The 144,179-nt window shown below is 39.9% G+C and overlaps 1 long non-coding RNA gene across 1 annotated transcript; it reads left to right on the forward strand.

Moving 5' to 3' along the window:
- The first annotated feature begins 2,605 nt into the window (after positions 1 to 2,605).
- Positions 2,606 to 80,359, forward strand: LOC131910661 (uncharacterized). Its single transcript, XR_009379192.1, has 4 exons — positions 2,606 to 2,675; positions 4,646 to 4,787; positions 71,155 to 71,242; positions 80,154 to 80,359. It is a non-coding gene; the product is annotated as an uncharacterized LOC131910661 (long non-coding RNA).
- Positions 80,360 to 144,179: the final 63,820 nt, after the last annotated feature.

The raw sequence follows: 144,179 nt of genomic DNA on the forward strand, positions 1-144,179 counted from the left end.
AGCGATTTTCTCTTAGAGATGTGGATCAATAAGTCCAGCCAGTAGAGATGCACTTACCCCCCAACTCCCACCTTATCTCTAGTTGCTCAGGGACTTGATGAGCCTAAAATGCCCGGCATGGAGGGAGTAGCAATTTCTAGTTTCATGGGATCACCGTTGTGTTGACTGGGGGGGATTTCTTTTTCTTTTGGATATGCCCTTTTCTGACATGCTTTCTGGGTCAAGAAACAATTCCATTAGAAGGTGATTTGGTATGGGCAAGGTTCTGTATATCTAGATTAACCCTTGTTTCCCTGACCCAAGGCAGCAGTTAAGAACCACCACCTTAAGACACAGCATCTAATAAGACATGGCTTCTGAATCCATATGGGGTAGTATAGCTGAACACAGACCTCAATAAAATGTTGGCAATAATAAAAAGTTTCTAGGTGTTCAATGACCAAAATATCAATTCAAAATCAAGTGTGTAATGAATTTGAGGTGTTTCTAGCCTTGATTATCCATATTGCATCATGGGACTTGACTGCAGACTTGCTTCTGAACACATAAATCCTGCACTTTACAGTGTGCATATGCCGTCATACCACATAATGCCAATGAATACTGCACAAAACACCCTAGCTCACATTCTAGACACTTGTATGTTAGCAATTACAATTATTTTGGAGCATATACAGAATTTTCTGCTCATCTAGAGGCACAGTGCTTGCATTACAAAAAGCAACAGGTTTTTAATATTCTTCTACTATCATTCCTCAGCATATAAGTATGAAATTAGTATATCTTTGGATTGAGATTTGTTGAAATGTTTGATTTTTTTAAAAAATTCCTGTCTGAGTTGCTGACTTGAGTGTCACAGACTGCCATTCAATGAACTTTGGCTTGAGATTGGGGCAGATTTTCCAACAATTTCTGAAATGGAACTAAGCATAGTTCTGCCATCTTGCTCTGCATATTTATGCGAAGCTGTGCTCTCAGCACGGACGATTATAAAAGGGAAATATCAGTGGACTCTGGAAAATGCTGATGATGGTCCCTGTCATGCAGTTTCAAACATTCAGCCAAGATTTAATTTTTCATGTGAAAATAAACAAGCACACCCTTCTCATTAGTATGTAAATTTGCTTTCACCTTTAATAAATGACAAAATTATATGTACTCCAAAGAATTGTTTTGAAATAAATTTCTCTCTGATTATCAGTAAATATTTGATTTGTATATCTATTTTGCAGACCTATAGACCAAGCATCATCAAAATTGTTGGATTAAAACGCTCCTTTGGTCAAGAGAATAGGATCTCTGGGTAACATTCCTGGTAGGCGGCGAGGTCAACCACTGTGCCAAGAGACAACCCCTGGAAAGTTGATCTCACCTTAAGCCATGCTGAAAAAATAGGTGGAATAATTGTTCCTATAATGAAAAATTGTACTGCCTCTTCTCAGAATCCCTGTCTTCACCCCCAGTGCATTTTCTTATACCTTAGACACAAAGCTTTGTAATCCTGCCTGCTTCCTGAATCAATCAGAAAAGCATAACTTTTTCTTTTTCCTTTTATATCTGCGCTGGGTATGCATTCCCCCAACTCTGGGCTTTCCCAACATGTTGGGGTTCCTTACTCCTTCTGTAAAGCTCCCCTCCCTGCCACGTGCTTTGTGACTACCATGTGTCTGACCAGCTCAGATGCCATGGCATTTTCCCTTCTCTCCTCCATCCTCAACCTCTGGGCAGCAGCTGAGATGTATAGATTGCCTGTTTGGGGGGTTTGGTTTCCAGAGCTAATAAAATTGTCCTTAAGCATCAAAAAAAAAAAAAAAAATTCTTGGGTGAAAAGGATCACGAATGTAAAGTGGTTAAGAAGCCCTGCTGTTGGGTAACCAGGTGGCCTTTCAGGGTTGCCATTAGTTAAGAGAATTGTGGCTGAGCCCCTGCGGTGCTCTGTTGTCACTGCTGCCTCGGGGTGGTAAGGCTGAAAGACCAAGTTCTCCAGCAGGGTGAGTTCATGGCTGCCATTTCCTCACCACAAAATGAGCTCCTTGGACAGACGCAGCGGGTATGAGTTGGTTCTCAACATTGTTACAGAATACACAACAAAAGCAACTTCAAGGAGAGGCTTTATTTTGGCCCAAGGTTTGAATTACAGTCCATGATGGCAGGAAGCAGAAGGAGGCTGCAGGATGTTACAATGACTCTGCATGTCTTAGCAGAGTAGGAAACAAAAATGAAGCAGGAAGCAGGGGCAGGGTACCACCCTCAGGACCATCTCTAGCCATCAAACTGGGCCTGCTAGCCACCATGTCTCAAACATTCTACAACCTCCTAAACAGTGCCACCAGCTGGGGACCAAGTGATCAGAGCATGAGTCTGAGGACTTTTCACATTCAAACTGTGAGACCAAAGCGCCTCCATTTTTAAAACAAGGCTTCCAGTTTGTAAGAATCTCTATTCTAGGTTTAGATTTTGAGTTTCCACAGTTGATCCAAGTTCCAGGAACCTGAAAGTACAAAGTACAGAATCACAATTTAACCATATGATGGTGACTGTGTGACCACGGAATGTCCCAACCCTGGTCTTCCATGGTGATTGTTTAACCACAGAATGTTCCTACCTTCAGGGCAGCCAATGAGAAACAAACAACCACCCTCGCCCCTAGCAATAAGATTAATAAAAGGTTTCTGGTAAGTCCCTAAAAATGAGCCAATCAGAAATATACATGTATGGAAATCCCCTGCTATTGTAATCTTGTGGTTTTTCCTTTAAAAGCTGTGCTCAGTTCAGGCTGGGCACCTCCTCCAGCCTCCACTTCATTGGATGTGCTTGACAAGGTCCCTGCCTAGGCTTGAATTGCTCCCTAATAAAGCCTTGCTTTTGCATTCTGGTACACTTGTCTTCAGTAGTCTCTCTGGGAGTTGCAATCTGGGCACAACAAAACCATAACATAACACAGTTTTTGTTGGGATACTGTGTTGATAAAAAGACATTATAGATTTAGCAGAAGCTTTATAGACTGAGAAAGTGACCCTGTATCCAACTACATATATATTCTTCTGAGAAAAATGTTTTATCTGGATTGGGTAGATACCCTTGCAAGCATAAGAGCCCAGGTTTAGTCTCCAGAACCCACATTAAAAAGCCAATGAAGTAGAAAGCACTTTTAATCTCAGTACTCAGGAGTGGAGGCAGTCAGCAGTCTAGCCAAGTCAACGAGTCTAAGGTCCTGTCTCCAAAAAATGAGGTGGACAGCTCCTGATGAACAACACCCAAGGTTGACCTCTGACTTCCACATCCACATATGCATGTATACCTGTACACACATACAAGAGGATACTCAGGTCCCACTTCCTCTTAACCAATTAGAAAATATATTTCCTTCTGTGATGCATAAACTTCATGTTATCCATGTGATTTATAAGGTAGCTGGCACATCAGGGAATGATGTTGCATCTGCTTTAGTATTGACTTCAAGGGTTGGTAGGTGGTCCTCAGCTTTGGTAGTGGCTGGTCATATGTAGAAAGATGTCCAGGCTACTTAGCTCATGCATAGGTCTATGCTTGCTATGATGGGTATTTAATACACAGGACTGTGGAGCAAGGACCCAGGTAGATGGGAAAAGGGGGCATCTTCCACCCATGTGTAGTCATCCATTCATTGATTATATCTTCAGGAAAGCTCTTGAGAGATGTAGTGTACCTCATAATGAAATATTTATTGTTTTGTTAAAGTCATGCCCTGTCCCTTCCCAGAATATAATTAGGGCCAGCTGAACAGAATTAGATTCACCCCCTAAGCCACTGTCCTCATTCATTCACAGTTTGCCATAATAATTTCTCAATTTAATTTTTTTTTTTTTACTGTGGATGCCACTTGATGAACAAATTAAATTAATCAGTCACAAGACTGTTAATACCTTTCCAGGGTGCTAAAGTCGATTTATTAAATGCCAAATCCCAAGACAGTGCATGCCCATAAATAAATTCAGCCTACATTTAATATTACTGTCCTTCATTCATATGCTCCTGATGTTGACAGGGGGATTTGGAGTTACTGAGTTCTCCACCTCGAGTATGCTTCACTTAATTCCCCATTTCAAGTGTCAGGATTCCACTTCTAATTATCCAAGACTTTACTTCACTGTTAGAGACCTACAAGCTGCATATTTAACTCTATAGGATAGACACAGGAAAACATTAGACTGAAAGCTGCTTGTTAAGTTGTAATCACCAGTATTTTAAATTAATAGCTCAGTACTCTAAACGTGTTTTCCTTTTATGTACAGTCCCTGGGGGCAGTACCCATAATCTTAGTGAGCACTAATCTTGCTTTATAACTAAGTGCCAGTCTTGACCTCAACCCACCCTTCCTCTGTCACCACCAGCACTGTTGACTCAAGTAGTCCTGGTGTTGTGACGACAGACTACAGATTTCCAAGGTCAGTTCTCTGCTATGATGAAATGTTCTTAAGACCTCCTGCTGTCTTCCTGCCAGGAGGGTGAGCTTAGGGAATTCCTCTCCTGTTCATCATTCTAACAGTCAGGGGCTCCTACAGGAGACAGTTGTCACAATCAGAGTCAATTGAAGTGAGTTTAATGATGTGCCATCGAATCACCAAGGGACTACTGACGGCTAAAAACTGTTACCTCTGTCAAGCATGAAGGACTGTGGGAGGAAACTGTCTCTGGAATGAGACAGACACTGTGGCAGAGAGAAGGAAGAGTGACAGAAGTTTCAGATGAAAGAATCAACCACCGACAAAGCCATCATCTGGCAGGGAAGGAGCAGAAGGACAGAGGTACCTTGGCTTTATCCTACAGGTCATGTTCCTAGGTTTTGTCTATTCCTCCTTTGCCTACTTCTCCTCTCTTCCTCCTTCGTGTGTGTGTGTGTGTGTGTGTGTGTGTGTGTGTGTGTGTGTGTGTTGTACACATGAGTGTTCATGCTTTTGTAGAAGCCAGAGGTCAATGCTGGGTGTCTTTCTCAATCACTCTCCACATTATTATTACTATTATTATTATTATTATTATTATTATTATTGGAGGGTCTAGTGTTTCACTGACATTTTGGTTAGTCTTGGTATTCAGCAAGGCCCCAGGATACTCACTTCTCTATCCTACCCAGAAACTAAAGATGTGCCATGGTCCACAGGAATTATGAGAATGCTGGAGGCCTGAACTCAGCTCCTAAGGCTTGTGCAGCAAGCACCTTGTTCACCAAGCCATCTCTGCAGCCCTCGGGTCTCTCAGTCTTACCTACCAGCTAGCTGGCAGCAGATAAACCAAAAAGTCAGGGGATTTCAGTCTGGATATTTCAGCCTTTCAAGTCACATCGTAGAGAAGAATGGAAAGAAAGAAATGAAACTTAACCAGAAAGCAGGACACAGTGGAGAAGGAGGATAATGTGACCATGTTGTGTGTTTTGAGAGTACTATGAAACAACTTACACAACCCTGGGCAGTGACATTGTATTCATGTCTTCACCTTTCTCAAAGCTCAGAGGGCCTTGGGATCAGTCAGCTATCCATCATCTTCATCTTTTAATTTTTCTACAGTATCTTTGAGTTTTCATTCTTAGACATTTCAGGTATGCTGAGGTTCAGAAACAGAGAGGCTTGACATCTTGGCTAAAAATATGGTGGATCTAGTGGACTTCATTCCATTGGAATGGAACTTTTAGGTTCTTGACTGCTTAATTGATAGAAAACAAAGAAAACAAGACACATGGGTTTTACTGAAACATTCAAGCAGAGCAGGAAGTATTCATGCCTGGGATCTGGCTTCGAATCCTGGCTTGGGTGAGTTGCTTTGTGCTAAAATCTGGGTTTTAACTGACCCTAAAGGCCTGCGTGGCAACAGCTTTGTTTCCAGTGTGGCCTTGTTACAAGGTGGTGAGAAGTGTAAGAAGTGGGGCCTGGTGTGTGTGGAGGGTCTGGTCCATTGAACGTAAGCTCTTGAAGGAGCTATTAGACCCTATCCTCTGCCTTTCTCTCTTTTCCTTCCCAGCTAGGAGAACTGATTGCAGGAGGATGGCTTGACTCAGTTATATGTGCCTACCATCAGCCCAAAGCAACGAGGTTAAGAACAAAAACAAAAAACAAAAACCAGGACTGAAACAGTGACTCAAAATAAACCTTTTCACTTTGTAAGCTGATTATCTCAACTGTTTGTCACAGTGACAGAAAGCTGACTTGCACACTGTAGACTGGAGAAATTACTTAAAGCCTAAATCACAAACTGGTAAGGGTAGTCTAGTCCTCTCAATATTAGAGAATGTGAATTAAAGTTAACACATTACGAAGAAGCATCTACTCAGCAGGGTTAGAGGGTAAGACTTGGCCATAGCATATCTTTTTCTCTAGCATTTTATCTAAGTTCTATTCACAGTTTGGAGTTGCCTCAAAAACTTCTGGGAGCTTGTAGAGGTGTGTTATTTCTGGAAACCAGATGAGGTATAATATAAGCAATACATCTTTCCAATTTCTGTTCACTGTTTTCTCGAGCAGAATGAGAAAGAAAGAATGACAGAAGAACACCCTGCCCCTTATAAGAAGATAGTCAGGGCAAGGGAACACACTGCCTTATTATTTCCCATGCCTACTGCATGATTGGCAAGCAGAGAGTCCGAATTAATAATAAAGAAATAACTCTGAGGTGGGTGAGCTTGAGAATGCATTATGAAGGAGATATGGTCAATTTTTCATGCAGACAGACATCTAATGCTCCCTCAGCAGCAGTTACATTCAAAGCTGGTGCAAAGTGAAAGAGAACATAAAATGTTGATGTCAGATTACAAAGGGCGACAGTGATGGGTCTAATTCTTCCTTCTTTCTTTTTATTGAGACAACATTCATAGGTGGTGGGAGGAAGAAATAGAAGAGAAGAAGGAAGAGAAGGAAAGAGGGAGGACAAGGAGCTCTATTTATGTTGCCATTTGTCCCATTGTGGGTGTGGCAGTTTTAGACAGACTAGGATTTCCTCCAAATCTCCCAGGACCTTTTGGATTATAAACCCAAATGCGGATATCCATTCCTATGACATTCTGTGTTAGCTGCGACACAACTCCACCAGAGCAGAAATACTTTTTCTGTCTGCTCAATAGAAAGTTAAATAACTTTATTCTACTTACCCATCTAGCACAAGACCTATTATTACATATTTCAAAATGCATTATAACCAGGGTTTAAAATCACATTCTCTTTTGCTGGTCACTGTGAACTATGTTGAAAGTTCTGGGTGTAACAAGAAAAGAATAAGAGTGCTCTTCTCAGGGTTCCAATGAGTAACTCATCTCAGCATACCCCCTCTGCATTTAACATGTCTTCCACAGTACCACAGGAAGGGAATATATGATTTTAATCTATTTAATTTGATAAAGACAAAGTGAAATGTCACCTCCTATGATGAATGTCTACCACCAGTTCTGTAATAACTGACGAAAAATGCAACAAGCTTCAGGAGTTGGTGTGTGTAGATTGCTAAATAATGTTCAATAAATGTCGTTTCTCATGAAATAGTCTCATTTGAACATTTATTCTGATTAGTATAGATTCAACCTACTCTATAGTCCCTAGGAGTAGTTGATTTTGGAATATAGCATGATCTCTTGTAGATCACTGCTCTTTTTGGTGTAAAACTTTCATCATTGATAGCAATTATAAGCCAAATTAAGTATGTTAATTGGGAAATGAGTGAATATCTCAGGGAACATACACTGACTCTTACTTTTCCTGACACAATGTAGACTTTATTTGATCTGTTAACTGGAGACATAGAATAGGCAATTGATTGTCTAAAGCCAGAGTATTCTCTTACATAGATTAAAATCAGGATTCCATGTAGAGTGGAATTGGCTAGGGAAAATATCTTCTATTAGTTCTCTCAAGCCATTTACTTTTTTATCTTCTCTTTGTGATGTTTAAGACATTTGAATCCATATTGATTTTTTAGTCATTTCCAAGGTTGAAATCTTGACTCCTTGGGCATTGGGAAATATTCTTGTTTGCCTGTCTGCCGTGTTGGGTGCATATGTTTTGGTGAGTTTTGAAATTCACAGTTTGGGGCATAGTTCAGTAGTAGAGTTCTTGCTTAGTATGTGAAAGGCTCTGGCTCCCACCCAACCACCATTAAAAAAAATAGCCCATGGAAATTGATGACCGTTCTGCAAAAGCTGGTAGAACAAGGCTTGGCTGGAAATAACTTCTACTGTTGGTTTTATCTATCTTAATGTTTTAGAAACCTTTTTTTATTTGAATTCTGTGGTGATAATTTGTTTGTGATCTAACAAATAAAGCTTGCCTGAAGATGGGAGTGCAGAGATAAGCCACTAGTTAACCATAGAGCCCAGGCAGTGGTGGCGCACACCTTTAATCCCAGCGATCGGGAGGCAGAGGCAGGCGGATCTCTGTGAGTTCAAGGCCACCATGGGCTATAGAGGATTGATCCAGTCTAAAAGAGAAATAAAGCCAGGCAGTGGTGGCACACACCTTTAATCCCAACACTTGGGATCTCATGTCACTAATTCTTGCTCTAGGGAGGTGGAGACAGGAAGTGATATGGCTGGGTAGAGAGAGGATATAAGGCAGGAGGAAACAGGAACTCAGCCCCCTTTCAGTCTGAGGATTCTTAGAGGTATGGAGTCTTTCTAGTGGCTGGCTGTTCTTCTCTGATCTTTCAGCTTTCACCCTGATATCTGACTCCGGATTTTTATTAGTACGACCAATTAGAATTCATGCTACAGAATTCCCATCTCCCATATGGATCTTATATTTATTTCTTTTGTCTGTTTTCTACTCTTTTCTACTTCTTTCCTTTTGTTATTACTGTCTTCCTCTTTCCATGGGTCATCTTTTCAGTTTATCTTTCAACCTTTTCTTTGAATTTTTCATTATTGTTATTGTATCATAATTTCCAGAAGTCTTTTTTCCCCCTAGGAACACTCGCTGTTGAGTCTTCTTCTTCTTCTTGTTTTATCAATAGAATATTTCCTCAAATCTCACTAAAGCTATCAATATTAAAAGGAAAAAAAGACTGCTCTAAGTGCTATGTTTGTGGCACCTCTGGGTGTGCTTTTGTCTCAGTCACAGCAGAAGATCCATCTCAGTGCCTGGTGGTGTTTCCTGTTTCTTGTATTTCTAAGAAATTTACTTCAAAAGCCTTGAGAAGTCCAGGAATGAGAAGAGCACAGGCATGTCCCTAGTCATGTTCTCTGCATGGTGACACAACACAGCTGCTCTGCAAGGGCCTCCCAACTGCCCATATCATGGCCTGAGGTGTCTCTCAGTAAGGCTGTGACTCCTAAGGCTGACTACCTCAGTGATTCTCAACATATGGGTTATAACCCATTTGGGGACATCACATATCAGATACCCCGCATACCAAATATTTACATCACAATTCATAACAGTAGCAAAATTACAGTTATGAAGTAGCAACAAAATCATTTTATGGTTGTGGGTCACCACAACACGAGGAACTGTATTAAAGGGTTGCAGCAATTAGGAAGGCTGAGAGCCACTGGACTATCTGAACTTAGTTGATTCATGGTTTCTTTCTCAGTCTTCAGTGTGGAGATTTTCCCATTCTCTGTCTGTCTGTCTCTTTTTGCTGCCCCCCTCTCTCCTCTCTTTCAATAAAATCCGCGTGCCATGCAATCGTGGTGGCACAATTCAGCATCTAGGAGAGGCAGGCTGACAAGGTTGTGAAGGAAATGTGGCTTCCTTCCAAACCTCATGTTGCTGCTTCCTAACTTCTAGATCTCATTGCTGTGGTCCTTGTCTTAGCTTCACGTGCTTTTCCAGTACAAGCAAGTCTCCGCTCCAGTGGCTCAAAACAAGAACAATGGGTTCTTTCTTACAGTTCTGCTAGGAAGTTGATGAGGGAGGGGCTTAGCTAGAATAGGTCAGCAGAGGGACACCTGTTCCTCTGTTATCTTCCATATCCCCAAGTCTCTAAGCTCCCTTTCTCATAAGATGGCAGCCTCATTGCACGAGAATTCTCGTATTCTAGCACTCACCAAGTGTCTGTTAACTTCTCATTTGCTGACGTCTCAAGCTAGCCTCAGGACCACACTCAAGGTGATGGGGCACTGTAAATGGGGACTGAAGTAACAACCAACCACAGTGGCTGCAGCCATTTGCACCCAGCAGCAGCAAAGGCATGTTCCCATTGCTCCATAGCCTCCATATTTCGTATTTTCCTTTTTAGTAGCCATGGCATTTTCAGTGAGCATGGAATGCGCACATCACACGTTCGTTCTGACTTTTAAACGTTTTAATCAGTGATGTCAAACATCTCTTTGAGTACCTGTGTTAAACTCTGATTGCTGCTGCTGTGCGTTACCACACATTCAGTGTCTTCACCCAAGGACTTGTCACCTCACACTTCCAGAGGTCACAGAGTGTGGACATTAAGGCGTCCTCAGGTTTCTACTCTTTCTGGAATCTTCTGAGGAAGAACTTGTTTCTGTGTCTTCTCCACCTTCTGGTGACTGCCTGCTTTTCTTGGCTATTGCTGCCTTTCATTACATTTGAAGCCAGGGTTTTCTGAAGGTGCCTCTCTCCTCTCTCCTTATCCTCCTCCTCCTCCTCCTCCTCCTCCTCCTCCTCCTCCTCCTCCTCTTCCTCCTCCTCCTCTCTCCTTATCCTCCTCCTCCTCCTCCTCCTCCTCCTCCTCCTCCTCCTCCTCGATCTGTGGTGGTTTGAATAATTACTCCCCTCAGGGGTCAGGGTACCCCGCCGCTGCCAAAGAGGAGGCAGAAAGACTGTAAGAGCCAGAAGCAAAAGAAGAAGGAGACCAAGAAAACAAGACCCTCTAAATCAACATGAGAAAAGAACATGTGAATTCAGACTGAGGTGCCACGCACGGGTCCTGCATGGGTTTGCACCAGGGCCTGTGTGTGTATACCATGGGTTCCAGTTTAGTGATTTTATTGGATTCCTGAGTGTGAGAATGAGTGGGTCTCTGATTCTTGTGCCTTCACTTGGGCTCTTTTCTTTCTGTTAGTTTGTGTTTGTTTTACCTTATTTTATTTTATTTTTTTATCTCTTAGAAGCCTCTTTTTTTTTCCTAATGAGAAAGGAGTTGATCTGGATGGAAGGGGAGGTGGGGAGGAACTGTGAGTAGAGGGAAGGGAAACCGTAATCAGGATACATTATGTGAGAAAAAAATCTATTTAAATAAAATGCAGATTAAAAAGAAGGTGTTATGATAAGCTAGATAGCTCTTCATTCCTGCCCCTTCCCCTCTATACACATAAATAATATTTATATTTGCCCACTTAAATAAATGAAAATAGATACTTATGTATTCATCCAGAATATGCTGTATATTTTATAAAACAATTTAAAAATCGCATTCACTATTGAAAATAAAAATTTTAATTTCATTCTGAGCTATACATTAATTCAGCCTATAAAGTTTGATAAGGGGAAAAACTCAAGGACACAATGAGTAATTTGTAAGTCTTTGGATCTAACTTTCACACAGCTTGCCCGTGATCTCTGTCTACTTTCCTACTTAAAATAGACCAAGAGGAGAGTCAGTGGAATTTCACACTCTTTTCATTCATCAGCTCAGGAGTTTATTCTCCCCAGAAGAAATACCACAGGCACTTAGAAGGTAGGGAAGGGTGACCTGGATCTGTCTTGGTCTTTCTTCTAGCAGAAGGGGATTAATGATTGTTTGCTGAATGAATTAATGAATGACTAAAAATGCTGGAGTTACTTTTCTGTGCCATCACCTTGGTCTCTTTTGTGTAATTTGTTTGGGTATCCAATGCCTTCCCCCTTGCTCTGAATATTCTTCCTTAATTTTTAACTGTATCTTCTCAATTCACAGCACATAGGTCCTTGTATCCCTCTTCCTGATATATTTTCCCTTTGCTTATTAAACTCATTTCCATGGATCTTAAATATTTATTCCTGAAATAAAGATAACATTTTTCTTTTTTCCACATCTTGCATTTTTACTTGCATTTTAAACATTCCTACTAGGAACTTACCATGTATTGTGTCTGTGTACCCATTGATATTGTTCATTCATCCAACTAGCCATCTATTCACCTGCCCAATTATCTCTTCTTCTCTACCTCTTTCTGTTTTTTTAAAGATGGATTTTTTTTATGTATTGAAATTTTAAATTAATTTTATAAGTTACAAAACTTGAGACTGGAGAGATGGCTCAGTGGTTAAAAGCACTTACTTCTCTTATAAAGGACTCAAATTTGGGTCCAGCTTCCCCGACAGGAGGTCCACAATTGCCTGTACTTTCTGCTCCTGAGGATCTGAAGCCCTCTTCTGGACTCTGCAGGTACCTGCACTCACATTCTGCCCCATGCCCCAAATGCATACTCTTAATTAAAGATAAAATAAATCTTAAAAATAAATAAATTACAAAAGTCTTCAAAGTAGGTATGTTTTAGGGGGACCATTCCTTATTAATTTGAGTAGGAAGCTGAAGGAAGGGTAGAAGTTTGGCCATGTACCTTCTAGACATTGCGTTTCCTGCTACAGGAGGACATCAACCAGTTTGAGCAGAATGTTTTATGGGCTGCCAATGCTTAATTTACATTGATGTATAAAAATCCACTACTGATTATATTTGTATCAGACATCTTGGGATTTGTGGAATAGCAGGAGACAGACAGAGGAGGGAGCATTGACAGATGGGTAGAGAGTCTCGGGTGTTGGGAAGGAACATCTTTTCTCATGAATGTCATTTCCTATTTAATTTTGTGTTCTCATTCAAAGATCCTGATGCATCAGTTGAAAGAAAAGCCTTGTAGGAAATGACATTTGGGAAGGGGCCAATATGGGACACAACTCAAGGCTGCAAACGCCGGGATTCTTGGCAGCTGTTTGGAGAACAACTGCTCAGCAACAAATTACTTGGTAGAAAGCCTCTAGAATCAGCAAAGGATTAAAAATAGAAAGAGAGGGTGGGTTTCTGCAGCTTTGTGGAGAGAGAATTGAATTCCCCTGGCTTCAGGGATAAATGTGCAACACCAGAACCTTTCCCAGAGTTTATGGGCTGCAGTGTCAGATGACAACCAGGGATGGTCACAGTAAAAGAGGTAGTTAATTCCCTTCTAAATCATTCTGCCAGTCACGCTCCAGGACTTTGCATATTACTTAATTAAAATGAATCTGAACTGGCTCATAGCATAATAATGCCCTTCCTCTCTCACAGGACACATTTCAAGGCTCTGTAAGTAGAAGATGTGAGATATGCTATCTTGACTATGGTATTCCATAAAGCAAGATCCTCAGTCCAGGCTTTGATCTTATTAAGGAAATTGGGGTGGGAGAAGTTGGCTTCTTGGCATATATTTGTATTTATTTTTCAGAGTATTGTCTTTTGTGACTAGAAAAGCTTTCTCTATGATAAATCCAAGAGTCTTAATCTCTTTCCTTTGTTCTTCTGAGAATGAAACTGGTAATTGCCAATGAATCATGGGCCCAAGCTTCTCAAAACTTAATTTGCCAATGAATCATCTGGGATCTTGTTAAAAGGCAGATTCTGATTCAGTAGTTCTGGTGGGAGAAACTCTTCCACTGTTTGATTTTTAAAAGTGTAAAGCAGGATAACCAATGCCCCAGAATCTGACTTTTTTGCTCAGTGTGATGCCCTTAACCCTCCTCATTTCATGGTCTCCTCATCCTCACAGGATGATGGATACTATGGTAATAATTCTTTCCACTTTATGACTTCATTGTTTCTTTATGAACAATCTGATTGGATTATTTGTTGGATGGGGAGAACAATGTGGGGAATTGAATCAAAACCAAAATATCTTGGTAACAAATGATGAGGCACATAGGAGTGTTGGCCTGTGAACCAGCCTCGGAGATCTGACAATGCCATTTCCTTGCTATCTCTATAAACATATTGCATCTCCTCTCTTTTACATAGCACTTGCTGCACTAAAGACCAGGACTTACACACTCGTTTCTTTGCAAACAAACCTTTTAAAAAAGGCATCTATTCTCTACTGACTAAACTGTTTTGGTAACATGAAATAAATCATGCTTATAGCTTACAGTGAATGATCAGCACAAGGTAATTAATATTGATTTCTTGAGACAATGTTTGTCTTATGATACTGTAGGTCAGCACTTGCTCTCCTGTTGTGTAGCCGAAGGTTTGGTGGCCATGTGCAGAATTGTAGAAATTCAGCATGTAGTACAATTGCCACTGTCTTACTTGACTCATAATTGTATTTTACACATTTTAAAACCTTTTTGGTGAGTCTCAGGTCAATGAGAAACATTGTCTCAAAAACAAGGCAGACAGCTCCTAAGCAACAACACACTAGTTGATATTTTGGCACACACACACACACACACACACACACACACACATACACACACACACACCCATACAGAGCCTTAAAGTCTGATAAAACTGGCTAGTCTGCTTTGGCTAGATAACCCAGCTATTTGTAGACAGGGATTTTTCCTATTGAAGATATACTAAGTATTGAAATATCAATGTGTTTTTGCTCATTATCTGAGTTACCAGGTCAGTAGTCTATCATTTAGTAATAGAAATACTACCATAGGTATTTTTTAAAGAGATTGAGATAAAGCACTCGGTGATTAAATTTTGTTGGGAAGGCTGCAGAAGCCACCAGCAGCTAAAATTTTTTTTTTCTGGGATTATCACTAGAGTTCTGGTCCCAAGTGTCAGGAAGGCACTGGTGAGGTATAGATAAGAGGACTGGAGGAAGTCCCTGCTAGTGATCATTGAGATGAATGAGCAGGGAAAGTCCCTGTGGAGTGTACTATCTCACATCTACCATCACAGGCCTTTGCTCTTCAGATCTTAAGAGTGGATATGGCAAGGTAGAGCATGCCCCTCCCCTGCCTTTTTCAAGATCTCATGAGATGAGGAGGATTAGGAGAAGAGAATTGACTGAAATAAAATATGCATGGAAATCCTACATGAAAATCCATTATTTTACAAGCTAAAATAAAAATAAAATATTTTTAAAATGCTATAAGAATGAATAGCAACTGACATAAAACAAATTAGATCTGTAACCCTTGTAATAAAGGGAATTTGCAAAATGTAGTCCTCACTTGTCTCTAGGAAGAGAAAAGTAGCAGAGTCAAATACTGGTAGTCATTGACAGAGAACAAATCATTTGCTCATTGAAGTGCTTAAGGTAATAGGACATTCTCAGTGATGCTCTGTGCAAATCAGTGGGTATTGGCTCCAGGAACACCATTTTCTGGTTATTCTACCTATCCTCATGAAAGGAACTAATCTGACTGGGAGTATATTTGTAACTTCTATTCATTGTCTCTAGAAGTTAAAGAAATCTCTTGCTTTGCATGGTGGCCCATAGGCTACAGAAGCAGTTTCTAGGAATTCCAACTTACTGGTGTAGCTAGGTGAGCAGTAAAGGTCTGTATCCAGTTTATCCTGTTTCAAAATTTTGCCAGTGGATCTGCCTTCTTGGCATCAGCCATTGTCCTCTAGCGTGGAGTCTTGTTGGTGGTCAAGTGTCTAGGAAATCAGGTCTAATCTCAGTGTTGGTTGTCTTCCTTTTCTTGGTATATATGTGTGTGTTGCTAGTACATATGGTGCACAGATATAGTCAAAAGGCTAAGAATACAGTGAAGATATTATGCAAGCTGAGAGTACAGTCTTTGTTGACTAACACCTATCTATTATATTTTCTCTCGGTGTCTTTCTCTCTCTCTTCTCTTCTATTTCCTGTATTGTCAACAATAGATTAGTTGTATGACCCCATTTCCTCACTGAGATCAAGCACCACTTGCAAAAGGGTGTTTTCCAGACTACTGCCACTGGGAAATGGGAAGGTGTGTAGTCTCTGAGCACCATGCTTCTTTTGTTCTACAGTGGCTGTTTACATCAGCTCATTCTTTCCTGCTGTTCTTGGGGGTCTTTGCCTTTCTTTTCCTTGTTTGCAGTGAGGAACAGGAGGTGGGCAAGGCAGATATTGGCTGGTTTATAGGAAATAGGAATTTCTCAGAGTACAAATGGTCTTTATGGCCTCCTGTGATGGTCCAAGAACAAAGAAAAAGGAATAAATAGCTCTTACAATCACAAGGCAGATTTTCCCACAGAATCTTGAAGATCCATTTTCATTATCTTTGTTTAAAAAAAAAGGTGGGATGGAGGTAACATCTTGGGCATTTGAAATGGCAGGTGAAAGATGTCTTTGTATGTGATCTATACTGTCTGTAGATTTTGTGAAAAACCCTGCCTGTTGGTTACTGCTTCATTTCTGTACATGAAGCAGGTCTTTATTAACCATTGATACCAAAATTTTGCTTTATTTAAAAAGGGACTCAAATCAAAAGTTGTATTTTTGTTGAAAGACACATCAAAGGTCCACTGTTCCAGATCACACAAATGCAGCTTACTGCAAGGCTGGGCTCCACAAGGAGCAAGAATTTGTGACAGTTACCTCTTCATTTTCTTACAAAGTTGCTGAAAAATTTGGAAATGGATATCATGGGCAACAGATGACTTTAAATACAAGTCTGGATTTGGTTCAAAGGTGTGTGCTGGTTTCCTTTACAAAGCTCCTGATGGCTTTGATTTGAATGTACATTTCTAAGTGTGCTAGTCATATAAGAAAGGAGGAAGGAAGGAGGGGGGAAGAGAGAGAAACAGGGAAAGGATGATAATGATGAAATCTACTCCAGATACCAAGCGAAACATGGTTCATGGGTTCATGTGAGTGCCCTTGCATATAGACAGGAAGTGGGTCTCTTATTGTGTGCCTTCCTTGCGGCTGGGATGCTTTTCTAAGCATCCAGGGTAATTGAGGGGAAGTTGTTTAACTAAAGCAGCATCAAGAATAAACCTTCACTCTGGGTTCCAAACTCATAATTGGCCAAAGAGACCCCTCTTTCTCATAAATTTGGAAATGGTAATAGAATTTTATTATAACTTTAACCTTACAGAATATATCAAATTAAAATGCTCTTAGATCCACGATCACATTACATTCTCAAAATAGAAATATAAGCTATATACAGAGAGTATGAGATTTTCCCCTTGAAGAAGGAAGATTTCTAAAATGACTCCTGGTGATTCAAGCCCTTTCTTAATCTATCTGATTGCTGTGAGAAAGACCTAGGCTATGATGGGGTAAACACAGTGCTTTGTAACTAGATTATGATGAAGCACAGTTGGCTTTGAGAAAGGGACCATGCTCATTGGATCTGATCCATTTCAAGGGTCTGAGCTTACCCTGCAAAAGATATTCAAAGTGTGACAAAGAGTCAACACAAAGGATAACAGTTGGCTTTGAAGCTGGAGGGGCCATGCACCATGAAATGAATTAGCTGGTAGAAGATGAGTCAGGGAATCCTTGGATAGACAGTTAGGAAGCTTTTGAGTTTAATTTGTAGTATTAATACTTTATTTATTAAGGTCAGTAAACATTTCTGGTAAAGTATGTGCTGGTGTTTCAGACTTTGCAAATACATGTATGGCTCCACATTCCTCTGTCTACATCTCTCCTGCGCCCATTTCAGTAATACTCTAAAATGCAAAACACACGAATGAATGAATGAGTGAATGAATGAAATGTTTCTTGGGGCTGGGGAGATTGCTCAGTGGTTGAGATGAACCTACTCTTCTTGCAGAGAACCTGCATTTGGTTCCCAACATTTATGTCGGGTGACCCGCAACTGTCTATGATTCCTGCTTCATGAGTTCTGATGCCCTCTTCTGGCCTCTGTGGGCACCTGGATTCATGTGAACGTATCTACATTCAGACACACATTGACTGCCAATATCTCTTCTAGTGGTGAGGCCTCCTGACATTTTCCCCATCTCCCTTGAGGCATCAACCAGTGTTGTCATTATGCAGGTTTTTGCTTCAGAAGTCATGTTGTTGAGATTTCCTAATTGCAGGTTCCCTGCCATGCCTAGAAGACAATGTCTCCAAGCAGGAGTCCTTGTCCTGTGGCTCTTGCCCCACATTCTAAAATGTTCTCTGAGAATCTCTCTCTCTCTCTCTCTCTCTCTCTCTCTCTCTCTCTCTCTCTCTCTCTCTCTCTCTCTCTCCATGTGTGCAGGTAATCTTAGAGGCCTGCAGAAAATGTCAGATCCCATAGAGCTGGAGTTATAGGCCGTTGGGAGCTACCAAACTTAGGTGTGGGAAACTGAATCCAGATCCTCTGCAATGGCAGCCACTCTGCTTAACTACTGAGCCATCTCTTCAGCACCTGCAATTTAAATGTTAATGGGGGCTCTGTTTAACACACAACTCAGATGTTTCTTGAAAATGTAACAAATGGCTCTTGTGAGCAAGTGTTGGGTAGTTAGTTCTCTTGCAAGGCTGGCTATACAGTTAAAAGGCAGAGTGGCTTTCTCTCTATGTTTTCTCATACTGTCACCTGGAATGTGAATAGAGCAGATTAATTAACAGGCACCTTCACTAGAGAGACATGGCTGCCTCTGTGAGAACTGTTAAAATGACAAGGAACAACAGAGCTGAGTTCCTGACTCTGTAATGGCCACACCAGACCTGAATTCCTATGTTCCTACCACAGAGGAACAGGAAAACAAATTTTTATCTTCATTAAAGCTCTTCCCACTATAGATTCTTGTTATAACAATTGCTCCTGCATCCTCGTTATTATGGTATATGTACTTGTATTACATAATGGTATAAGGCTCAGACATCAAATGGCTGGGAGTCTCTTGCTAGGCATCTCAAATCTATTTTTTTTAACTTCAAGTCCAAGGTGGTACCCATTACATCATGTGGCTTACCCAGTCAATAATTTATTCATGCAGGCATACATTCATTTATTCATCAGAATAATCATTCAGTTTTGGAATTAGCAGGGATACGAGACTGCCAAGTGGTATTGTCTCTAGAAATGTTTTACTATGAAATAAATGAAGACAGCAGCATGAGGGTTAGGAAAAGAGAGGACCCTATGTGAAGAGTCATCAAAGAGGACAGAAGTTGTAATAGCAGTTTCATATCTCAAAGAGTACCGAATGCAAGCAGTCAATGCATTGCTGGGCTAGATACTCACAGTAACCCAGAGGGAAATGTAATACAATATCCAAATGTTTGCATATCCCTCATGTATTAGCTTTAATTTTCTCACATTAATATGCTTCAGGGCCGTTTTTAATGATTAGAGTTATAAGACCATGTGTGTCTTGAAGAACTGTTTCATTCATAACCCAGGCACCAGTACATAGACATGTTTGATAATCACTTAGGAATTGAAATTGTCTATGTTCTTATAACATGAATACATATTATTTAAAATAATAATGTTATGGTTTTTATGTAATTAGCATTTCCTACTCAGATTTTTAATTTTTAAGGTTTTTTTATGTGTATGTATATGTCTCTGTGTTGGGGTATGTGCACATGAATACAGGTACTCTCAGAGGCTAGAAGGGGGCAGTGGATTCCCTGCAGCTGGAGTTTCAGGTGGTTGTGAACCTCCTGACCTGGGTGCTGGGAACTAAACTCAGATCCTTTGCAAGGGCAGTACACACTCTTAGCTCCTGAGCCATCTCCCCAGCCCCATAAAAGATTGCAATGCATCCTCAATTTGATGTTTGCAGTGTGTTTTTCCACCCATCTTTGTTTGACTGCTTATTTCTTTGCCCAAACTGAAGATTGAACCTGGGCCATATGCATGTTGGTTAAGCACTCTTCCACTGAGCTACATCTCCCAGCAACGAAACTAGCCTTTTCCCCAAGTGAATACAGCCACTCTCCAAAACATTGTGGCATTCCATCAAGTGTGAGTTTTCCTTGAATTAATGCTCCTTGCTTGTTATGTGTGTAGGAATATGTTTTCACATCAAAAGCAATATTGATCTTTTCCCTCAGAATAACTGCTTTCAGGCATAAAACTATGTTTTATGCTTTCTTTATATTTGTCTTAGTCCTGGGCAGCCTAACTCAATCCTTAATCCCAGGGGGTAGATTAATTTAATTTTCACAGTTGCTTCTCTAGACTCACACCAGCTGAAGACAAATGATTTGGGAGCTAGCATTATTAAATATTGTGATTTTATTTGCTCCCTGTGTTAGAAGAGCAGGTGGCTATTTATTCCAGCAACATAAATTTTACAACACATAACTTTTTCTTTCCACATTTTGCAGAATTCTTTTGCTGTCTTTTTTTCTTTGAAGGATTGGGTTGCCTTTAATTTGTTATGGCAATTTTCTACCCCCCACCACAAATGGCTCTGCCTACAGCCACATCATCTAGTGGCAGTGTGAGCTATCTAGCACTCCTCTGAGAGATTGCTACACCTGGAACCTGGTGTTGAAGAGGATTCTTCCGGCTTGGAGACACAGACACTCCAACAGAGAGGTCCACATTGATGGACCCACCCCAGCTTTGGCTCTTGGCTCTGGTTCTAAGCATGTATGAAGTGGCATGCATGTGTGCTGTGAAGCCCATGGCTTCCCCAGGGGACAAAAAACAGAATTAGAAAGATGTTAACTGCTAGAGGGGCAAACTCAGACCAGTGAGAAGTAAGGTTGACAGCAAGCTGACAAGTATATTACACTCTGCCCTGTGACCTGTTAGTGTGATGTAGGTACTTGCAGTACAGATAGCTCAGAGATGTCCTGTGTGACTAAGAGACATGATGCTTCTTTTAGTAAAGCAGTGCCCATCTATGTAATGTACAGCCTCATCTTGAATTCCCATAATTCCTTGCTTCTCTTTCTCCTTACCTTGTTTTTCCTGGGATTACATTTTTCATTAAAAACGATCACTTTTGCTGGGCAGTGATGGCACATGACTTTAATTCCATCACCCAGGATGCAGAGATGGGCAGATCTCTGTGAGTTTGAGGCCAGTCTGGTCTACAGAGTGAGTTTCAAGACAGCCAGGGTAGTTAAACGGGTAGAGAAACTCTATCTTAAAAAACATACCACTTCTTAAAACTTCTGAATTTGTAGTATGCATTTTGTAAATCACTTGAGCAAAGACAAGAGAGGTTACTGGAAAAATAGTTCTTGAATTTTCCTTGTGAATATGGTACAAACTGAAAACAACTCATTAATTCATTCCTTTTCAACTAACAACCTACTGGCATTCATGCTGAGCTGGGACCCATATAGAACATTAGACATAAAAACATAAGCTAGTAATATAAGAGATAACTCTTTAAAATTCATTATTTCTTGACTATTTCATGTACATATATGATGCATTCTGGTCACATTCATCCTTCTCATCCTTTTTTGTCCCTCTTCCACGGAAGTCCCATTGCACTTTCATGCTCTTTTGTTTCTGAATTTAAGCAGGATTGTTTAATGTGAGCATGGGTGTGGCACTATCCACTGGAGTATGGGAAATTCACCAGTGGCTATACCACTGAAGACAATGACTCTCCCTTTTTTAACATCTGATAGCTAATAGTTCCCCAGGAATGGGTAGAGTAATATGACTCCCTTCCTCTTCCCAATCCTAGATAGTGTTTCACAGTCTTCTTCCCCATCATCCAACTCTTACATTCTTTCCTCCCTCCTCCCGTCATGTTCCCCAAATATATGTCCTGTTTCAGGCTGAGCATTCAATGGTCATTTATTCTCAGTACCATGAGTGGCCATGGATATTTGCATTCACTGCTGTCTATTGCAAAAAGAAGCTTCCCTGATTGTGACTGAGAGCAGAGTATAGACGGATCTAAACATAAATATTTAGAAAGCAATTTGACATCATATACAATAAGCAAAATAACTCCAGTATGTTTCCCTTAGGGCCTATGCTTTCGCTAGCAATGGATTTTTGACAGTTTTCAGGACCAGTCATGAATTCCTTCCTGTGGAGCAGGCTCGATTTCAACCAGAAAGTGCTTTGTTACCCCATAATAGTCATGCCACTATTATACAGGGGGCACATCTTAACTGGCAGGCTGATATTGTAGCAAGCAAAGTCTATCACATCACTCAGTAAGACTGTGCATGACTCTTTCCTCCAGTGGTGGCATAGCACCTCTGTATGGAAGCTCATAAGCAGGGAGGAAGATTCCAATTCAGTACCAGTTTAGATTTTCTATGTCGTTCAACCAAGATGTGCACTGTCTTCCTCAATAGGGTCCTTCCACTTAGATCTGGTGAGGCATCAAGAACAATGTCAGCAGAGGCCTGTGTTGTTTGAGGGCTGCTGAAAATGTGATGACTAACAGCTTATAGTGAGGTACATCACTGGGCACTGAGATTTTTGTTTGATCACTCATGGATTCTAGGGTCAACTTTATCCGTGCATGTAGGGCACCTCCATTCCGACTCTTTCTTAATACAAAGTAGTAGGTTCCATATGGCATCAGCATCAGCCTTTGCTTTTGTTAGCTACCCCCTCTTTCTTATTTCTCTCTCTCTCTCTCTTCCCTGTTTAAATTTTGGCACTTGAATTATTTACCTCCTCTACTTTCATTTTACATGCACTGTCCCCACTCTCCTTCAGGCCTCTTACCACATACCATGGCCCTTTTCTGACATCTTGGTCTCTACAGAATGGTACCTGAAATGTTTTTATTTCTCTCTCTCTCTCTCTCTCTCTCTCTCTCTCTCTCTCGATTTTTGAATATTTGCATATATATGAGATGTCTTAGGGATGGGGCCCAAGTCTAAACATGAAATTCATTTATATTTCACCTGCACCTTTTGAAAACAGCCTGAAGGTAATTTTATATGATATTATTAGTGTTCCTGTTTTGACTGTGGTGTGCCAGCTGCTATGTGAAGTCAGGTGTGGAATCTTCCACTTGCTGTGTTACGAAGGTACTCAAGGTGTTTCAAAGATTATAACAGTTAAGAGTTCTTATTTTCAAGTAAGCAAAATGATTCATCTTTGCAATGAAACAATTGGTTCTAAGTAACAAATTAAGGAATCCAGTTGCTCCTGAACACATACTTATGGATTTGCTCTGTGAGGGAAGATATCATATGTCAAACAGTAAACTAGGATAAAACCATGTTCCTGTCAAGAAACAGTCACTGGAAACAGCAACAGAGAATCTGCCCCTGGTAATAGGACACTCACACTGAAGTTTTCTTATATGCCAATCTACAAGAATCATTATTCTCCCTACTCAGCTGAAAGAAACGATGACAACCAGGTGTCAGCAAGCATTACTAATAGTTTAGAGTTTGTTGAAGCAGGTAACTAACTACCATCTCTTCACATTTAGTTGAGATTCCAAAGCAAGAAGATAAACAATACTTCACAGACAGAAGGGGTTTGGGGTATGATGTTCCCAATTGGTGGCTGTTGGCATGGAGAAAGTGGGACCTCATATCAATTGAATAGGGGTGAATTTTTTAAAATTGGATCTGATAAGGTTTTCTCACATTGGTACTAAGTTCCAAGCAAGGTCAAGAGGTAGAAAACCTGTCAATTGCAAATAGAGCTCTGGTCATTTTGGACACTTGCTAATGAAATCCTTGTTTGGCTGCCTGGAATGGTTACTGCATGAGGGATTGGTTGCTAGTGTGTACTGTGACTGAGAGTTGGTAACAGTGTAGATCATGCTGCAGAAAGAGGCTCTTCCAGCTCTGCTTGCAAGTGTAATCAGAATGTTGTCTATTATGTTGTCTGTTCCTTCAGTCTCGCCCCCTTGATCACAGTCAAGAGGCCAGGAAAGCAGGAGAACTGCATTTAAGTGCTATGCAGATGAAATATACCAATATCAAACACAATCCATCCTTTTTAGACTTATTGGTTTCATCTTTTTATGTATATTAATATTTTATCTGTATATATGCCTGTGCACCATATGCATGCCGGGTACCTGCAGAGATCAGAAAGGGTGTTGGGCCCATTGGAATTGGAATTACAGATGCTTATGAGCCACCGTGTGGTCACTGGGAACCTTACCCGGGTCCTCTGAAAGAGCAGCAAGTGCTCTTAACTGCTGAACCATCTCTCCAGCTCACAATCTGTTCATAATTATGGTTTCTCTAGAGACACTGATGTATCTTAGATTTTTTTGTTAAAATTAGTTTCAGAAAAAAAGTACTCTTGATACAACTTTAAATAAAAAGGAAGATGTGAGTGAGATTGTAGAGGGTGGTAAAATATGATTAGAAGATTGATAGGGGTAAATGCCATCCTTAATATCATAATAGCTGTATGATTGACAAGCTAAAGGACAACTCAATCTGAAAAAGAAAGCATTTTATGTTATGGAGTGATATGTGTTGACAGCAAGTTGCCTCACACTCATAATATTTAAAACCTTCAAGTCACGTATTGTTACCTATTTTTTTCTTTCTTGATTATAGAAAAGTTCCCATTTCTGGCTTTGGTGTTGAATGGTCAAAAAGTTAGAAATGAGTAGAATGAGCCGGGCGGTGGTGGCGCACGCCTTTAGTCCCAGCACTCGGGAGGCAGAGCCAGGCGGATCTCTGTGAGTTCGAGGCCAGCCTGGGCTACCAAGTGAGTTCCAGGAAAGGCGCAAAGCTACACAGAGAAACCCTGTCTCGAAAAACCAAAAAAAAAAAAAAAAAAAAAAAAGAAATGAGTAGAATGATGTCAATCACAGTGGGGGTTTGATGGGGTGCAGTGTCAGTGAAGGATGTCCCAGTACCTCAGTCCAGCAGGTAATGAGTTAAGTGCATACAAGGATAATATTGGAAAGCTGTGCAAATATCTGGGCATCTGTTTGGTTGGTTCTACAGCTTCCTCTCACTAGATACAGTCCCCCCTCTTTTTCAAAGTGTGTGTGTGTGTGTGTGTGTGTGTGTGTGTGTGTGTGTGTGTAGCTATTCACAGAGTCCAGAAGAAAAGGCATTGGATCCCTTGAAGATGGAGTTATAAGTGGTTGTGAGCTGCCCAATGTGGGTGCCAGGAAACAAACTCAGGTCCTCTGGAAGTGTGACATGGCCCCTAACCACTGAACCATCTCTCCAGACCCTGAAATAGAAGTTAAAGGGACCCATTAGAAATCTGAACTACCTGCAAATGGATCCTCTTCTGTCTATAGATGCAGTATTACATATAGCAGAGAAATAAATGTCAGCAAAGTACTTATCTATTCGGAACACTTGGTGATTTTTATGGAACTATTCAAAAGCATATTTAGGGGCAATGACATATTGTCTGCCATCCTTCAAAATCCTAAACTGTGCAAAGATTCTGCATAAGTGGATACTACATATACAAACATGTATATCTACATTTCTTTAAAGGTGCAATTATTTAATACAACAACCTGAAAATATATCACTTGATGGGCCTCTGTCCATTTGCATTCTAGATCTTTCACACTCATTATTTGAAAGAAAGAATTGAAGATGAAAATATCCTGCAATTATAAATACTGTTTAGTATAAGAATAAAAATACATTTTAGAAAAGTTCTATTTCTGAGACATAATAGTGTGGTCTCTTGGAACCAGTCCTAAACTATATTATTATAGAGTGGGTTTAGTCACAAAATTACCTAGAAAACAAAGCAGTACTTGTTCGATTGTACTTTTAATTTTGGGTAAATGAGTCTCTCTATATCTTTGATAATTCCTTTTTATCTCCAGTGGCAACCAAATTGGAATACTTTATTTGATGTGGAAACAAAACAAAGAGACTTTGTAGGTGTCGGTGGCTAAACAATACTATTCTGTGATCACACAGCATCTGTATGGAAAATGAAATATATGAAGGGGGGAAAGAATAATCTAGAAGAGGGGGCAGAGCAGGACTCCAGCAAAGCCTGAACTCATAATTTTCTCCTTGGCTTCCAACACAGTGCCTGTCACCAAGCAAGCACAGAATCATGCTGAGTAAGTTCATGATTAGCAGCCGACTAAGTTTCTAGCGATCAAGGATAACTATAAATGAATCTGGATATTCTCAATCAGCCAGATGGCTGCCAGATGAGTCCCTCTCCCTTCACACTCTGCACTGATGACTCTCAGGCAGAGAATCCTTTGAAATCTTTAAATTTATTTTAGGATCTGAAAGCCATTGTTTTGAATATTGTCGATTATGGTATCTCTTTTTGTTTTTCCTAAAATGGAAAGCTTGATGTTTTATGAGGAGCTAAAAGCCATGTAGTGTCTGGGGGTGGGGAGAAGCTGTATTTTATTAACTCTACGTTAGAATTACTAGCGCCATGGACCATTTCTAAACTGAGTAAAATTAGGTGGGGAAAGCACAAAATGTATTAATTAGTAGTGTTGGAGGCTCTAGTGACCTTCAAGTAAGACGTTTTTGTTTGTTTTCTATTTACTTCTTTTTTTTTTTAATTTTTCTGGTGCTCAGGATCAAATCCAGGGTTCCACACATACTGGACAAGCGTCCTGCCACTGAACTGTACCCAGCTCTTTAGAACGCCCCTTAAGAACTGTCATTCCTTTAACCCTCTACACATGGGTTAGAAGAACTAATATCATGTCCACGTTATATCACACAATGAACAGATTCAATGCCACCTCTATTAAATTATCAATGACATTTTTTAAAGGGTAGGGAAAAATAATCCTGCATTGAATTGATACAAAACCACAAAGGATTCTGAATACAGCCAGAGCAATCTGAGAAACTAACAAAGCCAGGTATGTCATATTTCCATCACATATGTGAGCTTCATTAACATACCATGAATAACTATTAATGATATTAATCAAAAGAATGCAAACCATTACAATTGAGTTCTACCAGGCACCTTTAATTAGGAAGAAGAGAAAGTGGAAGAGGAGCTAAATCACTAATAACAAAGCAGACCACAAAGCTGTACTAAGTGAAAGATCATATGCAGAGACCAATGGAAAGAAACAGAAGACCTAGAAGAAACCTGTGCATGCATGGCCAAGTGTCCTTTGGGATAGGCACTGTCAGCATAGACTGTGGCAAGAATAGTGTCTTTAATAACTGATGTTGAGGAAACCAGACATCCACATGCAGGAGACTGGAACCACTTCTATCTATCGCCATACAATTAGTCAACTTAAAGTGGATCCAAATCCATCTTAGATGTGAGCCCTACACTAGTACACTGCCTGAGAATAGTATGAAGAAGGTATTGCAACTTATTTTTATGGTACTAGGAGTTTAACCTGGGGCCCTGGCCTTGGAAAGTCAGTGCTCTGCTCCTGAGCTAGACCCACAGCCATGGGAATATTTTAAGCCATATGATAAGTAATGATATTTTTGACTTCAGATGCAGAAGCAAGAGAAGTCAAAGTGAACGAACGGGATTATAGTAAACCAAGAAGCTTATTCACAGCAGAGGAGGGGGAACTGATGGAAGAAATGACAAGAGATTAACTCAAGAGATTAATATTGCCAACAGAAACAAAAGCGAACCAATGGCATTTGATTCTATATACAAGCAAGCAAAGGATCCCATGGGCCTTTCTCAAAAGCAGATCTGTACATGATGAATAAATGCAAGAGAATGTTCACATCACTAATTATTAGAGAAATGCAAATAAAAATCCACACTGAGATATCATCAAAGCCCAGATACAATGACTATATATATATATATATATATATATATATATATATATATTTTTTTTTTTTCTACACAAAAATAGCCAATACTGGTGAGGCTGGTGAGTAGGGGGACCTCCAATACATTGTTGAGAATTTGAATTTGTATAGACATTTGAGAAGTCAACATGAACTCTCCTTAAAACCAAAAGCCGATAATAGAACTACTAGATCATGGATATCAGACTCTCAATCTCCCCACTTCTCTCCTTACATCTCACTGTGTGTGTGAATAGTGAGTACATTTAAAAACAGTTATTATGGGTTTTTTGTTTGTTTGTTTGTTTTTTAAAGAATTAAAAGTTCAACTAACCTGGGTTCATAGGAGCTCCCAGAGACTGAACCAACAACCAGGGAGCCTGCATGGGGTTGACCTAGGCCTTCTGCATATATGAGACAGTTGTGTAACTTGGTTTTCTTGTGGAACTCCTAACAGAGGGAGCAGGGACTGTCTCTGTTACCTGCTTTTGGGACCCTTTCCTCCTACTGGATTGCCTCGTCCAGCCTTAATAGAAGAGGAAGTGCCTAGTCTCACTGGAACTGGACATACCATGGCTGGCTGACATCACTGGGAGACTCATCCATATCTGAAAAGAAACAGAGGAGAAGGAGTGGATTGGGGGAGAGAGGTGGGGGGAGGAACTGGAAGGAGAGGAGAAGGGGAAACTTTGGGGTTTAAAATAAAACATAAACAAAAACAAAAACCACAAACAAACAAACAAAAATAATTAGAGGTTTATAGGTTGCCAACACAGAGAAACAATGGACACTTAAGAAGAGATACATAGTATGTATTAATTAACCTGATGATCACTATACATGTATCTGATTATCACTTGCACCCCATACATGAGTGTAGTCAAAAGGTCTAAAATGATTTAAAATACAAAATAAGAAAAAGCATACTTCTTTGTTGTATTCTTCAGTGTTGTGATGGCTACTCTTGGTAGTCAATTTGACTACATCTGGTACACCTGTGTGGGATTATTTCTTAATTAAATCACTTGAAGTGGGAAGATCCACTTTTATTTTTTATTTCTTTCTTTCCCTTTAATCCATGTATCTTTACTTGCAAGTGTTCATTGCAAAAAGTCCTTGGTCTGGTTCAAGGCCTCTGGTTTCTGCTACACTATTGATGCTGGGCCCTCTTGGGAACTCCTCTTGGTTATCCTGCTGTTGCCCTGTGTTGTGGAAACCCTGTAGCTTTGGGTCTGCAGGACTGGACCTTTCACATGCTCCAGCAGATCACAGATGGGGTGGATGTTGGGGTGGGCCAACACATAACCCTGGTTCTGGGCCTGGGTGGTTGGTTGTAGGGTTGGTCACTCCACCAGCTCTACCTTGTCCTCACCACCAGGGTGAACTGCATTGCCCTGGCTGGTCCACCCCTTGCAACAAGGGGTGGGGCCAATTGCCTGCTTTCATGTCCTCAGGGTTGGTTCTCCCACACTTACACCTTGAGGGCCAGCTTTACTGTTTTGCCCAGGGGTGGCATAGGGGCCATTTCCCAGAGTTCTGCAGCTGATGTGGAGTAGGGGCAGCTCTCTTGCCCTAATGATTTCAGGGTCAGCTCTCCCACCTGCCTCAGGATGTGGATGGGGGTGGCAGGTGGTGGGAGGCGGTTAGGGGAAGACTTGATTTTGACTCAGTTCTTTGGAGGTGGGAAAATCCTCCTTTAATCTGGGCCACACCTTCTGGTGGCAGTTCATATGAAGGACATGGAAGGAAGATGTTCACTCTCTTTTGCCTGCTGGCTCTTGCTCTGGCTGGCAAGTCCATTTCTTCACTGGCATCAGAGCTTACTTCTTAGGCAGATGGTGGTGGTGCACACTTTTAATCCCACCACTTAAGAGACAGAGGAAGGCAGATCTCTGAGCTTGAGGCCAGTCTGATATTTAGAGCTAGTTCCAGGACAGCCAGAACTAGAACTGTACTGAGAAACCCTGTCTCTCTCTCTCTTATACACACACACAAAAAGCTTACTTTTTTGAAATTCTGGCATGTACTGAAACCACCCAGTCTTGTGGACTGAACAACTACTGTATTCTTGGACTTTCTCTTGGTAGACAATCATTGTTGAGTTAGCAGGACCACAGCCTGTTTATTAGAATATATCATAGAATGAATATATACATATATCTATATATTATATACACACATATATACATATATACATTATACACACACACACACACACACACACACACACACACACACATATTCGTTCTATCAGTTCTGTTCCTCTAGAGAACTCTGACTAGTACAGGGATGCTCAATGGTTTTGTAATGGATCAATATCTAAGTTTTTATATGTTTGTCTCTATGATTTTTTGTGGCATGCATGCATGTGTATATTTGCATGTATACACAGATGTTTGAATGCATGTGGAGGACAGAGACTGACCTTGGGTGTCCTCAGCCCCTCTCCGCTTTTATATATTGAGGTGAGATTACTCACCAAATCTGGAACTCATTAATTCAGGTAGCCTAGCTGCTCAGCTTATTCCAGGAGCCCCCTTGGTTTGCTGCAGGCACTGGGATTACAGGAGGGCTGCCACACCCACCTGATATTTACATGGCTGCTAGGGATCTGGACTCTGTTCCTCACACTTATGTGATGAGCATTGTACCATCTCTCCAACCTCTGTGATAGTTTTAATCTTTAATTTAATCTTTTAATTTTTAATCTTTTGGTGCATATCCAAAAATGAAATGTTAGACATATTAGCTATCAAATATATTTGTTAAATGCTCATGTCAATTATATGATGTATATCTGATTTATTTTATGGCAGTTTACCAAGGCATCTATGAAAAAATGATTTCCCAAGTTTGCCTTATAGTACTAGTTAGGATATTCAGAAATGTCAGAGTTGAGGTGTTAGGGTATTAGCAGGCACCTTTGGTTCTTACCTCAGGGAGAAAGCTTTCACTATTTTACAAAGGAATGAGAATTTTCTTAAAGATTTTTAATAGATGCTCTCCATTGGACTAATGAAGTTCTATTTTATTGCAGCTTTGCTAAGAAAATTTTCATTAAGGCTCAATTTTATAAATTGCTTTTTCTGCATCAGTGGTGTGATGATTTTATTATTTTCTTCATTATTTTGTTAATGTGATTAATTAAATTGATTTGTTCCCTTCTTTGGGGGAAAATATTATGAAGTATAATGTGCATACAGAAAAGTGCACAAACATTGAATACACAGCTCAGTGAATTCTGACAAACAGATCTAGTGTGATTGATGATCAGTCAGATGAAGACGCAGAATGTCCAATGGGGCCTCCTCCCAGTGTAGAGACTAAGTCACCAGAACCTCAATTTCTTGTAGCACACATGAGCTTTTCCAGATTTGAGGAAGGGGCCATCTGGCTTCCCTCATTCAACAGTATGTTTGTGTAATTAATCCTAGTTACTGCAAACAGTATGCATTTGTATTGTGTTTATTCTCATTTTGGGACAGATTTCTCTTAAATGAATATGCGACAGTTTATTTGCTCATTCTACTGCTTGTGCATGTTTGGGGCTTATTTATTTTGGGCTGTGCCAATTAGTTCTCCTGAAGACACACATGCATATACCGCTAGGAGTGGTATTTCTGAATTAGAGGCTACGGGTGTATCCAGCTTTTGTAGAAACTCTTTAACAGCTTTCCAAAATGATTGTGCTAGTTAACACTTTCTCCAGCAGTGTATGAGAGCTCACTATCAAGCAAGTGTTGGTATTGTTACAAAATAATTCCTTCCTTCCTTCCTCCCTTCCTTCCTTCCTTCCTTCCTTCCTCCCTTCCTTCCTTCCTCCCCTCCTTCTTTCCTCCCTTCCTTCCTTCTTTATTTCCTACAGAGTTGATAGACGGTCAATAAGGTCAAATGGAGTGAATAGTGTAATTTCTAATTATGTACCTTTTCTAGCATATGAACACATAACCTTCAAGAGGTAGCCAAAAAATGCATTAAAGGAGTAGACAGGAAATGCTAAAAGTCTCCATAATGAGACCTTTGCAGTGAGCAGGCACATGAGTGTTAAATCATTGACCATGGGAGTCTGTAAGCTCCATCATAGACCAGAGTGACGGGAGAATAAGAATATGGAAATGCTTGGTGGGAGGAGCTTGAAGACATGTTTTCTGCCTTGGCTATTATATTAGTATTGTTTGTGATAAATATATGTGGTTGATTATTTTGTATACTATTCTTAAAAGGAAAGATTGTCCTGGGAGCAACTATACAAAGATAAGGGGGTTGCTGTCTCCTATCATCCAGGAACTCAATTTCTCACCACAGCCAACTGGGAATTTCTCACTCTTTCAATGGACTTCTGAAGAACATTTGATTCAACGATATTGTTTTTTTCAAAAAAGGAAACATCATTGACACAGTGAAATATTTTTGTTTCCTAATAAATGTTGTTTTGCATTTCCTGTCTCAACCACTTTTTTGGTTTGTTTGTTTTTTTTAATTTTTAGCTGTCTCATAATAGTAATAATAATGTAAGTCTATGCCTTCTTATCACAAGGGTCATCCTCTCTCTCTCTCTCTCTCTCTCTCTCTCTCTCTCTCTCTCTCTCTCTCTCATTTGACATTTGACAGGATCTTCTGTAGCTCAGACTAGCCTCTAACTCAAATGTAGTCCTTGGTACCTGCAAATCATTATTTTCCTTCCTTAGCATGTATAGTTCTAGGAATGCATGCAGGTGCCTCCATGGCTCAGTTCTATTGTTCTTACTAAATTTTTTGTTTGGTTTTGAATCATAGCACCTGTTGTGGTCTAAATGTGACCCATCCCTCAAAGGTTCATTGTTTAAACACTTGGTTCCTAGCTAGTGGTTTGTAGCATCACCACTGAAATCTAACTTGGTGAACCAAGGGTTTATTGGTATTACTTGGAGGCGTATGATGAAGGGTTACTTACAGGAGCATGGAAGATTCAAAGGCAACTGAATCATCAAAAGCCCACCTAAATATGGGAGAAAACTCGTGAAAACTGACGTCCTGGGGCTCTCTGTATGATTTGGGGCAGCTCAACAAGTCTGAGTCTCACTTCTCAGCCGACTTTTCTAGATACCTTAGAAGGGATGGAACATTATGGGTCTAGTGTTAGAGACTTCCTTGGTTTTGCCCTTTGTTTACTTCCCAAGTCTTAAAGATCTTCCCTCAAGGATGCTATGTTTCACCTCAGAGGAAATTTCAACATAACATTTGGTAGCAGCAACAAAGAAAGTGCCTAATACACTGTTCTTAACTGGTAATTTTTGTGGAACAATATTCTCTTTATATTTTAGTGATGCTTTACCTTGTAGTTCTAATGTCTGCCATTTTTTTTTTGTCCTAAGTTTTTCATTAAATGTACACAGTACTCTGTTGCAGTGTCCTGCTGGCCTTGGTTTCCAGTGGTGGTCTCTATGGCAACTGTTCAGCCTGTTTGAGGCAGTGGTGGTCCTTTAAGGCATCAGAGATTTCAGTTCTAGACAGTCACTACAGATTTTTATATTAGGAAATAGGCTTGATTCAATTTTAAAGACTGGAAACTTTTCAAATTTCCATGCATTGTTTTATGTGAAGTAATCCTCCATCAAAATTGAAGGGCAAAGACTTTAGGCTTTAAGATGTAGCAACTGAGTATTATAGCAGCAGCATGTGATATTATACACAGTGTGAAACACATGGGCATGGATAAAAACATCAAGAAGCCACATCTGTGTGTAGTGACAGTTTCATGAGGACTTTGTCATAGAGTCCTAAAGCCTTGGAATGAGAATAATTCATGAGTGGTATATTTGTGTATTTAAGCTTAAAAAATGAAACATAGTCATGGGCCATCTCCTTCAAACCCTATTTTTCTTTCTCAGTCTACTATGTCATTTAAGTTACATTAAGTGATAATGACGTCATTATTTAATGCAATTTGTTATTATTTCCAGCCTATATGTCCATACTGTAAATTTCTTATTTTCCATTCCTTGTTTAATTATTTTTGACAATTTCATACACTGTGCGATGTGTCGTGATTGTGTTATTTTCCCCTCATCACCTTATCTTATCTCCCCCTCACTCCTGCCTGGGCCCTTCTTTTTCCTAGCTACTGCTGCTCTGTGTGTGTGTGTGTGTGTGTGTGTGTGTGTGTGTGTGTGTGTGTAAGTGGTCATAGTTACTGTGTTCATGATTTCAGAAGCTATGCCATATCAAGAAATCAGTGTTAGATAGCATCCAATTGCATCTTCAAGCTCTTGCACTCTTTCCACTTCTTCTGAAATGTTCCCCAGGCCTTTGAGGAGTAGTTAGAGAAGCCCCCTTTAAGGCTGAGCACTCAACAATCACTTATTCCCAACATACTGACCAGTTAAGAGTCTCTGCTTTCACTGCTGTTCACTGCAAAAAGAAGCTTCTTCGACAAACACTGAGAATAGCAGTGGTGTATTGGAGTATATCTAAATATTTAGAGAGCAGATTGACTACCTATCCTCTAACAAAACAACAGCATTCTCTCCTAACTCAGTGGGCTTGTGGCCAGGTTTACAGTACCAGACATACGTTCTCTGACATGGAGCGGGCTGAGAATTGCTCCAAAAAGTTGTTGGTAACACCTGGAACAATCAAACCACTACTGCACCTACAGGCACATCTTGCCTGGCAGGTGGTTACTTTAATGTGCAAGTTCCATGGATGGATAAGATTGTTTAAAAGTTTCCTTCCCAGACAAACTGCATCGCATCTTCCGGCACTGTGTGCTAGCCAGCAGGGAAGAAACTTCTAGCTCTATTTCACTCTATCCTGTATCCAACATTTATGGTGTCTTCAGCGATTGAGTCTTCCCATCTACTTCTGGTGGACAACCAAGAACAATCTTGCTATATTATCTTTCTTGAGCCAAGCATAGAACGGGTTTTCTTAACACCTTACCGTCTTACTTGTCTTCATTGAAGAGGGGCATAAAGACAGGTGGTCCTGGATATTTAAGAGTTAGTTCTGGGAACTGTGACACCTTAGAAAGCCACTTGATTTAAAAATTAAAACATTTTCCCTCTGTTATCCAATATCTTTTATCAGTGACAGTTTGATATAATCTAGTGACAGTATTGGGATAATCTTTCCAGGACTCAAGTTGGTAGAATTTACCAAGCTCAGATCTGCTGGTTAAGATTGCATTGCCATTTAACCATTTACAGTGGGAGCAAAAATATGGCAATCTGAGGAAGGTGACGAGCTGCCCAGCCATGCTGAGGCTCCACTATCAGAATCTTCTCTGCAACAGTAGCAGAGTGTATGACTGCAGAAATCAGCAGCCTGGTAGAGTTGCAATCCTGCCACGGCATGCAGGTGGCTGCAACTCTGTGTTAGTTAGGATTTTGTATTGCTGTGAAGAGACACCCTGACCAAGGCAGTTCTTATAAAGAAAACATTTACTTGGAGTGGCTTAATTGCAGTTTTAGGGGTTCAGACCATTATCATCATGATGGGAGCATAGCAGTGTGCAGGTAGATGTGTTGTTGGAGTAGTAGCTAGGAGTCTAACATCTTGTAGGCAGCAGGAAGTTGACTGACAGTCACACTGGAAGAAGCTTGAGCAAAGGAGACCCCCAAGCCCACACCCACAGTGACATACTTCCTTCAACAAGGCCACACCTTATAATAGTGCGACTCCCTTTGGGGGCCATTTTCTTTAAAAGCACCACAAACACCCTGTATGTAACATCAAAAGAGACAGACTTGCCTTCCTTTTTGCCCAGATCTCCACTGGATCACTCATATTGTCTCCTCCAACCTTTCTTATACTCATTCCATTGTTCCAGCCCCTAACCCAACAGTATTCCCTGGAAACCTGCCGGTCACACAGGCCAGAGAAGCAGGGAGGCTAACTACAGACCTTCACTCTCCCTCTTCTCCTTCAAATTCAATCCCCCAGTCTCACCCGCATATCTGTAGCAGACCATCTGCTTCAGCATCTCTCTTCTCTCTGTCCTCATCCTCACCAGACCATGTATGTCTTTTCCTCTGACCTTCTTTCCCACTCATCCTTTTGTACCAGTCCCCAAATGCAGCAGGCATTTCTTGGGAACTCACAAGTCAAGCCTGCCGGAGAAGCCAGTATTCCAGTGAAACAGGTAAGCAAGCTTAAGATTTTCAGTATCTTTCCTGTCCTCTAAACACAATCCCCCAGTCTCACACCCAGCTCTGCAGCAGACTACCTGTTGTGGCCTCTCCTTACTCTCTGTCCCCATTTCTAGAGGACTAGGCAGATCCTGGTGGAATAATCTACTTTTGTCTCTCCTGGGGACACTTTCCCTCTTCTAGCACATCCTCATTCAAAACCATCAGCTCTCAATACCTTACTAGTAACACATTGTATTTAGAACTCCCCATGGCCACATCTGGCAGGATCTCAGAAGCATTCCCTGTTAGGCAACACACAGCCACCACACTCTCCTGAGAATCAAAGAGGGCAACATAAATCACGAAAGAAAACACCCACTCAACAGAGACATTACCAGATATCAGCACTTAGAAGTACAATCAAGCCAAACCCAGATAACCAAGATGCCAGTGTAAAAACATAACAATTAACAGTCAGGACAACATGTCTCCACTAGAGCTCAGCAACTTACTGTAGCAGGCCCTGAAATATACAACATAGCTAAAGCATAAGAGAAGAAAGACTCTTATAATAGCCTTTATGAATATGATAGGGGTCCTTAAAGAGGAAATGAACAAATGCCTTAAAGAAATCTATAAAAACACAAACAAAGAGTGGAAAGAATGAATGCAACAGACCAAGACCTGAAAGTTGGAATCATATCAATTAAGAAATTCCAAACTTAGAGAAAACTGGAAAATAAAAAATTTAAGAACTTAAACAGAAACTCAGAGGCAAGCCTCATCAACAGAATACAAGAGATAGAAGAGAGAATCTTAGCCACTGAAGACAAGACAGAATAAATGCATACCTTGGTCAAAGAAAATGTTAAATCTAAAAACACTCTTGGCACAAAACATTCAGAAATCTGTGAAAGTATGAAAAGACCAATAGGCAAATAATAGGAAAAGAAGAAGAAACTCAGGTCAAAGGCACAGCAAAAATATTTTCAACAAAATCATAGAAAAACAATTTCCTAACCTAAAGAAGGAGATGCCTAAAAATGTACAAGAAGCATACAGAACACCAAATATACAGGACCCCAAAAAAGTCTCCTTGGCACATAATAATCAAAACCCTAAATATAGAGAAAAAGAAAGCCTTTAATATTAATATTAAAAGCTGCAAAGGGAAAACACCAAGTAAGGTAGGCAGACCTATTAGGATAACACCTCACTTCCCTATGTAGACTCTAAAAGCCAAAAGGGCCTGGTATGGGACCCACAGAGACTCCATAGTGAGGCCTTATTCTATCTTGACTCAGTGTCCGAGTTCGAGCTTGTTTTGCCCGGCAAGGCTGCATAACAAGATGTTACGGTCAAAGGCATGGTTACCCGAAGTCTTGAGTACTAAGGAGGTATTTACACTTGTTTGTACTTTGTTCCCTTGAGAGGGGAAGTCTTTTGCCTCTCCCCTTGCTGGCAAATAAACGGGCTGTGAATAATAAACTCAGGGCGACTCTGGTAGTGACTCAGAGCCCTCCTGATGCTATTCTGTGTCTCTGCCTTTTTCTTTTACATCTGTGTCTTTCATATCTATTATTTTTCTTAATCCCCACTCCTTCATTCAAGACTGTTCAATAGCCAGACGGTACCAACAGCCCGGACAATTGTTTTACAAATCCTAATTGACAACAGATGCCAGCCAATACTACCATACCAGAAAAACTTTCAATCACAATAGATAGAAAAAGAAAGACATTCCATGATAAAAACCAAATTTAAGCAGTATATACATACAAATCCAGCTCTAGAGAAGTCTCTTGAACGAACACTTCAACTTGATGAGGCTAACCACACCAAAGGAAACACAAGGAAAGAATAATCCCAAATCAACAAAATAAAAGAAGGGGAAAAAAATCACAGCACCACAACAAAATAACAGGAATTGACAAACGCTGCTACTTGATAACTCTCAACATCAATGGTCTCAATTCCACAATAAAAAGACAGAGACTAACAGAATGGATGTGAAATCGTTTCATCCCTGTACTACATCTAAATAACACACCTTAACATCAAGGGTAAAAGGATTGAAATATATACTCAAAGCAAATGGACCTAAGAAGCAGGTTGGTGTACCCAATTTAGTATCTAACAAAGTAGACTTTAAACCAAAACTAGTAAGATGGAAAAAAAATACTCATCAAAGGGAAAAAAATCAACCAAGAGAACATTGCAATTCTTAACATCTATGCACCAAGCAAAAAGGCATGCAAGTTCATATAAGAAACACTACTACAACGACACACAAAACAAGGTTGTCCACTCTCCTCATAGCTACTCAATACAGCACTTGAAGTCTTAGCTAGAGCAATGAGACAGCTGAAGGAGATCAAGGGGATACAAATTGGAAAGGAAAAAGGCAAAGTACATTTATTTGTAGATGATATGATTGTATACATAAGTGACCCTAAAAATTCCACCAGGAAACTCCTACCAACACTTTCAGCAAAGTAGCAGGTTATAAAATTAACTCACAAAATCAGTAGTCTTTCTATGTACAAATGACAAATGAACTCAGAAAGAAATCATGGAAACAACACCCTTCATGATAGGCTCAAATAATATAAACTATCCTGGGGTAACTCTAACCAAGCATGTGAAAGACCTGCACAATAAAACTTTAAGACAATGAAGAAAGAAATTAAAAAGACATCAGAAAACATAAATATCTCCATGCTCATGAATCCATAGGATTAATATAGTAAAGACGGCCATCCTACCAAAACCAATACAGGTTAAATATAATCCCCACCGAAATTCTAACATGATGCTTCCCAGAACTTGAAAGGCAATTTTTCAGCTTTTTATGACAAAAAACTCAGGATAGCTAAAATAATCCTGAATAATAAAAGACCTGCTGGAGATAATACCATCCCTGATTTCAAGTTGTGCTACAGAACTATAGTAATAAAAACAGTGTGGTATTGGCACAAAAACAGACAACTTGACCAATAGAATCTACTTGAAGTCTCAGGCATAGATCCATAAACCTATGAACATTTGATTTTTTTTTTTTTTATGGAGAAGCCAGAAACACATACTAGAAAAAAAAGATAACATCTTCAACAAATGGTTCTGGTCAAACTGGATGGCTGCATATAGAAGAGATCCAAAAAGATTCATACTTATCACTGTGTACAAAACTCAAGTCCAAAAGGATCAAAGACCTCAACATAAGGTACATTAAACCTTAAAGAAGAGAATGCAGGGACCAGTCTTGACCTCATTTTCACAAGAAAAAACTTTCTAAACAGAACAACAAAAGCATAGGCACTAAGAACAGCAATTAATAAGTGGGACCTTATGAAAGTGAAAAGTTTCTGTAAGGCAAATGACATCATTATTCTGAAAAAGTGGCACTTCACAGAATGGGAAAAGGTTTTTACCAACTATACATTTGATAGAGGGCAAATATCCAAAGAAGAATATATATAAAGAAGAACAAGAAGAAATCCCCTGGATATCAAGAAAACAAATATCCAGTTTAAAAAATGGGGCCCAGTTCTCATCAGAGAATTCTCAAAAGAAGAATGTTCAATATCCTTAGTCATCGGGGAAGTGCACATCAAAATGACTCTTAGATTTCATTTTACACCAGCAGAATGGCCAAGATCAATAAAACAAATGACAGCTCATGCTGGCAAAGATATGGAGTAAGGGGAACACTCATCCATTGCTTGTGGGAGTGCAAACATGTACAGCTACTATACAAATCAGTGTGGTAGCTCCTCAGGAAGAGGAAATTGATCTACCTCAAGAGCCAGCTATACCACTATTGGGTGTATACCCAAAGGATGCTTCATCCTACTACAGAGACATTTGATCAACCATATTCACTGCTGTTCTATTCATAATATCAGAAATTGGAAACTACCTAGATGTCTGTCAATAGATGAATGAATAAAGAAAGTATAGTACATTTACACAATGGAGTATTATTCAGCTGTTAAAAAATAAATCATGAAACTCACAGGTAAATGGATGGAACTAGAAAAAAATCATCCTGAGTGAGGTAACTTAGACCCTAAAAGACAAGTATGGTATGTATTCACTTATGCTGTTAGCTATCAAATCAATGATAAGCAAACTACAAACCACAGAGGTTAGGTATAGAGTAAGGGGCTAGGAAGAACAGACAGATTGCCCTAGGAAGGGGAAACAGGATATTCATAAATGGAAAAGAAAAGGTGGAACTGAAATGGGAACATCAGGTGAGGAGGGGAAGGAAAGAGGGAGACAAGGGAGGGAATATGAGGAAAGACAGCTAAAATTAAGGGCCACTGAGTAGTAGTGTAGAAACCTAATATAGTAGAAGCTTCCTAAGACAATAGTGTTCCACACTACCACTCAAATGACCCTTAATTTTAGCTGTCTCTCCCCATATTACATGTGAGCTCCAACTGGACATCTGTTGTTACCAAATGAAGCTTTCAGTATTTGAAAGGGTTAAATCTAATTGAGTTGTTGGCCAAAGGGGTCTCATGGGAACCCCAAACAACCCAGGCTGTTGCCAAGGCTATAAATTGCTCTTCAGAAACTGATGACAACGTCCTATTGCTATACACAACATCTACCTTGAACTTAAAGAAGTCAAGTTGGTACCTACCTAGAGCCCTCACACCTAAGGGCTAGTGTTCTTGGTACCAGAAGATCTCCCATTCAAGTACTAACCACGGATTGTTACCAGAAGGTATTCTGCCTGCTAAGAAAGGAAAAACATAGACACCAATCTAGCTAAAAACCCTTCAGTGTACAATGATCTCCTACTTACAAGATATGCTAACGCAATGTTGGCACAAATCCAGTGGGAGTAACCAATCAATCTTTGATTTAACTTTAGGCCTACTCCAAGAGATGGAACCCAAAGATGCTTTTGTGACCAAAATCTTGTGATTAGATAGCCTAGGGACCTAGGGAAAATCTAGTTCTACTAAAGGAATGTAGCAATAAAATGACTCTTAATGACATTATGCTATATCCTTAGATCAGTGTCTTGCTCTGTCATCATCAGAGAAACTTTCTTTTTCAGCAGATGGGAACAAATATATAAACCCACAGATTGACGATATGCACAGAGTGAGAGCTCTCAGAACACTTAGCCCTAAATGAGATGTCTCCATCAAATCCCTCCCCTCAAGGCTCAGGGAACTCTGCAGAAGAGGAGGCAGAAAGAGTATAAGAGCCAGAGGGGATGGAGGACATTGAGGAAGCAAGACTTTCTAAACACAGCAGGACTGATGCAGATAGGAGTTCTCAGAGACTGAGGCAGCATGCACAGGACCCACATGGATATGCACCAAATGGGATCCTAAAGATGAAAGAAGTGGACACATGCTGCCATGACTAAACCAAAAGCTATCTCCAACTGATAACACTTGAAAGCAAAACTTTAGTTTTCTCCAAGGAGTCTCACCAGGAAACAAACTATTCTTAATTGTAGGCTGCATGTCCAGCAGTAGAAGGCCAACAGAAAACAAACTCAACTTATCTTTGGAGGCTTCATGTTTTAAAATGTCATATCATAGCCTCTCTCTCTTTTAGTTTTCTTATTTTCTTTTATTAAAAATTATATTTTATTCTTGCCGGGCGGTGGTGGCGCACGCCTTTAGTCCCAGCACTCGGGAGGCAGAGCCAGGCGGATCTCTGTGAGTTCGAGGCCAGCCTGGACTACCAAGTGAGTCCCAGGAAAGGCGCAAAGCTACACAGAGAAACCCTGTCTCGAAAAACCAAAAAAAAAAAAAAAAATTATATTTTATTCTTATTTATTGTACACTACAGATCCTTTGTATATATATTATGACTTTTTTACAGGATTCCTGAGTGTGCAAACAAGTGGGTCTCTGCATCTGTATCTTTTTCTTGGGCTCATTCTCTTCTGTTTGTTTTACCCTATTCTGGTTTATTTTTATTTTATCTTATTGGATTATATTGCATTATAGTATTATCCCTTACATACCTGTTCGTTTTTTAATGAGAGACATAATGGGAGTGGTCTAAATGGGAGGGGATGTGGGAACAAATTGGGAGAAGAATGGGGAGGGGGAAATGTTATCAGGATATATTGTATAGAGGAAAAACTATTTTCAATAAAAGAAAAAAGGCATAAGAATAAGGGTTAGGAAAGATATGTGTAACAAACTTAGAAAGTTATTAATTTTAAGGAGAAACCCATATTAAAAGCATGGTTAACTAAAAGTAATGATTTTAGAGGACATAAAGAAAGAAAGCAGGAAATGTGTACAGAATCTGTCACGTACAACATTGCTGTTCCTCTCTCCTTTCCACATCTCTCCCTACATTGCATTCAAGAATCAAATGCTTATAACCATTTAAATATTTTAATCATTTTTTTTCTAGAGAAAAAACAATGAAGCTCTCCCTTCTCTTTCCCAGTCAAGAAACGTATTTTCCACCTGGATTACACGTATACCCAGGAACTCTCAACTATTTAAAGGCATTTTCTTTTGAATATAGGAAATCATACTTTTCTATAATGGAGTGTTTCAAATTTCTACCCTGTTACTTCCTTTAAAATCCTCATTTATGACTTAAAAACATCCTGTATTTGTTATATTTTTTGATCTTCCTTAATTTATTGATACTTTGCACTGGGCCTGATGGTTTTCTTTTGCCACTAAACATGACATTTAAAAACGTTTATTTTATTTTTAATCACATGAATGTATGTGTTGGTGAATGGGTATGTGTATGGGAGTGTGGAGGCATTGGCTCTTCCTGGAGTTGGGGCTACAGATGAGTTTTAGGCAGCTGTCAGGTCCTCTGCAAGAGCAGTAGCGCTCTTTGAGGTTGAGCTATCTCTCCTGCCCCAAGCATGACATTTAATGACAATATTTCTAAATACACTGTTGTTCTGTGACCCCGACTTCCTAGCTTACAAAGATCTTGCTCATACTTATTTCAAGTACTGCATTCCAAAAGTAGACCATAAGAGACCATGATAAATGAAGACCACATGAGAATAGGAAGAAGCAAAGTGCTAGAGAGGTCCACAGAAATCCACAAAGATATCCCCACAATAGACTACTGGCAATGGGTGAGAGAAAGCCCAAACTGACCTACTCTTGTGATAGGATGGCCAAACACCCTAATTGTAGTGCTAGAAATCTCATCCAATGACTGAGGGAACCGGATGCAGAGATCCACGGCCAGGCCCCAGGTGGAGCTCCAGGAGTCCAATTAGAGAGAAAGAGGAGGGTTTGTATGAGCGAGAATTGTTGAGACCAAGATTGGAAAAAGCACAGGGACATATAGCCAAACGAATGGAAACACATGAACTATGAACCAATAGTTGAGAAGCCCCCAACTGGATCAGGCCCTCTGGATAAGTGAGACAGTTGATTAGCTTGAACTGTTTGGGAGGCATCCAGGCAGTGGGACCAGGACCTGTCCTCAGTGCATGAGCTGGCTGTTTGGAACCTGGGGCTTATGCAGGGACACTTAGCTCAGCCTGGGAGGAGGGGACTGGACCTGCCTGAACTGAATCTACCAGGTTGAACTCACTCACAAACCAAATATAAATACAAAAAACAAAACAACAACAACAACAACAACAAAAACCCAAAACAAAAAACAAGCAAACAAAAAAACCCCAAAAGTAGACCCTAGATTTGTAGACCTTGTTTCTCTGTAAAATCTCTCTGGAGAGCAGTGTGGTAGTGCATGCCTGTAATCCAAGAACTTCGGAAGTTGAGGCAGAAGGATCAGGAGCTCAAGGCATCTTTAGCTTTACAACAAGTTAGAGATGAGCCTGGAATACATGGTGTCCTGCCACAACAAAACAAAAACAGGCAAAACGCTTTTGTCTTACTCTACCCAAAGCCTCGTGCTTCCAACTCACACACAGGTACCACCACTTCATCAGTACATCCCACCCAGGCTTCTCTTATCCTTGGGTACTCGGCATCCTTTTAACTCCACACTCTGTCCTGCTCTCTTTGCTCTTTATGTGGCTTAGTTTTATGCTCTTGTGTACACTCTCAGCTCCCTGTCCCCTTTCTGACTTCATTGCTGTTCTTAGCAAGGCTTTTGTGTGGTTACGTTAACTGTTCTACCTGCTCCATGTGTGACTATGGAACCGGGCAGCTCATTATAGCAGAACAAAGCACCTGGAGCATCCCAATGGGCCCCATTTTAATTAGTGGCTACAGATTTCAAGTAGAACTTTAGTAGATGTTCGTGACACAACTATGTTTCCCTTTGAGTTGGTTTTTCAAATTACTCTGTCCCTTACCTTCATAGAAAATGAAATAGAACTGCAATATTGGCCTCTTGTGGGAAGAAACTAGAGGCAAATTTAATGGAATACTTTAAATAATATTCTGTTTATTAGTAATAATTTCTTTAAAAAATTATGAAGACTCCATAAGTAATTTACAGCCAGTAAGAAGGATTCACATAACTTGATTGCCATAGCTTGTGCTTTCAACTTCTATTATTGATTATTTCAACAGGGCTTCAAAATTAAAACAAATAGACATTAATTAAAAATGACTCCATGGTTTAAAAATATATGACTTGCCATTCCAACTATCTAAAATTAACATCTAGGCCATTACACACGGGGAGCAATTATGAATGTTGGAGTGTGGTGTGCACACAGAGGCAGCATGGATTTATTTTTAAATCAACTTAATTGTTGCCAATAAAACAAAGTGAGGGGTGAAGACATTTATCTTCCACATGCAGTCATTCTGGTATTTGGTGCCACTCTTGATAAAGCAAACAATTACAGCTTTTTATCAATGTGGGCGAGACTATCCCATCCCCCTACAGAGCCAGCACAGCCACACAGCAGGAGGAAAACTGATAGTAGGCCCTAGTTTATTATCACCATATAGATATATGCATATAGATATGTGTGTATACATACATACGTGTATATATATATATATATATATATATACATGTTTCAGCAAACTTTATCTTTGAAAATTGAGAGAAAATAGGAAATTTTCATTAACTAGGAGAAATGTAGCCATAAGAAAAGAAACAGACTTAAAAATATTGAGAGGTCTGTGCAGAACTGCCTTTGCCTTAGGCTTCTGGTTTTCCTCTTCCACTGCATTATTGAGTAGCATTGTGAGAACCTGAAGACCTGGAAACTCGTAACTTAGTTTGCTTAATCCAGAGCAATTCTCTGAAAAATTCTCTGAAAGAACTTAAAACATAGTAATTGTAAAATAGAATGTGAAACTAAAAACTGGTAGAAAAAAAAAACAGAAGAATGACATGAAGGAAATAGATGAAGGAAAATAACAAAGGAGAGAAAGGAGGAGAGAGGTGAAAAGAGGCGATGCAGAAAAAAACCCACCATAATGAAAACTGCAACACAATTATGAGTCATCACATGAGTTCATGTGAACACAAGATGCTAAGAATTTCACTAATATTTATATGGAGCTTGTCTACTGCCCAGAAGTGTCAGGCCTTCCTGTGGGTCAACTTTCTGAGTGTTGACTGTGACCTGCATAAGTAATTGACTTTATTATTATCATCGAAAGACAGTAAAATGAGAGAATACTCATGACAGGAGAGGGTACCATATCTTTGTAATTGATAGTGAGGAATAGAACAGATATTTTTGGAAAGATCTTTGGTCATTGGCAGTGAGAAACTTCAGAATGATTGACCCACTAATTTCCAGTTAAATGAGCTCTCCTAAGGAGCTCTTCGAAAAATGTAATCTTGTATACCGGGAAGGTTCCATAATTGGAAAATGTTTTAAATTAATACAGCAAAACAGTAAGTCAGAGAGTTGCAGAGGCTCGAAAGTGTCGGGGTGCTTAAGAACAGCACTCTCTTAAGAAAATATGTGCTGTATGATCATTGAGAAAATGAGAAATATATAATTATAGAAAATGACAGGGGAGAAAGATGGTAGGGTATCTTGTTCTAGATACTGAAATATGGTGAATTATATACATTTCAGAATTTCCAAAATTTCTACAATTCATAATTAAAAATTAGGTGCAGACTGATTATCTCTGTGGTCCACTTAGTCATCTGGTCTGTTCTGCAGTGACTTCCTGAAGGAAAGGTGGAGGACAGGGAGAAGGGACAGAGCTTGGGGACAGAAAAGACTCTGAACTCCATGCTCTGCTTTATGTCCCTTGCTGGCTGAATGTCAAGAATTTCAACACAAGTGACCAAACCACCGCAAACACAGCCTGTGCAGAGACTGTACTACAAGAGGATTTAAACTTAATGAACTATGCTTAAGGTCAGACACATGTCTTAAACCCTTCTGATCTTTGACTTACATCTTAACAGCATTTCCTTCATTTTATCCTGCATCTATGCAATAACTTCATAAATTGCCTCCAATTTTACTTTTTAAAAAAGTGATTTAATAAAGATTTAAAAAAAACTACTCTGGCTTTTTGTTTAATTTTAGAACTTTATTTAAATTCAGAACCATAGATTATATTTTTTGAACACTATAACTTCAAAAGTAACAAAATCACATGTATAGCTATTATTAAGACATGTAGGGATGTATCATTCTTAATGCCCACATGAGAATATATCTCTCTTTTGTTACAGATCTATTTTTTATGTCTATTTTTAAGTGTATGAGTGCTTGCCTGCATGCATGTCTGTGTGCCTATGTCCATGGAGGCCAGAGAGGATGCCAGATCCCCTAGAACTGGGTTACAGTCAGTTGTGAGTTGCCCTTGAATACTAGGAACCAAGCTTGGGTTAAGCAACTACTTTTAACCCCTCTATAAACCTTGAAAATCTATCTTTCCCTGTAGACTCTGCCTGCCTTGCTTAACAAATTCTTTTATAATTCACATTGACTTACCCCAAGCTTCTTTCCTGTAGCATAAGGCAAGCTCATGCTGTAGAGTTGGCAATGTCAAGATAAATCTGCTACCAATGGCATTCCCATACTGATTCTGACCTCCTGTGGCTTTAGCCAACGCAAAAGTAGCAAATCAGATGCAAGCAACTTTGAAAAACAAGGCAATGCATTTTTGCCGTAACTTGCTTATGATCCCCACAAGAACATCGGCTTGTGGAGAACTCATTCATCCAAGTTGGGACCATTCTAGATCTTCTAACTTCTAGTCAATGAGACATCTGCCCCAGACACATGTGCAAACTCATCGGTCAAACCTGCTATGAACAAATGGCTACAGCGTAATCTGCTCAATTCTGGAGTTGTTTCTTATACAGCACGAGCTAACTTATGCAGGAGACAAATTAGATTTCAGAGCTTTATTAAGCAACGAATCCAGGTTTAAAGCAATAATCAGAAGAAATACATAAGGCACTCATTCCATTATTAATTTTTCTAATCCCTCTCCCACATATTGTAACATAACCTGAGTTTCTGTCTCCTATATACTTAACTGTATGCTCTCTTTTTCTAAAATTAGTAATTAGACTCTTTCTCAGGGCATATCAGCTTTCCTTGATAACCTGGACTAAGCAATATGTATGGACTCCCACAAATTTGCATGACTCACCAAACTCCCTAATGTTCTGAAGGAGGCCAGAGTTACTTGCCCTTTGCCCTCAGGCTGCTGTGTTCCTGTCTGACTGTTCACTTTTCCTAAGAGGTGGGTGAGTTTTAGCTTCAGAGCTTCTGTTTTCCCTTCTTTCTTTGATCCCACAGTCAGTGACCCACCATCACACTCCAGTAATTGGAAAGCTGAATCCTGAGCCTGACAATCGTACTTGACCCTTCCTCCTCTTCTCACCCATCTATCTGCCTTCCTCAAGCCTCTCTGTTCTCCAGACTTGGGCTCCAACTTCTAACTCACCTCCTCTACTGTTCTGAGGCTTCTCTAGTCATGGCTTGTGCTTTTAATATTTATTCACTATTGACACACTTAAGGGAGATTCATGTGACAGTCAGTGTTTCATATGCCTGCTCTCTGATGCTGAAGAGTAAATATTTCTGAATTCAAAAACAACATCAAAAGAACTCCTCTTATTTAAACAGAAATACATATATTAGCATAATATTGTGAAGCAATGTACCAGCAATGGTCAAATCAAAGCCTTTCTGATGTTTTCAAAGCCTTTTGTCTTTGTGCCCTTTCTTTCCTATCCCACCCACGGCTTGAGTAGGGGGGAGCTTTGACTGGAGACAGAGAACTAATTACCATGTTGCTTTCTGCAGTTTGCAAAGCTATGTATCTGTGGGCTGAAACAGGGTCATTTCCAAAAGGCAGTGCTAGGCTTGCATTATGATACAGAAATTAATGATTGTCTGGTTGTAAGAGAAGCGAATGCGGCCAGCAAATTAATCCAGGTATTCAAGGGGAGACACATAGGTGTGTTTCAGTGAGAAGGGAGCCACTGCGGTTCACGCTCCCAGCTCTGTCACTTGTAACTTCACTTCTGTGTAGGGCTGAGTCGACGAGCCTTGGAATTGTTATGGTTTCAAACGAACTGCTTTGCATGTGCTGAGACTATCATCCAAGTTAGATTTCGTTCCCCAAGCACATCCTTCAGAGAAAGCTTAATAGGCATCCTGCATCTAAGGGTGATGAAAGCTCATGGTGACCTTTCCAAAATTCATATTCATAATTGAGCAACCAGTAGTTCTTACTGCTTCAGCAAGCACACAAATCCCAAGTGATACAGATTGCCCCCCTTGGATCAATTAGCTCAAGGGATTGGATATTGGTGTATTTTGCTATAATCCTAAAGTAAATTGATGTAGTTTGGCTTTTTTTTTCCTCACAGAAAAATACTCACTTATGGAGAGATGACTGCTCTCCTATGGACTTTTGTACTTTCTGTATTCCCAGGGTTTTGGGGAATTGTTGGGAAGTTTCTCCCCACTCAGAAGCAGACCTCCTGGTGTTAACACGGTGTCCAGCTCATAGACATCAATCTAAAGGGTAAGCAGGCAGAAGTGTTGTCTGAAGGTGGCTGGGGAATCCATCCTGGGATGCTATTGAGGGACAGTTTACCCTTCTTAGATTATAAGAATTTTATTCCTTCCTGTTCAGTGTAAGAACGTGGATATAAATTTCTGATGGTGCAATAACCATATAATCCCACTGCTCTGGATGCCTTGAGATTTCAATCTCTTGGGATGTACTACAGAATTAGTAGTCTCAAAATTAGTTATGAGCCGGGCAGTGGTGGCGCATGCCTTTAATCCCAGCACTCGGGAGGCAGAGCCAGGCGGATCTCTGTGAGTTCGAGGCCAGCCTGGGCTACCAAGTGAGTTCCAGGAAAAGGCTCAAAGCTACACAGAGAAACCCTGTCTTGAAAAACCAAAAAAAAAATAAAATAAAAAAAAATTAGTTATGAAATTATAAGACATTAAAATACCCTCTGTGGCCAGGTTAGATGGCTAGATATACAAATCGAGATAACTAAAACAGCCACAAACATAAAAATACAATAGAGTGTGGTGGTTTTCCAGGAAAGCCCCATGGGCGTTTAGAAGCAGCTTAAACCACACCCCCTAGTCCTCGCAGTTCTAGAAGTATTAAGAACTGTATTTTCATTGGCTCTTGTGTGGTCCACACTGAAGATGCCAACTCTTAAAGCTGAGTGATGAGAACCTGTTCTTTTCAATGTGATTGGAAAGTCGATTAAGGCTAATGTAAATGTCCATCCAGTTCTAAGCAAATGGGGAACTTGTAATTGACTAAGATGGTATCAGAAATGAAAGACAATAGAGTCTGGAGAGATGTTTCAGTAGTTAAGAGCACTGGCTGCTCTTATAGAGAATCAGAGTTTGATTCTTAGCATCCACATGATGTTTCACAACAATCTGTTACTCCATTTTAGTGGGTCTTCAGCCCTCTTCTATAAGCTCCTGTACGCATGCACTATAAAAATATAGATTCAGGCAAACACTAATACCATAAAATAATTTTTTTTTCATTTTTTCCCATTTTTATGCCTTTTTAAAAATAAAATGTCTTTAATCGAAATGGAATTATATCACTCCTCCTTCCCTCTCCTCCCTCCAACCCTCCTAATTACCCTCCCTCAAATTCTTCCCATGCTTAGTCCCTCAAGTTGACAGTCTCTCTTTTTCTTTGATTATATTTGTTACACGTGTACACACACACACACACACACACACACACACACACACACATGCACGCACGCATACACACACATACACTGTGTGTTAAATAGAACCTGTTAAGTATGTTTCTATTCTAAGGACCAGAATACTACAGGGAGCGGGAAGGAATCTCCTAGTGTCCCACCCATAGACAAAGAGTGACAGGCAACTACTGACCACTGGGAGAATGAGAATTAGCCTCTCCTAGGGATGGGCTCTCTGGCTGGCTGTCCATTGCAAAGAAGTCTGCCCTGAAACAATATACACACAAAGAAGGAAACATAAATCAATGTTTAAAACAAAATAAATTAGCTCTATACATGTAATTCAATTGTTTGAATATTTGAAGGTTTTTAACTCTATAGCTTAATACTTGTTAAAAGTAGTTTTCAAAGATTCCTTGAGTCAACTGGAAGTATTTCCATTAGATTTACCTGAGTTATTAGAAATATGAAAATGTACTAATCTTATTTGTGAGAAAGATATTGCAGATGCAAAGATGTACTGGAACACACATTTTTAAGGGATTGTCATTCCAAAAACATTAAAGTGAGGAGAAAATACAGACACATTTGTGAACTTTAAAATGATTTTCATGAACCACAGAAACAATCTCTGAAAGTATATAATCTTCTGACATGACACGATGAAATACATGTCTTAGGCTGAGGGTGTAGCTTAATGGTAGAACACTTGCCTGTATGTACAAGGTCCTAGATTAGTTCCAAAGAAAGAAAGGAGGGAGGGAGGGAGAAAGGAAGGAAGGAAGGAAGGGAGGGAAGAGAAGAAAAGGAGGAAGTGGAGAAAGGGAAGAAGAATTCACATTGTTTATGGTTTTAATTTAGGGTCAAACATAAATAAAAATCCTATTTCACACATATACTACGAATCAAAGTAATAATTTCACTGCTCTAGAGCACAGTTTAAAAGTGATGAATTAAAATTTAAGGACAATAAATGTGTTGGTAATATTCATATGCCTAGGTTCAGACCTACCATCAACAATCATTAATATTTGTCCATTACTCTGAACTTGGCCTAGCCCTCTTTCTTCTCTAGGATGACCACACAGAGTGTCAGTTGCAGTCCTATCTTCACATGTGGTAAAATTGAAACATGTAGAAATTAAGTAACTCATTCAAAATCTTTTGTCCAGTCAGGTGGCAGTCAGGCACTGAAATATTTTTCTTAACTCCAGACATGTCCTCTGAAAATTTTCTGCCAAACTCTTGGGATTTGAAGTTTCAAATTTAAAGCTGTAGGGGACATATTCCCCACACCCATCTTGGCTCTTTAGGAAATCACTCATCAGAAATCACAATGTGTATGACCCAAACACAATTCTGGGATCAAGAGCTGCTTGGGTACATAAAAGCATACACGCCCATGCACAATATAGCTTATTGGATATGAAGGTGGTATAGGCAAGGGTGATGAAGAAGAAGCAAAAAAAGTTGTTTTGAATATTTACCCTGAGCGGTTTCTAGACCACAAGGATATATTGATGCCTAGAACAGAATTGTCAGCAAGATGCTACAGTCTTTTTTTATGAAGATATTAGTGTGTTTTGTGGGTGCATACTTTATAAGGAAAACAGTTTGCATTAGAGCTAGTGTTTGTGGAGGTGGGGAAATCCAAGTTCATAGAGAAAGTGTCTATTTGGATTCCTCGGTTCCTGGTGAGGACCTCATGCTGCATCTTCTGGCTGAAGAAGCAGAATGCACACAAAAGTGCACAAGGAGGGACCGCACAGGAAAAGGAGGAAGTGCGAGGGAAGAGACAGCCTTGCTTCACAACATCTGCCTTCTGTCACTCACCTACTCTTGTAAGGATGGATGACATCAATCTCTCAGAGTTTGGATCCACCATGATCTAATGATCTCTCTCAGCACTGATGCTTTGGAGATCAAATTAAAATTGACTTTTGGGAGCGGAAAACCACATCTAAGTCACAGAAGATACACAAGTTCTCTGAGGAGCAAACATATACTGGGAATGAAATCAGACTTGACCGTGATGTACAAAACCTGGAAATACCTGGCTCCTTTTGCCTCCTTGACATCCTCCCCAAACCCATCCCTTGTACCCACTCAGCTCTCAGGTGCAGCAGCTGCTAATACACGTGTCTCAGAGCTCTTGCTCTTCCATGTTGAGCTCTTGGTTTGTATCAGGCCACACTTCTCTGCAGCTCTCTCTGACAGAGAGTTAGTAAGGCATCTGTACTGTACTTCACAGCAGCAATAGATTTATGCTCCTAACCAGGCGGGCCCTAGGTGCTCTACACTGAACTAAACTGCATGATATGAAACTTCCCGTCACTCTTAAAAGGCGATAAACAACCAGGTCTTTCTTTTGTTCTAAGGATGGGTCCAAGGCTCCTCAGGAGGGATTCTGGGAAGATTGTTCTGAAGGTTGTTTTCTGAAGATGTTCCTCTGCCCTTTTAACCCATGCTCCTATCCTTCTCCTGGTGGCTACCTATGGCTCTCTCTCCCTATCCATCTCTTAGTCTCACCGTCAGTGAAGCCCCTTTCTGTGTTTCAGAGGGAATTCTCTCCTTCCCTCTGAGACTCTCATGCTTAGACCTGCATACACTGTCTTCTTTCTGTCTAATGCTCTTCCTCCCAAGCCCTCCCATTCTTACAAACCTCTTGGCAGGAAACTGTGCCCACTTTCTTTGTGGACCAATTCCTGCTGCTCATCTTTTATTACAAGTTCCCACTTATTCTTCCATTCATTAACAAAATCCTTCCAATACAGCCCCTAATAGGCTCTTTAAACTGTCTGTTACCTTCATTCCTATTGCTGTGGAGGTTCTCCCACTCACTCTGTCTCATGATCAATTTCTACCCACATTAACACACTGGGTTTATGCCATTAAACCCTAATAGATTAAACAAGGGGACATTACCAAAAAACATTTCATTAAGAGGTGATGGTAGATAGTTTCCCAACAAACACACAGTTATTGCTTCTATAACTTTCTATGAAGTGTGGCAGGGCATTTTTCTGCCAGGGAAGGCAGAATGGGAGATAAAATGAATCATATATTTCTTAATTAGTCAATAAAAGGAAGCATGTCATATTATAAATATAGAGAAACTTTTTGATGTTAAATTAATGAATGGCATCAATCTTTACATGAAGATTTTTTTTCAGCTATGCAGCAGACCACACTTTGCACAAAAGCTGAGACAAAGGCACAAAGCACACGTATCTGGCTGTTTCCTTCGTCAGCCTTTGGTCCCCTATGGTTTTGCCTAAGGTAGTTAAATGATTTCCAGTGAGCACACATGCTTCTAAAATACGGTTGGAAAAGCACTTTGAAGCACAAGGTAAGCATTCTCTGGGCTAGAGAGGTGGTTTAATGGTTAAGGTCAGGTGGTGCTCCTGCAGACCTGAGTTCAGTTCCTGGAACCCACATCAGGCAGCTCTAAATGGCCTGTAGCTCTAGTTCTGGGGGACCCAGCCCCTTCTTCCCCCTCTGTGGGCACCTGTGCACTCACAAGCATGTATCCTCACACAAACACATATTCATATAATTTAAAATAGAATCTTTCTAAAAAGCATTCTCCATGTACAAATATTCATATCAACTCATATTTGCATATGATAACGGTGACAGGTTGGTAGAATAGAAGATGGAACAAGCACACCACACACACACACACACACACACACACACACACACACACACACACAAATGTACAATAGTGTGTCTACCTAATGTAGTGATATATTGTGTATCCTAATAAAATTTACCTGAAGATCAGAGGACAGAACAAGCCACTAGATTAAACATAGAGGCCAGACAGTGGTGGCACACACCTTTAATCCTAGGACTCAGGAAACAGAGATCCATTTGGATCTCTGTGAGTTCAAAGCCACGATCTCTGTGAGTTCAAAGCCACCCTGGACTACATGAGACTGACTCAGTCTAGGAGAGAAACAGAGCCAGGCAGTGGTGGCACACACACACACACACACACACACACACACCTTTAATCCCAGCACTTGAGATTTCATGCCTTTGCTTGGGAAGCACACAAGTCTTTAATCCTAGGAAGTGATGGCTGAGCAGAGAAAGGTTTATAAGGCGTGAGGAAACAGGAACTAGAGGCTTTTTCAGGCTGAGGAGCTGGTGAGGTAAGGGGTGGTGGCTATGACTTGCTCTGCTTCTCTGATATTTCAGCTTTCACCCTGTTATCTGGCTCTGGGTATTTTTTTTATTAATAAGACCTTTTAACATTCGACCTATAACCTAGAATAGTGGTTCTCAACCTTCCTAATGCTGCGACCCTTTAATACAGTTCCTCATGTTGTGGTGGCCTGCAATTGCAAAATTATTTTCATTTTCAGCTTGTAACTGTAGTTTTGCTACCGTCATAAATCATAATGTTAATATCTGTGTTTTCTAATAGCCTTAGGTGACCCCTATGAAAGGCTCATTCGACCCCCAGAAAGGTCGCAACCCACAGGTTGAGAACTGCTAACCTAGAACCTCAGAAGGTGACCTTATGTGGCAAAAAACTTTTTAAAACTATAGTTAAGTTTTTAAATCACATCTGTATTTATTGGGGGAGGGAGGAGACACACATGACATGACATGTGGGGGAAGATCAGGATACAAGTTTGGGTAATCAGTTGTCTGCTTCCACCATGTGGGTACTGGGAATCAAACACAGGTGGTCAGGCATTCCAGCATGCTCATTTACTAAATTGAGATGTGTGTGCCCGAGTGCGTGCGCACACACACACACATGATACTAGGGACAGTATAAGAAGTCAAAAGAAGATTGAAGTTACACAGAGACAAGCCAACAATACCAAAGATTATAAGCAATCGATTGACAAGAAGCCAGAGGAGAGGCATGATGCAGCCTCCATTAACACTTCTAAAACAAATCAACTTTCTAAGGTCTGGATTTTAGCATCTACCCTGCAGAACCATGTGTATGTCTGTTCTTCAAAACCTCACCATTTGTGGTAGTTTATTATGGAATCCCCAAGAAACAAAAACCACCATAAAACAGACACTATAGAAGACTCATAAAAAGCAGTGGCTCCTCCCTTCTCCCAGGTCCCCAGTGGGACATAATCTTGTGTTTATGTTTCTAGGTATCCTGGGCACGCTACATACACTTTTCAGCAGACTTGGGACACAGCTTCTGACCACCTGCATTCCACTCCTCCGCTTCTTTGCATCTTCTGTTAGTTACTCTCCCTCTTTTGGATAGCAATCAGGAGCCTATTTTGTGACTACGTTCATCATCTGTGGTTTGTCTATTGGCAGATTCTAACCACTACAAATCAATAGATGTCATTTATGCTATTAGGACTATGCAAATGTTGCTCAGGCCAAGCTAATTAAAATGTTTGCATTTAGTTTTCTTCTCAGAGAATCCAATTTATGACCCTGGCACCACTCATAGCACAGGCTGATCAAGATCAAAGGCATTGTCTTTTCCTCTCATCATTAGAAAAGGACAAAAAATCATCTGTTTTGTTGGCTCTGAGTCTGAGCAATGGACTCCCCTCCAGAAATTCAGACTGACCTTTTCTTAAGAAATACAAACTCGGGGCTTATTTGCCACAGTGCGAAGGATCCTTGTCTTTCATCTCTTCTTTCTGCTGAAATCATCCATCCCCACCTCAGGCTCATTCTCAGCATGCCCCTCTGGTGCTGCTCGAATCTAGCCAGGTGAATATCTTCTTGTTGCCTATCAGTAAGCTCTGAAACTAGATTCACCTTTCTTATAATAACCTGTACGTATGTGTGTGTGTGTGTGTGTGTGTGAATGCATGTGTATGTGTCCATACATACACATGTATGCATTTGTGTATGTGTGCATGTATGTTTATGTTTGTTTGCACTTGTGTGTGCACCTATGTGCATGTGTTTGTATAAGTATGTGTGTGTATTGTATGTCTGTGCACGTATGTGTGTGCATGCATGCATATGTGTATATGTGTTGTGTGCTTGGCATGCATGCACATGTATGTGTACATGAATGTATGTGTGTGTGTATGTTTGTGTGTTCATATGGATATGCATGTGTTTTTGAGTGTGTGTGCATGGGTATATTTGTGTATATATGTGTGTGCATGTAGGCATGCATGTGAATTTGTGTGAAATTTTTGTGTATGTGCATGTGTACATCTGTGTGTGCACTTCACTAATGTGTGTATGTATGTTTGTGAGTGTGTGTATGCCTATCTGCGGGTTCTACGTCATTTCTTAAGATATGCAAAGAAAAATCAGTTTTCTATTTCCCTGTGCAGCTGAAAACATCTTTATTTCACCATACTTGCTGCTGTTGGTGTAAAATTTTATGTTGCAAATAATTTTTTTTCCTTTAGAGTATTAAGAAAGTATTTTTGTTTCCTAGCAACTGTGATGATGATGGTGAAGCTCATACCCAGGAGACCTTCAGTCCTTGCGGCCACCTTTCTTTAACTTTGACAACTTTTTTTTTTTAGCATCTTCTCATTCTCTGAGCTGTGACAAGACTGTATCAATGAATGGCTTTTTTTCCTGCTTAATAGGTCTTTTCCAATCTGACTATTGATGTCTCATTTCAGTCTTACAAATTTCCCAACCTTCATGTGCTCATTGTCTTTGTTCTTCTTTCTAGAACTCCCATTAGTGGAAGGATGAGCCATTTGAAACAATTTTCTATCTTCTTCCTTGTCATTTCCCCCATGCCCACTCTTCCTCTTTGTGCTGTGGGGAGCTGTCTTTGCTTTGTGTGGAGTTTTGATGTTTGCTCTTTTCCAGATGAAGTGTTTAATTTGCGCGTCTTTTTTCTACAGTAGTGGTTTAGTTTTCAAAGCATCTTTTTTTTGGATTTGCATATGCAATGTCCTTTCAAATATTCCAGGAAGTAGTGTTCACACAGGACACTATTATTCTCTGAATTTAACTTTGTTAATCAGAGGTCGTGTCTTTTCCTCACTTATCTTGGGCTTTGTAATATCCGCTTGGCCATTTTTGCACACTGCGGGTGCTTGGTTCTTTCTTGTAGGTACTCACAGTCAGGTAAGAAGCCTCATTTCACGATATTTGCTTTTAGAAGTCTGTTTATTCTCTGTTCCCTTTTTGATAATCATCTATTCACCTTGCATAAAAGATTCCATGGAGCTTTACTTTGTAATAATTATGGAAGGTTTTTATATTTTAAAAGTTATTTATATATTCTGGATATTAACCCTTGCATACTATGGGCAGAAAAATAAATTGATCCAGCTGCTATAGGAAATCAGCATGAGGTTTTTCAAAAAATCAAAAACTTAAACCATATGACACAGATATACACCATTTCTGTGTAAACGTACAGATGAATCTGAGTCTGCACATAGCAGAGACACCTGTACACCCACGTTCATTGAGGCATTGTTCACAAGAGCCATGATATGGAGTGAGCTTAAATGCCCATCAACAGATGAATGGATGACAAAATATGATATTCACAATGCAATTTTGTTGAGCCATTAGAAAGAATGAAATTATGCCATTTTCAGGACTTGGATCCCAAGCCCCTCAAACAGTTATTTCCAGGGGAAAAATATTCTGAGAAATGACTAAATAAGGTTTAAAATTTAAAAGGTTTCTGCATTGTAGTGCTTCTTGGAAGAAGCCAAAATACCTTTATTTGAAGATAATGTGGTTTTATACATAAAAGTTCCTAAAAAGTCCACGAGGAAACTTCTACTGTTGATAAGCACTTTCAGTAAAATAGCAGGATACAAAATTAATTCACAAAACTCAGTTTCCCTCCTATACACAAATGGCACATGTACTGAAAAAGAAACCAGGGAAAGAATACCTTTCACAATAGCCTCAAGAATAGATTGAGATCATTTTAAACCAGCAAGTGAAAGACTGGTAAGATAAAAACTTCAAGCATTTGAAGAAAGAAATTGAAGACATCAGATTGATAAATTTCCCATGCTTACTGATCAGTAGGGTTAATAGAGTGAAAATGGCCGTCATGCAGGAAGCAATGCAATCCCCATCAAAATACCAACACAATTCTTCACAGAAATGGAAAGGACAATTTTCAACTTCTCATGGAAACACAAACAACCCAGGATATCTAAAACAATACTGAAAATAAAAGAATTGCTGGAGGTATCACCATCCTTGATTTCAAGTTGTACTACAGAGCTATAGTAATACAAACAGCATAGTATTGGCATTAAAAACAGAGACTTTGATCAATGTAATCAAATTGAAGACCCAGATATGAATGGACACCTATGGACACTTGATTTTTCATAAAGAAGTCAAAAATACACACTGAAAAAAATGACAACGTCTTCAATAAATTGTGATGGTCAAACTGAATGGCTGCATGTAAAAGCCAAATTGATTCATACTTGCCATCCTGCACAAAACTCAATTCCAAATAGACCAAGGACCTCAGTGTAAGGCTGGAAGATACCCTGAATCTGATAGAAGATAAACTTAGGAATAATCTTGAACTCACTTGCACAGGAAAGATGTTCTGATCAGGACACTAATAGCATAGGCACTAAGAATTAACATTTAATTAACAATTAATGAATGGAACTCCATGAAACTGAATAGCTTCTGCCTGGCAAAAGGCACTATCACTCAGACAAAGTGGCAGCCCAGAGAACAGGAAAAGAGCTTTGCCAATTTTTACCTCTGATATAGGGTTAATATCTAAAATATATAAATTACTTTAAAAAAAACCTGGAATCAAGAAAAAAAAACAATTTAAAAAATGGAGTATAGACCTAAACAGAGATCAAAAGATGAAACAGTGGCTGAGAAACAGCTAATGAAATGTTCAGCATTCTTAGCCATCAGGGGAATACAAACAAAATGACTCTGAGGTTTCATCTTTCACCAGTCAGAATAGCTAAGATCAATAAAACAAAGTGACGTGAAGGCTCATGCAGGCAAAGATGAGTAAGACGGAGTAAGGGGAACACTCATCCATTGTTGGTATGCTGCCACTGCGGAAATCAGTGTGCTGGTTCCTCAGGATGCTAGAATTAGATTTACCTCAAGATCCAGCTGTATTACTCTTGGGCATAAACCCAAAGGATTCTACATCCTACTACAGAGACACTTACTCATCCATGTCCATTGCTGCTCTACTCATAATAGCTGAAAATTGGAAACAGCCTAGATGTCCATCAACAGAGAATGGATAACGATGTTGTAGCACATTTACACAATGGAGTATTATTCATCTGTTAAAAAAATTAAACAATGAAAATTTCAGGCAAATATATGGGGCTAGACAAAACATCACCGTGAGTGAGCTAACCCAGACCCCCAAAGACAAATATAGAATGTATCCTATTATATGTAGATGCTAGGTTTTAAGCCTTCAACAGGCTTTCTACAATCCATACAGCCTCAGAGCTTAAGTATAGAGTAAGGGACTAGGGGGACAGTGGGATCTCCCAAGGAAGGTAAAATAGAACACGTAGAATCTCAGAACCTTTAAATCACAGCTGGTCGCCACGAGTGACATGGGACATGTAGCTCTTTCTAAAATTGATTTAAATGAAGAACACCTTTCTAGAAAGTTCCCCCTAGCAAGTTTAGTAGATTTGCAGATAAAGAAAGATGACCAAGCTCAGAAAGACAAATATCATGTTTCCACTCAATTATAAATTATATATATTTTAAAGACAGAGAAACCATTTACACACACACACACACACACACACACACACACACACACACTGGAAACTAGGAGAGGGAAGGAGACTGACAGGAGAAAGTAAGAAAAGAAACCAAAAAGGTGAGAATGATGGGAGGGTAAAAATATCAAAGTATATGATATCCTTGAAAGAAACAGTCTTTATGAAATTCAGCATGATGTGCAATGCATATATACCAGTAAAGAATTTTTATAAAGAGAACCATATTATACAAATAACAAAACTATGGTTGGCATGGTGTTGGAAATGGTTAAGTATTAGACTTGATTTAGACATAAGACAAGGCAAGAATTCATATCTTCTTTTTCTCTCTGGGAAATTATCTAGTCAACAAAAAGCCCAGGGTTTTAATTTTCTAGTGAATTAACTTAAGTAAATGGCCCAATTGCTCTAGTTAATTATAACAACCTTCCAGGATCATCACTAATAACCCATTAAATAATCCTCAACTGTATACTGCAGAAATCTTGTAAAACTTGCTCGTGAGTAAACTCTGAGAAGAGCTGCATGTGTCCCATGTCACTCTCAGTGACTTCCCATGACTTAAAGGTTCTGAAAAGCACCGTGAGAGAAACTGGTTAAACCTTAAACCTCATTTAATCATTCTCCAGAATATTCTTGATTATTCTTCTGGGAATATCTGTATGAGGGACTTCAGATTCAAGTCCACTAGCAGAGTCCTGGGTCATGAGTATTTTCATAAAACAAAGTCAAAACCAGAATCTGTTTTTAGGCTACATGTGCCTAACCTGAAATGCATCAAAGAATTTGGATTCTGGATCCTGGATCACTGGTAGCTGCCGTTGGAGGATGAAGGTGATGGTCTGCTTGGAGTGAACATAGCAGATCGTGGGCAGAGAAGAGAGATGCAAACAGAGACAACCTGAAGGAGTTTGTGAGAAGACAGTGAAACAGGTGGCAACGGTTGGTTGATGTGGTTTCAACAGATAGGCTTTCCAATGGGAATTATTACAGCATGCTGTGTTCTGAAGGATGCAAGCAAAAGATGGACAGACCCATCAAGCTGGCTGAAGTACGGGATAGGAGAATATTTTATCCACTTTTACAGAGCAGAAGGCCAAGGTTCACAGAGGTGAAGTGACTTAATTAAAGCCACATGATGGATCAGTGGATCAGTATCCACTTTTGGAATATATCTGAAAACTGGCTGAGTCAAATGATTGGGTTCCTAGGATCTGGGAAGGTAGATCCACAGGATATAATCCAAATAACTCCTTTCCACGTCATCAGCTCAGCCCTTTCTCTGCATGCCATGCACAAGCTGGCTTAGGTCGAACTCAGTGGCAGGTGCCTAATGTCTTGATTTCATCTCTTATTGATTATAGGGAGCCTTAGAAACCAGAGGAGCCACTGGCTACACCAACATCCTCCAATTCCCTTCTGAAATCTGACTTGTGTGCTTACTGGGTGAAAAGCTACCCACCTCATTTCAAAACAGAGGAGAGCTGTGAAGTGCCCATGGGCAAGACCTGCCTTTAATCACATTTCAGAAATGGAGTTTATTCATCATCGGGGCAGACATGCTACTCTTTTTCTTAATATACACTTTGAGGGCTATAAATTTCTACCGGTTTTGCTGTCATTGCTTTTCTTAGGGTTCTAGAAACAATTTTAATGGGTAAATTTTTGAGACACACTAAATTGTGCAAACTGAAATGTTACAATCTGATAACCCCAAGTTATAGATACACCCATGAAGCTGTCATCCTGCTACCATAGCCAAGATACACCTGTATGTGTCTATCTGTATTTCCATGCTCATTTAAAAAAATTCCCAAGTTCCCACCTCAATTGTTCATAACTCTATCCATAGCCAAATCCTGATGGGATTTCTCTGATAATAAATTTCAATTACAGAATTTTATATAAGTGGTATCAAGATGTAGTCATGTGTGTGTGTGTGTGTGTGTGTGTGTGTGTGTGTGTGTGGAAGGAAGTTCTAGCTTCTATATGTGGTATATTTTCATTAGATTTATTTATTTTTATTTCTTTTATGTATATGAGTGCTTTGCCTGCATGTGTGTCTGTGCAACATATGAATGACTGTGCCTGGTGTCCATGGAGGCCAGAAAAAGAAAGTTAGATCTCCTACAAGTGGAATTACAGATGGTTGTAAGACAGTATGTGAGCTGTGAGAACCAAATTTAGATCCTCTGGAAGAGCAACCAGTTTCGTTAACTGCTAAGCCATTTTTTCAGTGCCCCCCCCATTTTACAGTATTTTTTAAACTATTTCATACATGTATATAATGTATTCTGATTACCAACCCCAAACACTTTCTCTTATTTCCCTTCATCCATATCATCATTCACCTCTGTCTCCTCCAGTCCCTTCCAAGAGTCATGATTTTAGATTTTGTTTTGTGGCCTATCTAGTTTAACTTGAACCAGTGAAATTACCCCCTGGAGCCTGGTAGTCACCAGTGGGTACACAGCTGAAGGCAAGAACTCCCCATCTCCTTCAATCTATCAGTAGCAGATAATTCAGCAGTGAAGGGTGGGGCCCACTAAGCCCTTCTCTATCCATGCCTTACTATTAATTGGCCCATTCTTGTGCAGACCTAGTTTAGGTACCTACAGGTGAGACTCATTTGTGTTATTTACATCAATGGTTCATTTTGTTTATTGCTGAGTGGTAAGCCATTGTCTGGCTGTATCAGGTGTGTTCATACATGGACCAACTGATCAACATTTCAGTTGTTTTCTATTCTGGGACTATTTTATATAAAGCAACTACTGTATGAGTGTTCATGCATAAACATTTTATTCAAATAGGTATTCAATTTTTCTTTATAAACACATAAAAGTAGTATGCTGTTGAGGTCCACAGAGGTTCCTTAGTGAGATCTGAGCTTGCTTTATACAGCAGGGCTGCATTAGGGGAGGGCTTGAGCATGTGCTTGGTTACTAGGTGTTTGCAATGTTCTGCACTTGGCTATGCTGCGGGGGGGAGGTCTTTTGCTTCACCCCTTGGCATTCCTTTAAAAGCTCTTTATCAGAGACAGAAGGGGCTGGTAGACCTTGATCCAGGCCCTCCTGAGGTTATCCTGTGTTTCTATCTGCTTCTTTCCCCCTATATTTCTATCTAAATATTTCTCACTTCTCCCTCCCCAAGAGTACCCTGGGAGAAAAAGTGGGAGCAGGTCTCCTACAAATGGCGCCAGAAACAGAGACCAGGGACTTAGTGAAGGGGGAGTTAGAGGACTTTGTGGAAAGTTACGGCATGTCCGATTATGGAAATTAAGGTGACAGCAATCTATTTTCAGGAGTGAAAGGGGCTGAAAGATGCCCTAATGAGGCTGCAGCATATATTTCTCTCTATCTAGATTTCTTTCTTTTTTCTCTCTCTCTTAAAATTTTATCTATAAAAATTAAGGAAAAATGTAAGGTGGAGTAGGAATATAGTGTAGAAAAATCTTAGAATAAGAAGAAAAAATATAAAGTAGAATGCAGGAATATAGCATAAGAAAAATATAAAATAAGATAAGCAAAAAGACAGAGGAACTATGTCCTTAATTTACTAACTGGGAAAAATCAGAGAAAAAGAGGAGAAAGAATGGAGAGAAAAAACTTCTTGTGGAAAGCTTTTGGCCTGTGAACAGTTTAAGTCCCAAGCAGCAGGGAAAAGAATTTTTCCTGAGGTAGATGTAGGTAAAATAAAACTTTCACTCTGCTGGTGCTGCCACTGTATGAAAACATCATACCATCAGAATTAGTTTCCTCTTGGCCATTGAAGACAAAGTTTAGAGAGTAGAAGTCTTGGGAAAACTTGGTGTCTCAAAAACTGAAAGCCTCTTGGGGGAAAAAAACAAACAAACTTAATCTTTCTATAAAAAACTAAAAAGCCTTTCAGACCTTTGCTTCTCAGAGATTTTCTCTTTCTGTAAGGGCAAAAATTTAATTCACCTGGAAGTAACATCTATGGGAAAATCACCTGTGGTTTACTCTAAGAAAAAAACAAAAACACACCCCTTGGAAGAGGGCAAAACCTCTCTCCTAGTCTTGCCTTCAAGCCAGTAAAAACAGCAGCCAGAAATCCCCTGTAGCTAGAACCTAGCCATAGATGCTTGGGAAAGTGCTGGCAGAGAGCTGCAGAGAGCCCAGTGAGGCAAATTCCTCCCTGACAGGGAGGGGCTGCTGGTACAGAGGAAGTAGAAAAGCTGAGCCTTGGCAGCTCCAGCATCAGAGACTCTGTATCTGGGGAGGCGACAAGCCAGGACAAGACAAAAATATATCTGGGAAAGAATCTCTCTGACAGGGTTTGAAAAAAAGCTTTATTTTAAGTACTTTCATTCTTTCATCAACCCAATAAGGGTGAAAGAGCAAGCTCCAAGGGAATTTTGCTTCGGGCACAGAACTGCCTACCTTAATATGTGTCAGTGGGCAGGCACAACTCAGCTCCAGAGAAAGTACCAGGAAAGAAAAATACCTATTAATGCCACCTCAGGGAGAACAGAAATTGCTCCATCTTCCATGGTAAAAAAGCAAAACGCTTGACTTAAAAACTTCCCGTGCTAAAAACAGAAACTTGACTTTAGCTGTGTAAAGGAAAATGGAAGTGGTGTATTCGAAAGGCATTATGGGAAACATAGTCCATAAGGTTGTTCATAACAGTGGGAAGATATAGAGAAAGGCACCATGGGAAACATGTTTTTTCAGATCAAAATGGCGGTACTGCCTGAAAAAAACTTTTTTCAGCTGAAAGTGAAGTTTCTTTCCTAAATGCTGCTGGAAAGTTTGGCTTTACTTCCTGAAAAATAAGAAACAGGTGATCAAAAGCTTGCCTCTCAGGAGATAATAAAAATGCTAATACTGTTTATCAACAAGTCATTTTATTTATTTATTAAGAAATTTTTTCATTCATTTTACACACCAATCAAAGACCCCCTCTTCCCTCCTCCCACTCCCCAGCCTCCCCCTCCCATCCCACCTCCTACTCCCCCCTACAAGAAAGCAAGGCCTCCCATGGGGAGACACATCCAGTAGAGGCAAGTCCAAGCCTTTCCCCCTGCCTCAAGGCTTCAGGAGGTGTCCCATCATAGGTACTGAGTTCCAAAAAGCCCGCTGATGCACCAAGGATGGATTCTGATCCTACTGCTAGCGCCCCCCCCACCCCCACCCCCAAGCAGATTAAGTTACACAATTGTCTTACCATGCAGAGGGCCTAGTCCAGTTCTATCCAGGCTCCATTGATCCAACTTTTGTGAGTTCCCACTAGTTTGGTTTGATTATCTCTGCAGGTTTCCCCATCATGATCCTGATGCACTTGCTCATAGAATCCCTTCTCTCTTTGACTGGACTACTGGAGCTCTTCTTGGTATTTGGCTGTGGATCTTTGCATCTGCTTCCATTAGTTATTGGAGAAAAGATCTGTGATGACAGGGTATTCACTGGTCTGATTACCAGGGTAAGCCAGTTCAGTTCAGGGACCCTCTCCACTACTCCTAGTAGTCCAAGCTGGGCTCATCCTTGGGGATTCCTGGCAACTTCTCTAGCAGCGGGTTTCTCTCTATTCCCATGATATCTCCCTCTATCATCATATTTCTTTCATTGCTTTCCCACTCCATCCCTGTTTCAGCTCAACCACCCCATTCCCTTGTGTTCTCATCCCCCATCCCCTACCTTCCATTGCCCACCCCTCATCCCCAGTTTACTCATGGAAATCTTATCTATTTCCCCTTCCCAGGGTGATCCATGCATCCCTCTTTGGGTCTCCCTTGTTAGCTAGCTTCTCTGGAGTTTTGAGTTATTGTCTGGTTATCCTTTGCTTTACATCTAGTATCCACTTATGAGTACATACTATGCTCTGTAGCCCTTTTTTTATTGGATTGTTCAGTATTTTGATGTTTAGTTTCTTGAGTTCTTTATATATTTTGGAGATAAACCCTCTGTTAGATGTGGAGTTGGTGAAGATCTTTTCCCATTCTGTAGGCTGATTGTGTCCTTTGCCTTACAGAAGCTTTAGAAAACAAGGAAAAATGGCCCTTACACTGTGAGATATCTTCAAGTATGAAAAGCTTATGAGATGGAGTTGAGCTTAAGATATAAGATAAAAACATTAACATCATTAAAAAATGCTCATGGTAATCTTTTAAAAAATGCAGTTTTAAAAATTTGAGAAAAGGGAATTTTACCCTGTTTTAGCCTCAGTTAAGTTTAGAGCCATTGATAAATTAGGCTTTTGTTTCAAATTCTCAAGAAAACTCTCAGAATGATATCAAAGCTGACTATAAACTCTGGTCTTTACTATAAACTTTGAACTTTAGAAATGATTTGTGTACTTCCTGTCTTGTTAATAGTTTAGTTAAGAAATATTTTCTAGATGTTAGTTAAGAAATCTCTTCTATAAGCTTGATAAAAAGTTAAGAAATCTCTTCTAGATATTTGCTAAGGTAGTCCTATAGAGTTTCCTTATGCCTATGTTTGTAAGAAGTATAAATAAATAAGCTTTTAAAGAGTTATAAATATGTATAATGATAATAGTTCAATTAAGATATCTCTTCTAGAGTTGTTAATGTGTATAGTAAATAGTCATGATAGTTGTAAATATGTAATGTTCATACTAGAATTATGTTGATGTTAATGAACCAGAGTTTGGTATAAGCTAAGGGAATCTTTGAGTTTGATGTAATTTATTTGATGCAGTTTGTAGCAAGAGTTTATTGATTTAGAAAAGGACTTGGCACAGCTAAAGCTGTTATAGACATCTTAAGACCCATTCCAAAAAAAGACATTCCATCTTTATTATCCTCTACTCCTGTATAGGGAGGTGTGGCAGCTATGGAGATTGCTGTGGATGGCTGTAAGCTCAGTAGGAATCTGGTCCAGAGCTGAGTTAAGCTCAGTACCCCCTCCTGCCAGAGGCTGAAAGTCAGGAACAGGCAACCTTCTCCTGATGGTTTCCAACCTAATAAGAGTATGCTTGATGGAAAGCATATATCTATGATAGGTAATGGAAGTAATAATCAAAGAGAATGACCTAAGACAGACCTCAGTCTATCTGAGGGCCTGAGGGGCTTTTTAAAAAATTAAGAAGAGGGAATTTTTAGGGTCCACGGAGGTTCCCTAGTGAGATCTGAGCTTGCTTTACACAGCAGGCCTGCATTAGAGGATGGCTTGACCACGTGCATGATTACCAGGTGTTTGGAATGTTCTGCACTTGGCTGTGCTGGGGGGAGGTCTTTTGCTCCACACCTTGACATTTTCTTTAAAAGCCCTTTAGCAGAGACAGAAGGGGCTGGTGGGTTTTGATCTAGGCCCTCCTGAGGCTATACTGTGTTTCTGTCTGTCTCTCTCCCTCTGTGTTTCTATCTGAAATTTCTCACTTCTCCCTCTACAGCTAGGCCCCAGGTGGAGCTCCTGGAGTCCAATTAGTGAGAAAGAGGAGGGTTTATATGAGCAAGAATTGTTGAGATCAAGGTTGGATAAAGCATAGGGACAAATAGCTAAACAAATGGAAACACATGAACTATGAACCAATGGCTGATGGGGCCCCCAACTGGATCAGGCCCTCTGAATGGGTGAGACAGTTGATTGGCTTGATCTATTTGGGAGGCATCCAGGCAGTGGGACTGGGTCCTGTGTTCATTGCATGAGTTGGCTGTTTTAAACCTGGGGCCTATGCAGGGTCACTTGGCTCAGCCTGGGAGGAGGGGACTGGACCTGCCTTAACTGAGTCTACCAGGTTGATCTCAGTCCTGGGGGGAGGCTTTGCCCTGGGGGAGGTGGAAATGGGGGGTAGGCTGGGGGGAAGGGGAGGGGGGCGGGAGGGGGGAGAACAAAGGATTCCATGGCTGATATGTAGAACTGAATTGTATTGTAAAATAAAATAAAATAAAATTTAAAACAAATAAATAAATAAAATGTTTAAAAAAAAAAAAGAGTACCTTGGAAGAAAAAGTGGGAGCAGGTCTCCCACAGTATGCCCAGTTATATTTTGATGCAAATTTCGCTTTTGAAAAAATATTTTATTTGATTCGTTTTGTTGTCAATTTGCTATATGTACATTGTGTACTTTTGTTTTTCTATACCCCATCCTCTGTCCCATCACTATCAATCCCCCCATATCCCTACCAGACCCTTCCCAAGGTTCACAACTTTTAGTTTTATTTTGTGACTTATTAAGTATAGCCAAGGCTATCTGTGTGAACTTTAGGTTGCAAGCACACAGTCGCACTTGGTGGAATGATGATACACACACAACTGAAGGCAATGATTTCCCTGTTCCCTGAATGGATCACTAACAAGCAAACAATTACAATGAATACAACTGTCACATATAAATAGCAGTGAAGGATGGAGGAGACTATGCGTCACTTTTAAAGATGATCCCAATATTCCAAATTGGCTGCCCAGTCTTAATATCTAGATATGTTAGGTGCTGGAAAGATGACACAGCATTTAATAGCATGACCTTTCCTTACAGAGAATCCAAGTTCAACTCTCAGCACCCAGGTTGGACAGCTCACAACTCTTGGTAACTCTAGCTCCAGGAGATTGAATGCCCTCTTCTGATCTCTATAGGCATAGCACTCGTGTGTGTGTGTGTGTGTGTGTGTGTGTGTGTGATACAATTTAAAAAATATATTCTAATGGAGACAGAGCTGTATACAGCAGTTGTACTTCACATTTCTCTGTTAATGACATATGTTAGTTTATCCCTAATTATCTATTTTGACATCACTATAAGTGATATTGCTTTTAATTTTAATTTTTGTTAGCCTCTGTTGTGTGCAAATGCCATCAATTTCTGGTTGCTGATCTTGTACTTACTTTACTAAACTTACTTAGAATTTCAGGAGATGTTTTTGTATATTTGTAGAATTTCTATTCAGATATTTACACTTGAGAATAAGGTATTACACCATATTTGGCATACTTTTTTAATATATGCCATTTGTGCCAAGTTTGCTATGGATGTCTTCTATATCCTTCCAGATTTTTGTGTACTTTATCAATGGTTGAGAAAAGAATGCCTAAATATTTAGATATAAGGACAGCAAGATGGATCAGCAGGTGAAGGTGCTTGCCACCTGAAAATCTGAGTTCTCAGACTGTCCTCTGATCACCATTCATGCTTCATGGCACACACACACACACACACACACACACACACACACACACACACTCTTTCTCTCTGTCTCTGTCTCTGTTTCTCTCTCTCTCTTTCACACACACACACACACACACACACACACACACACTGAATAAATAAACATTTAAAATTTTTGGTTGTAATTGTGAGTTTATCTACTTCCTTTGCAGTTCTGTGAGTTTTATCTTCATGCCTTTTGGAGTTTTGTTATCAGCTGGATAAGGGTTGAGGGTTGATGGTCACTCTGTGCAATTTTCATTTTGACAGTTTTATCATTAGTGTATGGCCCTTGGTCTTCAGACAAATTCTCTCCTCCAAAATCTACCCTGTCTGCTAATTTCCCAGACTTTTACTTTCTCTGTAATTTTGGTGGACATTCCATTTCCTAGCCTGTTTTCAGTGTCTATCTTCAGTGGCATGTTCAGATTATTTACATTTGATAGGAATGTTTTAGTTTTGATCCAAACATTTTTTTCATATGTGGTAATTACTTATTTTTCTTCTCTGTGTGAATTCTGTTGAATTCATATGCAATTCTTTATTCTAGATTATCTCAATTTTGGGTTTATGGGTTACAAATTTTTCTTTTGTTGCATTAGGTCTTGCTTATGGTAGGTAAATAGTATATACATATAAATTACAATAATATATTCCAGTGATACATTGTGTACCACTTTCCATATGATATAGGTATAATTTAGCTCTGTTTAGTGATTAAAAAAATACTCAGAGAAATAAAGCATTTTTTTGTTATGGACAGAAATATTGGTTAGGGATTTAAGAAGACTTCACTAGCTTCGATGGTTTTCACAAAATGTGATGCAAGGGCACACATCAATGTATTGTCTATATACAATACCAAGTCCCTGAAGTTACATTATCTGTGCACACTCACCAATGAGGAAATAGTTGAGATTTTTTCCTTGTTTAAGTATGAACATCTAATAAACAGTCCCCCAATTACTCTCCAGATCACTTGGATAGGCATCACACATGAGCATCAATCAGGTTAACAGTCAGAGATGGATCTGCAAGCCAGCATTTGAGCTGAGACCCTGCAGCAGAATTTGGATTCCTTTGGCTCTTCGCATTAGTCACTCCAGGAGAGCAATTCACATCCCATAAATCACGTTCAGACGGTGACTCATAGGGCTGTCTGAAATTTACTCATCTCAGTCTGTGTGCTAGAATTAAAGAGGATCTGAGCCTGTCGCTATGATGGGTATGTCTGTGTAAACGTGGCACACAAGGTGCAGATTTAGTTCTTGCCTTTTTACCATTACAAGTACACAATTAATCTTTTAATATATCCTATTGGGACAGATCAGATTTTTTGTTGCCTGTGTCTTTTGGTTGAAAGAAATGAAGGGTGGAATTCTTAAGCTTACATAATGTGTGTTCAGATCTAGAATTAATTACTTCACTTTATTTATTATTTATTTACATGGTTCTAGTGTGTGTGAGGGGGAATGTACCTCAAGAGGTCAAAAAGGAAGTGTTAGATTCATTGGAGCTGTACTTACAGACATTTGTGAACTGTCAGATGTGAGCGCTGGGATTCAGATCCTCTGACAGAAGAGTAAGCATTCTTAACCTCTGAGCCATCTTACAGCACCTACAAGTTGTTTCTAAAGCATATGAATAGAACCGGATGGCTTAAGTTCATTTCCTGTATTTAGAAAAACGTTATATAAATGAACTGCAAAATTTTCCTAGGTTATTTATATAATCATGAGAGTTGTCAGGCTTAATGGTCAAGGCATTTGATGATGAACAAAGAATTCTTAGTTACAGTTGTTAAGGTATTTGACAATGACCAATCAGCTTTGTCAGAGTTTACAACAGAGTGGGGGAAAGAAACACTATAACTGCGGAACACACATTGCCACTATATGTGCAACGTGTGTGTGTGTGTGTGTGTGTGTGTGTGTGTGTGTGTGTGTGTGTAATAAATATATGGGGGTTTGAATGAGAATGAACCTGATAGGCTCACATATTTGAATACATGGTCCCCAGTTGTTGGAACTGTTTGGGAAGAATTAGGAGCTTTGGCCTTGTTTGGCTGTTTGGAGGAGGTGTGTCACTAGGGTGGACTTTGAGGTTTCAAAAGACCTCTGCCATCCTCAATGTTCTCTCTCTACCTCCTGACTGTGGTTTGAGATGTGAGCTCTCAGCTGTCTTCTGACATGCTTTCCCTCTACCATCGTGTATTCTAACTTCTGGATCCAGAAGCACAATTAAATGATTCTTTGTGTATATTGACTTGGTCATGGTGTTTTATCACAGCAATAGAAAAGTAACCAACACATTATATATTCTATTATATATTAATGTACATTCCTATACATACACACATAGAGACAAGTGATTATCACAACTCCAATCCACTGGAGACAAGGGGAAGAAGAGTTTTAGTGCTGGGTGTATAAAGGAGAATGTAGACACTGGCTGCAAATGAGAGGACAGGAAAAGATGCCGATTTCGTATTCCAATGTCTCTTGCTATGCACCCCAGCCTACTTGAGTCTCTACAGCAGTTCCCATACGGATTAGCAAAAACAAGGAATTTTTCCAGCATGTGGCTGTCTTTTGAAATAGATGTTTAACTTGCAGCTTTGCAAACTGATTTCATTTAAAGAGACATATGCTTAGTAGCTTTTGCATTTCAGTTTCAGGAAATTGCTTATTTCACTGTGGCGGCTGTTCACTGTGCTAGGGCTGGTGATGACATGCTATTCCCCTGTGTGTCCACTGACGGTAAGTGTGATGAATACTGTCCTGGGGATGGCTTTGATTTTATTCCCTGGATATGATTTAGACAGACTGATCATTTAGGTAAACGATAACACACAGAAACTCCATAAAACTGTCTTTAAATGTTTTCTCAGAAAAGTAGCAATGCAGAGAAAACCAGGAATGTTAGAGTCCTCCCATATTTGTGACTCTATTGAATGCTGTGGCACTATAGTGTGCCATAGTACACTTGTGGTACACGATAGTACACGATAGTACACTTGTGGCACTATTGTATACTTTCATAAAAGCTTAGTCTATCCAGTGTCCAATGAACAAATTAAAAGCAGGAATTTAATTTTTTATTTCATACTACAGTTATGGATGGTAGGAGAGTTATATTGTGGAGAATAATTTAAGTTGCTTGGGATCCTGTGCAGGGAGTGCAGTCATGGTCAGTCCCTCAAGTTTGCATTCATATTAAGACTTGTTGATATGACCATCTCACCTTGGGGAAAATTGACACTATCCTGCTAAGCAGAAGAAGAAGTGTCAAGAGCAGAAGTCTGGAGGTGGGCAAAGGTTAGCCCCTTTAAGAGATGGAAATGGGGCTGGAGAACTGGCTTAGTAGCTGAGTGCTTCTTGTTCTTGCAGAGGACCCTACTTTACTTCACAGCACTCATGTCTGGTGGTTCACAACTCCCTAAAGCTTCATCTCCAGAGAACCTGACAACCTTCTCTGGCCTCCACATACTGTGCTCACATGTACAATTCAAACACATACACAATGGAAAATAATGTAAATCTTAAAGGAAAGAAATGGAAATGGCTCAGTGTGCTGAGAGCCAGCAATGAGGTTTGCAAAGGCACATTTTGGATTGTTCAAGTACTAGTAAATTTTAACCGAATGTTTCGAATTTGTAAAAACAAAAATGGACATGGAAATTCCATTTTTCTTTTATATTATTCAATATAAAATATTGAATAAATATAAAGTGTTGGATAAAATATATTTATTACTCAATAAAAATTAATTAATATCTGCTTTCATACTGGAAATAGTTTATCTCAGAGCAATCAATGGGAAATAACACTTATTTGGTAGGGCCGCATGTCAAAGGCAGTAGTAATGACTTTGAAATGACTTAGGCCAAGATTAAAGAGTAGAAATAGATTCATATCTCAATTCCTGTTTAATCTTTAACAAGAATTTGTTGAACTTCAGTGGCTCCCAAACTAAACCCTGGATTTACTGATGTCTCATGACGTAATGTGATATTATATGCTCTATAATAAAACAGCATTACAAGCAGAACTCAGAAAAGGAGAGTGTAAGGGAGATAAAATAGTTTTCCAATTGTATCTTTATATTTTCAAAAGAAAATGAAAATGACCCCAAAATATTATGAAATGCATAGATTACAACTCATATATGTGTCAAAAGTGTTAAAATTGAGTGCTGTACCTTGACATGATTCTGATTATGGGAAACAGCGTATATGTCAAAATCAGTGGGGTAGGAGACACTCGGATAGGTCAACATTATAACTAACAATTAACATTAAATGTTTGCATTTTGGAATGAAGACCAGATGATAAGAATGTGGTCAACAACAACAACAAGAAATATATACCCCAAACTTGAAATTCTTAGGGGAAAGTACTGCGAATATTTTGATATCTAAGCATAGGTGAAGTTTTCTGTTTTTTTGGAATGGGACTCTAACCACTCCAAAAAATACTAGAAAGAATTGATAAGTGGGTGCCACAGCCATGCCATATCCAGAAGACAGCAGTTCACAGCACTCCTCCCTATTCTCCAGATCTTACATTCTTTTTTTTTTTTTAAAGATTTATTTATTTATTATGTATACAGAAGAAGGTGCCAGATCTCATTACAGATGGTTGGGAGCCACCATGTGGTTGCTGGGAATTGAACTCAGGACCTCTGGAAGAGCAGCCAGTGCTCTTAACCTCTGAGCCATCTCTCCAGCCCCAGATCTTACATTCTTAATGCTTCCTCTTTGTAATTTTTCCTGAGCCTTGGCTGGGGGGTTGGGTAGGTGTGGTGAGTGTGGCCACTGGGAGAGTCAGCTGTCCCAGTGGAAGACCCCACATTCATATACATATGGGTAGCACTAATTGGACTCAGCAGGTTAAAAACAAACAAGCATATAAATAAATAGATTATAAAAGAATGACATTGAAAGATGTGAACAGGGATCCCCAGAGGAGTTGGAGGAGGGTATTATCAATATATACTGTAAACATGTCTGCTGACTACAGTGAGACTGACCATAATCAAGAATGCTAAACAAATAAGATTGGCTGTCAGGGAACAACATCTGCACACACTGTTCAGAAGTATCAACTGGTGCAGCCTCTATAGAAAGTAGTGTAGAAGTTTCTCAGAAAACCAATGTTAGAAGTATTATAGGCTCCTGCTGTAGTGCTCCTGAGTATCTACCCAAGGAATTAAAGGCAGAGTAAAACAGAGATACTTGTTTGTTCATGTTTACTAGGAAATTACAGACAATAACCTAGTCATAGAACCCAGAGAGGTGCCTGTAAGTGAAGGGATAAAGAAAATAGCACACACAATTATGCACACACACACTATACACACACACACACACACACACACACACACACACAGACACACACACACAATTGAATATTATTCAGCCATTTAAGAAAGCCAAAGCATTTCATTTTCAGGAAATTTAATAGAACCAGAAATCATGTTAAACAAAACAAGCCAGACTCAGAAAGCCAAGTTCACATGTTTCATCTTCTGTGTGGAATCAAATAAAAAATCATGAAAGCAGAAGGGAAATGATGGGAACTACTGGGAATAAGACAGTGTGCCAGTGGGAGGGGGGACGGCAGGAGTGGGGAACAAGGGGGATGGGTGTGATGAAACCACCTCACGTACATGCATGCAGATGTCCAAGTGAAACCCATGACTTGGTTCAATTTAATATGTTCTAGTGATAAAAGGAAACATACATTATCCCACTGTTGAGGAGAATGGCTAATAAATAAATTTGCTTTGACTCAAGCTGGAATCATCCAACCGGCTGACTCAGATTCCTCATTTTACTTGGTCTTAAAAGACTAGGCTGTCATCAGACATAAATTCACATAATGAGATGAAGATGCTTATTCCAGCCTGGCTCATCCATGACTGTTTCCCAGTGACTCACAATCTTTTACTGTCTGCTCTCACATTGTCCCAAGTCTGATCTCTAATGTAGAAGCAATGCCACAAGTCACTTCCAAAATGAAGATAACGAACTGTGTTGTTAGTTTGCTCCTCCTACCTTGGGCCACGTTCTTTAGGGAAAGCCACCTGTGATATCATAGGTGGTCCCAGGGAGGGCAGACACAGGAAGGAACCATGAACACCACCCTAGTCATAAGTGACCTATGAAGCAATCCTAAAACCACAGCAAGCCTTCAGAAGACTATAGCCCTGGCCTCATGGGAGATCCTGAGCCAAAACAACTCAGCTAAATCCTTTCTGAATACCTAATACCATAATCAAGAATGCTAAACAAATAAGATTGGCTGTCAGGGAACAACATCTGCACACACTGTTCAGAAGTATCAACTGGTGCAGCCTCTATAGAAAGTAGTGTAGAAGTTTCTCAGAAAACCAATGTTAGAAGTATTATAGGCTCCTGCTGTAGTGCTCCTGAGTATCTACCCAAGGAATTAAAGGCAGAGTAAAACAGAGATACTTGTTTGTTCCTTTCTGAATACCTAATTTTTAAAAACTGTGTTAATGTTTACATTGAATTTTTTTAAAAAAAATTTTAGACAGGGTCTTATAGATCTCTGGTAGCCATGAACTCACTCTGTACTTGAATGCCTCATCCTCCTGCCTCTAGCTCCCCAATTCTGTGATTGTTAGTATATACAACCACACCATTTTATCCTATTCTGCAGATCAAATCCAGTACTCACTATGCTCTTGGCAAGTTCTGTCCCACCTGAGCTATATCCCCAGCCCTAGAGTCATATTTTTGAAAGCATCAATCGATACTCTAGTCACCAACATCTACAATAATACCTAACATAGGACATATATCTTGAAAGGTTCCAAACGGCATGCTCATTGTTTATGTTATTCATCAGAAATTACTTTTTTTTTCTAAGAAAACATAGTTCTTCTCTATACAGAAACCAGATGAAATTCAAACATCCTTAAAGTTAATAAAGTCTTAAATGTATTTAATTATTAAATACTCAGGGCACTTACTTTCCAGGTAAGTCCCTGCCCTTCAGATACAGGTGTTGGCTGTGGAATAAGATGGCTCCATCTCATATAGAGAGAAACTGTACCATCACATCACTCTATCACATGTACATATTTTTAAATAAGGAAGATAGCAAAAGGATCTTATAAATATTTTGTCCCAAATGCAAAATACCTGAGTATACATGGAAATGCAAACACAGACCACTTTTGTTTTTAATATCTATCTCTTTCTCTTCCAGGAGGCTATGTTGTTTTAACCACCTAAATATCATGAGACAGGCCAGAGGTGTAGCTCAGTGGTAGCACACACAGACACGCAAAGTAAACAAGATAAATACACAATGAAAATGAAATGGAAACCTTGAACATTATTTTGCATCTGTCTTGACTGATGGTTTGCATCAGTGTATTTTTGTAAATTACCCGTGTAACTGAGTAAGGTAGACAAACCTGGCAGTGGTGCCCAACGATCCCCACTCCAGATGTTCCTACTTGTGTGTAATCCTCCTTTCCTCCAGGCCAAGAAAGACCTGTAAAGTGCTTTTAACCAATAGAGTGTAGCAAGCGTGCTGGTGTCACTCCCATGGTAATACTGCATCCTGAAAGACTTTCTCAGCTGACTGGAGGTAAACGGCCATGTTTGAGATGCCCTCACCATGTTACGGAACTGCAGGTGACTCCCACAGCTTGAAGGCAGCCTCTAGCCAACAGCTAGAAAAAGTCAGGACCTCACACAGCCATGAGGTAATGAATTCCACCATAAATCCTGCAAGATCTAGGAAGCGAATTATTCCCTGGTGCAGCATCTAGATGAGAATGTAGCCCAGTTGATGTTTGACTATTACTTTAAAAGACCGTGAACAGAGACTAGCTAGATCATAGCTATTATCCTGACCCATGAAAAAAACAGGGGAAAGCACTGTTTGATCTTCTAAGTTTCCCCCCCTATACTGAGGGTTAATGGTAAGGCCTCAGACATGCTAAGCAAATGCCCTGCCACTGAGCTATAGCCCTAACTCTTTTTACCTTTCAGAGTCTCACTAAGGTACCCAGGCTGGCCAGGACATCCTCTGTCATGCCGGTTGTCCTTGAGCTGTGAAACTGTGATCTTCTTGCTTCAGCTTCCCAAGTAGCTGGAATTACAGGCCCGAACAGCAGTCAACTGAGCTTCTAGATTTTTTGATAGCTTAGTACTTGGCTATGACAGAGTAATACATTTTGAGATTTATATTTACTGTTATCCACGCTCCTAACCTTATACATTTGTTCCTATTTTTGATAATAAAATATTACGTCTTTGTTGTTGCTATTCAAAATAAATCCAAATTCTTTCAAAAACAGTAACAAATGTAAGCGAACCAATTTCTTTTGAAAGAACAAGCCCTCCTTTGCTGATTTTTTATAACACTGAATGGGAAGGTGTCCACATGCATTTTTTTTCTCTCCAGATATTAAATAACAAAAAGTGCTACAATATGTTGACACATGTTATTTTGGTTTTATATGCAGATAAACCAAAGGGGAGCAGGAAGCAAAGATCATTTGCAGTCAGTTGTCTTTGAGTTCATGCATTGTATTATAAAAAGACATGATCATGGGGGCCATGGGATACAGATCAATAGTAGATCATAGCATACATGAGGTCTCGGGCTCACTCTCCAGCCAAAGCACACCACCTCAACACCACTGAAGATGTGACCCTGGTAGGGAAGGAGTCCTGTACCCAGTAAATTTTGTTAGTTTCCATGGGGTAGAATAATCTACTTCCATTCATCAGAAAGGGTTGACAACCAGCTATTCATGAATGACTTTCATTATCAATCTGTTGGGCATATGATGATGGGTACATTTAAACAAACAAGCATGATTTGCATGATGCAGTATAATTTATGCTTATATGCAAACCTCAAACTTTTTATTTGAGTCCATGTCATTTTATCTGCTGATTTGTTGTGGCTTAAGTGGTTACGAGATAACATCAAGGAGGTCTAGGGTGAAACAATATCTTTGAGACATGCATGACATAATCGTTGCTCTCAATTCACAGTATTTGTGCTTGCCTGCATATGATTTGGGCCAAGGTCAATCCAGTTAATACTCTAGCATGTGAGGGGGATGGAGTAACAAGCTCCCATCTCTAACTGAGGAGCTACAATAGCTGATGACTACTGCGGGTGGGTCAGATTTCTTTACAGGTGTGGTCCTTAGTAGTTTGACCATCTCCAGTGGATGGCCCCACACCCCTGCATATATGGGGCAGCTGTAATTGGACTTCATGGCTTTTGTTTTTCCTCCCTGGACCTCAATTCTCTTTTCCTGTCTTCATCAATTATTCAGTTGTAGCCAAGTGAAAATTTTCTATATTAGTTTTGATTCCCCAATAACTGCATGTTTGAGGTAGTACTATATTCAATGCAGAGGTGAGAAAACTGAGACAATATATTCAGCATTTGATGCTGGAAAGCTGGATAGAACAAACAATAAAAATTAAGCATAAATAAAAAGGATTTAAAAATAAAAATACAGAGATAACAATGGCATGGCAGCAGGTATCTGAAGAAGAAACGTTCTCTGAGCTTACAAATAGGTCCTCAGTCTAGGCATCTACAAGATTACAGATATATCAGATGTGGTATGTTTATGAAGGAGATAATAATTGATGAGTAAAGGAAACGAGAATTGAAGTCTCAGGGAGGAAAAACAAAATGTTATTTAGGAGGCTGAGTCAGGAGGACCACAAAAGTGTAGCCTGGGTTACATAGTGAGATCAAGACAGCCTGGGCAATTAAGAATATCCATCTAAAAATAACAAGTAGAAAGAGGGCCAGTGATGAAGTTCTGCAGTTCAGCACTTGCCTGGCATAGGAGGTGCCCCGAGTTGAATCCTCAGTACTGTAAACAGACACAGAAATCAAAACAGTACATGGCACAGATCATTCATGATGATTCAATAGGCAAAATCTTAGGGGTTATTTTTGTTTTTACATAGTCTTAGGGTTGAGTTGGAGCACTGGGATCAGAAACACTTCTATTAGAATTTACCATCTGATGGGAGAGTAAGGGGAAGTGTAGACAACACAGTTGGAGACCAGCCACAGGAAGCCAAAGATGCATGGGCTTTGCTGTACAGTCACGAGCAGAAACACAACAGCTGCTTTGAGTAGAGTGGTCATGTACATTACAGAGCTGCTCTTTTTGTCAGCTTTGAGCAGGGGGCTAAAGGAAAATGGTCTAATTTGATGTGTGATAGCTTTGAAGGAGGAATCCAGAGCCAATGGCAGGGATAGGAACAGGAAGAAAAAGAATTGACAACATTTTATTTTCCTATTGAGATCCAAAGCACATAAGAAAAAGACCTTAAATTTTAACTCCTTCTTTGCTCAGCTCTCAAGTATGAACATGGAGGGCATTGTTTCTGTCACCAATCTCAAAAGGAAACATCTTCCCATTGGGGGCAACAGTGTTGAGTTACTGAGGTTTCTGGGATGTCATAAACTTTGGTTGGCTTTTCTCCATCCCCAATTCCTACTTACAGTTGGACAGAATGTGGCAGAAAGGAACTGATGTGCTCTAGTTATAGTCAGATGACCTACATTCAAACCCAAACCTTTACACCTGGGCAAGCTAGACATAGGTCCTTACTGTCCTTCATGTTAGAAGACTGAAGAAGATTAGACTATAATGTGAATATAGTGCAGTCACTGTGGAAGATGGGAGGATTGTGCATGGTGCCCTGAAAACATAGAAAGTACTTGGTAACTACTGTGTAAGTTGCTGTCAAGGGGTCATCTTTTCAAAATTCTGAACACCACATTGAACAAACTGCAGTGGACTATATCATCACACCTCACACAGTCTTCTTGTGTGTATAGTGTTCTTAAGACTCACACTCACAATTATCTTCACAATGGGATCTATTAAGCTTATTGTTTTAAGAACAAAACTGGCACATGCTTCCCATTTACTCTGAAAAAAAAAATGAAAGATTCATTTTGAAGGTTCTCTTGGATTGCAAAAAAAAAAAAAAAAAAATCCACACAATGGAACTATAAATTTAAGTGAAAGGATACACTCTGGAATTTACAATAGATGGCAGACTGTGTTCCTAGTCTTCCTAAAGGTGTGAAATTGTAGTTAATTGCTTTGTTCTTGATTTGAAAGAGCAAAGAGTTCATAAATAATAAGCTTGAGTGGCACTTTGCAGAGGCTCTAAAATCCCTCAATGTAGTTTCCATTGCCAAAGATGTAATTCTTCTGGGCGTTGATTATTCCCATGAATTTTAAAATATTTAAAAATACTCAACAGAGACCTAGCTAGAGACAAAAATTTGCTCTGAATTTTATTTTGGTACAGCTGTATGTGTCCGTGAAACCTTTGACTTTCTGATACACACAGAAAGTTACAATACTATATTTATTGTGTGCCGCTGTATATTATCTGTAACTAACATATCATTATCTATCTACCAATAATTTACTATCATCTATCAGTCATTTATCTATTTATCTACTATGTAACATCTCTGTGTCTGTCTGTCTTTTAAGGTTTCTTTTTCTGTTTCTCTGATAAAATCCCTGTCAAAAAGAAACAAGGTAAATGGTTTTTTTTTTTGTTTTTTTTGTTTGTTTGTTTTGTTGTTGTTGTTGTCTTTTTTTTATTTACACTGCCAGCACTCCTGGTGGGATGGAGTCCATTATGGTGGTGAAGAAATGGTAACAGGCAGAGACATCATGGTAGCAGAAGCAAGAAGCTGGCTGATGACATTCCATCAACACTCAGAAAGGAAGAAGTGGAGCCAGGCTGTGAAATCCAAAGCCTACAGCCAGTGAGGTTCTGCTTCCTGCTGAATCTCACTGTAATCAGATTAACCATATCCACTCCCCATATTCTATCTTTTCTATGTAATAAGAATATTCATTATCCTTCTCTGAGTTTTTAAAGATACATGGTGTGTAATTGTCATCTGTTACCTCACTGACTGCTATCAAGACTGGCTTACAGACTTCATCAAGCTATTTCAAACACTTACAAGTGTGTTTGATATTATGCTATGTTAGTATATTGATACCATAAGAATGCATTGTATTAGCCTGGTCCCACCAGAAATGAGCACCAATAATCTCATAGAGAGCCACAACCACTTGAAGTGGATATGAGAAATAGAACTGGGGATACCTAGCACAGTTAGATTAATAGAAAATTTCAAGACAAGGCCAAGCGTGGTGGCTCTCATTGTACACTTAGCATCCAGGAGGCTGAGGGAGAAGGGTCATAAGTTTGAGGTCAACCTGGGCTATGTAGTTAGTTTCAAGCTGTCACTGGTAACATACAGAGATCCTGGCTCAATAAAAAAAAATTCAAGACAGTAACTCTCCTGGGCCATAAACTATTAGTGTTTATGGTTTATTTCAATTTGGTTATATAGGGAGGTTTTATCTATAACCAATTGCTGTGGGATGTTCTCTATGCTGTGAATGTATTGCTATGATTGATTGATAAATAAAATGCTGATTGGCCAGTTGTCAGTTAGGAAATATAGGCCGGACTAGTAGAGAGGAGACTTGGGGGAACAGGAAGGCGGAGTCAGGGAGACGCTGCCAGCTGCCACCATGAGGAGCAGGATGTAAAGTACTGGTAGGCCATGAGCCACGTGGCAAGGTATAGATTTATAGAAATGGGTTAATTTAAGATGTGAAAACTGAATGGCGGGAAGCCTGAGCCATTGGGCCAAACATTTTGGGTAATGTAAGTCTCTGTGTGTTTACTTGGCTGTGGGACTGGCGGGTGAGAGAGATTTGTCCTGACCGTGGGCCAGGCAGGACCAGGAAAACATCAGCTACAACCAATGGCCACATGCAACCATGGGATCAGAGCTGGCTCTTGAACGGTCACATGCTCAGCCGACTCAATAGGAGGAGGAGCACAATTAAGACTAGAATAAAGCGACCACCCAGGGCTCAAGAGGAACAGCTGTTTTACAAACTTGACCCTATGCCTTCGGAGCCTGTTGTGAGGCATTAGGATCCTCTCCCCTGACCACTCTCCTTCAGTCCACACCCTGCACAAACAACCAGCATTCAGGTTTACAAGCAGAGTTCAGAAAAGGCGAGCAAACAAGGAATTAATTTCTTGACCTGTTTGTTCCTGAGGAGTTACCCAAGAGGGAAATGTTGATTTTCAGTAGGACAAAGCAGTAAAGAGGCTGGCTTGTGCAGAATCTGGAGTTTGCCTGGGAAGTGTCCAGGGCTTGGGTTCTAAACAAGGTACCTGGATTCAAATTTAGCCATTTAGGAATCTCTGTCCCTGGGCTGCACTATCAGTTTTAATAGGGGTTCCTTGGTGAGTGAAATGCCTGAAGAAATGTTTTATAATTTAGGATGCCATGTTAGGAATAACCACTATTAATTCCTCTTTAAATTTCAATTTTTTTCAAGAAGATTCATGTAAGCTTAAAGTGAACATGCTCTGTCTGCATTCGTGATTGAAAAATTACTAAGAACCTTAGACCTGATGGTGCACCCAGTTGTTCAAGCAGTTGGGGGATGTAGGCACGAGGCTCAGAAGTTCAAGGCCAGCCTTGGCTACATACCATGTTAGATCTAGACTGAGCTACATGAGACCTTACTTCTCAAACAAAAACTGTAAATAATGCCATCAGTGCAGATGTGAAAATACATGCTTATATCAATCAGCAGGCACTTGTGGGAAACAGGTTTACATGTCATCACTGTTTTATTGTATTTGTTTTACACTCAGGAATTATTTTCACTGTTTACTCCAGGACAACTTCAAGGCTGTGCTATAGAACATTCTGAAAATCACAAGATGATCACTACAGCCTTTAGGAAATAATGTTACAGCAAATAATCCAAAGTTAACTACTGCAGTGACTCCCAGTGATTAATTGAATAGAACTAGATCTTGCTGTTTCCTTCTCTTGACCTTGCACTATCTCATTGCTCTGTCTCCAAAATCATCAGATGGTTGGTGGTTTGTAGTGAGATTCAGCCTCCTTTGAACAGATTCTCAGTGCCAAGTTTTTATTTTCCTACTTTTATTGCCTCCATCAAATCCCAAACAGTGACACCTATCAGAGCTTGTAGGCTCAAGCTTATGCAATGTAATATGTAAAATCACTCTACCTCCTTAGATTACAATGTGCATACACACACACACACACACACACACACACACACACACACACACACAAGAACAAAGCAGAGATGTAGAAGGAAGACACAGACATGGTTGACAGAGAATACCTTTCGGCTTCCCTGAAACCACAGGAGCTATATTACTTTCTCATTCCCACAGATCAACCTGAGCTGAATTTTCCTTCAACTCTGAGTCCCACAGACAAGGGAAGCAGTTATAGCAGCATGGAAATTCTGACACGATTTTTTCACAGAGCAAGAACAGGGACACACCAAGGGGCTCAGGATAAATGGGACTTGTATGTGTGCTCTACATAACAGTACACAGCTGTGGTCTCTTCAGGCTCACTTAGTCTTATAAAATCTTAGGTCAAGCCACAATGGATGTAAGAAGTGGAAACCTTTAAAAAATAGTTGTGTATAGATTTCACACATATCTACATGTTAATACTCTTGTTTTGGTTTTTAGTTTTGTCACTGTGTGTGGTGTATGTGTGGGTCATGTGTATGTGTGTTCGGGTATGTGTATACCAGTGCCCACATGGGTGGAGGCCAGAGGTGGTCTTTGTGTGCCCTCCTCTATCACTCTCTGACTTATAACTCTGAGACAAGGTCTCTCAGTGTACCCAGAGATTTCCAATGTTCTTTAGTCAACTGGCAAACTCCAGAAACTCTCCTGTCAATGCCCTACACTGATGACAGGTGGGTGTGTAACCACATCTGACTTTTTATGTAGGCGCTAGGTCTCTTCACCATGAGCCATCTCTCCATCCCTCTTTGTAAAACATTTATAAAACTAAAAGTAAATTAGGGTAAAAAGAATTCATTTTATTTTCAGGGTGTATCTTCAGATAATGCATTTATTCTTACTCGAAACACAACACATTTCTTTCCATTGAATCAATCTCTTTTTATTTGACTCTATGTCTCTCTATTCTGCAGACTTAAAAGAACATACATCACCTTAAAACAGATCTTTTTTTTTTAATGTGCTTTTAATCCCAGCACTCTGGGAGACACTGGTAAGCAGACCTCTGAGTTCAAGGCCAGTCTGGTCTACAGAGCAAGTTCCAAGACAGCAAGGGCTACTAAAGAAACCATGTCTCAGATAAATGAAAAGAAAGAAAGAAAGGAAGGAAGGAAGGAAGGAAGGAAGGAAGGAAGGAAGGAAGGAAGGAAGGAAGGAAGGGAGAAAGAAGGAAAGAAAGGGAAACAAAAACAAAACCCAGATCATTTCTAAGTGGTTTACGATATTAGTAAGTTACACACTTGACCTGTGAAATAGCCCCCAGACTGTTTTCAGTAGGTGCCAATAAATATCTTGGTGATCGAGCTGCAAGTTAAGGTCACATACTTTCCACAGTGTTCCACACAGATCGGGGGTTAGTTTTCTGGCATAACCTCTATTAGCTTCAGGTCTGGGTGGCTCCACCTTTTCTAGATGTGCCCACACACCTCATTCCTTCATTCATTCTTTTCTGTCTTCTGCTTTTCATCACAGCCTCTCCGCACACATTGCAAAGTGGTGACAAGAGAGTCTCCACATTATACAGGCAAGGTTACGGTGAGTGAAGGAGAAAGGCTTAGTCTCCATAGAACCTCTCAAATATGCATTTAAATGACCTTTGCCAAAGGCAGCCTATGCTCCTCTCAGCCTTGGCAGCTTGCACGGCCTTCCAGGACACCTTGGGGACAGCGTTTCACCTGCATTGTCTCAGCATCTGCCAACCTTGCTCTAAGCGCAGGCTTTCCAGCACTTCTAAACAACTCATCTCCATGATGGTGGCCTCCTACTGCCTGCCTGCCTAGGTTTTGAGCCTTATTTCCACATGAAGCAATTATATTTTTCATTTGCATTCTGGCAACCATGTTGTGTAGACATGGGAACCTTATTTTTCTCATAAGCCCTACCATCTTTTCAACATTAAAGGAAAAGTTCAAACACCATGGTAATAATTACTACAAGCAACAATCTTTTTGCTGCTGTAGAGTAGGTTAATTGTGTAGATCTTAAAGTATCTTCCTGGAAATATGTATTAATGGCAAAAGCAAAAGTAGTGGTTGTCCTAGTTTTCTTCTTTGTTGTTGTGATAAAATACAGATGCAAAACAATTTGGGGAGGAAAGGGTTTATCTGGCTTACAGGTTACAGTCCAACCTGGAGGCAGGAACTGAGCTGTTTATGGCTTGCTTCCCCTGGCCTGCTGCTCAGTCTGCTTCATTATACAGTCCAGGACTGCCTGCCTAGGGTTGGCACTGCCCACAGTGGGCTGGGCCTTCTTGCTTCAATCAATATGCACCACAGACAAACCCAAGGGCCAATCTGTTTTAAGCAATGACCCAACTGAGGTACTCTCTTTCTAGGGCCCTCTAGCTTGTGTCACTGACCAAAATTAACCACACAGCATCTTAATGTGAAGAAACTCATCCTAACCAAGATGTCAAGTTCATACCACCTGGGGGAAGATGTGGTCAAATCCTGTTCCCACTGATGTCACAGACACCTTCTTTAGATTTCTACAGTGTGCTCATTTCTGTGTGATCGCTTCAATTCACCATGCTCACCCGTTTGAGAGATGTCATACAAAATAAGTAACCAATCCTCTCCAAATATATCTACGTCATGAAAAATAAAGACCTAGAAATCACCACAAGCAAGAGAACGTAGGAATCAAGTGGAAGAGAAGATTCTGGGTGGGATCCTAGAACAAGCAAACAGAAAGTTAAAAACTGTTACATTTGTGGGAAAGCCTGGGTTTGTCACTCTTCCTGTCGTAAACATCAAGTCAGATTGGAGGTTGAGATGGTGTCTCTGTACTAATAATCAATTGCTTGGTCTTTATCATTGCATTTCTAGTTCAGTAAAAAATGTCAAAGAATAGAAAAAAATAAAAAGAGCTGGGCACTGAGTCTGCAGCAATTCTATCACTTATCATTTGTGATTTCAGAGAATACATTGTTACTGAAGTTTTACAAACTATTGCCTATGGGTCAAATCTAATCTCAGCTTGCTTTGGTAAGTAATGTTTTACAGGACTACATTCCTCTGTGTGTTATCTACAGCTGCTTCTGAGACAGTAAGGCAAAGATATATAGTTGCAACAGGGACTGTGTGTATGACCAGCAGAGCCTAGAGTATTTACTACCTGGTCCTCCGCAGAGGACCTGAGGCAGTGCTTGTATTTCATCCAGTGTTAAAGCTTGGGCATTACCTTGGAGCTCTGAAGGGAGAGGAAAAGAGGCCAGAAAGTGTGGATTCCTGTGGTCAGCCCCAAAGCATGTTCCGTAAATCAATGGTCTCTTTGCTGTCCTTACAAGGTGAGCATTTGCTTTGCTTGTGGATCTCCCCTTAGCTTGCTAGTTATTCTTCATAATCTCTCTGGTCAGATGCTTTTTCTCCCCATGGCTTACAGGCCAGGGTTCTCTGGGCTCTCTCAGCCTCCCTCTCTTGATTCCTGTTGATGCTGCATAAATAGTTATCAGCTGAACACTGAAGTGTGAGAATAAACTATAGCTTAATTGTGGTGATTTGAATGAAATTGGCCTCCATAGGCTCATAGGGAGTGGCACTATTAGAAGTTGTGGCCTTATTTGAATAGGTGTGGCCTTGTTGGAGGAGGTGTTTCACTGGGGTTAGACTCTGAGGTTTCAGATGCTCCAGCCAGGCCTAGCTTCTCTTTCCCTCTCTTCTAGCTGCCTGCCAATCCAGATATAGAACTCTGAGCTATGCCTCCAGCACCATGTCTGCCCACATGCTACCATGCTTTCTGCCATGATGATAATGGACGAAACCTCTGAACCTATAAGCCAGCCCAGTTAAATACTTTCCTTTATAAGAGTTGCTGTGGTCACAGTGTCTCTTCACAGCAATAGAACCCTGAGACATTAATCAAAGCATCCAATAAAGATGATATACATGTGTCTTTAAGGATACTATCCCTTCACCTACCATTATCCAAAACTTCTAATCTGTTTTTTCCTGCCCATCACTCAAATATAAAACTTTTAGGGCAGGTGAGATGGTACAGCAGGTAAAGGCACTTGATTCCAAACCTGATGACCTGAGTTTGATCCTCTGAACCCACATGGTGGAAGGAGAGAGTGGACTCCCAAAAGTTTCATTTTGACCTCTGCTTGAATGCCTTGGCAGTGCTCACCCACAGATATGCACATACACACACTAAATAAAGAAGCGTAATAGAATATTTAAAATTCCACTGTTTGCATTTAAAAACCAACACATTCAAAACACATTTTTACCAGTGTCTTCCAGACACTTGATTTCCTTTGGGTGTTTTCTGCATCAACAAATGGTCTTAAAATCACACCCTGCTTCAAGCCTGTCATTCATTCCAAATTATCTGAATTACCAAGCCCCGCCCCTCCTGACTGCCAAATACCTCCTCTTCCCTTCATTACCCTGCCCACTAAGGTAGTCTTGCCATTTTCAACTCTTACTTGTCTCTAAAAAAAAAGAATTGTTGATGGTAGCTTCTGATCCATTCATTTCCCCCAAGACATTACTGCTTTGCATGGAGTCCACAGAGAATTTTCAAACAGCTGTCCCATATCTGTCACCTCCACTGTCAAAAACCCTGTGAGGAACTCTCTTTGATCCGAGATGGTATTCTTTATCTGGTCATGTTTTCTATAGGTTACAAGGACCTAAGCAAACTGGCCCCTGCTTAAGCCACCCATCATGTGTCCCTCCTCCCTCATTCCCATAGCTGTTCATGCTTTACGACGTGGACTTACATTTTTGCCTGTGTCTCCCTCTCTACAGAGGTACTTCATCTTTAAAAGGAACAGTGTCTCTTCTCATCATGCCTTTGGCTTTCACTGGTTCTCTATGAGATGCCACTGCCCGAGGAAGCTTTCCCTGGCCACTGTAAGGATATCCCCTATGTTTCCCTAGCCCAGTACAGATCATTATGGGATAGACTCTCTTGCTTGTGTGAACTAAGGTTCCCTAAAAGGTTCATATCTGTGCTGACGATGTTGCAGATTGATGACTTGAATTTTTTCATGGTGGAATGATGAAATGCTGTCTTTTGGGAGCCAAAGTCACCTCAGACTGTCTTTTGCCTTCTCCTTAACCATTAACTACAAGCGTCCATATCTGACCTATCTTTGAGAATTTTAGCTAAAACTTGAAATGTTTGCAGAGTTAGCATCCACCAACTCCAAGCTAAGAATACCATCAGATGGCATTTGAAAGCTAAAGGAGAGACTGTCCCTATTTGCTGTACTCTGATGCCCATGCCAATGTACTTGGAGAATGATTGGTTAATGACTTTCTTTTGTTCTGTGACTATAAAAGTTCATCTGACCTCTTCCACAATGAAGTCTGCCGTTCAGGGCAAACTGACTCCATGTTCGCAGATCCCACTCAATCCCATTTGGCTCAGAATCCTCTCTCTCTTATTCCCATTGGAGCAAAAATCTATGGCTTGTATTGCAATTTAAACATGTCTATTCCCCAGCAGCCCTTAAAGCCTCCTGAGGGCCAGGCTCTAACAATCCTTTGGAATACAGAAGACAAACAAGGGAGAGAAGGAAGAAAGAGTTCTTCAGAAACAGCTCTGTGCCGTGCTCAGATCCACGATACGGCAACAGCTCTGTGCCATGCCATGTATCAGGCAGGGGCACTACTTAACCAAGTGCCGCCTGGTGCCAATGGTGCTGGGCAGTCAGACACCATCATGGTGAGCTAGTATAGGGTATGGAGGGGGAATAGAGAGAGAGTAGTGCAGTGGTTCATGGGCTGCGGGGAGAGGCAGGTCTGAAGAGGTGAGGGTGCTGAGAAACAGGCTTATGGGAATGGCCTGCTTGCCACCTGAGTCCAAGGTGATGTCTGGGCTACTGCCAAGGGCCAATCATGGTCTGAGGCTCTGAAGCAGCTGAGGAGGCATGAGTTGATGTTTTTGGCTCCTGTCGACACTGAGGGCTAGGCAGAGGCCTGTGGTCTGGGCTGCCACCTGGGGCCGGCTAGGTGCCCGAGGGCCATGCTGCCTTGAGGGCCGTGCCAATCTGAGTGGCCTGCACTCCCACCTGGGGCCATGAAGACATCCAGTCCCAGCTGCTACCAAGGATCATGTCTGGGTCCCTGGTCCTACCACAGCCAGGATCTGTGTTGATGTCCGTAGGCCCATGGTGCCACCAAAGACCTCATGGATGCCCAGGATCTAGGCCAGAACTTGTGACCATGTTGGTACTGGAGGACTGTGCCACCACCAGGGTCATGCCAAGTTGAGTGGTCAGCATTGTCAACTGAAGCCCAGGTGTCATCCAGCCCAGGACTACTGCTGAGGGCCATGCTGGGTCCATGGCCCTACAGCAGCCAGGGTCTGTGTTGATGTCTATAGCTCCTGAGACCACTGAAGGCCATACCAATGCCAGGTGTCCTGGCTGCCACCTGGTTCCATGTTGGTGTTTGAGGGCCAAGCTGCCCCTGGGGCTATACTGAACCAGTGGTCTACACTAATACCTGGGGCCATGGTGACCTCTGAGCCCTGGCTGTGACTAGACTGGAGGGCCTGAGAGAAAGAGAACTGGCCCCACTCCTTGCTGCAGGCTGCACTGGGTGGGCTGCCCGAGGCAGTGCTGGAGGGCTCACCGGAGTAGTGACAATGGAGGAAAGCTGGAAGGCTGACCATCCCAGCCACCACTGAGGCCCAGAACCAGGACTGAGTTGGCCCACCCCAATATCCACCTCATCTATAAATTGTTGGAACAGGTGCAGGGGATGAACCTACAGACTGAAACCTGCAGGGTTCCCATGACATAGGGCAACAACAGGGTGTCCAAGAGGAGCCCCCATGAAAGTCCATTATTGGCAGTGTAGCAGATGCCAGAGACCTTGAGCCAGACCAAGGACACATGGCAATGAACACTTGCATGGGCAGATGAAAGGACTAAAGGGTTAATGGTGTAACTCAACGGGCCACATTTCCAAGAGGAAATCCTCCCTTCTTTGTTTTGTTTGTTTTTTGTTTCTGTTTGTTTTGCTTTGTTTTGTTTTTCGATTTTCTTTTAAATTTTGAGGGTGAGGTTGCAAGGGTGGAGGGCAGCGGATGGGAGGGGGAGATGAGTGGAATCAGTATACATGATATGAAATCTGCAAAGAATCAATAAAAGTAGGGAAAAAAGTTCTGCAGAGCTCCTTTCCCCGAGTCATTATCACGTTCAGGTCTATGTTACCACTTTCTGATAAGTGCCTCCCATTCTGTCCTACAAAGATATTTGCATTCTTACAAGTGGTACTTGAGGACTAAAAGCTGTTAATTAACTCTGGATACCATGTTGGGGAATTCTACAGCTCCCGTGTTTATATACTGAGGCAGGAAGCACGGAAGGGTCTCTTTGAATCGTGTCCCCGTGAGCTGCCTATGGGTAAGGCCAAACACGTTTTTTTCCTCAAACACAAATTAAGAACCACAAGTAAATACATTTTAATTATTTAATACTACTAAGCAATTACTCCCATTCGTTGAATAATTTCATATTTAGGATCACTTTGTGGTATAAGCTATGCTTGAAATTTGGAATGTAATGATGTCAAAGGCAGCAGAGATGTAGACCTTGGCTTCACATGAACAAGGTACTGGGAAAATAGACATCCAAAGCAGACTGTCAACATGATCAAGTCATTACTACTGTGCACTGCTACATGGAGTACATGTCTAAAGCATCAGCTAGAAGTGCAGGAAGGGAGTCCTGAAGAGCTGGCTCGGCAGTAAAGAGCATTTGCTACTTTTGCAGAGGACCTGAGTTCAGTTCCCAGCACTTACATGGTGGCTTATACCTATCTTTAACTCTAGCTCTAGGAGATCTAATGTCTTCTTTTGACTCTGTGAGCACCACGCATGTATGTGGTAATATACATACATGCAGGCAAAGCACTCATCCCCATAAAAATAAAACCGATAAGCTGTTAAGTTCAGGAGGAGGAGAAGATGAGTGTTAAGTCCATGCATATTGGAATATCAACCCATCAGTTGTTCAGACTAGATAAGTTTTTGAGGTCATCTGGTTTATCCTCCCTACATCAAATTCACACATTTTTTTAATTAATGTGAAAAAACTGTGCCAAGGGAGATTATGTGGCTTGCCTAAGATTGCCAAGCAATGTCAGAATCATAATTACAACCTGGACTATCTCTCCCCAAACCTAGCTTTAAATAATAAACAAGAGAAAGTTTCGTGATCTTTAATTTATCTTGGGAGTCGTGTCTTTGCAAACTGCCAAGCTTTAAAAATCTTCCATTTGTATTCATGGGGAAAAAAAAGTCAGGGTGTTTGTACAGTCAAGGACAATTTACTCTCCCTTCTTACAAGTCAGTTAATAGACCAAAGAAACTGGCCTTAAGCACCGTGTGAAAAGAAGAAAATGTTAAGATTTCAACCCAGCATGCCAGAGAGATGTAGAAATCTCAGAAGAAGGATCCAGGTGGCTTTCATACACCTGTCAGGGTAATTGAAACCTGTGTAGCTAACCAGAGCTAAAAGGCCCTGTTAGAAATTCTATTTCTCCCTTCACTCACTTATATCTAATTATGTATCTATAATTATATATATTATGTTATTATACACAATTATGTGCAATGACATGTTATATAAAATATGTAACTATAACATTGGTATATAATTAAAATATGTTTCCTTATTTTTTTCCTGGTTAAAAATGCAGTTGTTACCCCAAATCTTTTTGTGTTATTTAGTTATGGAAGATTCAATACCTGAAGAAAGCCCGCCTACCACAGTCTGCCCAGGTAGCGTGGTCTTGCCAGGACAGTCACGTTTCTGAAGGAACTACCCAACCAGAGTCCCAGGAGCCACTTTTGACTGAGCATCCTGCAGAGCAGATTTTCATGTAACCTCTGTCTGTAGTTTTCAAGTGTTGACTGATTGCACAAAGGACTTCTAAAAAGAAAGCTCATTTATTTTTCTAGTAGAGGAATTTTGGCACAAGTGTGAGAACCAGAGTGTGTCCTGAGGATATAACTGTCTCCCATAGCATGTCATGGAAAAATTGGCATATTCTGGTATTCAGTAGAACGGCCAGGAGACTCACAAACTGGTGATGTGTGGCATAGAATGGATGTGGAGCAGAGGCTTCTTCATTGCTTCTTCATCATGCCATGTCATTTATTCATTGCTGACATTTCTACCTTATTTGATGAAAAGTACAGCCCCTATGACATATTACTTCAAACGATTTCACTGCACCAGGTGCACACACATGCACACACAAACTATACACACAAACAGCAGCTATAATAACAACACACACACATACACAAAAATATACAATGTGAGACTTGATAAAGGGCATCGATGCTCTGGGTAAAAGTGTCCTCAGGTGAGTAAGGGGAGCAAAACCAATTTCTTAAATCTCTTTCTGCCATGGGGCCTGAGGAGCTAACCCAGCCACTAAAGTACTTGCCACTCAAGAACATAGACCTAAGTTCAGCCCATGGGGCCTGAGGAGCTAACCCAGCCACTAAAGTACTTGCCACTCAAGCACATAGACCTAAGTTCAGCCCCTAGCATCCATGTCAAATGCCAAGTAATACCAGCTTTTCATAATCCCAGTGTTCAGGAAACAAACAGGTAAACCTCTGAGCTTATTGGCCTGCCTGTCTAACCTAACCAATGAATCCTAGGTCACAGTGAGATACCCTGTTTCAATATAAAAATGATGATGCTGGTAGTGGTGGTGGTGGTGGTGGTGATGAGTAGCTTCTGAGGAATAACACTCAAGGTTGACCCCTGGCCTCCATACACATGCACACATGCAGCTACAAGCCCACATAACTGCACACATGTGTACATGCTCACATGCACAGATACAAACACACACAGTGAATAAAATAAAACATTTTGGTCCACAGACAAATTCTTTCTCTTTGTCTCCTTTCTCCTAATGGCTTTATCAAGCTTTACTTCTCAATAAGACAATCTTATTGAAGTTTATTTAGCATGACTTGTGTATAAGAGTTACTTCATTTTTTAAAAAAGTATTTCCTAGTGATATCTCCAGTCTTTCAAACCTTCAAACACACCCCAGATGTATAGAATGTTGCTTCTGCATGATCCAATGTATCACCTGACCATAAAGACTATATGTGGCTATAAAATATCAAGTGTGTGTTCCCGGTAAAAGGGAAAATGCTAAACAGACTTTGGTCAATAGCATAGATAGTCATACAACCATCCAAAAGAAGGCCCGGCCCCTTTGTATCAGTCATTTGTTGAATGAAGCCCTTCCTGCTTTAATACGGCAGGAAGTTGGGCTCAGATATACAGACAGTGACACAGAAATAGGCAAATGCACACTGATGGGGGTGTGAGGAGAAGAGACTAGTACACAAGATAAAAACCGCCTTCCAGGCACAGACATCGTATGTCAGCAGGAGCAGAACACACACGGCAGCAGAGACACCTGAGGATCCAAAGGGAAATACTGATGAAAACAGGAAATCACAGTGTACAAGAACAGTCCTTCAGAGCGGATGTGGACCACATTTCGACATCAGTGTGTAGAGTGTCATGTCGTCAATGACAAGCGCCCTTACCTTGTTTTTGCTGTACTTTCTGCCACCTTGTCATGTTCAGGACTAAGGGAGGCTCTTTCAGGAAGATCAAAGATTTCCTGCATAAGGATGAGAGCTAATGTTGCTGAAGTCACCTGAAAGGAAAGGTTTTGATGTGCGAGTTTGGGACAGGTGTCGTCTTCTTTGTACTCAGAAAAACAAAGGAGGAAGAAGAAAAAGAAGTGCTTTCAGCTCTTGGTATCCAAACTTGAATTGTCTGGTTCTTCTTGGTGTGTGTGTGTGTGTGTGTGTGTGTGTGTGTGTGTGTGTGTCTGTGTGTGTGTGTGTGTTTACATAAATATGTGGTATATTGTTGCATGTATACGAATTTAAGTCATATTGTTTGGTTTCATGTGTTTTATATGCCTATCATATATGTAGCATGTGTGATGAGGAGGCAGTTCTTAAGGATATTTTTTCTTTTATCTTAATGGTTACATTTTTAAGTGGAATAAATAGGTTAGCAGAATAAAAACCAAATATCTATGGGGCTGGAGAGATGGCTCGGCTATGAAGAATGCATACTACTTTTGCAGGGGACCTATGATTAGTTCCCAGCACCCATATTAGGTAGCTCATAACTGCCTGTTGTTCCAGCTCAGGAGATATGATGCCCACTTTTTACTTCTGTGGGTACCTGTACTTATGAGCACATATCCACACCTAGACACACAGATCCACACAACTAGATTTTCTAATCTTAAAAATCTATGGGAAATATTAATTCCAAAGAAACAAAATAGATGTTGGAGTGCGGGTATTTAAATTTGTCTAACACATTGGGTAGGGATTCATCTTAATTTATGAATGAAAATGAAATTTATTAAAAGACAGAAAAATAGTTTAATATGTTGGGATGCTTAGGCATGAGCATATAGTGTTGGTGTGTCTGCATGCTTTTTGTAGTATAAGTACATATGTGCTGATGTTTATTGGATGTGCTGTGTGATGTGTATGTATGTTCAAGGATGTAAAGCATTCTGAGCCAGATGAAATTCTTCAATGCTCTAGTTCCATTTCTGTTGTTATGTTAAAATATCCTGACCAAAAGCAATTTAATGTAGGAAGGGGTTTATTTAGCTTATAGTCCATGTTACAATCCTGTATTGTGGGGAAATCAAGGTAGGAACTTAAAGTACCACATCTACCCACAGTCAACAGCAGGGAATACAGGCATCTACCCTTGTGTGCTAACAGGTGACTGGCTAGCTAGCTTTCTCTACTCTCACAGAGCTCAGGGCCTAGCTCATTAAAAGGTGCCACCCACGTGCAGGGTGGGAATTTGCACCTCAGTCAAAAGTCAAGAGAATCCCCCACAGCCATGCCCACAGACCAACTTGATCTATATAATTCTTTGAGACCCTCTTTTTGGTGATTCTAGATAATAGCAAATTGATATTTAAAACTAAGAAGCAGAGTTGGTAAGTGTATAGTACCATAATACTTACAGTGCAGGAACCCAGGCAGGACTCACATTCCCCTTTCCCATAAGGTCTTCAGAAAAACTATAGGATTTTAGTTTGGAACAAAGTGAAAAACTTCAAGTTGATTTAAGAAATAGTGCCTGCTTTGCTTCATCCCTTTGGCTGTGTGGTTAGTTTTACTGATTTCTTTGCCAGAATAGTGTAAGAGAGGAAGGTATTGCTTTGACTCATGGTTTCCGAGTGATCTCAGTCATAGTAGGAGAAGCATGGTAGTGGGACTGCTCCATCCATGGCAGTGGGAGCTTTCTATGGGACAACTTGCACAACAGCTGGACCAGAGAGCAGGGAGCTCGACCCAACTCAAGAAGTTAGCGTATCCTCTAATGGCCTCTCCATAATCACTCCATCTCCCCTAGAAAGACCCTACATCCCCAAGGCACTGCAATCTCCCAAAACAGTACAACTAGCTAGAGACTCGGTGCCCAAATATGAGCTTGTGGGGGACATTTGTCAAACTGTAGAAGGTATTTCTTAGAAGGAAGAACATGGCTGTTCATAGACTGCTCTGGTCATGAGGGAAGAGAATTTCAGTGGGCATGTGTTTCCATGGAGGCATGTTCTCTAGTTTCAGTGTCGTTTTCTACCAGTGACTAAAATCACAGACAGTAAAAACAAATGGAGTAACATTGGCTCTCAGTTGACATTCCCTGTAGGACACAAGGTCTCCCTCTTTACAGACAGAGCCATGAACTGCCCTTCAATGTAATCTGCCCATTTCAAACTTTCCTACCTGTCACCGAGACATCGACTTTTCTTCCATGTACTCTAAGACTCAGCTTGCTAACAACCCCACAATTTGCCTCCTAGAGATAGTGGTGGCACTTTTTTTTAATGTCCCGTGCTGTTCCCAGAGCATAGGCACTGTGATTTATTGCCTTCCCTGTTTATCAATATTAATGAGAAATGCACATGTTTACTAGATCTGGCACTTACTCAAGCTGAAAAAGATTACAAATCATGTCATTATTTGTTACCAAGATGATGTGGAGCTTGACAAGGAAAGAGATCTACTCTAATGAATAAGATCTCTGAATGAGAAAGAGATCTGTTTCAGCTATATTCCCATCAACATAAAGAGAGAGAGATGTGATGGAAGGAGGGCTCAGTGATTAAGATCACATACTGATTTAAGACATGGAAAAATGTAGATGTACTAGAGAGATGGCTCAATGGCTAAGAGTGTGCACTACTCTTGCACAGTTCATTTCCCAGCACCCACTCGGGGCAGCTCACAACTACCTGTAACTCTAGTTTCAGAGGATCTGATGCCTTCTTTTGGTTTTCATAGACACTCACATGCTTCTGCACACACACACACACACACACACACACACACACATACACACACACACACACACACAAACACACACACAAATAAAAATTTAGAAATAAAAAGTCTGCAAAATAACACAGTTGGAATATTCATTTTAATTGTACATAGCCATTTTTGAACATATCACTGTTTATATTTAATATTAAAAATTCACATTTAAACTAAAACTGTGTGTGTGCATCTCAATAGTTTTACATTGATCATGCATTCAGGCACTAATGCTTGGTTAATATGTGTAAAAATGCATATAGAAAACTAAATGTTACATGCTTCTTTTTTTCTACCATGGCCATCAACACCTTAAAAATCTTATAAGTGGTTCCATACTTGTCTTGGACCAAAATTATTTAGAAGCATGAAACAAAATTAATAATATAAACATAAAATAAAATAATATAACACATTTTCCATTTACATATTTTCCCCCACCATAGCCCCAATCACTCTGTGAAGAAGTGAAATTTTCTGCAAACTTGAAAATGCACATGAATATTTCTAATCACAAATTGTATACATATGAAATAATAAAACATGCATGGAGTTTCACAACTTGACTTTCACATGTAAGGTGACTGAATGAAAATCTTTTCATAAGCATGACCCTTTTAAGGCTTTTTCCCCTCACTTTTCCCCCCACACTTATCTGTGGCATACTTTCTGGTGAGCATCTTCATAGAGTTTCCTTAGTCCACTCAGTGTTGCTGTAGACCCTCTGTTCCCTCTGTTCCCCCAGACATAGTCCCTCAGTCTTATCCCTTACGCTACAACAGATAACTAGCTGCAGTCTTCCTTCTCTTTGACCACGTGTCCTGTGGACCCCACAGACCATCCCCTCCTAACCTCCCTACCCTCACTCATTGGGTTGTATCCCAGCCCTCAAGTGTAGCAGGCACCCCCTGTTAAAACATGCTTGCTGGAAAATCAGATAGACTGCCTGCAGAACTTCACCACTCTCTCTGTTCCCCCAGATGCAATTCCCCAGTCTCACCCTCATCTTTGCAGCAGAATACCGATGGCAAATTTCACTGTGGATTTCGAAGATCTTCCCCTTTTAACCTTCCTCCCCGACTTGTTTCTTTGTCCCAGACCCCAACTAGAGCAGGTATCCCCTTCTAACCCACGGGCCCCTCTTTCCAGGGCAACGCTTAGGCTAAAGGCAGACTCACACCTCTCCTACTGCTCCTGAGATCCAGTCCTCCAAGTCTCATTCCCAGCTCTGTAGAAGGAAATCTGCTTTTGTCTCCTTTTCCTCTCTGACCTCATCCCCAAAAGATCACACAGATCTTCACTTCTAATCTTCCTTCTTCCTAACTCATCCCAGTATCCCAGCCTCCAACACCTGCAGGAAATCCCTGTGAACACACCAGCTGAGCAGGCCAAGAAAACAGGTAGCAAACAGCCATCACACTCTCCGAAAATCAAGAGAAGAATCATAAACCAAGGAACAAAACCAACCCAACAAAGGCAAATCCAGAAGTAGAAATCAGTGTCTAGGCATATCTTCCCAAACCTAGATGCCTAGACTCTGGGGCAAAAATACAGTCAAAAAGAGCCAGGGTAATATGTTTCCAGTACAGTACAGCTATCCTATCACAGCGGGTCCTGAATATTCCCACATAGCTGAACCGCAAGTAAAAGACCTTAAAACAAACTGTATGAGGATGGGAGAGGCCTTTAAAGAGGAAATGAAGAAATCCTTTTAAAAAATTCTGGAAAACACAAATGAAAATGGGAGGAAATGAATACATCTCTTAAAGGTATCCAGAACTCAGACAGTTGAGGGAAATGAATAAAAATGTTCAAGATCTGAAAATGGAAATAGAATCAATAAAGAAAACACAAACTGAAGAAATTTTGGAAATGAAAGAATTGGGAATTGGAACAGGAACTATAGAGGTTAGCTTCACCAACAGAAAACAAGGTGTTGAAGATACGAGAGAGAAAAAAAGGATACATCAGTCAAAGAAAATGTTAAATCCAAAAGACTACTGACATAAAACTTCCAGGATACTTGAGAAACTATGAAAGATCAAACCTAAGAATAATAGGTATAGAGGAAGGAGAAGAAACCCAGCTCAAAGGCCTAGGTCTTCAACAAAATCATAGAAGAGTATTTCCTAACCTAATGAAGGAGATGCCTATAAATGTACAAGAAGCATACAGAACACCAAGTAGATTGGACTAGAAAGGCATGTCCCCTTGCAATATAATAATCAAAATAATAAACCCACAGAGCAAAGAAAGGACATTAAAAGCTGCAAGGGGAAAAGACCAAGTAACATGAAAAGGCAGACCTATTAGAATTATACCTGATTTCTCAGTGGAGACTCTGTAATCCAGAAAGTCCCCAACAGATGTGCTACAGACACTAAAAGACCACAGATGCTAGCCAAGACTACTATACCCAGTAAAACATTCAATCACTATGAACAGAGAAAATAAGATATTCCAAGATAAAGTCAAACTTAAGCAATATCTATCTACAAATTCAGCCCTACAGAATGTGCTAGAGGGAAAACTCCAACCTAAGGAGGTTAACTACACCCACAAAAACACAGGAAATAAGTAATCTCACACTAGAAAAACAAAAGAAAAAAGTACACACACACACACACACACACACACACACACACACACACACACACATGCATATAACCCCCACCACCCCCATCACCATGAACAACAATAATAAAATAAAAGGAATCAACAATCACTGCCCATTGATATCTCTCAATAGTCTCAATTCCCCAATAAAAGACACAGACTAATAAAATGGAGGAGAAAACAGAATCCATCTTTCTGCTGCATCCAAAAAACACACCTCAACATCAAGTATATACATTACCTTAGGGTAAAGGGTTGGAAAAAGATATTGCAAGCAAATGGATCTAAGAAGTACGCTGGTATAGCCATTTTAATATCTAACAAAATAGAGTTCAAACCAAAATTTATCAAAAGAGATAGGGAAGGACACTATATACTCCTTAAAGGAAAAATCCACCAAGATGACATTTCAATTCTTAACATCTATGCCCCAAACACAAGGGCACCAAACTTTACAAAAGAAATATTACTACAGCTTAAATCACATACTGACCCTCACACACTGATAATTGGGAGACTTCAACACCCCACAAGTGAGGAGGGGAGGTGGGGAGGAACTGAGAGGAGTAGAGGGAGGGGAAAGTATAATAAAGATACATTGTATGAAAAAAGAATCTATTTTCAATAATAATAAAAAAAACTGTGTCTCTGGCTTTGGTAAGACTTTCATGTCTGGTCCATGTCATCTTCCTTCACTGCAGTGCCTGCAGATCCATTTCTCCATCACATCCACTTCCAGAACCTCCTTGTCTGGATATCCCACCCTCTACAACCTTCACTGCATTCCACAGAGATCCATTTCCTCCATCACATCCACTTCCAGAACCTCCTTGTCTGGATATCCCACCCCCTACAACCTTCACTGCATTCCACAGAGATCCATTTCCTCCATCACATCCACTTCCAGAACCTCCTTGTCCGGATGTCCCACGCCCTACAACCCAGATGCCTACATTGTGGAGAAGAATTCAGGTTTCAGGTGTCTGAGGAAAAGCCCCCAAACCTCTGTATCTATATCTCTGCTTCTCAGTGCCCTTCTGGTAACAGTGTTCACATGACCTTGTGTTAGAAGCCATTGTAAATCCAAATTACAAGTATACTCAGTTATTATATCAGCCAATCATAAAGATGTCTACGGGCAGAGGACTTTTGTATTTTATTCCTTAACAGCAGCATTAAGGAGAGGATTTGGGCTCATGTGGAAATGAGGGTGAGGTACAGTGACTCTTAACACATGTAGCAGGATTCCTTGAAGTCTTCTTAAGCTTGGCAATGCCATCCTTCTCCACTGCATACACTGATGTCAGCTGTATCCCCAAAAGAGGGAGCTTGGAAGATACCCTTTGGAGGAATGAAGTACAGTTTTAACAAATGGCCAGAGGTATTCAACCTAATGAATAACGACTGTGAGCCTCACAGGTGAACAACCCTATGACTATGATGCCGCACTAGTTACTTTTCTCAATGATTAATCATCAGAGATGCCCTTGCCATTCAGTTCTGATTTGAACACAATTGAATCATTGGCAGGATGGTGTTTCAAGAGTCTGAGCATTAAAGAGATACTGTGTCATGAAAGCACTGCACTGTTGTGGGCTTGTCATCTGGTTTTAGAACACTTCCTCTTTGCCCTATGGCAGCATCTGAGACTCAAGCCAATGCCTTGTCTCACATTGTCTAATTAAATGCAGGTTTTCTCTTGGATTAAGCATATTACAGTGTTTGCTTTGGTCCCCAAGGCAAATATTCAAGGACATTAAGTAATAAAACTTAATATAGGAACAATTAAAATATGGAATATAATTTATGAAATATTAGAAACTGAGTTGAATGTTTATTATCGCAAGCGTTAATAAAAAGTTAATTGTGCCCTTTAGCAATTAATTTATGCACAATTATCTCAAAGTGTTACTGGGCCTTCTGAACTAATTATAATTATATTGAGGTATTAAAAAGGAAACTCCCAAGTGTCTACAAAATAGCTTCATAAAAATCCGTGTGCTTACTTTGACATAGATGCTTTAAGGATGTAAGTAATATTCAATGAGTTAAGGCGACACTCCAATTACTCTGTATGAGTTGATCATTTAAAATGAGAGTGCTTTTAAGAGCTTTAAAAGCATTACAAAGCATTCAAAACAATTAATGTCTACTGTACCCTTTACTTAATCACAGACTTGGTCTCATATGCTAGAGTCCTTGTCTTTTATTTAATGTGTTAAATTCATGCACTGGAATAATCTAAAAGGCACAGTGTCAGCATGGCTCCAGTTTTCCTCAGGTTTCTTAAACTTCACAGTGAAATAATGATGTGACCTCTCACTCAATTGGCTTTAAATAATTATTATTATTATTATTATTATTATTATTATTATTATTTCTTTAGTGTGTGTGTGAGTTTGTGTGTGTGCATGAGTATGTGTGTGTGTGTGTGTGTGTGTGTGTGTGTGTGTGCGTGTGTGTTTGGTAAGTGAGTTTGAACTCAGTTTTGTGTTCATGTATGCACCATGGTACATGTGTGGCAATTACAGGTCAACTTTAAAGGCCTAGTTCTTTCCTTCCACCAGGTGAGTCTTGGGGGCAGAACTCAGACTGTCAGACTTGTCAGTAGCTAGCTTTGCCCAATGACCCCTTTCAGTAGTTTTCAATTGTATTTTTTTTATGATAACCACGGTAATATTTCTTTTTAGTACTTATCAGGTGTCAGGGATTTTATATATAACAACAGACACCTCTTATAAATCTTAGATTGTACTGAGCTTGGTTCCAAATATTGATACATTTGTAGTGATCTGAGAATGTGTTGATAAATTTCACTTGCATTATTTCTCATTATTTTATTTCTCCCTCTCCACCTCTCTGACCTCTCTGTTTCTCTCTCTCTCTCTCTCTCTCTCTCTCTCTCTCTCTCTCTCTCTCTCTCTCTCTCTCTCTCTCTCTCTCCTGTCTCCTCTCTCTCACAGCACTTTACACACATTTTGTTTTCTCTACATCATTTGACCATTTAGAGACTAAGTTGTAGATGTGGTCCCATTCACCTCCCCAAACTTCCATTTATATTTCCTAAGCACAAATTTAGTGTTTGAAATAAGCAGAGATTTACTACCCACGTGTATAGCTGCTCAAACCTCAGCCTATAATCAAATCTCACCAAGTGCACCCAAAATATCTATGGCTACTTTGGTTCTCAGGCTAGAATCTAATTTGGGCTCACACATCCTAGTTAGCTCTCATGTCTATTTGTCATTCTTCAGCCTGCAACCATTGCTCAACTGTCTTTTGTTTTGCATGACTGTGATGTCTTGGAAGCACACAGGCCACTTATTTGACCGTGCCCACTGCTTCATTGTGCTTAAATTCACATTCTGTATTCTGGGCAAGAGTATCACAGAACTGATGATACCTTTGTCAGCGAGGTCTATGAGAAAGGCATAATGTCAATTCCATCATTGGTGATATTTATTCTGACCACTGGTTAAGGTGGCATTTGTCCAGTATCTCCTTGACATACCTATTTTCCTCTCTGCCACTCATGAGAATCACAGGTTGAGACTGTGGCTGTGACAATGTCCAATTCATCATCAAGTTTCTTCAACAAAATTGCCGAGTTTATTTATAATTGCCTCCATCTGCTGCAAGGACACTTTTCTTTGATGAGGACTGAGATGTATATTTATTTGTGAGATCATTACAGGAAATCAAATCAAATCCTGATCAAAATGCAGAGAACAAATAATCATGTGATGCCCAGCCCCAACTGATACATCTATAATGCAGCTTCTGCATTTAAAGCTCAGGGATCATAGAGGAAGAGTGGACAAGAAAGACTGTATAAGCCAAAAGAACAGGAAGTTTATTTTGAGATTTTTGTTTTCTAAAAATGTCAGAGAAGCTATACTCATGAAGTTGCATTAGCATGGATGCCTAAACAAGACCCAAACAAGGATGAAATCAGTAGAAATTCTGCCATGGAAGGGGGAAATCTCATGGGGACTCTTCTCCACACCAAGAATTACAGGCAGTGAGGGAATGCTGGAAGCAGGAGAAATAGTCTTTCCCAGGGAGGAGCTTCAGAATTGCCTATCCAATACCAAGTGGTCATCCCTAAAATCAAATACATACAAGTAACTTTACATGGACTGAAAAGATTGTGTGTGTATATATATTTTTGAATACATGTAATATATATATATATATATATATATATATATATATATATGTGGGGTTTTTTTTTTGGTTTTTTTGAGACAGGGTTTCTCTGTGTAGTTTTGTGCTTTTCCTGGAACTCACTTTATAGACCAAAGGAATAGAGGCAATGAATTTGATAGAGAGCAAGGAGTGTGCATGGGAAGTGATAAGGGAGAAAAGAGAAGAGTGAAAACAGTGTGATTATATTTTAATTTCAAAAAACAGAGACTACTTTAGAAAAACAGCAGAGAATTTAAAAAGATCATTTATAAATATATAGATAATGAATATAGTTTGTAGCCCTACTGGGTCAATTATGGGACTCTATCTTACCTGATTGCGTGATATTCAAGGTCATCACATTCAAACAGGCATGCCAAGTACATTTGTAGGTGTTGCCTGCACATGGAAGCTCTTTTCTGATTCACTTTGGAATTTAGGTAAGTCAGACTTTGAAATACTATTACATTTTTAATATTCATATAAAGATTAAGAAGAGTGGACAAGGAAAAGCAACCACCCCCCAACATACATCCCATCATCTCAAGCTGAGAACTCGGGGAGAAAAAAAAGGCAAAGTCCTTGAGTGTCAAGCCTTGTGTCTCAATACATGTGTATGATAGCCACTGGTCAAAACATGGAAGTTAAAATAAATTTATACAATTAAAAGAATAAAAAATAGATTTGATTTCTGTTATATAATTTGCTTTTCTTTATATGTTTAAATGAAGTTTTATAACACATTTCATCTCTGTATATTCTGTTTATGAAATACTTCCAGCATCTGGATATAGTTTCTAGCCACTTTTAGAACACAGAGGAAAAAAATGAAAAATCAATTCTATCCACTCTTGATTTTATAGGTTGAAAAAAAAAATTTCAGAAAAAAATCTGAATAAATTCCTTGTGATAAGAGATAATAAGAAGTTAAATTCTATTCTTGCTTTCCTGCCTGATATTTCTAGTGTGTGTTGACCTTGTTTCCTAAAGCCATCCTGCCTTATTACAATGTGGAATTAAGAAAAATACACAGGGCTGAATTTATGGTGGTGGTAAAGTATTCTTTCAAGTACGTTTTTTAAATGCCTTGTGTCCTTGCCTCTCTGTGGGGAGAAAGGAACACAGGTGAGACAATTGTGACAGATTTTTAATGCCATTATTAATTATATTGTTTTTGTTCTCCACACTTTATTGTCTGACGCTGGGGGAAATAGACTGTTGACTTTCAGTGTAAGCCTGTATCTCCTGCACCCATCAAATACAATCTTAATAAACGTCCCCAGATAGACAGAGGCCATCACCCCTTCTAATGTTATCTTCACTTCAGGAAAGTCTCTAATGTAATCTTGATTATTTTTAAAATGATCCATGGGCTTATGTGCAAGAATCCTCTCATAGCCCAACATTCTGGAGTCTTCCCAACTCCCCACAGTATGTATTTTCTCTATGGAATTGAGCCAGAAGGTCCATTTAAAACCAATCTTTTATTAGAAGCAACATGACTGCCATCATCTGCCTCACACCCAATTCATTGGAAGATTGAAAGGCCAGCAGAGAGGGTCTGGCTGAAGTTTATAAGTGTCCTGCTTCTCCATCTAAATGAGATGTTTTTAAATGACTGAGCACTGTACCAATAACAATTTATCATCTAGTGTCAAAACAGTCATACATAATTTTTATTCTGAAGTTGAGCTTCAGATTTACTTATATGTTTTTATTTTCTTTTAGCATCATTGCCTTAATGTTTTAAGCTCTATAGTCATTCTAATAGATCTTCAAGTACCATTTCTAAATCCATCAATAATAGTGCGATCCTATTCTGCAAACGAAATTGTTAGTCAATGCCTGTACATTAATCATTCAAAAACAATAAAAATAAAATTGAGGGTAGAACATTAGTTGCTTCAAAGTATAGAGCCATCAAAGTCCTCTGAGAGATTTATCATTGGGATTTACAATTATTTTTTCCTGAAGAAATTGAGCTTTGTTAAAACCAAAAAGAAGATCACCTTCTTGAGTTCTACAACCATGAAAATGGATTATTAAGAGCATTACTTAGAGACGAGCACAGAAGTGAGCATCTGTAGTGAGTGCTCCCACTGTCAGAGATGAGGGACTCTAGAAGGCAGGAGGCTCAGCTAGCTTGGCACACAGCCACACATAACAAAACAATGTCACAAACAAGGTGGAAGATGAAGACTGACAACTGAGGCTTTCCTCTGACCTCTACATCATACCCACACTTAAACACACACACACACACACACACACACACACACACACACACACACGCACGCATGCACGCATGCACACATGCATACACAAGCACACAAACATACACATGCATGCATGGGCATGCATTCAGACACATACACACACAGAGGATTTTTTTAAATAGTGCTTTGAAAATGAACAACATATGCTTAAAATGGCTCTTTTTTGTATAATTTCTTTTGTGAGACAAAACATATATCCATGGTAAATACAATGACCAAAAATTGAATTAAAATAACCTTCATTTAAAATAAAACACCTAAGAACATGCCATGTTACTATAAATCAATCAGGTATAGTTTCACTGAAATATAAATATTTTAATATACATCTTCAAGAAATATACAATGCTATCATATTTAGCACTATCACATGAATAACAATTTATTTGATAGAAAACCACAGTCACCAAACAAACCATTGGTTTGAAGGGTGGGTAGTGACTACTTACTTGAATCATTGGTTTAAGTTGGGCAGATTGTCATAGAGATGCTGAGAGTCTAGAGATCGGTTACTATGTCTTCATCTTTCTCTATATCACTGGGCTCTACTTCTGTGTTCTTGCCTTCGTTGTGGGGATTTTTCTTCATGGTATCTCTGGGAGACTCTGGACCCAGTAACTCATGACTACCTTATGTGTATTCTGTTTGACCCTGTTTTGTCTCATGTCTACAGAGGAAACGATCAAATGTAGACTGGATAGTGAATGTCCCCGTTAGCTTTTATTGTCAACTTGATAGACCCAGACTCATCTGAGAAACAGCTGAGGGATTACCCAGATAATATTGGTCTGTGGGATGTCTATGAGAGAATTGTCTTGGTTGTTAACTAATATAGGAGGCCCAGCCCATTGTGGGTGGCACCATCCCTAAGTAGGTGCACTTGGTTATATAAGAAAGCTACCTAAGAATGAGACTGAAAGCAAGCCAGCATGCACAATACTTCTGTGGGTTTTGCTCAAGTTCCTGCTTGACTTCATTCAATGATAGACTGTGACCTGGAAGTGTAAGCCAAATAAATCCTTTCCACCTCTAAGTTGCTCTTGGTCAGAGCATTTTATCACAGTAACAGAGAGGAGACCAGAACAATGAGAAAGCATAATGTACTGGGCTTTGATGAGAAGCCATGCATTTGAAATAGGACAGGAAAGGCATTGTGATTTACAATCCCATGGTCATATGGTCTAAAGAATGGGCATTTGAAAGAGGGGCAAAGAGAAAACAATACCATGCCCATTATAGCACACCTGTGACCTTTATAACAATGCTATATAACAATAGTAACCTTACTTGCCTTTGCCACTGTGACTCTAAGCAATATATTTAGAGGATCTACCCCTTGCTAGGAGCAACTTTAGTGAGGCTCCTTCTTGTAATTGTGGCACATTATTCTAAGCAGTGTAGTGTTACTCTTGGAATTTCATTGCCCGTCAGTTGCTGGGGCTCTGTCTTTCCTGGAGGAATGCTGCTCATCTGTAAAGTCTACCTTCTTTCTTCTCAGTGCATGAGCATGAAAAACAGGTTTTCCTTATCATCCCTGACACACCCCACCATGGATTATTTTAAATCATCATTCCTAAGAGTTATGAAAATCAAAACTTGATAGTCAAAAGTATAGAAATCGTTGGCCAGATACATTTTTTTCATTCCTCTCTATTTCCCTCTTGTTTATGAATGAGTCTATCAATCTAGCAAGACTAAAATGCAGTCTACGTGCTTGGCTTATTTTGTGCAACATGGACCCCCCTTACCTGGTTATATCCATGTCATCAGTAAGAGAGCTCCCCTAAAATTAGAACAAAGGGGACAGTATGTACCAGCTGGCAGATGAGGGGGGCTGTGAAGTGCTGGCTCCTGGACAAAACATGACTATTGCACACACAGCTGTGGTTACCTGCACAAGACCTGCGCAAGATCAAGCCATTCAAAATGTCAACAACGATTTCCTCATTGGTTAAGGAGCTATAATAACGGACGGTTGCTGAAGGAGGGAGAGTCACTCTTCTCTGGGGACACGGCTGCCTGCAGGTTGCCTATGACCCAGTGGATGGCCCCACACCCATGTGCATAAGGACACCCCTAATTAGACTCAGGGCATAATCAATAACAAAAAATGAGGACACATAGTTGAGAGGGAGGGAAGGTGGGAGTTCTAGGGGTAGTTGGAGGGAGATAATGATGATGTATACATTCAAAAATACATTGTATAAATGTATGAACTTTTCCAAAAATAAATTTAAAGTATTATTTACAAAACAAAAAGAGGATGGAAAGGAAAATAATGAAGGGAATAGAAGGGGAGGAGATGGCAGGGGAAAGGAAGGGAGAGGTAGGTATGAATAAAAGAAAGTGTCTTTTCCCACAGCACTAGATACAACTCAGAATATGTTTCCTGTTTATGTTTATTTGTTGGCAACAAGACTTTCATTAATGTATGTGAACCTTATGAATCTTTAATTTCACATCAGTGAATTTAAGAGTTTAATTTAACCTACAAACGTTGCTTGAGCAACAAGTATATCCTAGACACCTGATAGAAGTGGAAAATAGCAGGGTGTGCTCAGAGAGCGTATGTGCATACTTGAATAAAGAAGCAAGCAACATCATTTCAGCAGTGACAAGGACACGAAGAAAAGGAAGCAGAGTGATGTGAAATGGAGTGCTTGTTGAGGGACAGTGTGGAGAGGATAGTTTAGTTGAGATAGTGATGAGATAGTGAGGAGCCCTCTTTATTAGGACATAAATCTGAGCAGAGACTTTGGTGATGACACAAGAATTTCTAGGAAGATTGCATTCTGGGCAGAGAGAAACAAATAAACATGTAAAACCACTAAGGTAGGAAGAAACTGGACTTGTGCATAAGATAATAAGAAAGTTGATGTGCCCTGGGTATAATAAACAGAGGGAAGAGGGAACAATTTAGAAGATCTGGAAGGGGCTGCTCTGATATGAGAGAAGTCATTGGCCCCATTTAGATATGAGATGATATGATTCCATTTAGGCTTTCAAGATTATTTTTGTGGGGACATAAGAGATGCCTCATTGGTTTTCCAGAGGATTGGAATTCAGTTTCCAGCACCCAAGTTTGGTGGCTCCCAGCCACCTGTAACTCCCACTCTAGAGGATCTGGATGCCCCCTTCTGCCTTCTGTGGACACACATACACACACACACACACACACACACACACACACACACTTACATTCTGCACACATAAATTAAAAGTAAATCAATGCATCTTACAACTTTTTTGTTTGTTTGTTTGTTTTTTTTTTTAATTTTTATTTTGCAATACAATTCAGTTCTACATATCAGCCACAGATTCCCTTGTTCTCCCCCCTCCCGCCCCCCTCACCTTCCCCCCAGCCCGCCCCCCATTCCAATCTCCTCCAGGGCAAAGCCTTCCCCACAGACTGAGATCAACCTGGTGGACTCAGTCCAGGTAGGTCCAGTCCCCTCCTCCCACGCCGAGCCAAGGGACCCTGCATAGGCCCCAGGTTTCAAACAGCCAACTCATGCAATGAGCACAGGACCCGGTCCCACTGCCTGGATGCCTCCCAAACAGATCAGGCCAATCAACTGTCTCACCCACTCAGAGGGCCTGATCCAGTTGGTGACCCCTCAGCCATTGGTTCATATTTCATGTGTTTCCGTTTGTTTGGCTATTTGTCTCTGTGCTTTATCCGACCTTGGTCTCAACAATTCTCGCTCATATAAACCCTCCTCATTCTCGCTAATTGGACTCCCAGAGATCCACCTGGGGCCTAGTCATGGATCTCTGCATCCAGATCCCTCAGTAGTTGGATGAGGTTTCTAGCACGACAATTAGGGTGTTTGGCCATCCCATCACCAGAGTAGGTCAGTTCGGACTGTCTCTCGACCACTGCCAGCAGTCTGTTGTGGGGGTATCTTTGTGGATTTCTGTGGGCCTCTCTAGCACTTTGTTTCTTCCTATATTGGAGCTAGGGGAACTCTCCTCCACTGCTGGTGGGAATGCAAGCTTGTACAACCACTTTGGAAATCAATATGGCGATTTCTTAGAAAATTGGGAATCCATCTCCCCCAAGATCCAGCTATACCACTCTTGGGCATATACCCAAGGAATGCTCAACCACACCACAAGAGCACTTGTACAGCTATGTTCATATCAGCGTTGTTTGTAATAGCCAGAACATGGAAACAACCTAGATGCCCTTCAACTGAAGAATGGATAAACAAAATGTGGTACATATACACAATGGAATACTACTCAGCAGAGAAAAACAATGACATCATGAGGTTTGCAGACAAATGGATGGATCTAGAAAAAATCATCCTGAGTGAGGTATCCCAGACTCAGAAAGACAAACATGGTATGTACTCACTCATAACAGGATACTAGATGTGGAACAAGGATGACTGGACTGCTACTCACATCACCAGGCAGGCTACCTGGAAAACAGGACCCCAAGAAAGACACAGGGATCGCCCAACGACAGAGAAATGGAATGAGATCTACATGAACAGCCTGGACATGAGTGGGGGTAGTGAAGGGCGAGGGTCGAGGGAAAGAGAGCTTGGGTGAGTGGGAGATCCCAGCTGGATCAACAACAGAGAGGGAGAACAAGGAATAGGAGACCATGGTAAATGAAGACCACATGAGAATCTTACAACTTTTTTAAAGGTATTATTCTTTCTTTTCTTTTTCCCTCCTTTTGTGAGGTGGCTCTCATCACATTGGCTTCAAACTCATAATCCTCCTGTCTCAGCATGCCAGTGCTGAGATTATAGGCTTATAAAACCATCCCTGGTTTAAAATATCTTTTGAGACAGCTTGTCTGGAGAGAAGAAATGGAAATAGCGAGTCCAGTGAACATCCTGTACCAATAAGATAAAATGTATCTGGGCCTTGGATCTGGCATCTGGAATGATAGTAGTGCAGAATGAACTACTTGGGGCTGCTCTCTGGGTTTTGTATCTGTGCAGCTTACCTGGGAAGTGAAGAGAGTGAGTTAGACCCTGCCATCTAGATACTTGGAACTTGTCCATCTAGATACAAAGCTCCATAAATCTGTGATGGGTTTTGAACTCAGTTCTAGGCCAAGGGCAGAATCATCTCTGCTCTGTCCTCATGGATCCTTCAGAAACATGGAATACAAAAAATATCCAAAGATCTGATAACAATACAATACTCAAAGTCTAAGAGTACTATATGATCTTTCTGACATTTCTGACATGTTACAACAAATATGTAAATACCAGATAATCCTTTTTTTTGGGGGGGGGGTTTACTGCCAGGTTTGGGGGCCTTTAAAAATCTCTTTTAGCAATTTCTTCTGCCCCAAATTTTCAGGCAGACATGAACTTGGCAGTTTCTATAGAAATGAGGAAATTATAAGGCAGGGTGAACTGCTCAATGACTAGATTTATCTTTGAAATGCATTTTCTCTTCATTCTTTCTTTCTTGTTAATTATAACTTTGAACATTTGAATAGCAGATAAGTTGACAGAAGGATTTGCCCCCTCTGGCTGAAACAATCATAATATAGTGAGTAGTTCTTCCAATTGTGTGACCCCAGACTGTGATAATTAGAATTGTGTTTTTCATAGCAGGAGAGTGTAAATGCCTCAAAATGCCTCGACAGTGTTTGAAACGATGGCAGTCACATGAAGACAGCTAGTAGCAATAGAAGACACACTAAAAGATCTTTAAAATTTCAAATAGGGCCTGGGGTAGAGCACTGGTGTAGCTCAGTGGTAGAACAATTGACTGGCATGTTCAATCCCCAGTACCATCAGAAAAAACAAAAAAGGAAATGGAAGTTTGTGATCAAAGACTGTCATAGTTGCACAGTGTCATTTACAGTTAAACCATTCTGACCAGAAAATTCAGTTATGGGGAGGATTTGTGCCTAGAGATTGTACTCAGTGAGCAGTTAAAATAATTAATGGTGTGTATCACTGTATGTCTCCTTTTTTGCACATCTCCATCACCATGTGTGTTTCCAAGAGGAGTTAATGAACATGAACATTTGGAAATGACTACCAAAGCAAAGAATGTTCCTTAGCGCCCATCTCCACCCCTCTGAGAATGAACTCTGCTGAGTCAGAACAAGGTTTTCAGGGACTGCAAGCAGCATCTTGTCAGTGAGATGGGCTTAAATGATTGCAACATCATTTGCATGTAATATCAGATTAATCACTGACCACAGTCAGGACAGATCTGAGATTAGTGATACTCAATGATGTCACCTGTTACCTGTCCATATGTGTCAATCTAAGGAGCTTGATTCTATATCTCATTGACCCATTCCCTTACCCTTCCTGGCTGGTCAAGCAGCACTCATTTCCATGGCATTTGAAATTTACTTTTTTTCTTAGATCCTGCACCCTTTTGTATGTATAAATCGAATATCACATAGTCAAGGCTGGCCTCAAGTTTGCTATATGTTGGATACATTGGAAGTTGTACTCTAAACTTCTTGCCTCCATCTGCTGACTGTTGCAATTAGAGGCATACATTACCACATCCAGTTTTATAGGGTTCAGTAATGGAGTCTAGGACTCCATACATGCTAGAAAAACATTCTACCAAAGGACCCACATCCCCAGTAGCTTTTATCATGTTTCATTTGATTTCAAAACAACCAATTCTCTATCATTTAAGAATATTAGCCATTTGTCTAATATAAATAATAAATATCTTTCTGATTTTAGATGTATATAATTTTCTCATACAGATCACTTTAGTTTGTACAAATGCAAAGCACTCAACTGTTCCTTTATGGTTCCAACTTAAGATCATATTTAGAGACTCTCCTACCAACCCAAAATTTGGAAAATACTTACCTTATTTACTATAGGCTAAAATGTCTTTTGTTTTTCTTAACAGATAAACAGATAAAAGTGAATGACCTTAAAGCAAAGGAAGACACATAAATCCAAGTTTATGTTTTTTAAAAAAACTATTAAATTTACTTATTTATTTTGAGGAGTGTGCATGTGCATCTTTGTGCATGTGTACATGTGTAAAATTTTGTGTGCGCTGTGGGTTCTTGGGATTGAATTTAGGGCATCAGGCTTAGCAATAAGCGCCTATACTCCCTGAGCCATCTTGCCTCACCTGTTTATGTACATTTAATGATGATGTTTAACCTCATAAGACTTTGGGTCTAAGGTAGAAGTGAGACGTATATAATAGGTTTATATACATATTGAAAGAATGAAAAGGGGGAATTTTAAATGATGAATTTTTAAAGATTACAAGGATTTGAGTGATTTGTAACTAAACACGTTGCTTTCCACATGACCACACAGTTAACAGCACTGTGACAAACCACACACCACACAGTACTCTGCAGGCACATGTGTCTACCATCCCAATTAATGCATGCCTATCACTAGCCAACAGCAGAACAGTTAGTGGTGTTTACATCTGCCTCCTGAATTGCACCTTTTCAGCGATGTGGTTACATGCTCACATGTTTACATAAATGGAATGTTCTCATGATATTCTATTGCCCAGAGAAAATGCCTAGTGAATTGCTTAATGATCCAAAGTATGACAAGAATCAAAAGAAACCAATGATTTGCTTACTGGATGCAGCAGCACAGTCACGGTGGAGGGCATGTGCTGAAGAGATAAATTATGCACTAAAGCCATTGCTCTTGTTCTACTCCATATTTAGACAGGACAGTTTATGCCATCCTATGAAAAGCATACTGTGACTGAGAACAAACGATATTCTTACATACTTTCCCTACAAGGCACAGCATAGCTCTTTTTAAACACAAATACAAATGTCTTTATCAAACTAATGACATGCAATGAAAATATCTAGAGTAAGAAAGAAACACGGACTGTATCCCTGTCCCTTTTCATCACTATCAATTTCAAGTGTTAAATTTCCAAGGTAAACTTGATGAGATTAAATGTTCCCAGAAATAATTCAGGCAAGCCAATGCAGGCTTTCACGCAGCTTACAAAAACATCCAAGAGAAGAGTTAGTCTACTTTCCATATCCTATCCAAATTCTTTCTTTTGGAAAAATAGCCTCTCCTTAAAAATGCTTGGAAACCTTATCTCTAAATGCTTGAGAATGGTAGTTTTGGACTGGGGAGATGGGCCAGTAAGAAAACCCTACACAAAACTTGCAACAATGAAATCACTAATAAAAAAAAAACCCAGCCAAACAAACATAACTTTTGCTCAGTACAGTAAGTAGTTCATGCCTGTTATCCCTGCATTTATGAAGCTGAGGCAAGAAGACTGTGAATATGAATTATCCTGCACTACATGGTTCCTGGACAACTACATTATTAATTAAGAATTTGTTTAAAAAAACTGAAAAAGAAAATAGAACTTTATTTTTTTTCCATAAACAAGGTGAAAACTAAGCAGTAACAAAATGAATAGACTTTCTATTTGGAGAAAGTGAAAATTTAGGAAAGAATTATTAATAATTACAATAAGAATAAATATGTCTAGGTAGAAGTTTACAGTGTGTTCACTTGCCTGAAAATGACTTTTGGGGCAAGAATTCATAACAAATGAATTAAGCCATTCTTTGGATCATTTAACTAGAATTATGTCTTCCTTTGTGGCTTGCTTTTCTAGGGGCCAGAAAAATTATGGTTCCATTGGTGCATGGTGCAGGGCTGATGTGGATGTTCTGAACCTTTAATACAAAGTTGGTGAGGTTTTCTAGTGTCCAAAGAAATGTGGCTTGTGGCCTCTATTATCTGAGGTCTCAGAAGAATGTCTTTTTTGAAGTCTCTGGCCTCAACTGCCATCCCCATTCTTCTCTCCTCAGGGTATCAAGCTCTTCATGTCCACCTGAAGCAGAAGATGGAGGAGCAAAGAGTCTTCTGCAGACCAATGGGTTCTGGAAAGTCATATGGCAGCAACAATCCATGTTGTGACCCTTTGTAGTCTAACATCTAGTAGCTGATTTTTTTTCCAGTTTCATTTCTACCATGATAAAACATCCCCACAAAAGGCAATATAAGGTTAGGAAAGGGTTTATTTTAGTTTATAATTTCAGGTTATAGTCCAAGTATAGCAAGGCAGGAATTTGAAATAGGTCATTTTTATATCCATAGTTAAGTGCAGGATGAAACAGATGTACCCACGCTACCTCTTCATTTGCTGCTGATTATGCTCAGCTTTCTTCATTCTTATGCAGTTCAGGCCCTAGCCTAGGGAATAGTATCACCCATATTTGTCTGAGTCTTCCTCCATCAGTTAACAATACAATCCTCCAGACACATCCATACATCAACATGACCTAGTTTCAATTCTTTAACCGAAGCTCTCTTCTCTGGTGATTCCAGGTTATATTAACTTGCCAGCTAAAGCTAACCAGCACAGTGACACTATTTCCAGATGGGATCCTTTTCTCAACTTTGACATACCCACTGAGATGCTAGTTGAACATGTTGAGAAACAGATTGTAAATTTCTAAATAATAATTTCCCTTTCAAACAAATAAATGACTGACGAACTTGGCTGTCTCCATGCCTTTCTAGCATGCCTGATCCTGGCCTTGATTCTCTACATTTACAAGGAAGACTTGAGAACCAATCCCTGATTAGTTCCTATTTAATTTCTATCACTACTAATTCCTATCAGTACCCCCAAACAGTCTCCACAGAGATATTGTTCTCTCTCATTGTCCTAATAGGAAAATGCTGGAGACTAAGTCATCATTATACATGATTATTCCTGTTGATTAACAAGGAGGTTCTAGACTTAGGTTTGCTAAAACAGAGGCCACAAGAAACACTTGTTTTTACCATGAAGACAATTACACTTCTGTAGAATTGTGGATGGGAGGCCATCCCCAGGACAGCTGAGAGTTATGTGTTAAAGATGATGAAAATATGTTGAGTCACCAAGTCAATGGTAGAGGGAGAATCTGCAAAATTCTACGACAATGTCAATTTTGGTTGATTTGCCCCCAACTCTTAGAGTTGAAATCCAGGTCAGTAAACCGATCTTTTGTTAAAGCTCTTCATGGGCATAATCTACAGATGGCAGGTGAAACTTCAACCTTCTAGCTAAGATCAGTCTTCTCAGCTTCAGAAGGAAACTACATCAGAAGATGTTACTTTGGTCAGGGTCATAGACGTGTAAAGTCCTTTATAACAGTGGACTCCTTCAGGCTCATATGTGAGGATCGGCAATGATGTGACATGCTGAGGTGTGCTGCGATAGTTTTAAGGCCAGATGAGTAGCAGAGAAGTCAAAAGTGACTGCTTTATCTCTTCTCACTATGAGCATATTTCCATTTGCCCACTGCCCTGTACAAATAGTCTGTGACCAGGGAAAATGCAGAGAGAACAACTTTATTGAACTTGACCTTTTAGTTGATGGCATTCAGCCGAGGCTCTCTCTAAACATTACTACAGTCTGCAAAGAGCTGCCCTACCTACATGACATTTTCTGTGGACAGCTCATATCTAGGAATTTGTACATAATTTTCTAGAAAAACTCGGCTACAAACTAAAGGAAGGGTCATTCTGAAGGGCCATCCCTGCTTCAAATCTAATAGTACCAGCTGAGGTTTTTCTGGAAAATACACCTGTTGTGGAGCTATTCCTTTAAGAGGAAATATTCCATTAAAGCTCCAGGAAATAAATAAAACTCACAAGTCTCAGTAAGCCCCTGAAACTAACAAGATTCACAGACCTCTCTCAGAGCATGTGAAAGCAATAATTATTACTAGGAGAGGAGATTCTAGGACCAGCCAAGTTGCCTGTCAATTATTTTGGGATCTCCAGGGATACAGCTTTCATAGGTTGTCATCTGTGATGAGGTAGCTTTTTTTTTCTTTTCTTTTTATATTTCAGCTGACTTTGAGCTACCAGTGCTTCTTTTTTTTTTTTTTTTTTGGTTTTTCGAGACAGGGTTTCTCTGTGTAGCTTTGCGCCTTTCCTGGAACTCGCTTTGGAGACAAGGCTGGCCTCGAACTCACAGAGATCCGCCTGGCTCTGCCTCCCGAGTGCTGGGATTAAAGGTGTGCACCACCACTGCCCGGCTTACCAGTGCTTCTTTAAGGAAACCTTTACTCACAATCCTTTAAATTATCCCAGTCAGCTACTTGGGCTTAGGAAGCTAGACTTTGGTAGAATTATTTATTTATTTCATCTGTTGTCTATGATCTGTCCAGAGTTAATGGATATTTGTTCATGTCTCCCCAGGAAAAGCCATGCAATAGCCTTATAATAGCTCCCAATTCCTCTGTTTGCTTGCCTTACTGCCTTTCCTGCCCCTTGAGTGTTCACACCAGAAGTTCACCCCAGTAGATTTCATATAAAGACCCATCTTAGAACATGTATTTCAGAAAATACTCTAGGACAGGTTACAACAATCACAGTAGGGGATTTAAATGCAGAAGCTGAAAGTAACAGTGTGACAATGTGATGCAGAACACATCATTAAAGCAGTCGATAAGAACAGAGGTCCTGTACACAAGCTAGCTAGGACCACATCCAGGCTCTGTGGATTACTACTTCTACAATTTGCTTCCACTTTTTTTTAACCTTTATAAACCTCTGTTTCTATAACTCTACCACCATAGAAATATTAATAGCACCTAGATCACTGAGTTATGAGAAGGGTAACATAATAAAACACCTGAAAATAGTGTAGACATTTCCTGGCTCAAAGTAAGAATTATAATTGTATAATTGAATGAACTAATGAAACAGATTAGATACAATGTTATTATCCTACCCTGCCTTGTCCTTTGTTCCTTTTGCCTTGAGGATTTGTTTTATATTTCTCTTTATATTAGCCTTTGTTGCTCGGTGAATATGATTTTATTATACTCCTTTTTGATTCCCATGAATGGCTAAACAATAGGAGGGATAAACCTGTTTCTGAAAATTCCTACTCACAGACATAAAAGCTAATGTAAAAAAATTAGGTTTAGAATACAGTTGCTTATATTTCTTAATAATTTTTCTTTTCCTTATAAACATGAAGACAACTCCTCTGTTATAGGAAAGGAAACATTACTGGAAAGTAGCTCAGTGTGTCACAGCTGTGGTTCAGATAGGTCCACCATCGGGTTTGTGTGCTGGGAGCTTGTTCCTTAGTGTGGTGATATAAGAGGTGGTGGAATATTTAACATGTAGAGCTCATGGGAACATCCTCAGGGATACTTCCTTCAAACGAGATTGAGCATGGTATCCTGGAATGAGTTAGTTGATCTTTCAAGACTTAATTGTGATAAAAAAAAAAGAGTAAACCTGGCCCCTTGATCATGCTCTAGATTCCTGCATCTCCATGGGAATTCTCCTTGCATGGCTCTGCTACTATGTGATGTCGTTAACTGTTTCCACACAAGCTCTCTGGTGACATATTGTTGGACTTTCAGCCTCCAAAACCAAACTAAAAATTTAATAACATCTTTTCCTTACAAATTACCTACCTCAAATGTATAGTTACAGTAATGGAAAACTGAGTAATAAAATCATATATTAAAACCAATCATGCTGTGGCTAGAGAGATTGCTCATTGTTTAAGAGTGTGTAGTGTGCTGCTTTTGTAGAGGACATGAGTTTGGTTCTGGGTCACTAGATTGGGTGGCTCACAACTAATTTTAACTCCAACTCCAGAGGATCCAATGCCCTCTTCTGGCCTCCACAGGCACCTGCACTTAGATATGCATACCCCCATAAACACATATACATATAAATTTTCTTTTAATCATATCTTTTATTTTTCATGATCAGTGTTTGATTAGTGAGTATTTTTTTTTCTACCCTAATCTCAAGGGGTTTTCCTGGCAACAACTGGAGACGTTGTGACTTGTCATAAGTCGGGAAAAGATCTACTTGCACTCTAGAAGGAAAAAGAAAGAGATGCCGCTAAATATCCTACAGTGCACAGGACATCCCCTCACAAGGAAGAATTCTCCTGCCCCAAACATCAGTAGGGCCAACACTGAAAAACTGACCTAGATGTGCACATAGCATGTGCTTCTTCTCTATAGCCTCTGAGCTTATTGGCTGAGTTTTGGTCACCAGATTTTAAAACTCAAGGTATGTTAAAAATGTACTAAAATAAGCATGCTTGAAATTATTTTGATTACCAGGATCCTAATGAGTTCTATCTGATGGCAGCAATGTCCCCTGCCTAGTATAAGGGATTTAAATGCAGGAATTTAGAGTGTCATGATAGTTTGTTTAGTGCACACTACCAATGCACTGTGGGTAAAAACAGAACTCTTGTAAACAGGCTAGCCAGATCCACATCAAAGCTATTCCAATGATCACTTCTAAGATTTTGTTTCCAAGTTATTTAATGTTATACGTCTCCATTTCCACAACTCCACCATAGGAATTATTAATAGTACCTAGCATATGAATTAGAAGGAGGGCTACAAAATGCAACACTTGAAAACAATATAGACATTTCCTGGGTTTTCTCCTCTTTCTGATATACACATTGACAATGTGATCTCTAGGTTCCCGTCTACTGAGGTAGTGTAAGTAGAGAGTCAGATCCCTTGGAGTTGTATGAGTACACATGTTGGAATAGTCAGAGGGCCTATCCCAACTTAAAAGTGTTGTGTGTACAGTTTGAACAGTTAAGAGATAAGCACTCTCAAAAGACAAGCAGTACATGCCTTTATATTATCCTATCTTCTTTACAATTCTAATCTGTGTTGTATGATGCCTGAAAAGAAATGATGAGATGAATATCTCAGTGTGGTTAAAGGTACTCCCTGAAATCTACATGGATGCTTCTCTCCACCATTAGCCTTGAGACACGGCATCCTGGCTCCACAATATCCCTGGGAATCGGCAGTTTCAAAAATTATCTTTAGATTCAGTGATCCCCTTCTTCTTTGTGGTCTATAATAAGGTGGGAAGCAAAGAGATGGAAGCACTAAAGGCTTGACAGTGGAAGAACAACAGGTGAACTTTGCTGATAGGAATGGAAGGCATGGGATTTCTATCCATTACAGTACAATTTCGAGAGTCAACACAACTACATGATATCCTAGAATTTTGTATATTGGAAAATCTGGTCCATTGGCCTATTTATTTCTGTCAAAATTTATTAGTGCAGGCTTTATTTTGCCCTGGAGATTTCTCTATGAAATCTAAGAGAGCTACCAAGGACTTTCCAAGATTTTACTTATTTATTTTTAGGTTTTTGTGTGTGAGTTAATGTGCAAGATGTGAGTGCAGTACCCTTGGAGGTTAGAAGAGGGTAGAAGATCTCCTGGAACTGGAGTTATAAATGGTCATGAACAGCCTGATATGGGTGTTGGGAATGGAACCTTCTTCCTCTGTAAGAGCAGCAGGTGCTCTTAATCACTGAGCGATCTCTCCAACCTCAGTCAAAGGCTTTTAAGCAGATTAAAAATGATGTAACATGACTAGATTCTGATTTCCTAAGATTACAGCAAAACCATGTAAAAAATGATGGGGAAACAAAAAAATGATGGGGAAACAGGGTTAACAACAGGGAGATCTACTATAACTTCACTGAGGGGATCCAGGTGAGAAGTGGTGAAGGCCCAGACTTAAGCAGCTGTAGTGTGAATAGAAAAGAAGAGACAAATTAAGAAGTCTCTACAGAATTAGAATGCACACTCTTGCCAATCCATCAAACGTAAAGGTGTAGAATAGGTCTGGGTAAAATGAGATAGGAAATGTCTGGGTATCTCCAAGAGGTTGAGATTAGCTGACAAGGTGGGTGTTAATGCCACTAATTAAACGATAAAATCAGGGTCAGTCCCCTAAGGAGAAAATGACAAATGGAATGAGATGTTGACAAGGAGGTGACTATGGAAACCCTCAGCTGAGATAATGAGGAAGTTGATTCAATAAGCAGGTTTGCTGCTTAGCAGAAATAGCTATCATAGCAAAGTTTGAGGTCATTAGAATATAATAATGAACAAATATAAAATATATAAAATGACTTGCCATAGTCTTAAAGAATTATAAAAGAAGACTGAGACTGCCTCCTGATATAACTACAGTTCTGTATGAGAACTATACCTTTATAAGAAAATCCCCCGTCTCTCTCTCTCTCTCTCTCTCTCTCTCTCTCTCTCTCTCTCTCTCTCTCTCTCCTCTCTTTCTCTCTCTCTCTCTCTCTCTCTCTCTCTCTCTCTCTCTCTCTCTCTCTCTCTCTCTCTCTGTGTGTGTGTGTGTGTGTGTGTGTGTAAGCTAGAGGTCACACTGAGTGTCTTCTAATATGGCCTTCCATATTAGAAGGTCTACCATTGAACCCAGAGCACACTGATTGGCTGGACTAGCTAGCTGATCAGGAACTCTATGACTCTACCTAACTCTGCCTCTTCCAGCCTTAAAGTTACAGAAGCCCATATCCATGCTGGTTTTTACATGAACATAGGTGAGCTGAAGTCAGGTTCTCATGGTTACATAGCCCTTTATAGACTGAACTATCTCTCCTGCCCTAAACATGTTACATTTTACTTGCTCTTGTTTCATAACTTATACTTTCAATATTTGTATTTAGAGTTGATCATTGCTATAATTCATGCTAGCAATGCTATGCTTATAATTTTTAAGTAAACAAATTACAGGAGAGATTATGTGCTCAGGTGGTTCTCTTGGGATATTTTTGATGTGATCTTGGATATGGAGAGGATGGCAAGTGGGACTGGGCGGACTCCATCAAATTGGTCTTCAGTCAGAATCTAATCCACTTGGAAGGAAGAACACCCACCCGTGTAAAAGTTAATGCATTTGCATGAATGGAAATCGATTGAATTGATTTTTGAGGTGCTCGTTCATTTACTGCCATTTCAAAACTCAATACCATGGAATGTTCTAGAATAGGGTCATTATAAAGAGCAACAGGGAAAAGAAAATAAAAGTTGTTCTTAAAGCATGAAGATCCTGCATTTGCAAAACCTCTCATTACACAAGGTTTCAGCGAAATTTGAAGTTTTAATTTAATCATAAATCTATGACATTCAAGTAATCTTGTCCTTTCCAGTGCTAAGAAATCTATTCTTCCATTGGTGTGTGAAAGATGTACGTGGCCAATAGCTCTGAACACTAATAGCTTTGCTTGTTTTCCCTTCATGCGTCTGCAGCATACTTTGTGATTGCCCAAAGGACTCTGAGGAGCATTGCTGAGCACATTTAAGAATGAAACACTAAAATCCTCCTAAATCATTATGCCAATGTGATAAACCACCAGTGGCAAACATACGCATCAAATTATGACACAGGACTTTCTTTATTCCATAAAAAAATAAGAAGAATCAATAATTGAAATTTATATTCAGACATTGCTATTTTTATTTTTTTATTGATTAAATCTGTTCTTTAACAGTTTCACACATGTGTAGAGTGAATTCTATTTTCTTTAATTCCTTTGTCTGTTATCTCCCTTCAACCCCTGTAATTCTCATTTCTTCCCAACAGGCCTCTTCCCACATTCATTCTTCTTGTTGTTCTTCTGTTTTGTGACCCTCTGATTTTAACTGGGACCATCTGTGTGGTCATAAAGTTGGAACCAGGTAGGTATACAAATGTAGAAAATGACTGTCCTTAGAACTCTCCTGTTGACTACTGATAGTTCAGTGAGGTGGGATGGGTGCCCATAAATCCCTCCCTGATCCATGACTGGCTGTTGACAAGCCTGGTCTTGAATTTTTTTAAAGGGTCTCTTTACAGTGGTGATAATTAACAACAACAACAGCAACAACAACAACACTAACGTGCTTAAATAGTATGCATTTGTAATAGTTTTAAGCATAGTAAATGATTTCAGGAGGCAATGTTTCATGATTTTTAAATTGTGCTGTAGACCTATAACAAATAAATAGGTGTGTATGTGTATTCAGCTTACTAAAAGGATCAGAAGAGAGAACTAAGGGTGTAGTTTAATGGTAGAATCCTTGTTTAGCATGTTTGAAAGCTCATATTCAAGGCCTGCATAGCAAAATAAAACATAAACAAAGGACATGAGCTATTTCTGGATTCCTCTCTCAGACAGCAGAAATATTATGGGACACCAGAAGAAATTCAAGCAGCCAGCACATTGTGTCTCACCGGGGTATGGCATTTGAATCTTGGTAGGTCTATATTCTCTTTTGACCTCCTTGGGATGACAGCTTGAAGTCTTCACAGTCCCTATGTTTCTGCTGCCAGGTTTAGAGCATGCAGAATTGTATATATCTGCACCCTGCCCATGCCATGGAAGAAGGGTCTTCCATGTTGGCTAAAGAATGACTTAAGCAAGTACCTATGTCCTTATGAGAGTTTGGTTCTCCTCTCCGCAGAGCAAACATGTGTTCTCTTGTCCACAAATGCATTAGTATGATATCTCTGACTCCTTCGGCTCTGGTGATTCTCATTGATTTTTTTTGTTGGTTTGTTTTTCCTTTGCTAGAGTTTAAAATATATATCTAATATCCATTATTTTCTCCCAAAGAATGACAAAAAGTGATAGAGGAAAAGGAGACCCTGGACGGGAAGCTGCTGCTGTGCAAGGCATATAAACACATTTCAACTCTAAGAACACATTTAATCTTCATAAGGATGTTGTGAGACCAACGTCATTTCCATTTCACACACGATGAAAGCCAAAACGACAGCAATTAACAGCGTGTTCTGTTTCTATAGCTAATGCCGAGGCCGGCAAAATTCACCCCCTTCCGGCATCAGAAGTCATTCAAGTTGCATTCTTTTACAGACAAGTTCCAAATGATGTTAACTGCAGAATCATCTTTATTATACTTATAAGCTTATCAATAGTAATTACTCAAAATCCATTACTGGTTTGTATGTATACAGTTAAGGATCTCTTTATTCTTGTGAGTGGTTTTTATGTAAATGAAGATTTGGGAAGAACTGGGTTTGTCATATTGTCCCAAAGTTTGTTGCGTAAATATGATCAAAACTTGACTCTGCTTTCCCCAAGTGTGAAGTCATTAGCTCAGCTAATAACTGATGTGCACAGCAGATTGATCCTTGTGTTGACAGTGAGTTGCTTAAAATACCCCCCTCATCTCCATTTGAGGCCACCGTCTGCTGTGTGTCTGACGGCTAACTGTGTCTCTCCATAAGAACTTCTGTCAGTCTTCACTCATTCTCAACAGCTATGTCTCTTCCATTAGTTTATAGTAACCCATGGTACCTTCTTTCTTCTTGACTAGGCCAGCCTGACAACAGGCTTCTACACTGTCGCTTCTGTTGGTTAATCTGGGAGCATTTTCCTGTCATTAACTTTAGGACCCTTGTACATTATGCTAACTCAGGTCATTGGTAAAACTTCCAGGCCACCTGCTAGAGCATAGCACTTCAGTCTAGTGATTTTTTTTTCCTCCAGTCTTTCCCTAAGATTCCAAATGAAATGCTTCTATTTGTGTTTGCCAACTTGCTCAGAGTTATGATCACTGCTGAAGCTCAAAGTACCATTTTCTCTTGATCTAATGCTCAGTTTCCAGGGTTTTGTTCACCATTATATGTCTGAGATGGTTTTATAGATGATTTGTTAAAGTTAGAAAAAAATAACAACAAACACAAAAGCTAGTTGTCTCTTTAAGACATTAATCAAGATCTGGATGGAAACATATTCTTAAAAGCAAGAACTTGTGGTTAATTTTGCTGAAATGCCTTATAAATAAAAGTAAGTACACAGGAATCACATGAACAAATACTGCATTAGCAATAATTCCATTTCAGAGATCTCAAATATGCACTGAAATATTTTCCTGAGAAACACATTCTGGGCTGGGGATGTAGCTCGCAGATGACTTCTATACCATGCACAAACCCAGAACCATAAAAAAAATCTAGATAACAATGATTCATTTCAGGAAAAAATAATCAAGGGAATTTATCAAATAGTTGTAGGCCACTGGTACTTAGATTTTAATATCTTTATCCCTCAAGAGAATTTAAATAAATGTGTAGAAACTATATGCAGAAAGCTTATAAGCAGGTGTATATATTAGAAAATCAAAGTGAGAGATGACATACCTATGGAATCCAGGAGATGTCAGAGTGATGCATTTGTTAGCTAAAACCCAGGGAAATGGAGTCAAATAACTCAGGCAGGGTCTAGAAAAGCGGGGGGGGGGGGGGCAAGGAAATAGACAGACAAAAGGCATATAGATATACACTTATACACTTCTTAAAACTTGTGATGGTAGATCAGTTAATACTATTTTAAAAACTTCTAGAATAAAAAGCCATTATAAGTAGCATAAAATCTATGGGCATTTTATTTTCAAGTGACTGAAAATTTTTTGTCTTGACTGCTGTGGTCAGTCATGAGTGTATATTGATCAAAACACTTCGGATTGTCTATTTTGTAAAATGTACGCAGTTTGCAAAAGAAAACTTTACATTAGAAAATTCTGGAAAAGCATGCCCAATAATAAAGAAACGCTTATTCAAAAAAGCAGAGGCTGAATCGTATTCAGCAGCCTTACTTTTCCCACTTATGATGATAAATTGCATAACTGACCATGATTGGTAATATAATGGGCCCCAAATAGTTCTGCATTCTAATCCTTATAGTCTGTAAATGTTAATTTACATGGCAAAAGAGACTTAGGAAATGTGGGTAAGGCTCTCAAAATGGGGAGATTACCCTGAACTACCCAGACAGACATACAGTAAACAAAATGGTCCTCGGAGGGCAAGGGAGGCAAGAAGGTCTACAGGACAGGAGCTGGAAGCAACCATGAGTCAGAAGTCAGAGGTCAAAGTGATGCATTTGCTGGTCTGAAAATAGAAGGGGAGCAAGGAATCAAGGCAGGCAGGGGAATTCTAGAAACATGAAAATGCAAGAAAATTGATGCTGTAAAACTCTTTGTCGCCAGGACTACTATAGCTTGTGGATTCCAGGCCACTAAGACTATATCAGCTCTTTAGAGCACTAAAATAATTAATTCCTTGTAGCTTAAGTGGCTATGTTTATAATGATGTGACAACAGTAATCATAAATTAAATTAAATTCATGACCCTAAGAAATGGTTCAAGAAAGCCATTGTGCCCTATGGCTTGATAATTGAACTTTTCTAGATTTCTACTAATTTTGTACGTTTCCATCTCTTCAAATATAGCAGCTCAAATCTAAGCATGCTGTCATTAATGACATATTTTTTTCTACAAATGGAACTACTACTTCCATCATAACCAGGAAAGACAGCAAGGCAGGTGTGTGTCTCTGTCTGCTTCCAGGGGGAATCATCATGTTGGGTGCTGGAAACAGGAAGGGGGCCATGTGTGGACCCATATGTTTGTCAGTATTATATATGGTAAGAAGAAAGGCAGAATAATTTCTTAATAACTCTTAGTGTCATTACTTCATTGGTGTACACATCTTAGTCCTTCCATAAATGATTTCTAGAGGTAGCCTTGTTCTAAATATGCAAATAATATGGATATCTGGAAATTGCCTCATGATTTGCACTGCTCAAGTCATAGGCATTATTTTACAAAACGTTTCCATGATTATGCCATAATTTTATTGCCTAGATTATGTGAGCAAAATAAATTTGTATCTCCCCAAAGGATTTCAGAGATAGATTCTGCGTACTAAAGAATTTTTTCTTTCTTCTCTTCAGTAACGTTTTAAAATAAATCATTCAAATGAGTCCTGCTGCATAATGTGTTTTTTATTTAGCTTTTCACTTTTTTTCCCCCACCAGCCATGCTTGGGTAGATACTTTTAGAAGACTTTAGTAGTTGAAAATTATATGGAGCAACACTAAAAAGATGCATTCACCACCCCCCTCCATTAATTTGCCAGCTTAATGCCTGGGTATCCAAGGAGTATTGCTACAGAAAATAGAAACCTCTGAAGATGTTAATTAAACAACTGATTCCTTTGTTTTTTGTCCTTTTCTCCCCCAAATTCAAGGTTATGTTTGAGATCTTAACCTAACAGTTGCTAATTTTTAGTCTTGAGTACATGCTACAAAGGTTATCATTGATAAAGACTTATGACTAATACTCATGACAGTGGATTGGTCTGTCAGCCAATTTACATTGTTTACTCAATAGCTGAGGAGCATAAGAGAAGCCTCTTTTCTCAAGTTCAATGTTCTGAGCACATTGTTGTTTGCTCTTTGTGCCTTTATTTCATTCTTAGGTAATAGGAGACTGAAAATATTTTAAATAATTTTATTATTTTCAAAATAAAGCAAAGCTAGTGCTATTACTGAAGATAATGTAATAATTTGCTGAAATTATCCAATTTTCAATGATACTTTCAATTTAATTTGTAGCTAGTTATTTTCTGAAATTAGACAGCACTAAACTATTTTAATGTGAGGTAGGTAGTTTCTGGTGAAAATTATCAGAAGAGCTGTGGAAAATATTAGAATGTCTATTTTGTAATTTATGATAAATAATAGCATAATCAAATCTAGTCCTAAGTATATTTTCCAAAGCTTTAATTAAGCTTAATAATTTTCTTCTTCCTGAAATTCTACATACTATGTAAAACATCAATTATTTGAAAAACCTAATTTACTATTAACACACCACGCATAGAAGGAAAGTTTAGAACCAATGCCCTTGCAGCTCATTATCCAAATGGAATCTGAGATCCAGGGCATGGGAATAGATGGCCTGGCTGACTCATTCCTAGGTGAGTAGGTCCACGGATACAGTGTCCCAGAAGGCAGAAAAGGGAAGGGAGCCTGACTGTCCACCTCCTACTCTGGGTGAATAACCTCCAGTCCACACTCATGAGTCATGTTACACAGTTGTCACTTTTAATAGGACAACAACTAATCATCTATTGTTATAAACTAGGTGTTTGTATCTCCCCCTAAAACTCAAATGTTGAAGCTCTTGTCTTAATGACAAATGTATTTAGGAATTGGGCCATTGGTATTTGTGAAGGATTAGATCAAGACAGTAGTGTATGGTCCTTGCAGTGAGATTGAAGTTCATATATGTAAAGGAAGAGAGACTGGAGGCTCATACTCTGTCTCTCTCTTATTTACCCCGAGGGCCTAGGCAGGTTGCAACCATCTTGCACGCATGAAGGGAGTCCTCATCAAAACACAACCTTGTCAGCTCTCTGACTAAGACGCTTGCCTCTGGAACTGTAAGAGAATCCATTTCTGTTGTGTAAGTTCCATAGGCTCTCATATTTTGCTGGGGCACCCAGAGCTGACTACTATATTAGACAAACGAACTTCCCCAGTTCTGCCAAGAGAATAAACACCGAGCTGAGCTCCCAAAGCAGTCATTCTTTGTATACCAGGCCAACCTGTTTCTTGGGGCTTGGAAGTCATGAGCCCATAAGGTTGTCTAACATTTGCATTGATGGCACGCCATTTCTTAAACTATTAGCATACACTGTAAAATAATAATGCCACGAGCTAGCATTTATGAAGCACTTACACTTGTTAGGTTCTGTGCTTAATATTTTACAAAAGTTACCTCATTTAAGCCAATTTCTTGTTAGTGTTCTCTGTTTTCTTTATTTTGAAAGATGACACCTTATTCCCACCCTTTTCGATGATTTCTCATGTCTGATTGAGGGTGGTGGTGAGAAAATAGCTCGACCCAGAAGAAACCTAATTTATTCAAAGGCTGCTTCAGACAAGGGCCTTTATGATTCCTTATAAAAATGTCTTGCGTAGGACTCAGTGAAAAGGGGCTTGTTGCTAAGGTTGATGACCCAAGATTGATCCCTGGGATTCTTAGGGTAGAAAGAAAAAAAACCAATTCCCCAAAGCTGTCCTTTGACTACCACACAGATGACATGCCATGCCCACAGATGTACACACACACACACACATACACATATACACACACAATCACAGAGAGAGAGAGAGAGAGAGAGAGAGAGAGAGAACAGATGTAGTAAAGTGTTTAAAATGCTCTGTGCAAGTACTGTTATTTCTTGAACCTGTGTTTAAAGAGGAAACTCCACTATTCAGCACTATTTAGTATTTGCCATGAGCCTGAAGCTAGGAGAAATTGGACAGGTTATCACTATTACTGTGTTATCACTCTTTCAATGGACAATCTTCAGTAAATAATTTCATTTTTTGATCTCCCCGCCAATCCTGCCATCTGTTCATGGCCGGTTCTTGTGAGAGATTACAGGAAAGTACAAAATAATGCATACAAATGTTGACCCTGTATCTTCAAGCCAGTGTTGCAGAATAGCCTTTGGGGACAACAGGAGAAGGAGGGTTTCCATACAAAGGAGTCGGGAGCCTATGCCTGGTTGCTCCCCTTATCTCACTTTCAGCCTGTGCTACAGCTTAGCAGAAGGTATCTCAGGGCCCGGGAAATATTAGTAACTAGCCAGGCAAAGCAGCCTCTGCACACATTCCTAATGAGAGTCTATGGAGATAGAAGATTGATTAAAATGAAAATGAGGAGATAGAAGGGATCTAACTGGGCTCCTGAAGCAAAGGAACTACAATCCATGGAGGAGACGAGAGATGAGTCCGTATACTCCACAAACACACATTGGCGCTCCATCAGGGGAGACTGAGCAGTGAGAAGGGCCTAGTCTTTAAATCTTGGGATCTATTTCATTGAAACTGATGAAATCATATGATGAAATAATAATGTGTTTTATATATACATACATATATACTGTAGGGATAGATTTCATAAAATGATTTTTTTGACCAGAGCTTATACACTGTGTTAGTTACTTTCTATATTGCTAGGAGCAAAGATGGGCTAGCTAGCTGGCTCAGTTGGTAAAGGCACTTTCAGGTAAAGCTTGATGGCTTTAGTTCAGTGCTAGGGATCCGCATGGCAGAGAAAGGGTACCAATTTCCTGAAATGTGCCATTTGATCTCCACACTGCGCAGTGGCATATATATGCCCCCTACACAAAATAAATAAATATAGCTCTAAATGCATTACAATTTGTTTTGACTTATGGTTTCAGAGAGTCTCAGTCTATCATGGAGGGGATTACATGGAGGCTTGGAGTAGACCTGTTCATGGTAGTGCGGCTTTGAAATGGAGGCTTGCTCATGTGGTAGCAGACAGAATACAGAAAGTCCAGGCTGGCTGAAAGAAGACACAGGTGTACAATAAGGGGTCCACCCCTAATGACCTACTTTTGCCTGTCAGGCCCCATTTCCTAAATATTCCACTCTCTTCAAAATAGAACTGCAAGCTGGGGGACCTTGCATTCAAAACATGAGCCTGTGAGAGAACTTTCATGGTGTCATATGCTGTGCAGAGATGCTAATGTGGAGGCTAAGGACTGCTTAGGAGAATGGCTTTCAGAATCAAGTGGACTTGATGAAAATTGCATCTTTGCAAAACACATGAGCCTCTTATAAACTTACATCATCTTAAGCTTCAGGCCTTCCACACAGTGGAAATTATCCAGCTCCAACTGTGAGTTTTTAGTGTGTGTGTATGTGTGTGGATGTATGTGTGTGTATGTGTGTATGAGAAAGAGAGAGAGAGCAAGAGAGAGGGATGGAGGAAGGGAGGGAGGGATAGAGGGAGGGAGGGGGAGGGGGAGAGGGAGAGGGAGAGGGAGAGGGAGAGGGAGAGGGAGAGGGAGATAGTGCCCATAGGAATCAGAAGAGAGCATCTGATTCCCAGAATTACAGGAAGTTGTATGCTCCTAAACCGAGGTGCTGGGAACTGAACTCAGGTCCTCTGGGATAGCAGCAAGCGCTTTTGCCACTGAGTCATCTCTTTAACCCTGCAGCTTCAACTTTCCATTGAGAAGATGAAAATGATGGCTACACAAGGCATATAAGGCATGTTAATATGAAGATATATGACATAGTCTTTAAAATATTTGTTACTATTGGCACTCTAAATTTATCTGCAATTCAGGAATAATTTTGTTTTCTAAAAAAAAAAAAATACCACAGGGAGGATATTGCCACATTAGTTCCTATCTCTTAAGAAGCAAACACTTGTATTCAGAATTAAATGCAAGCTGCATATCTGGAAATTGATTGCAGGAAACATCATAAGGTCAAGAATGAAAGATGCAGAAGGAGATGGAAGCCACCATGGACCTTATCCAGCATGCCCTACAGCTCAGCTCTTCTGGGAAACTATGTACAGTGAGGAATGCACCCTTGGCTTCCCCAACTGAGGCTATAAGGAAGCTAGACTGCACATCTACCACTATGGACTCTGTTTATTACCAATTCCCTGGCAATCCAACTTCCAGTCTGTTATGGCAGAATAACCTCCAGAGACAAGGGAAAAAGAAATATGACAATGGGAGGCTGCTTGGCATTCATCCTCTAAGAACAAATAACTGCGTATTTAGTGGCTTGAAATAACCACCACTTAATATGCTGCTCTCCTGTAAGTCAGAAGTCCAAAGTCACTAGGATATTCTGAGTGTCCATCACTTGTATTCATTCCTGCAGACCCCAGGGATAAGTCCATCTAGGTAGAGTGTGGGCTCCATTTTGTTCCGTGTATTATAAGAGTGAGTTCCTTTTATTTCTACTCCCCTACCACCAGCTTCCTAGAGTGATGATGAGCTAAATATCTATTATCTTATGTCTTGTGTGTGCATGTAGGGGGTGTCCAGAAGTCAACCTTGGGTGTCAGTCTCAGGAGCTATCCACCTTTGTGTGTGTGTGTTTGTGTGTTTGTATGTGTGTGTTTGTGTATGTGTGTGTGTGTGTATGTGTGTGTGTGTGTGTGTGTAGGCGGGTGCATATGTTCTTGTGCACGTGCATATAGAGGCCACAAGAGGCTGTCAGGTGTCTTTCTCTATCATTCTACCTTATTCCCTTGAGATGGTGTCTCTTAATGAATCTGGAAGTAGACTGTCAGCCAGAAATCCATGTGGATCCATAGGGTTATAGGCATACAGGCATTCATACCTGGCTTTTGCATAGGTAATGGGGTTTGAATACAGGTCCACATGCTTGTTTATCAAGTGATCTAATACAGCGAGCCTCCTACCTTGCTCCTACCTTGGTTTTTGAGACACAGTCTCATGCTCAGCCCTGGGACTCATGAAGGATTAGGATGGGCTGGCTGGCCATCAAGCCCCAGGGAGCCTCTTGTCTCTGCTTTCCCAGGCCTGAGACCCCAGGAGCGTGCTACCATGCTTGGCCTTTCACATGGCTTCTGGGGATTGAACTCATGTCTTCCCATTTGCATGGAGAACACTTTACTAGCTGAGCAATCTTCCCAGCCCTTAGTTTTCTCTTTATATTGTTTACCTTTGTACCGCCATGACAGAGGAAATAACAAAAACAACGTAAGAGAATAAGGACTTCTTTTGGTTCTTGGTTTCTGGGATTTTAGTCCATAGCCATCATTTATGTTGGTTCTGGGCCCATGGTAAGGCACAATATCATGGTGATGGGAGCATGAAGAAGAGGAATGTGTTCTCCTCACTAGGCAAGAAGCATAACACAGGAAGGGACTAGGGGCCAGGTAGAACCTTCAGAGATCCATCCCTGGTGTCTTCCTTATACAACTAGGCTCCCCATCCTAGAGTTCCCAGAACCTCCTAAAATAGCACTACCATCCAGGTAACAAGTGTTCAACACATGAGCATATAGGGGACCTTTCATATTTAAGCCATAACATCTTTATGCCTCAAAGCTTCAGGAAGCCTAGAGTCGATAGCAACTATCTGTGAGCTACAGATGTGCTGAGCCTTTCTGTTTTAGCACACGCCACCCTGCTTAGAACTCAAAGCTGTCAACAGGCCAAACCTTGAGCATTTTGAGAATATTGTGTTATATGGGGGAGGGAAAGGACCACTGCATACATATTTAAGATTATAGACATTAAATAGGTATTATCTGGGTGGGCTACATTTGATCATCTGAGCCTTTAAAAGCACATAGCTATCTGCAGCTGATATCTAAGAGGTAGGACAGAAAAGACTTAGTCAAGGCATAGGAAGGTCTTAGCCTACTTTTTTATGTGGGAAGCTGGTGTGGGGGAGGAATAAAACACAGCTCACCCCTATAAGGCATGGAACTAAATGGGCCAATATATGCACCTTCCACCCCTCACACAAAGAAATATCAAATTCTAAGATGATATTTTTATCAACAGCCAAACTACCCTGAATGCTCCTGAACTTGTCCAGCGTAATATCTTAATATAGGCAAAGAATAGATAGTGTGGTCCTTCAGGTCTACCTTGCTAATTGACAAAACACCAGTTCAACTGCAGAAAGAGGAAAAGCTACAGCCATGGGCTCTTGCACACGGAAAGCCTAAGACTAGAAGCGTGGTATTTTGACATATACTTTATTATTATTGTTATTTTTGTCTATGGTCTGTAACTCATACCTCCCATGGCTCTTATTATTTAAGTGACTAGAATAATGTCAGAGTGTTTTAGGACTCTGAAAGCAAAATCTCTCTCTCTGCCCTCCTGCCCTCCTTTCACCTCCTTCTTTCTCTCCTCAAGGCAGGTCATAAAATCGAGCATTTCTCTTTCTTAAGCTGGGTCACAGGAACTAAAAATACATGCTAGCCTTTCTCCCTTCCTACTCCAGAGACAGTCAGAAAGAAGGGCTCCGATGTGTCATCTCATATGAAACTGCAAGACCCACCATTTCAGAAGGGGCTCCAGCCTAGGCCCGGAAGGAAAGAACACTGCACAGAGTGGGCGTGAGGAATCTGCACAGGCCTTGCTGGCTTTCCCCACTCAGCCTATTAGCATCAAATCAGATCCTTTCTGTCCAATCATGTCTCTCCATGTTTATGTGGGCTTTTATGGGGACTATTCAATGAAGTCTCCAGAGAAACCAAAGAGGGCAGAGAGCGAATAGAGACCCAAGCCTATTAAGGCTGGCAAGAAGTTGCTTGCCTACAGGGAGGGCATACTTGACCTGCACAGAGGTGGGGCTCTGTGCCCAGGATCCTACCAAATCTCACTCTTGTGTTTTCCTTCATCTGCTTGCTGATCTGTATGATTAAAACTGTCCTTTATAGTGATGCAGTAATTGGAAGCATAGCATGATCCCTGAGTCGTGTGAGCCACTTAGAAAATGATTTTACCTCTAGAAGGGGATCTGTGGGAACCCTAATGTCTAGCTAGTTGCTCAGAATCTCAAACAGACCTGCCCCTAGCATGTGTAATGGTGTCAGGTCTTAGGACAGAGTTCTCCACTTGTGGAGCCAGATATTACCTCTTGGTGAGGTCCTGTCAGAATTAAATTGAATTAGAGGGGACGATGGCAGAAATGAATGTTTATTTTCTGAAGTGACAAATCTCACACACTTCGGAATCACACACACACACACACACACACACACACACACACACACACACATACACGCTCTGTACTATGTGCATACAGCAGGAGACAGTGAGTTAAAATGTTCCTACTTTTCACTCTATATCTTCAGAACAAGTGTCCAGAATTTACATAAATGTATAAGTTATTCATGGTGTATGGCCAGGAGACAGCCATTGAGATGTCAAAACTTACACGGAAGTGGAGCGAATTGATTCCAAGATGTTTTCATAATGGAGCCTGGGGTATGATACATTAAGAACCACCTCCGAGACTCTGGTCTGACAGATATTTCTGGAATAGATTCACTCCAGATGCTCTTTGAGGCAGAAAATAATAGTGGATGCACTTGTACCCATTCCAATTTATCTCCACAAATGTTTTTCCTCTATTTGTGATCACTTGAAGAAGTCTTCATCATATCCATCAGTAACCAGAACAATGCAGACCCAAACCCCACCCTTCTGTGAGTGACTTCTGAGTAGCATTTTATTTCACCTCTGAACATTTCTTTTTTGATGTTTTATGTGTAAAAGTAGAGTGGGCTAAGTACCTCTTCTGCAATTGTAACAATACTGTACTCAAGGTACCACTGAGACCCATTAAAAATTATCCCAAGAATGTCTGAAGTTCCAACAAACTGAGAAATAATGCCATAATGAGCATGACAATTATCCAAAGGGGCAAGGGGCAAGGAAACTCTTAAATAATAGAGTAAGACTTCCTGCTATGTACTCCCAAACTCAAGATGGTCTTTGCTCCCCATTTCATCCAGAGAATAAATAAATGATAGATAGATAACAGATAGATGATAGATAGGTAGATAGGTAGATAGATAGATAGATAGATAGATAGATAGATAGATAGATAGATAGACAGACAAATAGATATATCAAAAATCAAAATCATAGCCTCTGCAATGCTTTTTATAATACCAACAAAACCACAACTCTTTTCTGCCCCCCGAATGGCGCTGAACATTTTCATGGCCATTGTGCAGCCTGCCACAAAGCCAAGTCACCTGTTTCATGGTGTATCTGAGGGTTTGTTCCAGCCGTGCATGTGATTGACCCTCCTCTCGCTTCAGGAACATACTAAAGAAAATGTTAGCGGTTTTTATCTGAGGTATCCCTGTGGCTTCATATTTGACCAGAAACTTTTTCTGACACTAAAGAATTTGCTCTTTATCCATCCTCACGTCTCTGATGTATCCTTATTTACCAGCTCGGTGGTTCACTCGCTTCTTACTCCCCCTCACGGGAAACGTCTAGAATGGAGCTGTATCACCTCAGCAGGAAGTAAAAAGAATCAAACGAGGACAAAACATCAAACCACAGAAATACCACCATGTTCTTGGCTAATTTTATCCCATGAGTAAAAATGAAAACAAAAACTACCCACAAAGTAAAATGAAATATAATGCCTGAATGCTGAACCGTAGTTTGCTTAAGGATTTAGTTGCTTATCCACAATCTTTGCCTTCCACATATGTGAAGAGAGTTTAGTAAAAACAACTACGTCTAAAACAAAAAATCACTCTCTTGTTTTTATAACTCAGATTGTATCATTGTGGTCATGGTTATTTCCAAACAATAGAGTCTGTGGTTCAAGCTATACAGCTAATGATTCTGAGTGAGCTCTTTCTTCTTTTATTTTTTTATGGTATTATGAACAGATATACCTGAGAGTCAGAAGTATGTTATTCACAATTGTTTATTCTTTAAATTCTTTTATTTTTATTTACGTGTATTTTTATGTGTGTGTGTGTGTGTGTGTGTGTGTGTGTGTGTGTGTGTGTTTATGCTTGTGTGTGTGTATGAAAGAGACAACTGAGGCCAGGAGAGAGTATCAGATCCCCTCCCTCTGGAGTTACCCCATGAGGGTGCTGGAAACTGAACTCTGGTCCTCTATGGGGAGGGGAGAAGCAAACTCTTGTATCTGTGGACCAATCCCTCCAGCCCCTACAATTGTATCTGGTTTACCAGAAAACTTTTTGAGGCCTTTAAGATAGTGCCAGTAGAGTACTGCTAAGTTCTCTCAGAAATTGAACCCAGTTGCAAACATAAGCAAGCTCATTAGCAGGTTGTGATACTGTGTAAATTAAGACAGAAACTGCATCACTGTGCCATTTAGTGATGCTTTTCTTTTCAATAAATAGTTTTTCTGTGAAAATGACTTCCATTTCTTAGCAGGCAATGGAGTTTAGCTGAGAAGAACTTGTGTTTTACATGTGTACTCTCAATCATCTTGTGACGGGCACCAAGCCCTATCTCTAAACATGAAACCCATGGGTGTGAAATTCGAGACTTGCATTGTAAACCATTGATTGCCAAGCCATGATTAGCCCATATTTGTTATTTCTGTGTTGTGTGTGTGTATGTGTTTACTGCATTTGTAATTATCCAAATTCCTTAAGAGATAAGAGGATATTCATCACGAAATCCTTGATGGAAGAAAGGCTACAGCAAAGCCCTCTGGCTAACATTTTCTTTTACTGATTATGTTTAGTTACTTGAGACTGATCCTGTTTACCCACTGGCACCCCATTTTACACTCAACATTGCACATGGGATAAGAAACAGGAATGTGAAGAAGGGGGTATACTGTAATTCAATGATGACTCCTCCATCCACCCCGGGTTTAAGAATGTGAGTCTCCCAGGCCAGCTCAATGGCTCAGTTGGTAAAGGTGCTAGCCACCAAGCCTGATGACCTGAAGTTCCAGAACCCACATAGCAGAAGGTGAGAAGAGACTCTTGCAAGTTGCCCTCTGATCTCCACCCATGAGCTATGTCACACGTGTGTATGCACATGCTCATGAACGTGCGCACGCGCGCACACATACACACACACATACACACGCACACACACAATTAATAAATAAATATGTTAAAGCTTTCAGAACAACTCACATCTCTCCCTCTTCAGACTTCCTTCATCCACTGTCCTTCCATCCTCAACCTTCCTAATGCTGTGACCCTTTAATACAGTTCCTTATGTTGTGGTGACATAACCCATAAAATTACTTTATTACTACTTCATAACTCTAATTTTGGTATTGTTACAAATCATAATGTAAATATATAACATGAAGGATATCTGATATGTGATTGACAAAGGGTTGTGACCACCAGGTTGAGAATCACTGCTCTAATGTGCTACTTACAAGATACCACCACTCATAAATGATTATCCTAAAATTTAGTACTAGAAAATGTCTCTTTTGAAAAGCAGACATGTTTTCTTTAATCAAACATCAAGTAGCAAAGGTTCTACTTGAAAGTAAATTCCTTAGAATGGCCAGACTCATTATATTATACCAAGAATTTTAGACTTATTCCTACCTAAACTTTACAATATTTTTATCTATGCCCAGTTTTGTGATTCCCAAGTGTGACTAAGAATATGGCTTTTTATATATGCCCTTCTAGAAGATATATACATACATAAGCATCTGTTCTTATAACCCATTTGAAGATAACTTCAAGACTGTGAACTAGTTTAGACATCAATAATGATCCTTCACAAATCCAGGTTTCCTACACAAATAACTTAAAGCCAAACACAAGCACCACATTGGAGAAATGGCAACCTAGGACTGAGCCTGCTGCTTTAGAAAATAAAATTTTAGAAGACAAACATTGCTGTTACATTAGGCCTGGGCTTAAACTTGAGCCAACTTAACACTACCTCAGTTGTCTTTTTCCTTTGGGAATAGATTGACAAAAAAGCTTTGAGACAGAGATTTGGTGCTCTGTCCTTTGAAGAAAGAAAATAGTTAAAAGAGAGACAAGGAGACAAGAGAGAGAGAGACACACACACAGAGAGACAGACAGAGAAAGAGAGAACTAGAGAATTCAAATCTATAAAATAATTTACAGTCACTGTACAATCTGGAATCTTCATGTCCTACTTGTTTTTATCCTCAATTAAATGCCATATCTGGTGGTTATTGGCAAGTGCACAGAGTAACGTATGGTTGAAAGTGGGATGTATGAAGGATAGGCTTTTGTTTCTGACAGCCAATGGAGATCATTTTTGGTGTTCATCAGTGAGCATTGCTTAGGTCACAGTAGGGACGAGAACATGGTCATCATGTATGCCTGAGTCCTCTCTACGATTTTCAGATCTGTGTCTCCTATACTTGATGAATGAGAGTAAGATCTCTCAGGCCATCCATCACAAATTCTTCTACTTATAACATCTCCCTTTTATTGTGCTGCCCAGAGCTGTCTGTGTTGCCCACTTAGTAGCTCTGCATGTAGAGTTGAGTATTTTCATAGGCTGAGGTCCTGAACCAAAGGACAAGAATCTAAAGTGAATTTGTATGCAAGTAGATAAAGCACATTCCTAGTAGACCACTGTATAATTGAAGACATGTGTGGCTAACATGATGTGGTTTTGAATAATGTCAGGTATAATTCATTATGCACACTCTGGATATCTTAGGTTTTAATATTCTTATATTCATTGTAACCACTTCTTTTTGCACATAGTGAGCCACAAGTTAATATTCAAAGCTCTGCCTTGTCTCTTTTTATTGTTAATCCCACCAGGTTAGTTCAGGTGATCACTGAGGGATTGTTATAGGAATACTCTAGGCTTCCTAAGACACAAGGCCTTCAGAGATATTAATGAACTTTTCAATATTTGACAATCAATTTACATATTCAGTGTTAAAATTATTGAGCATCAATTGTTAAATATTTTACTACATACTAGATGATACCAGAACCCTGTCTCTAGGGAAAATTAGCAAGTTGCTGATTTACAATATACTTTTGGAAAAATACGGTTTTTTATAACGTATTTAACATTGAGTTTATGATCTGGGGAGTTTTCCATGCATGTGAAAAGTTAGGCTTAGCCTGCTGGCAAGATAGAATGGAACTGACTGGAGGTTCAAACACAAGGCACCACACTGTCAAAAAATTGGAACATAGCTCAGGACAATAGGTGACTAAAAATGACCCTGCAGTTCTGTCGCGGGGTACTGCAAAAGAGGAAAACTGTCCACACATATGATCATAAACTTTCACATAGTCTTCTGCTTATGTCTCCACTCCCACCTGACATCTCAAGTTCCTTTTCCCTGGAAATCCAGGAGGATGCGAAACTATGCTGACTTAAGCACCCCAGCCCTCAGCAGCAGTGTTTTGGAGCTTCTTAGATCTCCCTGTATCTTCTGCAGTGATGCCAACTGTGACATTGATAATTGCTGCTGACAAGGATTCTGGAACAGTCACCAGGGTAATGAAGCCGTCTGAAGCCATTAGAGAGGCTCGCCCTTATGTCTCCTCTCTGTGGGGATGTACTTAAAACAAGTCCAGCAGATGAAGTAGTTTATCAAAAGCCATTCCGTCAGGATTACAAGGAACTGTCAAAATCCAGTTGATCCATATTGGTTCATGGCTCCCTCAACACGGTCCATTTATAAAATTAGATAGAATAGGACCAGATCTCAGCATTATGAAAAAAGAATTTAAACTTTCAGTGCTTTGCAAGAATCTGAAAAGTTTGCCAAGGCTCGGGAGACTGTGTCGTGCATATGGCTTCTCTTTATCACTCCCTGAACTGCCACTTGGATTTCCATTTTAAATTATCTGGGGTGCAGAGATCCCGTTATTTCTGCACTATCACTTCTCAGAGATGTGAAATAGCTCTCATCATGGCTCTAAAAATAGAACACCCCAGACAGAACTAATGAAATGGGGGCCTTTTGAAATTAAGGTGGAAAGATGAAATGGCTTGTTTTGTTCCTAAAATAGAGGGGGCTTTTTTCCCCAAATGTTTCCTAAGAGATTGGAATATCTTAGTTAAAAAATGAAGGCTTATTTCATTACCTTAAAACAAAATTATGTGCCCAGGTGGTGGTGGCACATGCCTTTACTCCTAGCACTCGTGAGGCAGAGGCAGGAGGATACCTGTGACTTCCAGGACAGCCAGGGCTATATTAGAAACCTGTCTCAAAAAATATGTATGGCTTATAAATAAATACAAGATTTCTGATTTTGTTCTGTATTTGCTTAGGTGCTCATTGTCTTAGATGTATTCAGGGTGCAGTTGAGAAAAAGTTCTATTTTTTTAAAGATTTCATTTTTAACGATGTGTATGTGGGTGTGTAGGGAAGGATTATGTGTATATGAGTGTAGGTAACTGGGAAGATCAGAAGATCTGATCCCCTGGAGCTGGACTTACAAATGGTTGTGAGCTTCCATGTGTGTGCTGGGAACTGAATTTGGGTCCTTGGCAAGAGCAGCACCTGCTCTTAACTGCTGAACCATCTCTCTAGCCTCAAAATTCTATCACATCCTTTCCAGAAAAGAGGACATCTTCCCTTGAATAATTCGTGATGTAGTGGAGGACAGAAATAATAAATGGATACTCAAGTCTCAAATTGTGAAGCCTTTAATCTGTATCCTAAGCATAACTTAAAAAGTAAAATTACTTTTTAAAAAATTACTCTCTCTCTCCCTCTCCCTCTCCCTCCCTCCCTCCCTCTCTCTCTCTCTCTCTCTCTCTCTCTCTCTCTCTCTCTCTCTCTCTCTCTCTCTCTCTCGTGTGTGTATGTGTGTGTGTGTGTGTGTGTGTGTGTGTGTGTGTGTGTGTGTGTGTGTGTGTGTCCCAGAGCTGGTATTGAGAGTTACCGATTAGCTCTTATCTTTCTCCTTACTCTGATTTTAGCTTCTACAAACCCAAGAAGAAGAAAAATTATACTAAGAAGTATCAGAGAAGCAGAGAAATAGACTCTGTTCCTTGCTTGAGTTGTGATGTTTGGATGTTATGAGTTAAATAGATAAAAGCTTTCAAATACTAAAACCATGTGGCTCGTCCCACTTCACTTCAGATCCTGAGCAGAACATAGTCCATTGTATGTGAAGGGCAGATTTGTTTGCCATGTGGACCACCACAGACACTGGATTTTTTGATAGTTGCATGACACTGAAATTGTTATGTAAGTATCTTCAAATCCCATAGAAATTCAATATCTGATTTTCACACAAACACCAACAGTACTCATTTTAGATGATGAGGCATAGGGTTTGGGGAGGAGAAATGTTTAGATCTTTATGTGAATTTTTCCTTTTACATTTTATAATGATACTTTAAAAGGATTGAAACAAGGGAGTTAGTGTGTTATTCCAACATAATTTGGCTTAGAGCAGGTCATTAGAAGAGTAAGAATGGGGTATGATTTTTATAACATCCCTTGATCTCACCCAAAATTTGAAGAAATAGTGGAAAAATATTGAAGAAAACTAACTCTTGACATTTATACTCTACAACAACCAGACTAGTAGTGCCATTGTTTTATTTATTGTAACTAGCTTCTAGCAGTGTGACTCCACACCAATCATCTGCTCCCCCTTCTCTGTTTGGTTCTAAATCAAGCAGTCATATTATTTTAAGATGTGTTACATTTGTTTATGCTGTGGAACACTTGTTTAATAATGCAAAGATGTGTTGCATTATTTTACATTGCATTTATTTAATCTGTGAAGCTATGTTATTTTGCCTGTCTAAAACACCTGATGGTCTAATAAAGCGCTGAAGAGCCAATAGCAAGGCAGGAGAAAGGATAGGAGGGGCTGGCAGGCAGAGAGAAAAGTTAGAAGAAATCTGGGAGGAAAATAAGAAAGAACAAGAGAAGGAAAGGAGGAAACAAGGGGCCAGCCAGCCAGCCACCAAGCCACCCAGCCAGCCACTGAGTAAGAGTGAAAGTATGATTATAGAAGTAAGAAAGGAAAAAGGCCAGATGCAAAAGGTAGATGGGCTAATTTAAGAAAAGCTGGCAAGAAATAAGCCAAGCTAAGGCTGGTCATGTATAATAAAGAATAAGCCTCCGTGTGATTTATTTGGGAGCTGGGTGGCAGGCCCCCAAAAGAGCAAAAAAGCAAAAACAGCCAACAACAGTCATGTGTGCACGCTTATGTTTAATGAAGACTGCTCGTTTGTTTTAGGAGATTATTAGCTGCCTGAAGGTGAAGTAAATGCCAAGACACACAAGGGCTCATTATCATAAGAAAGATGGACAGGGCTGATTCCTTCTCAGACTTATTTTCACAATAGGAGTATCACACTGTCAAAGAGCCACACTTCCATCTTACTATATTGAACTGGCATCTCTCACTGAACCTCTAGCAATGTTGACAACCAGAGGGTCCCAGTTCCTCTCCCATCCCTGCCTCCCACAGTGTTGGAATTCCAGTCCCACCACAGCACTGTCATTCCCAGCCTTCTACATGGTGCTGAGATCCAAATTCAGGTTGCCATATTAGTGCAGAAAATGCTCTTCCCAACTGAACCATCTCTCTAGCCACAAACACTTCTATTTATGATTTGTCTTTTATTACTGTATGTTTTGTGTGTATGTAGTGTATGTGTGTGTAGTCACATCCATGATTGATACACATGGGGGTCAGAGGACAACTTCTGGGATTCAGTTCTCACCTTCCACCATATGAGTATTAGGTTTCAAACTCTTGTTGGCAGGTTTGTATGGCAAACTGCCATTCTGCCCCCACCTCTCTGCTGAGCCGTCTCTCGGACCCAAGAGTGGATCTTTAGCATTGTCCTTAACTTATGTCATCCACCATCCCAGAGGACAGCTTTGTAAATGCTGGCAACACATTTAAAGAGTTTGCTCTAAAGAAAACATGCTACAGTGAACACCTATCTCCCACAACACATTTGCCTAAAACCAAAAGGCAGTTATATTCTTCTTTGTATCTTACAGTGCATGGACATTATATGCAGACACCTCAATAGACCTGTATAACCAGATGCCAATTTCCCAATATCAATGTATCTCCCCATCTATTTACCCTCTCCTTAAGCCATAATTTCTCAGAAACATCACAGTTCTGTGAAAAATATCCACATGCAAATTAGAGGCCCTAATTGTGTCATGCTTTGAAAGCAGCTCAAATATTTTTTGACCTAATTGGTTTGGGGCGTATGATAACAATAACTAGAGAGCTTTGAATAACTGTACCCAAGGTTCACTTCCATTGCTTTTCCTGGAAAAGCACACATTTTTCTTGGCATTTAATAAACTGGCTTCCTTAGTAAAGTTTTTGCAAGATAACAGTACTCCAGAGTCAATGGTGTAATGTACATCTCTTAGTCATTTCAAAGTGGGCCTACGGCTCTGACTGGCTGAGCTCTCTCTACAGGTGTTTGTCTCAAGCAAACTGGGGTCTCAAAGGTTTCTGGGGGTTTTCCAGAGAGAAACCATGTGATGGTCCTGTGCCTGTCCCTAGTTCTTTTTCCATTTTTCGTGTGTGTGTGTGTGTGTGTGTGTGTGTTTGTGTGTACATGCATGATGTGCATATTTACACACATTATATACACACATATATGTTCACACATATGTATATATTACACATATATAGATGTATATGTGTGTGTATGTTTTGCATGTGTGTGGGCACACATGTATGAGTTCTAATATGAGTGTGTGTGTGTGTGTGTGTGTGTGTGTGTGTGTGTGTGGATAGGCAGGTCTGGGGTCAAGGTCAGGTACCATCCTTGTTATTGTTCCACTTTATTCATTGAGGCAGGCTCTCTCAATCAAACCCAGAGCTCTCCTACTCTTATTAGCCAGCATGCTCTAAGGATTCTGCTTCTCTTCCATCCGAGGCTGGGGTTACAGGCAGCTGCCACGCCCACTTGGCATTCCCATAGTTTTCTGAGGATCAAGGCCCAGCCTTTACTCTTTCATGGAAGAGCTTAGCTCTTGAGCCATATCCTCATCCTTCTTTTGAATTTTCCATTTTTTTTTACATCACAGTTTTAATTGGGAATAGGCAAATATCGCAGATATCTGTTTCAAAAATGTCAACAAAAATAATCTTACCAAGCTCCCATAGCTCTGACATTATTAATATGTTTCATTTATATTTGTTTCATCATTTTCTTTTTGTTTCATCATTTCTGGTTTATACATTTTCACTTTAAAAATCACAAATCACTATGTCTTGCAACTGCTCATGTCTTGGGATAACAGGAAGCCCAGTGACACCCCACTCTCGGCTGCTTCAGAGAAAGGGGGTGTTAGTTGTTGCTGAGGGATGGCCTTGGTCCACAGAGGGTGGGGTTGACACAAGAAGGGCCTTCCTTGTTGACTGACTGCTTACTTCTTTTTTCTCAACAACGGGAGTTTAAATGTGAAGCTGGGGCTCAAAGAGGTGGACACATTCCTGCCTCTGACATCTTTCTAAGAGAAATTTAGCAACCTAGATTGTTGGAGGACATTAGGATCAATCTCTAAATGCACTACAAATCCAACAACTGAGTCAAAATATTCTGTGGTTTTTGTTTTTATTGTTTTGTTTTAGTAAGCATGGTTTTGTCCAGAGATAGCACTTCAATATCCTGAAGCAGGAAAGAGTTCTGAAAACAGGTTGCCCTGGACATCTTGGATATTATTCAAAGGAGGCAAAGGATGGAAAGTTGCGATCTACTTTCAACATGGCAATTCTTTGTCCAAAAAAAAAATCCCTGGAAATTAAACAAATTAACACTAAATGGTGAGGCTATATAGTATTATGCCAGATTCTATATACCTAAAACCTTTATTTTAGTGAAGAATTTATAAGATATTTTTCCCTTCTCTGTCTTTGCTCACCATATCCCTCAAGAAGATGCTAGCAAAATAGAAAGATGCACGGAAAATTGACCATCTGCATGAGCCCTTTGTAACCACACAGAGCATGTCCGTACATGAAGCATGACCAGCCAACTCCCATCTACACACCTGAAGAGAACACAATGGAGCCACATGGCAGTGACATCTTTTTCTTATTGCTGGGAATGAGTTGGGAAGTGGTGTTCTACCGACATCAGTGAGCCTCAGCTTGTCTTCTATCTCAAACACATTGGA

This window comes from Peromyscus eremicus, chromosome 5 (assembly GCF_949786415.1).
Source record: "Peromyscus eremicus chromosome 5, PerEre_H2_v1, whole genome shotgun sequence".
Lineage (NCBI taxonomy): Eukaryota > Metazoa > Chordata > Mammalia > Rodentia > Cricetidae > Peromyscus > Peromyscus eremicus.